Source organism: Lampris incognitus, chromosome 2 (assembly GCF_029633865.1).
Source record: "Lampris incognitus isolate fLamInc1 chromosome 2, fLamInc1.hap2, whole genome shotgun sequence".
Taxonomy (NCBI): Eukaryota; Metazoa; Chordata; class Actinopteri; order Lampriformes; family Lampridae; genus Lampris; species Lampris incognitus.
In genome coordinates this window covers 43,921,327-44,065,505 of record NC_079212.1, presented here as the reverse complement: position 1 = coordinate 44,065,505, position 144,179 = coordinate 43,921,327, and the positions used below count along the sequence as shown (strand labels likewise).

Genomic DNA, 144,179 nt, shown 5'->3' with positions numbered 1-144,179 from the left:
CACCGGCGTTGCCCTTCTCGCCCCAAAACAAACACACCTTTAACATCAACCCTGCAGATGTTTGCTCAGTGCTCATGCTGACCTCTCACATCTGTTTCAGTTACCCCCTACCACGCCATCTGCCTGAGTACAGAGAGGTTTCCACCGCAATGTTTCTATTCTATTAAAAGGCTTCCTAGTGTGCTCGCACCACTGGCAAAATGCTTACATTATGAAAAAAGACATTTGGTTAATCGGTGGCCAGATTACAGGTGTGCTGGGTAACGCCAAGGGATGAGTGGGAAACTCTTCACCTGCAGTTACTTCCTACAACATAGCAAACAATTCACTACACTATGGTCAGTGGTGGGCTGTCAGGGCCATCAGGGCCTTCTCTGCTTGCCCTGTCAAAGTCAAAATCATAATTTGTTTTTCACAGTTAAATTGAAGTGTGCCCAAAATGTGTCTGAAACTTCTTTTCTTGTGGGCCCGAGCAGGGATTTCATACGTCATTTAAACACATCCCACTCCTTGGACCAGTACTAGTTTGTCTTGCTAGCCGTTCCTTGAAGCCCGAAGCTGCAAACTGATGAGCTAGTGGGCTAGCTAGTAAACACTTGGAGTGACTGTATCATCAGCCAACCAAATTTTGATGTGTAGCAACAGAACGCCTCAGGGCCCTGCAATGTGTTGGTGCTAGCCCCAGTGTTGTAATCAACTTTGAGCTTGAGTCTTTGTCGGGTCTTGAGCAAACTAAGCGCAATGGCCACCACATCCACAGTTACTGACAATTGTGTTGCTGATCTATTTCAGGTTTTTGTGAATCTGATGGGATTCTCTGCAATTTTTTTTACGTTTTCCCAAACGAACTAAATTACTGGATGAATTTTGCAAGAGAAGGCTGCCATGAGTCTCTCAAATTGTCTTTATGCATGCTCAATAATCCAGGCAAGGAAATCACAGAAAGTTCAATCAGTTGAATCAGTTCATCTGGATACGTTTATTGAGAGAAAGGTTTCATCACTCATGTAAGTGACCTCTTCAGTCTCAAATGACTACAAATATCCCCACCCTTATAAACAGCACAGTTGCATAATGTCTGAAAGCAGTTATCAGTTTCATATGCAAATTACTGTGACCATTAACTTGAGTCACAATGGCCATGTGTACTATTCCCAGAGGATTGGGGAATAGTTGCAATCACAGCATTGTAAAATGGCGACAGATTGCAACTATGCTGTGATTGCAACTGTCCTTTTGATAAGCGTTAAAGTTGATTATGACACCGGGGCTAGCACCGACACATCGCAGGGCCCTGGGGCATTCTGTCACCATGCATCAAAATTTGATTGGCTGATGATACAGTCACTCAAAGCTGTAATCAGTTTGCAGCTTCTGGTTTCAAAGAAAGGTTAGCAATACAAACTTGTGCTGGTCCAAGGAGCTGTGATGCATTTAGACGCCGTAGGAAATCCCTGCTCAGCCCCACGAGAAAACAAGTAATTGAATTCGGACACATTTCTTGCACACTTCAATTTAACTATGAAAAATTAATTGTGGTTTTGATGATAGGGCCAGCAGAGAAGGCCCTGATGGCCCTGACAGCCCACCACTGTTCATAGTGTAGTGAATTGTTTGCTATGTTGTAAGATATAAGATGGCGAAAGATGTACATCTGTTGCCACCTTACAATGCTTTGGGGGAGTGCCCCATACTTAAATACTCTGCAAGACCAACTGCATCAGTATGGAGGCTACCGTCACCTAGCACCAACTTCGCTGAATCAGTCACGTCATCAGGATGCTGAAGGAGCGCTTACCACGTAAAGTGCTGTATGGCCAGCTACAGCTTGGCCGCCGCTTGGCAGGGGGCCAGAAAAATGGTACAAAGACCAACTGAAGACCATCATGAAAAAGTGCGGCCTGAACCCGAGCCAGCTGGAGGACGCTGCCGACCAACTCTCCATCTGGCGGCAGTTCTGTCAAGAAGGGGTGCAAAAGCTCGAGGAGGACCGAGGTGATCGACAGACCAGGAGACGTCTAAAGAGACATGAAGCCAGTACTACACCTACACCTCCAGTCAGTGCTCTCACCTGTTCTGTCTGTGGCAGACAGTGTGGATCGCGGGTTGGGCTTTACAGCCATAAGAAGACTCACAGGTAGCAGAGGCAGGATTGTCCTCATCGGACACGATGGACAACCTTAAGAGAAGAGACAATGCTTTGATTGCAACTATTCCCCAATCCTCTGTGAATAGTACATATGGCCATTGAAGCTCTTGTTAATGGTCATGGTAATTTGCATATGAAACCGATTGTTGTTTTCGGTCGTTATTCCACTGTATTATTTATAAGGGTGGAGATACCTGCGGTCAGCTGAGACTGAAGAGGTCACTTAGATGAGTGATGAAACGTTTCTCTCAATAAACGTTGTATCCAGATGAACTGATTCAATTTTCTGTGATTCAACTCCAGGTTGGTGGGCACATTTTTCTTAGTAAATTGAAAGCGGTGCACTGATAATTTGCTGAAGTTGTGTGAGTGACTGGTGAACACTACATCAACTGTGGAAACTTGTTTGTTATCTCCGCCGGTAGCCTGGAGGGGATTATGCGTTTGGTCGCGTGTGTGAGTCTGTCTGTGGCTAATCTCACAAACTACTGGACACCGCCCATTATGTATTCGGGCATGAGTGTTGAAAGTAAACGAGGCGGCAATCGTATTTCGCAAATCAGCAAATCATTCATGTCCTATCTCAGCACAGGAGAACTAGAGGAACACCGGATGAACCAAACATAATTCGCTTTATTCACCTGGCCACCATGTTTGTGTAACTGACATGGTGAGGGGGATTAGACGCGGAGTTGCCATAGAATCCAATGTTAAAACTCCGCTATAAAAATACAATTTCAAGAGTAGGATTATCACAGTCACAGCTGGAAATCACCCCAGTAGCTACAATAAAACATTTCCCATGGCTGAGCTGTTTTCTTAGTGTTTTGTTACTGCTTTAGAATGAATGAAAGCCATTCACCTAACCCCAACCACTGAGGATGCACTAGTGCCTGTCCCAAGCCTGGATAAATGGGGAGGGTTGCATTAGGAAGGCCATGCTGTGCAAAACCTTTGCCAAATCAAATTTATGGATCACAGATCAGATGTCCATACCGGATCAGTCGAGGCCCAGGTTACCAATGACTGCCACCGGTACTGTTGGCCTACAGCGTGCCGTTGGAAACTATGCTACTGTTGGGTGAAGGGGAAGGAAAGGAAGAAGACATGTCCAGAGGCAGCGGGAGAGGAGAAGGAATAGGGGTGTGGAGGTGAGAGTCAGAACATTGAATGTTGGCACTATGACTGGTAAAGGGCTGGCTGATATGATGGAGAGAAGAAAGGTAGATATACTATACTGTGTGTGCAAGAGACCAGGTGGAAGGGGAGTAAGGCCAGGAGAAAGAGAGATGAGTTCAAACTCATCTACCATGGTGCGAATGGGAGGAGTAATTGGGTAGGGGTAATTCTGGAGGAAGAGTATGTCAAGAGTGTGTTGGAGGTGAAGACAGTCTAAGACAGAGTGATGAGTATGAAGCTTGAAATCAAAGATATGTTGATGAATGTTATCAGCGCATATTCCCCGTAATTTGTTTGTGATATGGAAGAGAAAGAAGAATTCTGGAGTGAGTTGGATGAAGTGGTGGAGAGGGTACCCAAGGAGGAGAGAGTGCTGATTGGAGTGGACTTCAATGGGCATGTTGGTGAAGGGAACTAAGATGATGAGGAGGTGATGGGCAGGTATGGTGTCAAGGAGAGGAATGTAGAAGGACATATAGTGGTGGATTTTGTGAAAAGGGTGGAAATGGCTGTGGTGAATACATATTTCAAGAAGAGGGAGGAACACAGGGTGATGTGTAAGAGTGGAGGAAAGTGCACACAGGTGGACTATATCTTATGTAGGAGGTGCGATCTGAAAGAGATTGGAGACTGCAAGGTGGCGACAGGGGAGAATGTAGCTAGGCAGCATCGGATGGTGGTGTGTAGGAGGACTTTGGAGACCAAGAAGAGGAAGAAAGTGGAGGCAGAGCTAAGGATCAAATGGTGGAAGTTGAAGAAGAAAGACTGTTGTGTGGAGTTCAGGGAGAAGTTAAGACAGGCGCTGGGTGGTAGTGAAGAGCTGCTGCATGACTTGGCAACCACTGCAGAAATAGTGAGGGAGACAGCTGGGAAGGTACTTGGTGTGTCATCGGGACAGAGGAAGGAAGACAATGAGACTTGGTGGTGGAATGAGGGAGTACAGGAAAGTATATAGAGGAAGAGGTTGGCAAAGAAGAAGTGGTATAGAGAGATGAAGAAAGTAAACCGCAGCACAAGGAGATGAGGCCAAAAGTGTGAGAGAGGTGGCAAAGGCAAAGGAATAGGGATATGACAATTTGTATGAGAGGTTGGACACTAAGGAAGGAGAAAAGGAAGGAGAGAGACAGAGAGAGACAGCGAAGGTCAGATGATGTGGGGATAGTGTATCTGGAAATGCAGTGGATTAGCAAGGAGGAAGTGAGGGCAGCTATGAAGAGGATGAAGAGTGGAAAGGCGGTTGGTCCAGATGACATACCTGTGGAGGTATGGGGATGTTTAGGAGAGATGACAGTGGAGTTTTTAACTAGATTGTTTAACACAATCCTGGAAAGTGAGAGGATGCCTGAAGAGCAGAGAAGAAGCATACTGGTACTGATTTTCAAGAACAAGGGTGATGTGTAAAACTGTAGTAACTACAGAGGTATAAAGTTGATCAGCCACAGCATGAAGATATGGGAAAGAGTAATAGAAGCTAGGCTAAGAGGAGAGGTGATGATCAGTGAGCAGCAGTATGGTTTCATGCCATGAAAGAGCCCCACAGATGTGATGTTTGCTTTGAGAATGTTGATGGAGAAGTATAGAGAAGGCCAGAAGGAGTTACATTGTGTCTTTGTGGATCTAGAGAAAGCATATGACAGGGTGCCGAGAGAGGAGGTGTGGTATTGTATGAGGAAGTCGGGAGTGTCAGAGAAGTATGTAGGAGTCTGGTGCAGGATATGCATGAGGGCAGTGTGACAGTGATGAGGTGTGCGGTAAGAATGACAAATGGCTTCAAGGTGAAGGTGGGATTAAATCAAGTCAGCTCTGAGCCCTTTCTTGTTTTCAGTGCTGATGGACAGGTTGACTGATGAGATCAGGCAGGAGGTCTCTGTGGACTCTGATGTTTGCGGATGACATTGTGATCTGTAGCAAGAGTGTGGAGCAGGTTAAGGAGAGCCTGGAGAGGTGGAGGTATGAACTGGAGAGAAGAGGAATGAAAGTCAGTAGGAGCAAGATGGAATACCTATGCGTGAATGAGAGGGAGGACAGTGAAATGGTGAGGATGCAAGTAGTAAAGGTGACAAAAGCAGATGAGTTTTCATACTTGGGGTCAACTGTTCAAAGTAACAGGGAGTATGGAAGAGGTGAAGAAGAGAGCGCAGCCAGGGTGGAGGGGGTGGAGAAGAGTGTCAGGAGTTATTTGCGACAGAAGGGTACCAGCAAGAGGTAAAAGGAAGGTTTACAAGATGGTAGTGAGACCAGCTATGGTATATGGTTTGGAGACAGTGGCACTGACGAAAAGGCAGGAGGTGGAGCTGGAGGTGGCAGAGTTGAGATTTTCGTTGGGAGTGATGAAGAAGGACAGGAATGAGTATGTTAGAGGGACAGCTCAGGTTGCACAGTTTGGAGACAAAGCAAGAGAGGCAAGATTGAGATGGTTTGGACATGTGCGGAGGAGGGATGCTGGGTATATTGGGAGAAGGATGCTGAATATGGAGCTGCCAGGGAAGAGTAGAAGAGGAAGGCCAAAGAGGAGGTTTATGGATGTGGTGAGGGAGGACATGCAGGTGGCTGGTGTGACAGAGGAAGATGCAGAGGACAGGAAGAGATGGAAATGGATGATCCGCTGTGGCGACCCCTAACGGGAGCAGTCGAAAGTAGTAGTAGTAGTAGAAAGTAATTTGCCTACATTAATTTTCCATCCATCCATCCTCCAAATCGCTTATCCTGCTCTCAGGGTCACGGGGATGCTGCAGCCTATCCCAGCAGCCATTGGGCGGCAGGCGGGGAGACACCCTGGGTGGGCCGCCAGTCCATCACAGGGCTACATTCATTTTATATCATGACAACCGTGGCGGTTAAACACATCTGAAATCGTTTAATAAGGGCCCTTTTCCTGGTAGGCAAAAAAAGGGGTGGTTGGTCGCCATGTCCGAGCACCGGAGTGCACTCATCTAGTTGTTTTTGTGCGATGTGGTGTGCGTGTGCTATCTGGTTGCTGAGTGACATAAAGGAAGATCTGATGGTGATGCCACAATAGCGTCTATACTGCACAGTGGTGTGGTGTGTTGTGGTTGCTGAAGATCAGCTGTGTTGTTGGTGTTGATCCAGTAGTGCACATAGGGCGTGATAGTGTATTTCTATGTGGCTGTGTTGGCTGTATCTGCACCCATATGAGAAATGTGTGTGTGTGTGTGTGGTGGGGGGGGCGGTACAGTTCGTTACTAAAAGCCCTGACTAAATGTAAGTAAAACATACGTTCTGTTGTACAATGGAAAGAGCAGTTTACCTTCCAGTAGAGGAGTGTAAACTGTCATTGACTTCAGACTTGATTTAATACTTCACTTTTTTTTCTTATCTTGTACTCTCAAATGAATTCTGCTCGCTGGTTGTTGAATAAAGTGAATTTTTCAACCCGAACCCTAATCGTATGCTCAGCTTTAAACTGTCGGGGCACTGGCATCTGGCACAATAGCAGAAGCAAGCATCAAACTGGAAAATATGGTGTTTTTTTTTAAACAGCTAATCTCTATCAGATCTATGTATGGGGGCGCTGTGATGAGAGAGAGAGAGAGAGAGAGAGAGAGAGAGAGAGAGAGAGAGAGAGAGAGAGAGAGAGAGAGAGAGAGAGAGAGAGAGAGAGAGAGAGAGAGAGAGAGAGAGAGAGAGAGAGAGAGAGAGAGAGAGAGAGAGAGAGAGAGAGAGAGAGAGAGAGAGTGTAAAACCTAAAATTGGGGTGGTGGCCGGGTGGCGTGGCAGTCTATTCCATTGCCTACCAACACGGGGATCACCGGTTTGAATCCCCGTGTTGCCTCCGGCTTGGTCGGGCGTCCCTACATTGGCCATGTCTGTGGGTGGGAAAATGGGGAGCCGGATGTGGGTATGTTTCCTGGTCTCTGCACTAGCGCCTCCTCTGGTCAGTCGGGTGGCACCTGTTCGGGGGGAGGGGGAACTGGGGGGAATAGCATGATCCTCTCACATGCTACGTCCCCGCGGTGAAACTCCTCTACTCACTGTCAGGTGAAAAGACTCCGCATGTATTGGAGGAGGCATGTGGTAGCCTGCAGCCCTCCCCAGATCGGCAGAGGGGGGTAGAGCAGTGACCAGGACAGCTCGGATAATGGGGTAATTGGCTGGATACAATTGAAGGGGGAAGGGGAGAAAAATGCCCCCCTCCCAAAAAACCCCCAGAATAATCAACCACATTTTTATATAGCAGCTCTGAATTACCTTTCAGGAGGAGCAGATTCATAGTAGAATGGAAGACTTGCTTGAAATGACGCCTTGTGGATGTGTTTGTGTGCTTATGTCCGAGAGAGAGAGAGAGAGAGAGAGAGAGAGAGAGAGAGAGAGAGAGAGAGAGAGAGAGAGAGTGGGGGTCTGTATAGCGCTGTATAAAATGCAACTTGATTGATTGAGTTTTGTATTAGTGCACTTCTACATGTGTTTGTGAGTGTGTGTATATGTGGGTGTTTGCAGGTGCTTTCATATTTGTGCCTATGTGTTGTGTTTCTCTGTAGAAGATGTGCTGATTGGGAGCCCCCTGCCCCGCACCTACCCTCAAAGCCCTCATGCAAAGGTATGGGCCACAGCCATCATCGTATTAATGGAGATAAACTTCTCTCTCTTTCTCTCTCTCTCTCTCTCTCTCTCTGTCGCTCTCTCTCTCTGTCTCTCTCTGCCCACCCACTCTCAGTTCCTATGGTACATATACATCCTCCTTATTTCTATCTCTATTACACTTTTTCGCCCCCTCACACCATCTTTTGTCCTAACCCCCTCTTACTTTCACTCCTTAGTCAATGCCTACTCTCTCCATTTCGCTCTCTGACTCCTGCCTGCTTCTGGGGGATGTTATATACAGCAGCCATAGTATAGTATAGTATAGTATAGTATAGTATAGTGTAGTGTAGTATAGTACAATATAGTGTAGTGTAGTATAGTATAGTATAATATAGTGTGGTGTAGTGTAGTGTAGTGTAGTAGTTTGCAGCTTCTATTTCTTTCAGGTTTGTATCCCTGATAACGTCGAGAGCTAAGCTATTAAAGCCATTAGACACTTGCTGGCTGCCTTCAGAGTGCTTGGTGAGTACGAGGCTCGAGCAAGTCCCTGATCTGTCTTATCTGGAGCCACCACGCTGCCATATATCCATCTCTCCGTTTGTATTGTTCTCACAGTACAATGCAAACGAGAACCTCACACATCCAAATAAGTACCCAGTAATGAATTGTTGTCGATATTTAGATTGTAGCAAAAACGGATCTGGAACAGGAAATTTCGTTAGGAGCCTGATTTATCAGAAGCAAACAAAGGTTAGCATAATCTCTAACATACTCTCTGGTAGAACCTTTCTTAGCTCCAACAGTAGTAATATAGTTAAGGTCTCACACACACACACACACACACACACACACATATATATACGTATATATATATATATATATATATATATATATATATATATATATATATATATACACACACACACACACACACACACACACACAAGGGGCAATATGGATTATAAGCAGGCACAAATTACTAATGCACCTGCATGCCCACCAATAATGTTCTCTTTGACACACTAGAGGAATAATTTGCAGTGTGTTAGACTGTTAGCAGGGTGTTTACTTTCAAGGGCGCACACATTAAGTAATGTCACACCAACGACAAGACGACAGGCATGGGCGCAAGTCCATGGATACTGGGGTGGCATCCAGCGCTTTACCGGTGCCCCCGTCCATAGGGTTAGTGGTTGTGTCAGGAAGGGCATCCGGCGTAAAATTTTGCCAAATCAGTATGCGGATTGACAAGACCTTACCGGATCAGTCAAAGCTCCATACGGGATCGGCTGAGGCCCGAGTTAACAACAGCCACCATCGGTGCTGTGCCATCACAGGGTGCCGATGGAAACTGTAAAATCTGCTGTGGCAACCCCTAAGAAACAGGGAAGAAGAAGAAGAAGAAGAAGACCACCACATTTTTCAGCCACAAAGCTCAGTGATGGGGGAAGCGCTGAGACTCGTGTTCTTGCTGCTGGGATGAACTGAACTCCTTTGGCTCAGATGTCCAAACAGCACCACACACACAACAAGTGACACCTGGTTTAAAGCACTGGAGCATTGATCACCCCGTAAGTCTTCCCTTGTTCACAGTCACACCCTCCTGGAGATTTATGCCATCTCTGCCTCTTGTGTGCATGTGAACTCTACTGTCTGCAGGGCCCCGCAGAGCAGAGCTGGTTTGTGGTGCCGGGCCCCGCCGGCTCTTGACTGCATCTGTGGGCTCCCTGACGTTGTCTTGCCCTCTCTCCTAAAATGTTATCACCTAGCACATTTAAGTTTTCTAAATGTTACCATTAGCTGTATGTATTCTACATCACCTCGCTGTGTGTGTAATCTATGCTGTTACATTATAAATCTGTTATTTTTGTGTATTTTGTGCATTAACGCCTGTTTGCATGTCTGTGTGTCCTGGAAGAGGGATCCCTCCTCTGTTGCTCTCCCTGAGGTTTCTCCATATTTTCCTGATAAGGTTTTTGTTGTGGAGTTTTTCCTCATTCGGGTCTAGGGTCCAAGGATGGAGGGTGTCGCATATTGTTGTATATTGTTGTATGTTATACACTGATTGTAAAGCCTTTCAGGACTACCTTGTGATTTGGAGCTAGTGTTGTAGTACTCGAGTCCAGGACTTGGACTCGAGTCCTGATTTTCAGGACTCGTGACTCAACTTGGACTTGAGCACTGATGACTCGGACTTGGACTCAAGCATTGACTGCATTCGGGCTTGGAAGTTGGAGATGAGGACTGGGACTTGTTAATTGATAAAGACTTTTTGGGGTTTTTTTTGGGTTTTTTTTGTAATAGGCCCTAATAATTTGGCATAAGATATTGATAGCTATATTAGTACCATAACATTGATCACCAGATTCTAATAGAATCTGGTGATCAATAGCTTTTTTACGGTGCCAGAGTGGAGCACTGGAGCCCATCTTGGAACTGGACTGAGACTCAACCTTGATGACTCAGACTCGGACTCAGGTAATGGGGACTTGACTCGGACTCTTCTTTGGGGACTCGGACTCAGACTTGAACACTGGGGACTCGAGACTCGACTCGGACTCAAGGTTTAGTGACTCGACTACAACACTGTTTGGAGTTATACAGATAAACTTGACTTGACTTGACTTGTTATGTAGTCTGAAAAATCTGATTTTGGAACATTTCAATCATGTGACCTGATAAAAGTTACATTAAAAACAATACCAATGGGGCATCCAGGTGTCGTGGCGGTCTATTCCATTGTCTACCAAGTTGGGGATCACTGGTTCAAGTTCCCGTGTTACCTTCGGCTTGGTCAGGTGTCCCTACATGCACAATTGGCCATGTCTGCGGGTGGGAAGCTGGATGTGGGTATGTGTCCTGGTTGCTGCACCAGTGCCTCCTCTGGTCGGTCAGGGAGCCTGTTCAGGGGGAGGGGAACTGGGGGGAATAGCGTGATCCTCCCACGTGCTACATCCCCCTGGTGAAACTCTTCACTGTCAGGTGAAAAGAAGCGGCCGGCGACTCCACATGTATCGGAGGAGGCAAGTGGTAGTCTGCAGCCCTCCCCGGATCAGCAGAGGGGGTGGAGCAGCGACCCGGATGGCTCAGAAGACTGGGGTAATTGGCCGAATTCAATTGGGGAGAAAAGGGGGGGGGGAAACAAAACCAATAACAGTCAAACTCAACATAAACATTTTGAATCCTCTACCAACCAATGAAAACACAATTGTTTAAATAAATTTAGAAAACAAAACAAATCTGAGAGCCGAGAGTTTGATACATTCCAGAGTTTGGGTGAAGTGTCCCAACAGGAAATTGTTTTTCATATTATTGTCCTTCCATGAAAACAACTGAGACAGAGAAGAGTTAAGGCAATTCCAGTCTATTGCCGAGTTCCACGCTGAGGTATAATACCAAGAAATGTCCCAGCGTGACCTTCCTTGTCGCAGTTTTCAACATGCTAATTATTATCTTCATCTTGATTAGCATGCCGAGTTCGCATTTGGGGGAGATGGCAGTACGGACGCTACTCGATGAGGTGCATAACTTAAAACCTCAATCAAATCAAAGAGAGGAGCGTTTCGTCTGATTGTGCCACTTGGGCGAGCGGGGCAGAGATGATTAACACAATCAGTTTTCATCACATCATCACAACCCCCCCCCCGCCCGCCCGTCGCGCTCCCGTTTCCTCTCTTCAGCCCTCTCTCTGAGTCACTCCATATAATAGAGGCCCCGAGTCTGGTGGAACGTGTAAGGCGGCCTCCTTGGTGTGATACAATCGCTGCCGACCTCATGCCATTTGATGCCATAAGCCCTCACAGCGTGAGCGCAAATGAATTGTTCTCTTTCAAAGGACATCGGTGCGACTCAAAGGAAACAATCCAGTGCTACTGCCTGGAAATAAGTCCGAGGGGAAAGAGATGAGCAGATGTCATTAATGAGTTGTGCTTGAAAAGCTTTGGGCTCCTCCAGGAATTGCAGGATGTGTTAATCTGTGAGCAGAACAAAGAGGATTTGTAATAATGGAGGCTTTCAAGGCGCTCAAAGCAAGACATAAATCAGCGCTGATTAATTTCAAGGGTACAAGGTTGCTGTGTTTTACAAGCTTAGAATACCTTGTTACTCCGCTGTTTCCTTGTTGTACCGTAACTGACGGCCGACATTATGCTGTATGACATAGTCGTCTTATTACAAGTATATTGTGGGATGGCAAATATGATTTTATAGTCTTCTTTTGATTTTCCACATTAACAAGAGGACACTAGCAACAGCATCCTTGATCGTCAACCTGTCATGTAAATGAAAGGGTGAAGTTGAAGTATGTGATGTGTTTGATAGTTTGTTATACACTACTGCTGAGTTTCCTTCTCGTTGACTTTGTCTATCTAGGCCTGTTTACATATGCAAAATTATAGTCAAGTCAGTTTTATTTGTATAGCCCAATATCACAATTACAAATTTGCCTCAGGGGGCTGTACAGCAACACAACATCCTGTCCTCAGAGTGACCCCTTACATCGGAAAAGGAGCAATTCCCTAAAATAAATAAATAAAAAATAAAACAGGAAACCCAGATAACATAACTGACATAACATAACTGACTGTACTTTGTCCCTCTCTGGAAATGGGTCCAAAACAGACTACTTGACCAGAAATCCCTCTGCTTAAAACCAAATCGGGGGTGATCTGAGACATTATATTGAACCCCCGCCTGCCCCCCCCAAAAAAAAAAATCTTAGAATTTCTTGACACTCCTCAGGAGAGACCATAATACCATAGCTTGTGGTGGGCTGAAATAGTATTTCTATTACATTTAACAATACCTTGGAGATATGGAGACATGATGTCAGAGAGTAGAGCCAATGGATCATCTTTATTTCCCTCTGAAAGAGGAGAAATACAGTCCAGAATAGCCAGGCAAATGCAGTTAAAGTCTTCAAACAAAGCCTCAGTATAATTTTTTTTCCTCATTTTTGTTAGTGGTGGCATGGAAGGCCTCAGAGAATTCACTGGGAGAGGTGAAAATATTTAAGTAAACCGAATCATTTAACTTTGAGGTGTCAAAAGCATCACAAATACAACAGTTTGTGACCAGACTCAGAGAAATCTATTACTGCATTACAAAGTTGGACATCAGACAATCAAGTCAGGTGTATGACCTTGTAAATCTGTGGAATTGAACAAGATGTAATGATTCACTGTGTGTGTTAGAAATTTCAATGCAAGAGTTGAAACTTGGAATCAAAGATCAATATTAAAATCACCATGATTTATTACTCTATCATCTACTACTACTACTACTACTACTACTACTACTACTACTACTTTCGGCTGTTCCCGTTAGGGGTCGGCACAGCAGATCATCCATTTCCATTTCTTCCTGTCCTCTGCATCTTCCTCTGTCACACCAGCCACCTGCATGTCCTCCCTCACCACATCCATAAGCCTCCTCTTTGGCCTTCTTCTTTTCCTCTTCCCTGGCAGCTCCATATTCAGCATCCTTCTCCCAATATACCCAACATCTCTCCTCCACACATGCCCAAGCCATCACAATCTTGCCTCTCTTGCTTTATCTTCAAACCGTCCAACCTGAGCTGCCCCTCTAATATACTCGTTCCTAATCCTGTCCTTCATCGTCACTCCCAATGAAAATCTTAGCATCTTCAACTCTGCCACCTCCATATGGCCATGAAACTTATTACTCTATCAAAAAGGAGCATAATGAAAGACGGGAATTCTGAAAATCCCATCATGTAATGGTTCCTTGGCTTAGCACCTCTGTGTAATGACATACCGTGTAGAGGGAACCAGCCATTAGCGAAACTAAGAAACTTAAGGGGCTCAAAAGCTTTGAAACTACACCAGGGAAATGGGGAAGGATTAGAAATACTTCTGTGTATGTACTTAAGTGAATGCAAGCAACACCTCAACCTTGGTTGGTGAAAAGAGAGAAATCATGGGAGGAAACCCACACATATATGTTTCATTTCAGAGTAGTCTAACCCTTACTCAGCTGGGTTTCACTCATGAAATATCCCAGGATCAAATGAGAGCCTGAGAAATAAAATGACATTAAAATCACCAAACATTACTGACCTGTTTAAAACGACAATTTGAGAAATAGGTAAACATTTTATTCAAATAGTGCAAACACTACTGAATTCAAACAAACAAGCTATACAGAGGGCCCCAAATACAAAGTCTGATAGAGAGTCTAAGCCAGATGGTCTATGCCCCTCATTAAGAGAGTCAGCAGTGATCAAACAGGAAAACTTCCTCTTACTAATGCCACATTTATGAGCCAATGTCTTTGGTATTGCTGTGGTTGGGTCAAGCCTCATCTTGTGTTTGAGTTGAGGCCGTGGACTTCTTCAGGTTTTAATGAGTCAAGCAGCAGCTGGGAAGGCAGTTGTCAACTGAGCTTGGATGAACTCCTAGCCCCCCCTTGGTTCAGGGATGGTTGTTCCCTCTTTACAACGTCACTATCTTACAATGCTGTGATTGCAACTATTCCCAAATCCTGTGTGAAAAATACACATGGCCTTTGAAACTCTAGTTCAAGGTCACACTCATATTTGCATATGAACCTGGTCGTTGGTTACAGTCGTTAGGCAACTGTATTGTACTGTATTGTTTATAAGGGTGGGGATAGCTGCAGTCAGTTTAGACTGAAGAGGTCACTTAGTTGAGTGATGGAACGCATCGGTCAATAAATGCTGTATCCAGATGAACTGATTCAACCTTCTTTGATTTTCTTACCTGGATTATTGAGCATGCATCAAGACTTCTCCCTGAGCCCTCATGTGCAGCTGAGATAGGTTGATAAGGTCGACACTAAAGCTTAACTCCTGAAATGCTCCTGTGATGGTTAGCCTCTCTCTTCCCTCTCTGGTCTGCATGGAACCATACAGCAGGGTGAAGAGGCATATGCATCAAGCTTTAGGCCCACTGTAACGCATTTGTTTAATAACAGTAATATTATTATTATTATTATTAATAATAATCATTGCATTTATATATGTTTATATATTTTTTTATTACTATTATTTTTTATTACTATGTATTACTAAATTGTCCCTAGGGGTGTGTGTGTGTGTGTGTGTGTGGGCCCTGTGATGGCCTGGTGGCCTGTCCAGGGTGTCTCCCCGCCTGCCACCCAATGACTGCTGGGATAGGCTCCAGCATCCCCACGACCCTGAGAGCAGGATAAGCGGTTTGGATAATGGATGGATGGATTACTATATATTTAGTAGGCGTTGCTCTTCACCTCTCTTCCACATGCCCTGTTACGTTGAATAGTTGACCCCAAGTATTTAAACTCATTCACCTTCGTCACCTCTACTCCTTGCATCCTCACCATTATGCTGTCCTCCCTCTCTTTCACGTATATGTATTCTGTCTTGTTCCTACTGACTTTCATTCCTCTTCTTTCTAGTGCATACCGCCACCTCTCCAGGCTCTCCTTGACCTACTGCCTACTCTCACTACAGATCACAATGTCATCCGTGAACATCATAGTCCACAGAGACTCCTGCTTGATCTCGTTTGTCAACCTGTCAAGCTCATCTCCTCTCCTCTCCTCTCCTCTCCTCTCCTCTCCTCTCCTCTCCTCTCCTCTCCTCTCCTCTCCTCTCCTCTCCTCTCCTCTCCTCTCCTCTCCTCTCCTCTCCTCTCCTCTCCTCTCCTCTCATCTCATCTCATCTCATCTCATCTCATCTCATCTCATCTCATCTCATCTCATCTCATCTCATCTCATCTCATCTCATCTCATCTCATCTCATCTCATCTCATCTCATCTCATCTCATCTCATCTCATCTCATCTCATCTCCAGCTGTTTCTCCGGGGTCGGGTCGCGTTGGCAACAAGTTAAATAGGGCACTCCAGACGTCCCTCTCCCCAGCAATGCCCTGCAGCTCCTCCTGGGGGATCCCAAGGTGTTCCCAGGCCAGACTGAACATGTAGTCCCTCCAGTGAGATCTGGGTCTACCCTGGGCTCTCCTGTCATTTGGGCGTGCCCAGGAAACCTCCAAAGGAAAGCGCCCAGGAGGCATCCTAATCAGATGCCCGAACCACCTCAACTGGCCGCTTTTGACGTGAAGGAGCAGTGGCTGTACTCCGAGCTCCCTCCGGATCTCTGAGCTCCTCACCTTATCTCTAAGGCTGAGCCCAGCCACCATATGAAGGAAACTCGTTTCATCCACTTTTATTCACGATCGCCCCCTTTCAGTCACTAGCTAAAGCTCATGACCATAGGTGAGGGTTGGAATGAAGACTGACTGGTAAATTGAGAGCTTTGCCTCCTGGCTCAGCTCCCTCTTCAACACAACAGTCCGGTACAACCTGTCCATCACCACTGCAAACAAGAAAGGGCGCAGAGCTGATCCTTGATGTAATCCCAACTCCACCTTGAACCCATCTGTCATTCCAACCACTGTCACACTGCCCTCATACATATCCTGCACCACTCCTACATACTTCTCTGCCACTCCCGACTTCCTCATACAATACCACACCTCCTCTCTCGGCACCCTGTCATATGCTTTCTCTAAATCCACAAAGACACAATGTAACTCCTTCTGGCCTCTCTATACTTCTCCATCAACATTCTCAAAGCAAACATCACATCTGATGCTCTTTCGTGGCATGAAACCATACTGCTGCTTGCTAATCGTCACCTCTCCTCTTAACCTAGCTTCTATTACTCTTTCCCATATCTTCATCCTTTGGCTGATCATCTTCATACCTCTGCAGTTACTACAGCTCTGGATGTCACCCTTATTGTGGAAAATCGGTACCAGTATGCTTCTTCTCCATTCCTCTCGCTTTCCAAGATTGTGTTAAACAATCTAGTTAAAAACTCCACTGCCATCTCCCCTAAACACCCCCATGCCTCCACAGGTATGTCATCTGGACCAACTGCCTTTCTACTCTTCATCCTCTTCATATCTGCCCTCACTTCCTCCTTGCTAATCCACCGCACTTCCAGAACCACTATCCCCATATCATCCAACCTTCTCTCTGTCTCTCTGTCTCTTTCTCTGTCTATTCAATTCAATTCAATATTTGCTTTATTGGCATGACATACGTTTGTGTACATATTGCCAAAGCATGTAAAACAACAGCACAACAGCAACAATGATTATGATAACAGCAACAACAACAATGATTATGATATCAAACAACGACAACAGTAGCAATAGGTGCCGTCACCCACTGTCTCTCAGGTTGTGGCAGGAAAATATAAATCTTGCTGCAATGCTCGCCGCTGGCCCCCCTCCCGGGACCACCCGCAGCTTACCTGCATTGTCCATTTCCTGGTACTCTGGAATCACATGTTCCAGCTCCTTGACAAAAGCCCGTCACTGTTTTGCAAATGTTCCACATTTAAGGAGAAAGTGCACCTCATCTGTCATGCACTGACCACATGTTCGAGGCTCTTTTGGCAACCATGTCTTTGTATGTCTCGCCTTTTCAATGGCTAGACTGTGGTCACTGAGCCTGTATTTGGTGAGAATCTGTCGCTGCTTCCTGTCTCTGACAGTTATGAGGTATTCTTCCAAATCATAGTTTGTTTTTAGGGCCCAATAGACTTCAAGTTTGTTTAGAGTTTTGATTTCAGCGTTCCAATGTTTCAAATACTAATTGTTCTTGCTTTGTTTTATAGCCTGATTTATCCTCATGTTGGTTTGTTTTATAGCTGATTTATCCTCATGTTGGTTTGTTTTATAGCTGATTTATCCTCATGTTTCTTTGTTTTATAGCTGATTTATCCTCATGTTGGTTTGTTTTATAGCTGATTTATCCTCATGTTGGTTTGTTTTGTAGCTGATTTATCCTCATGTTGGTTTGTTTTATAGCTGATTTATCCTCATGTTGGTTTGTTTTATAGCTGATTTATCCTCATGTTGGTTTGGTTTATAGCTGATTTATCCTCATGTTGGTTTGGTTTATAGCTGATTTATCCTCATGTTGGTTTGGTTTATAGCTGATTTATCCTCATGTTGGTTTGTTTTATAGCTGATTTATCCTCATGTTGGTTTGTTTTATAGCTGATTTATCCTCATGTTGGTTTGGTTTATAGCTGATTTATCCTCATGTTGGTTTGTTTTGTAGCTGATTTATCCTCATGTTGGTTTGTTTTATAGCTGATTTATCCTCATGTTGGTTTGTTTTATAGCTGATTTATCCTCATGTTGGTTTGTTTTATAGCTGATTTGTCCTCATGTTGGTTTGTTTTATAGCTGATTTGTCCTCATGTTGGTTTGTTTTATAGCTGATTTATCCTCAGGTTGGTTTGTTTTATAGCTGATTTGTCCTCATGTTGGTTTGTTTTATAGCTGATTTATCCTCATGTTGGTTTGGTTTATAGCTGATTTATCCTCATGTTGGTTTGTTTTATAGCTGATTTATCCTCATGTTGGTTTGTTTTATAACTGATTTATCCTCATGTTGGTTTGTTTTATAGCTGATTTATCCTCATGTTGGTTTGTTTTATAGCTGATTTATCCTCATGTTGGTTTGTTTTATAGCTGATTTGTCCTCATGTTGGTTTGTTTTATAGCTGATTTATCCTCATGTTGGTTTGTTTTATAGCTGATTTATCCTCATGTTGGTTTGGTTTATAGCTGATTTATCCTCATGTTGGTTTTTTTATAGCTGATTTATCCTCATGTTGGATTGTTTTATAGCTGATTTATCCTCATGTTGGTTTGTTTTATAGCTGATTTATCCTCATGTTGGATTGTTTTATAGCTGATTTATCCTCATGTTTCTTTGTTTTATAGCTGATTTATCCTCATGTTTCTTTGTTTTATAGCTGATTTGTCTTCATGTTGGTTTGTTTTATAGCTGATTTGTCCTCATGTTAGTTTGGTTTATAGCTGATTTATCCTCATGTTGGTTTGTTTTATAGCTGATTTATCCTCATGTTGGTTTGTTTTATAGCTGATTTATCCTCATGTTGGTTTGTTTTATAGCTGATTTATCCTCATGTTGGTTTGTTTTATAGCTGATTTATCCTCATGTTGGTTTGTTTTATAGCTGATTTATCCTCATGTTTGTTTGTTTTATAGCTGATTTGTCCTCCTGTTTGTTTGTTTTATAGCTGATTTGTCCTCATGTTTGTTTGTTTTATAGCTGATTTATCATGTTTGTTTGTTTTATAGCTGATTTGTCCTCATGTTGGTTTGTTTTATAGCTGATTTGTCCTCATGTTTGTTTGTTTTATAGCTGATTTATCCTCATGTTGGCTTGTTTTATAGTTGATTTATCGTAATGTTTGTTTGGCCTGAGGTTGGTTGGTCTTAGTATTTGTTAAAGGGTTAGTGAGTCTCAGAGCCAGCTGCTTCAGGGGACTCTTGTTTGGTGTTTTCCTTTGTATTTTCAGAATCATTCTACAGAATTCAGCATGTAGGGTTTCTGCTGGATGCTTGTCCCATCTAGTGTAGCTGGAAAGACTGAGTGGACCCCATACCTCACTTCCATATAGCGCAATGGGCAGAATTACACTATCGAACAGTTTGCACCAGATGGAGATTGGTATATCAATGTTAAAGAATTTATTTTTAATTGCATATAGAGCTCTGCTAGCTTTTTGTTTTAGGTTATTCACTGCCCTACTGAAACTCCCTGATGCTGTAATAATTAGACCCAGGTAAGTATACTGCATCGTATGCTCTAAGGTGATGCTACCTAGAGTCAACTGGTATCTATTTTCCTGACATCTGGGCTTCTTCTGGAAGATCATTACTTTTGTCTTTTTTGGATTTATTGCCAGGGCCCAGTGCTGGCAATAGTCCTCAAGCAGGTCTAGTAGTTGTTGTAGCCCACCTGTGGTTGGTGACAACAAAACTCGATCATCTACATAAAGCAAAAATTTTACTTCCATGTCATACAGGGGGAGACCTGGGGCTGCACACTGTTCCAGCTGCACCGCCAGTTCATTAATATATATATTGAACAGTGTTGGGCTCAGTCCACAGCTCCGTCTCACCCCTCTATTCTGAGTGAAGAACTCAGTGTGTTTGTCTCCAATCTTAACTGCACATTTGTTGTCCGAATACATTGACTTTATTATGTCATACACTTTACCCCCTACAGCGCTTTGTAAAAGTTTATAGTATAGTCCTTCATGTCAAATAGAGTCGAAAGCTTTTTCGAAGTCAATAAAACAAGCAAATATTTTTCCATTTTTAGTTTGATGGGTGTAAATATGGTCCGTAGTCCGGTGATTTGGGAGGAAGCCAATTTGACCTTTGCTCAGGACATTGTGTTCGTTAAGGAGGGTTAGAATTCGATTGTTCAAAATGCTTTTAAACATTGCCTCTGAAATTAATCGGATCCAGTTTATCTCCATTTTTATGAATAGGAGTTATAAGCCCTTTGCTCCAGATGTCAGGAAAATATCCCAAACATAGAATGATGTTGAATAATTTGAGTACTGCCCTTTGCAGCTCAGGTGTGCTGTTTTTAAGCATCTCGCTTCTGATGCTGTCAAGGCCACAAGCTTTATTGGGTTTTAAGGATTTGAGCTTCTGTGCCAATTCTTCTTGTGTTATTGGAAAATCCAGTGGGTTTTGGTTGTCTCATATAGTGCATTCGAGCAATTGTAATTTTTGTTTGATCAGATTGTAATTGTAATTTGAGTGTTCTTGTTGGATTTCCGAATAGATATGTTCAAAATGATTTTTCCAAATTTCTCCATTTTGGATAGGCAGGTCTTGTGGTTTTGTAGAGCTCAAATTATTCCACATTTCCCAGAACTTGTTTTGATTCAAGGAATTTTCTATGTCCTTTAGGGTTTTTCCTACATGGCTTTGTTTTTCATTATTAATGTGTGTTTATATTGTTTTAGTTATTTGCTATATTTCTTTCTTATATCCATATCTTGAGGTTGGTAGTGTTTCAGGTTTGACAATTTACGCAGTTCCTCTCTTATATTTTTCCAATCGTTGTCAAACCATTTTTAATTTTTAGGTTGTTTCTTTTTTTTTGTTATTGGTCCTTGGTAGGGCCATGTTTGCTGCCGTCTGAAAGATATAATTGATTTCATTGACAGTTTGGTTGTCATTGTCCTTATTAGTTTCAAACGGTTTGTTAATGAAATTAGTGATCATATCAGTTAATTTGGACGAATTTAGATTCATCCAAATTAATTAATTTTGATTTGTTTTTGAGGGCTTTTTTTGTATTTGTTTTTCATTAAATCTTTCTGCCTAAACCATAAAGGTGGAACTTAATTACTCAATTCAATTTAGAGTGATAACACACAAAAAAATAAAGAACCCCAAAAGTAGTGATTGTGTCCTGTGTGGTACCTCTTTCCACGGGTTACACAATTTTGCTAATAATTAGACCAAGGTTTTTTTCCACGGGTTACACAATTCTGTCTCTGTCTGTCTGTCTGTCTGTCTGTCTGTCTGTCTGTCTGTCTCTCTCTCTCTCTCTCTCTCTCTCTCTCTCTCTCTCTCTCTCTCCTTTCTCTCTCTCATTTTCTTCATTCATCAGCCCCTCAAAGTTCTCCTTCCATCTTCTCAACACACTCTCTTCAGTTGTCAGCACATTTCCATCTCTATCCTTCATTTCCCTAACCTGCTGCACATCCTTCCCAGCTCGGTCCCTCTGTCTAGCCATTCGGTACGAGTCATTTTCTCCTTCTTTAGTGTCCAACCTCTAATACAATTCACCATACGCCCTCCTAGGTACCTTCCTAAGTACCTTCCTAGCTGTCTCCATCACTATTTCTGCCGTAGTTGCCCTGCCATCCGGCAACTCTTCACTACCACCCAGTGCCTGTCTTAACTCCTCCCTGAACTACACACAGCAGTCTTCCTTCTTCAACTTCCACTGTTTGTTCCTTGGCTCTGCCTTCACTCTCTTCCTCTTCTTGGTCTCCAAAGTCATCCTACAAACCACTATCCAGTGCTGCCTAGCTACATTCTCCCCTGTCACCACCTTGCAGTCTCCAATCTCTTTCAGTTTGTGCCTCCTGCATAAGATATAGTCCACCTGTGTGCACTTTCCTCCACTCTTGTACGTCACCCTGTGTTCCTTCCTCTTCTTGAAATATGTATTAACCACAGCCATTTCCATCCTTTTCACAAAATCCACCACCAACTGTCCTTCCACATTCCTTTCCTTAACACCATACCTGCCCATCACCTCCTTATCATCTCTATTCTCTTCACCAACATGGCCATTGAAGTCCGCTCCAACCACTATCCTCTCCTCCTTGGGCACCCTCTCCACCACGTCATCCAAGTCACTCTAGAATTCTTCTTTCTCTTCCATCTCACACCCAATTTGGGGGACATATGCACTGATAACATTCATCATCACCCCTTCGATTTCAAGCTTCATACTCATCACTCTCTCCAGCGCTCTCTTCACCTCCAACACACTCTTGACATACTCTTCCTTCTGAAGTAACCCTACCCCATTTCCCCTCCCATCCGCACCATGGTAAAAGAGTTTGAACCCATCTCCGATGTTCCTGGCCTTACTTTCCTTCCACCTGGTCCCTTGCATGCACAGTATAGCTACCTTCCTTCTCTCCATCATATCAGCCAGCTCTCTCCCTTTGCCAGTCATAGTGCCAACATTCAAAGTTCTGACTCTCACTTCCACACTCTTACCCTTCCTCCTCTCCTGCTGCCTCTGGACATGCTTCCCCCTCTCCTTCTCCTTTGCCCAACAGTAGCATAGTTTCTACCGGCACCCTGCTGGCCAACAGTACCAGTGGCGGTCGTTGGTAACCCGGGCCTCGACCAATCCAGTATGGAAATCTGATTTATGATCCACATATTTGATTTGGCAAAGGTTTAATAGCAGATGCCCTTCCTGATGCAACCCTCCCCATTTATCCAGGCTTGGGACAGACACTTAAAATGCACTGGCTTGTGCATCCTCAGTGGCTGGGTTCCTCTATCTTTCCATCATGCATCTACCTATTTATCCATCCATCCATCCATCCATAAGAGCTCATGATGCTTTCTATCAACATCACGAATACCTTACCTTTCTGACACATTATTATACGCCACTGTGTAACACAGTGAGTGGTAATACACATATTACCATGCCCAATCACAGTTATTAGTTTGTTCATTTATCTGTCTCACTCTGAGTTGGATATATGACCCCTATCACAATTATGTATCTTTCAACTCATTTAAGCCCATCTGCAACGAATCAGTTGCCAAAGTGTATAGTTTCCATTTTCCTTTTGCCAATATATTATCAGATGATTTTGAGTTTTATATGTTACTGACATGCAAGAACATTATTAATGCCTTTTTATATTTTAGAAAAATGTGTTAGTTTTTTATATTCAAATACTAATTAATTTAAACATCTGTGCCTAAATCATAGTAGCCTGATTTATAGTCACTATTGCCAGAGAAACTGCATTAATCTGTTGGCTACAAAATGCATGTAAATGATAGGATACTTTAGAGGGGTATGGATAAATTTGGGTTGTTGACATGTTGTCAGTTGTTTTCTTTTGTTTTCATTGATTTCTGAAGTGTTGAAATACACACTCCTTTATTGTCTCTGTCTTATTCCTTTCCCTTTCCATCCATTTCTCTCTCTCTCTCTTGCTTGCTTTCTCTCTTTGTCCATCACTCTTTTCGCTCAAGTGTCTTTCTCCAGTGTGTTTGTTAGTTTGTCAAGCTCTCTTGTAGACAGTATTTTGTGTTGCTTCATTTAAACATTGATTCTGTTGATTTACTGTTACAGATCACTGACTGCTGAGTCACACACACTACTCATACATTCAGCGTGATGCCCAGTTGTGGTATATATTGCCCTACATCACAGCTATGGTCTCAGAGGTCTTTGCATTCCCGTAGTGAGAAACAGGTAGATACGGTTATAAGTAAAATTGATTTCAAACTTTATCCTTAGCTCCTAACTTTGAGGAAAAATCACTTCAGGGGGGAAAAAAATTGGGAGAAACTTAAGATGAGCATCAAAGGAGAGCTCCCTCCTCCAGGACAGATTGTATAATACCTTGCCAAGAGGGCACAGAAAGGTGAATCAGTTCATGTAGACACAACTTTTACTGAGAGCGAAACATTTCACCACTCGTCTAAGTGATAAAATGTTGGTTCAGTCTCAATTGACTGCATGTATCCCCACCATTATAAACAATACAGCGGCATAACGACCATAAACAATGTTCAGTTTCAAAGAATCTTGAATCAGTTCATCTGGACACAGCGTTTATTGAGAGAAATGTTTCATCACTCATCTAAGTGACCTCTTCAGTCTAAACTGACTGCAGGTATCGCCACCCTTTATAAACAATATAGTTGCATACAGTTGCCATTGACACTGTAGTTAATAGTCACGTCCATATTTGCATATGAAACGGGTCATTGGTTTCGGTCATTATTCCACTGTATTGTTTATACAAGGTTCTGGGTTCGAGCCCCGGGGTAGTCCAACCTCAGGGGTCGTCCCAGGCCGTCCTCTGTGTGGAGTTTGCATGTTCTCCCCATGCCTGCGTGGGTTTCCTCCAGGTGCTCTGGTTTCCTCCCACAGTCCAAAGACATGTAGGTCAGGTGAATTGGCCATGCTAAATTGCCCCTAGGTGTGAATGTTTGTGTGTCAGCGCTTTGTGATGGCCTGGCAGGTAATAGTTGCAATCACAGCATAAAATGGCGACAGATGTACTCTTAGCCCCCCCCCCCCCTTGGTTCAGTGATGGTAGACAAATCGGCTCATATTCAAAAAGTGATTTTCTGCCTGTCTCACACAATTGCCTATTCAGAAACACGTAGCTCTAATGCTATGACTGGAATAATGAGCCCTTGGATGAGGAATACTGCCACCTGGGTTTGAGACAATTGAATGAAGAAAGATGTCTCTTTCGTTTGTTTACTTCTTTTAACGGGGAATTATTTACAGGGTTGTCAAGTTTGCCTAGTGGCTAAATTCTTTTGTTTTTCTTTTTAAGATTTATTTAATGACAACGCACCAAACAAGTACATTGTCATTTTTGTTCTAAATACAAAATACAATAACAGAAAATAAAGTGGAAAAAAAAACAGAAAAGGGAAAGAACAAAAAGAAAATAAACACACTCTCCCGCCCACCCCATCCCAAGAATGATACAATGCTCAACATCATTCACAACTTCAAGTCCTTTAAAGATATGTCAAGAGGAAAAAAAATACAACAGCAGTTCTAATTACGTGAATCAACTAAGTGGATTTATTGAAGGGAGAGAGTCCAAAAAGGAGCCCCGGGTTTTATTAAATATTGCAGATTTTCTCCTGACATTGTACAGAATTTTCTCTGGAGTGCAATATGATGAAAGTTCATTCAGCCAGTGCTTTTGTGACGGTGAGTTTTCTGTTTTCCAATTTATAAGCATAACTCCCCCCCCCCCCCGCTGTACTGGCAAGTAATACGAAATACTTCTTATGGTGAGTTACTGTTAGCATGTCAGCGTCACCCAATAACCAAATCCTGGGATCATATTTCCTGTTCTATGATGATATCAGAAACAGTGGTTATAAGGAACTTCCAAAACTGTTCCAGGTAAGGCCAGCTCCAGGGCACGTGGAGCAGATTGCCTTCAGTTATCTTATGCCTCTGGGAAGGGGCTGAATTCTAGCAGCAGTGATGTGGCATCTGTAAAAGATGTGGCAACAGTTATCAGCTATGACTATGCTATTTCAGTGTTGTATTCTGTAAATTGTGCAAACACAACATCCAGTGCACGTTGTCCGTGTTGGGAGAGAGATCCCTCCTCTGTTGCTCCCCCTGAGATTTCTTCCTATTTTCCCCCTCCCTGTTAAAGGTGTTTTTTTTAGGGAGTTGTTCCTTATTAGATGTGAGGGTCTAAGGACAGGATGTTGTATTGCTGTAAAGCCCCCTGACGCAAATATTTGTAATTTGTGATAATGGGCTATATGAATAAAGTTGACTTGACTATTGAAAACCGTAATAAGAATAATCTGAAAAGTATTATTATTATTAGTATGGTCATTACCATTATGTTATAATAAGAAAGTAAAAATCAAGAGAAAGGTGAAAAAATAAACTGAAGCAAATAATAACACAACTCGATTTTTGTCATCTTCAGTAAATACACTGGGATTTTCCAAGGCAGATTTTGTCATGAAACAACTATAACAGCCTATTTGGGATTATTTTGTATCTCATTTGCTTTGAATTACTTAGAAAAATGGGAGGAGGGGGTCAGAAGGACGAGACCCCGCCCCCGCCCCCCCCCCTTTCCCACTATGTCACTACGACAATTAACGAAACGGTTTACGGCAGTCCTCTTTCAATCGGAAGCTTGCCGGCTAGCAAGCTATCGCTTGGACTGCGTCTCTTGTTTTAATTCCGGTACCTGCAAACATATTTTGACAATTAAGTGTTCCAGCCAGACGGGATGGATGTTGGCGAGCTCTTAAATTACCAGGTAAATATGTTGCTGCTGTTCTCGGACAGCTATATTGAAGGCAAGCTAGCTAACATGCAGCAGTTCGTTCCTCAGCCTGCATGTTGTGGGGCACAGGCGGGCAGTTTAGCAACAAGCATGGGGTCTGTTTACTTTTTGTTTTTGCTCTGTCACATGTCGTTAATGTTGCTTTGCCAGCTTTGCCAGCTGTGCTTGCTTTCACTCAGCGCTGCTCCACAAAGCACCAACTTACTCTTGGGCTTAGTCCCAGTTAAAATGACAGAATTCAGCTAATAGGTCTGTGAATGTTCTCATTCATCCAGGTCATGGTTATCCAAAGGAGTTGAATCAAGTGCAACTGGACTTGGTATATATCCGTGAAGACGTTTCGCCTCTCGTCCAAGAGGCTTCCTCAGTTCGTGCCTTCCTGACTAGACCAAGCTAGTCTGACTGGCTGGTGATGAGACTCAGAGGAGACTCCAGAGACTCCCTAGAGGATAAATTCTGGATGAGAGGCGAAACGTCTTCACGGATGTATATACCAAGTCCAGTTGCACTTGATTCAACTCCTTTGGATAGTTCAGCTAATAGCGTGGCAGTTAAACATGTAAGTTAACGCAGCTCTCTAACTGAATGACGACTGTTGAATGTCCCTTCACTTCTTAACTAGCTGCTCCACCTCACAGAAACCACTGTTAGCCAGAGGCACACAGTAGAAACACACACACACTAAAGTTGTGGTTGTTAACACATTATTCTTCCCCCGAGTATTCAGTTAGTATCCCGTTATTTGATAATAAACATTACTGGTTGGTTGTAAGATGACTGTTAACACATACAGTGATATTGTCCATTGTATGTAGACAAGAGGGAAATGAAAATGAGCATTCTTGACCTTGCTGCCTAACATTATTTGTGATCATTTGCATAGTAAGATGTTCATTAGCTGGATGTGAGGATGCATTCTAATTAAAACTACACCCTCATAAGTTTACCATGAGGAAACTTAAACTGAAGTTGAACCCACTTTTTCCGCAGTTCTCAATTATTTTCCAGTCCATAATCCTCTTAATTGGATGTGATTGTGGAAATTAATAAAGATTCGTGGCTTTCACCAGGTCTTTTTATTTGAAAACATAGACACTCCCAATATTTGAATACTCTGTATATTTGTAGCTATGGCCCATATTGAATTCAATTTCCCTTTGCTTTGCAAGCCCGATAGAGGAGCAAAGCGTCCCAGGGAAGATGACGGGACAGGGAATGGAGCAGAGGAGGAACCCAGATCAGGGAAGCAGCTAAAGGGGCTGGGGAGCAGGGACCTGGCCAGGCACCGAGAGTCTGTAACAGCAGGAGTAGTAGGGGAGATGATGGACACAGATGAGCTGACCAAAGACAAGAAGAAGATTCTAGAGAAATTGATGGACGAGGAGGACGATGAACCTGAGGTGAGTGAGGGGAACTGGCAAGATTATGCTGAGCAGACCGTGTATGTATCCAGGAGAAACTTATGGACTAGATGAATCTTATCTGGGTGGGGAAAGTTTTAAAGAGTGAGAAGGAATTGTCAATCTGTTTCTGAAAATAAAGACATTTCATTAGAACAATTGTAAGCCTGTATTGTAATGGACTGCAATATACAGTTACCTTTTTTTTCTTTATTCTTTTCAATTATATTGTCCTGTTCTTATTATTATGCACTGTAACCTTAAAGTTTGGTGTGTGACGAGTCATTATAGTCACTGTTATTACCTAGCCAATTTATATAGGCTCTTATGTTTATCTTGTTTTCTGATTAGCGCCGCTGCCTATTGGTTTTAGAAAAACGTGTAAGCACTGCCACTCCACCCACACGAACAAAAAAAAACAGGCTCACTTAAAGGTCTATTAATCATCATGCTAATAGTTTCTCAGTGATTTCTGTCACGATTTTTTTTCTGTCTTTCCTTCCCTTTTCATTCATTCTTCATTCTTCTCTTCTAATTATACAGGGCGAGCCTGTGGATGAAAGTTCAGTGAAAAAAATGATCTTGACCTTTGAGAAAAGGTCATACAAGAACCAGGAATTGAGGATTAAGTTTCCTGACAACCCAGAAAAGTGAGTTCACTAATGAGAATGCGAAAAAAACATTTTTTCACTTGCACGTTAATGTTAATTGCATTATAATAAATCAGTAAAACACATTTTCCGAGGAGAGGCAAATGTAGAAACGCATATTATGCTAAACTTTTCATAGTTTTATTCAGAAGTAGTAGGCACACTTTTGAAAAGAAGATGGCTTGAAGCAATAGGCACTGTTTTTATGTTATATCAGAATAAAAGTGTTCATAATTCTCTTTCAGGCAGTTTTATTGATTGAACAAAATTCTTCATACTAAGAACAGAATGTATTTAAGTAGTCAGCCAGTTAGAAATCTTGCTCTGTAAGATTTCAACTTTTGGGAATTTTATATACATATGATTTTACGATATAATTTTTTGTAATAAGTGTTAAACAGAACTGTTACCCTCAATTGTTTATCCTTGACTCAGGTTCATGGAGGCAGAGCTAGATTTGAATGACATCATCCAGGAAATGCACGTGATCGCCACCATGCCAGATCTCTACCACCTTTTGGTAGAACTCAATGCTGTCCACTCACTGCTGGGCCTCCTCAGTCATGAAAATACAGATATCCTTTGATTGATTGAATAATTATGCTTCATTGATATATACAATGTAGTATTAATGACCACCTATTGTCTCATTGTCCCTTACCCAAGTGCTATTTGTATACACACTTTGTCACACACACGGACACATGATGCATTTTCACTGCTAAACTGATTCAGTCAGAAAAATCTAATAGCCCTTTAGCTTTGACTCTTACAGAACATTTCAGTAGGTTGCATGACAAATGGTTCATTATTTAGGTCAAGGTGCCAAACCTTGTCAGTACTCACAGTTCTCTGACATGGAGACACAGATGATGATGATGGTGTTAACAAGACTAGGTTAAAACCTAGTATATGGCTGGACCACGACTACATTTATTAAAAGGCTGTTTTTGCATGACGACACATAAAAAGCAGCTTTTTTGATATCGGTTCCGTGAACAGCTGATGATGTAATAGAAAACTGTTCGCGCCAATTCATTTTGAAAGAGCAACGGCCAAAGGGGAAACGCCAACTTGGCGGTCTGACCAATGGTGAAACTCCATCACTCACTCAGGCACTTACTCATGGACAACCACATGTGTGGGGCTGGTTCCGCTATTGTGGTACAGCCAATAAGGGCTCAACAGCCATTCATTAAAACACAAACAATTAAAAATATTAGCAATTAGAGCATACCTTAAACAGCAGAGCGTTTTAGAAGGGGGAGAGCAGTGGCCGTTTGTATATATAGTATATCTGTGACTCTCGCTCTCTCCTTCCCCTGGTGTGTTGTTGTGGACCTGCGGTGGCAGTGTTAACCTGTGACCACAACCCACTCCACCACAGTCAACCATAACGATTTTGTTTATAGATTAAAATGGAGGAGAGTGACTTATTTCCCTCATCACTTTCCTAAAAACAAAGTTGAACAGGAAGGACACTGAAAGTATTGGAGTAACTTCTAATTCTCACAAGTTGTTGTCCTTAATCAGTGCAACATATTGCAATTGCAGTGGTGGACTTGCTACAGGAACTGACAGATATCGACACGCTCCATGAGAGTGAGGAGGGGGCTGAGATACTCATAGATAATTTGGTGAGTAGCTCCTACATGTCAAAGCAGGCTGAGGTGTTTGAGCCCATTGGTTTCACACAAAAAAGCAAGGATATGGACATTTCATTTTGACTTGATGGATGCTCAATAATTCGGGTTTAGAAATCCCAGAAACGTTGAGTCAGCCAACTTTAGTTTACTGTTTGTAAGGTTGGGGATACATGCAGTCAACTGAAAACTGATGGAATCACTTAAACTTGGTGTCCAGATGAACCGACTGAATCTTTCTGGGATGGACATTTTGAGTTTGGTCTTTTTTCTCTTGCCATTTTCGTGTGTCCTTGCTACTTTTTTCTTTCTTTCACTGATAGTCTCATCTAAGTCTTTGCTTCTTTCAGCCATTAGCGTAGTAGTTGTTCATTTCGGCTCTCTGCTTTGTATCCCTTGTGCTCTGTCTCTATCATGTAATGATGAACCTTCCTTTTTTCAGAGTTTATGCTCTTTTTACCATTATCACCGTCATGGACCCTAATATTCCACTAATAATTGAAATAATAGCCCAATCAGAATAAAAATGCCTCATGTAACCACCTCAGTCGGAAGAGACTGGCCCTGTTAGAAGGAATATTTAAATCAAGTTGAGAGGGGTGGTGTAAAACTTTATTAACCCGTTCAATAGGAGACTATTAGTATGGTAGTACGTAAGGGCACATGTGGGTATCTGTCATTTCATGTGACTCGTGCCCTTACGTACTACCATATTAGCGCCCAATAACCATGTAAACACTTAATCTGATCATTTCTCTCGGGTTGGAATAAATATATTCTTTCTGCCCATGTTTACCCCGCGTTGGAATAACATTAGGTGACGCGAACAAATTTGTTCCTGTGTTATAAAAGTGACCAATGATGCGCCGCCACTTAACTGACCGACCAGCTCATTCACAGCCAGATATCGATTTTTATTGACTTCATTGATAGTTTTTTGTTTTAAGCTTTTTCCTCCTTTTTCTCCCCAATTGTACATGGCCAATTACCCCACTCTTCTGAGCCGTCGTGGTCGCTGTTCTACCCCCTCTGCCGATCCGGGGAGGGCTGCAGACTACCGCATGCTTCCTCTGATACATGTGGAGTCGCCAGCCGCTTCTTTTCACCTGACAGTGAGGAGTTTCGCCAAGGGGATGTAGTGTGTGAGAGGATCACACTATTGCCCCCCAGTCCCCCCCCCACCCCGAACAGGTGCCCCGACCAACCAGAGGAGGCACTAATGCTGCGACCAAGACACATACCACATCTGGCTTCCTACATGCAGACACGGCCAATTGTGTTTGTAGGGATGCCTGACCCAGCCGGAGGTAAATGGGGATTCGAACCAGCGATCCCCGTGTTGGTAGGCAACGAAATAGACTGCCACTCTACCCGGATGGCCTTTCATTGATAGTTTTGTGAATTAAACTGCCCTTCATTTTTCTTTTCTTATCACATGTTGAGATGAAAACACGTCGATGGAAGCTCGTTTAGCGCCCCATCAAACTGCACAGCCTGGCTTGAACAAGTGTAAGATCTAATACAGTACTGATGTTTAACCAGCTTGCACATTCTGTTGCTGCTGTTTGTGAATATGCAAGGACACACTGTTTATTAGTTTCGGTTGGAGTTCTGTTTCAGTCGTCCTAATTGAATTGTCCACCATCATTTTTCAAAATACACACCTGATTTTAATAATTACTGTCTATTGGCCACCAACATCTAAATATGGCTTTCTTGATAAGTTTTCTGAGCTACTTAAGGTTTCTACTGCTACGATTGTTTCATCATCTCAGGTGATGTTAATGTTCATGTCGACAATCAAACAGACCCCGGTGCTAGAAACCTAATTAGCTTACTGGAGGCATGTGCCCTTATTCAGCATGTTTCTGGACCCACCCACAATAAGGGGCATACTCTAGACTCAGTCATATCAAAAAGACTTAATATTATTGTACCCTGTGTCATGGACGTTGCTATTTCAGATCATTGTTGTTAATTTTTTGATGTGTCTGCTTTTCCTGTACAACAGAAGAGCACTCGAACAATCAAAAAACGTTTCATTGACAATAATACAATTGAAACATTTTAAAAAACTGCAAATGAGTTACTGTCATTCATGGCATCATAAAGTGAGGATCTTGTGAACAACTTCAACTCAAAAATACGAATTATCTTTGACAACATTGCATCTGTTAAAACTAAAAACATAGAAAAGCAAAAAGCCCACTGGAGAAATGGAGTGGTTATTAGGCAGCTTAAGAGAAAGTGTCGCCAGGCAGAACGACCGTGGAGAAAGACTAAACTTCAGGTTCACCTTGAAATCTCCTAGGATAAACTGAATAAGTACAGCAAAGAAATTAAACAGGCCTGACACTGTGTTTTCTCTAAAATCATTAATAAAAATGTTAACAATAGTAAAGTGCTTTTCTCTACTATTGATCGACCTATTAATCCACCATCTCCAAACCCATCAGATATGCTGTCCACTGAAAAATGTGAGCAATTCACTACATTCTTCAATAACAAAATGATTGCCATTAGACAGATCATTGGTTCCTCAAGATCTAGAAATGAACCTACTATCTAGTTCTCCAGAAATATCACTGGTGCCATGTCTCACTTTGATCTAGACCTTAAAAAACTAGACAATATTGTTTGGCAGCTCAGGTCCTCCACCTGCTGCTTGTATCCTCTCCCTACCACATTTTTAAAAACTGGTTTTAATTGCTTAGCACCTGAGGTGTTAGAAATTTTTAACTGCTCTCTTCAGTCAGGTATATTACCTGCAGCATTTAAAACTGCTGTCATTAAACCACTTCTGAAGAAGAGCAACCTTGATGCAACAGATAATTGCCAACTATAGGCCCATCTCCAATTTATGATTCCTCAGCAAGATACTTGAAAAAGCAGTTTATTCTCAGCTTAATAACTATTTGACATCAAACAACCTTCAAGCCATTTATCAGTCAGGTTATTGATCTCACCATAGCACAGAGACAGCACTTATCAAAGTTGTGAATGATCTGCATATGATCACAGACTCTTACCAGAATCAAGTTTTTTTGGTTTGGTTTTTGTTCCCCCCTCCTTTTCTCCCCAATTGTATCCGGCCAATCACCCCTCTCTTCTGAGTCATCCCGGTTGCTGCTCCACTTCTCTGCTGACCTGGGGAGGGCTGCAGACTACCACATGCCTCCTCCAATACATGTGGAGTCGCCACCTGCTTTTTTTCTACCGAGAGTGAGGAGTTTCGCCAGGGGGACGTAGCACGTGGGAGTATCACGCTATTCCCCACAGTTCCCCCTCCTCCCTGAACAGGCGCCCCGACCGACCAGAGGAGGCACTTGTGCAGCGACCAGAACACATACTGACATCTGACTCCCCATCCGCAGATTGTTGGATCTGCCTATCTGGGTTGGCCTATCTGGCCGACCCATTTTGCATCTGGTCGACATCTGGCCGACTACCTACAGGACAGGCAGTTCTTTGTGTCCATTGGAGACTTTGCCTCAGACAAAGTGTGTATTACGTGTGGGGTACCCCAAGGTTTGATTCTCGGGCCATTACTATTTAATCTCTGTATGCTCCCACTCGCACATGTTATACAGAGACAAAAAATAGATTACTGTCATTATTCAAATGATTCACAACTGTACATATCCCTATCTCCTGATTACCTAGATCCCATACATTTCCTAACTGTGTATTGTTGATATTAATCTGTGGATGTCAAAGAACCTTTTACAACTGAACAAAGACAAAACATAAATACTAATTTTTTGGTGCAAAGGCAGAGAGACGGAGAATTGCAGCTCATCTCAGTTCTCTGTCTTTTGAGTGCAAAAGTTAAGCTAGAAATCCGGGCGTAATCATAGACGGCAATCTAAATTTTAAGAGCCATATCAATCATCTCACAAGATCAGCCTTCTAACATCTTAAAAACATTTTAAAACTAAGGGGCTTTCTATCAAAATCAGACACAGAAACTAATCCATACATTTCTAACAAGTACACTAGACTTCTGTAATGGTCTAGTCACCGGCCTCCCAAAATCAGTTGTGCGGCAACTACAGTTAATTCCAAATGTGGCAGCACGTGTTCTCACCGTAACTAAAAAGTATGAACACATTACACCTGTTCTTAGATCTCTGCATTGGCTCCCCGTCAAAACTAGAATCGATTTTAAAATTCTGTTACTTGTATACAAAACTCTAAATGGCCTTGTACCTCAGTATATAAAAGACATGAATTACATCCAAACCAGCAAGAACTCTCAGGTCCAGTGGTAGTGGTCTTTTAACCAACCCTCATACTAACTTGAAAGCAGGGGAAGCTGTCTTTTTTATTTATGCCCTAAGTAGATGGAACGCCCTGCCTGAGGACCTGAGAGAGGCCCCCACAGCCAAATGGTTACAGCGCATACCACATGGTCCCAACCATCGCCGGTTCAATTCCAGCCCTTGACATTTGTTGCATATCGTGCCCCTCTGTCCCTCTTCTCTCTCCCATTACCCATCTGCCTTTCACTATCACTGTCTAATACAGGTAAAAAAATCTTTAAAAAAAAAGTATGATGTGTTCCTTGGCTCTTTTTGCTGTGGAACCCTCAATACCACATTATTCTTCCCTGGAACTGCCAAGGAATATACTTGCAGAGTCAGATTGGATGGTTTGTTGAATCCATTTTTCCTCTGTAAAGCCACAATGTGTCCTTGTATGTAATACAGGAGCCACGTGCCTTGATGAGATGAATCAAAATGATTCACTTTGGTCTATGGTGGCTCATGAATCTTTGTTGACTGCTTGTCTTCTGTCATCTGTAATACCCATTTAAACACAGCAGCAAGTCAAGACCTTGCCAACTCTCAGCGTGAATCCATCCAATTCCTGCTTTTTAGTGGTGAACATGTGGACATGGTCAGAGAAACTTGAACAGAAACCTTTTTTTTTTGTCCTGGCACTGCTTTGAATTTTGAGGGGGAGGGGAAAAAACCCATATAATTTCTAATTTGCAATTCATCTTTTTTAATTCTAAAGATTGTGTTTTTGTTCAAATTTCTTTTCATGTTGCTAAATGCAAAGATTGCTATCAAGGCGGGGAAATGTTGGCAGAGCTCCTGTGAAAATGGCCATTGAAAATATGGATAAGAGAAAACAAGAAAAAGGAACACTAAAGTCGATTTTTTTGTCAGATCAGCATCAAATTAAACTTTATTATATGCAACCTTTTTTACATCAAAGTGCAATGCAATGTGGTTTACATATCTGTATAAAATAAGAGGAAATCATCATCATCAGTTCCGTAACCTATGGAGGTCGTAGGAACACAGCTGATGCCTCAACAAGTCTCGGTTGAGCCATCATTGTGTTTCAGTAGGGGGAGTACCTGGCGGTCCCTATCTCCTCTCCGGGTATGGATGGCCGTTGGTTCACAGAGGAACTCATCCGCCTTTTGACAGGTTTCATTTTTAGTCCTGCTGGGTGTGTCCACACACCCTCCTCACAACAACCCAAGGGTTGAAGTGGGGGTGCCGGTTTAGTCGCTGACGACCCAGCGATTGCAGTTTAACGTCATACCGAGGACCAAAGAGGAAATGGGGCTCAATGAAAACAATTTGATGGTAAAAACAGCAAGGTTGAAGCTACAAGTGCGATAAAATTAAAATTAATAGAAAAAGGCAAGAGAAAATAAAAATTCCATTTAGCATACTATCTCTAAATGGGAAATTGCTGGTTTTCCACCTTATTTTTATCTGTAGAAGGGATCGCATATGAAAATGACTTGCAGTTGTTCCCAATCATTTCTGTATCTCAGAGGCAGCAGTGAAACAGCATTGGTTTTTGTTTTTGTTTTTCCCATCTACCAACTGATGTCACGGTACATCACATGGCAGACCACAGCCTAGGTTAGTTTGGGTTTCTAAAGATGCTGTTAATTTTTTGTTAAAGGATTTTGACCTGCCCATACTGAACACATTTTCTGTGCCTGCAGCTGGAGGGTCAAGTGGTAGCCTTGCTGGTCCAAAACATGGAGCGACTGGATGAGCAGGTGAAAGAGGAGGCTGATGGAGTCTACAACACTCTTGGTAAGAGGATGCTCTTCAGCGCCAAAACACATGTTGCAGGGCTAAGTGGAAGGGATGGGTATGTGAGGGGAACAAACACAAGCAAGGCACATATGGATCTTTCACCTGACAGTGAGGAGTTTCACCAGGGGGATGTAGTGCGTGGGAGGATCGCACTATTCTCCCCAGTCCCCCCCCCCCGGCCCCGAACAGGCTCCCAGACCGACCAAAGGTGGCGCTAGTGCAGCGACCAGGACGCATTATTATGAAACCCACTGCTTTTCTGGGCAAGACACGCCCTGTGTAGCATTCAAGCACTAGGATTGGCCAGGCGTCCAAGCGCTAAGATTGGCCAGGCATCCAAGCGTATTAAAATGAATTGAGGATTTGAGATCTTTGACCACCTCCGACGCAAACCGTGTTTGTTTTTTTGTGATTGAATACACTTTTCCACACGTTTTGTGTGCCCTTATTAACAAGTAGTGGTTATCGCCATCAGCCAACTACTTAATACAGAAAAAATTAATCCCTTTCAGGAACTGTTGCTGCATATTATTATATCAGTATCGTAGTAACTTTTTGACGACAGGCTGACGCTACTCAAAGCGACGTTTTTTTGTTAGCTTAGCTATTTTTTCCACAAAAGGACAAGTGATTGTTCGGTATTATGTAATTGGTTGATCGCGATAATCGCAGTTTGTTAATAAGCACACACAAAACATGTGGGGGTCACAAATTGATAACACTTTAATCAGAGAGGACACCAGAATGCCTTTAGCCTATTCTTTATTAGAGGTCAGGTAGCAGAGGCGTTAAAGTTACTACGATACTGATATAATATTATGCAGCAACAGTTCCTGAAAGGGAGTAATTGTTTCTGTATTAAGTAGTTGGCTGATGGCGATAACCACTACTTGTTAATAAGGGCACACAAAACGTGTGGAAAAGTGTATTCAATCACAAAAAAAAAACAAACACGGTTTGCATCGGAGGTGGTCAAAGATCTCAAATCCTCAATTCATTTTAATAGCGAGTAGGCTCGTGGGCGTGCGTAGCGCAAGCATGGACGCCTAGCCAATCCTAGCGCTTGGACGCCTGGCCAATCCTAGTGCTTAATGCTACACAGGGCGTGTCTTGCCCAGAAAAGCAGTGGGTTTCATAATAACGCGACCAGGACACATACCCACATCCGGCTTCCCACCTGCAGACACGTCCAATTGTGTCTGTAGGGATGTCCGACTAAGCCAGAGGTAACACGGGGATTGGAACCGGTGATCCCCGTGTTGGTAGGCAACGGAATAGACCGCCATGCCACCCGGACACCCCGGGAAAAGTATTTTTAGTAACTAATCTAGCACCAGACTGAAAAAAACACCTCCAGTGTTTCTGCAACTCTGTAGATTTAAAATGTCTACAGCAAATGTCTAGCTAGGTCATCGTTGATACTGCCAGAGAATTACCAAAGAAACCGTTATTCTTCAAGGAATCTGATTTTAGCAGAACTAATTCAGTAATACCTGTAAATATACCAGTTGAAAAACAATGGGTTGATAAATTATTTATGCCTTTACTGTCTGTTTTCTTCTGAAGAATAAAACAGTTTTCCAAATGGAGATATCCATTCAAGGCATCTAAGCAGCAGAACTGGAGCCGTTCCCAAGAGCAGTGTCTGAAGAGCGCCCCCGTAGATTATTGTTGCAACTGACAAAGGACAAGGAGTTCTTAGTATTCCACTTCTGTTTGTCTTACACAAACCTAATTCTTATTCTTGTTTTTAGCAGGAGTAGTCCTTCAGCCACCGAGCGTCCCGTATGTTTTCAGTGGCAGACAAAGGAAGCCTCTAAAGTCCCATTGAACGTTCTGGCATAGACCAGGCGGTTTTAAAACGCCTCTCTATTGTGGCTTTCTAAATCTCGGAACGACAGTATGCCAAGCCTTTATCATACCAACCAAAGATGATCTTCAAAATCTTATTAAGTGTTCTGGCATAGATCGGACGGTATTTGATGTTGACCCCACGGTCTACCCGAGGGGCCAGAGGCCAGCCGATAGTATGTGGAAGCATGGTCTTCCTCTCTATTTAGCCTCACAATAATCAGCCCGTCTGCTTCTTTGTGCTGAACGAGTCTCTTCAAATAGTTTTGTCGCTGTATTGAGGCCAAGTATCATGAGAGCTTTGCGATGTCTGTGCATGCGCTGTATCAAGGGACCAGTGTTTGTGCGTCTTTATTCAGGTTTGTGTTGAGTACGTGTGTGTGTGGTGTGTGTGTGTGTGTGTGTGTGTGTGTGTGTGTGTGTGTGTGTGTGTGTGTGTGTGTGTGTGTGTGTGTGTGTGTGTGTGTGTGTGTGTGTGTTTGCGCATTATCGAGGGAGCTCTCCAGGCTTGAATAAACCATTTGTCAGCCTTGCCCACCTAGTCCCTGGTCTCTGCTCCGAGCCAGCTGTCCTCCAGGATACTGTCTGTCTTCCTTGTTTGAAACACTGATAAAAAAACCCGGTCTCTTCTCCCAAGCAGCATCTTTCCCGTGCCCCCTCTCTCCTCTCACTCTGGCGGTTTCTAGCTCGCCATCAGTTTCTCTCTTCCTTTGATTCACTTTCTCATTTCTGTTTTCTTTCCTTCCACATGTTCATGCGACTGCCTAAAATGCACTGGTGCCAGCACTCTTGTTCACGTCTCTCTGTCTCTCTTTCTCTCTTTTCTGTTTCACTCCCCTCCCTCCCTGTTGACCTCCATCTTCTCTTAATTCTTCCTCCCTCTACTCCTCCCCACCGATTTTCCTTCATCAGTTACTTTCCCTCCATGTTTCCTCCCTTATTGTATCCCTCCTTTGTCTTCCCATTTTCCTTTCTTCCTTTGCCCTTCTCTCCCTCCCCATCATCCCCCCTTCTCTCTCTCGCCCTGGCATTGTGGTTGTGTCTGCTATGAGTGAGCCGTCACGTGTCGAAGTCGGGTCAACGGTGATAATGCTGGAACAAGCTGAGGCCCCTGACAGACGTTCTTCGTAAAGACGACTGCTAATATTTCACTATTCCTCCCCTAAGTACGTGTTCACTTATATCCATGAGCTCTACTAATAAAAAGCAAGGACTATAAATATAAATATAGACGCCTTAGAGAAAGAAGCCTGCAGACAAAAATAGAGTTGTGTTACAGCATGCAGGAAAACAAACAAGCAGGTAGAGCGTCTCCTGTTGGACGGTGTTGAAGTCTCTGGAATTTTGAGGTCACATGATAAAACCTACTCTGAAAGTGCCGAGGTCTACAAGTAGGTCGAAAGTCTTGATTTTTCCTGTGTGTTTTTTCAATATATTTGAAGCGTTCCCTGAATTATTTCCCTTGCTGTTTCATCTCTACCCCGCCCCATCCCAGCCCATCTCATCCTTTGGTCAAACCTTTCAAACAGGATATCATGAAATATACAGATGTTTCTAACGGATTTGGTTGGTTGGATCGATGAAGGAATAACATGGTAGATTGACAGATGCACTGAGGAAAGAGTGTGTCTGTGTTTGCATGTGAGATAGATGAACATTTGATAGATGGAGAAAAAGTCCATATTGTTTTGGCCTCCTGTTCACATCAGCCCCATTGTGTGTCTCGGATGACTGGATTGTCATCGGATAGGAGTTAATTAAACAACAATACAAGTATAAATGCTTGACATGTTGAGGGAGGTTTGTGAACTGATTGCCTACCTACCTAGACCACCTCAGTTGTCGGTCAAGGGATACTTTGTGACCACATTGTAGTAAGGTGTAAATGCAATTAAACTTCCTTGCCATATACATCAGTGTTAGCAGAAATGTCATTGCTGATATGCATTTTCAACAAAGATGGATGAGGGGCAGGAAGCTGACTTGTCATAGTAAGTCAAACGCAATAAACATGTTATACTGTTTTTCACCACTAGTCGACTTCTTTCCCGGATCCAAGTAGTCCCCTGTGCAGTGATGTACTGAAAACTGCGCTTACTTAAGGTACGTCAGTTGTGGGGCGTCCAGGTGGTCTAGCAGTCTATTCTGTTGCCTACTAACACAGGGATTGCCGGTTCGAATCCCTATGTTACCTCCGGATTGGTCGGGCGTCCCTACAGACACAATTGGCCGTGTCTGCGGGTGGGAAGCCAGATGTGGGTATGTGTCCCAGTCACTGAAGTAGCGCCTCCTCTGATCGGTCAGGGCGCCTGTTCGGGGAGGGAGGGGGAACTGGGGGGAATAGTGTGATCCTCCTGCGCTACGTCCCCCTGGCGAAAGTCCTCATTGTCAGGTGAAACGAAGCGGCTTGCAACTCCACATGTATGGGAGGAGGCATGTGGTAGTCTGCAGCCCTCCCCGGATCGGCAGAGTGGATGGAGCAGCGACCGGGACGGCTTGGAAGAGAGGGGTAATTGGCCGGGTATAATGGGGGGGAAAAAAATCCCCCCAACACCCAAAAAAAATGGACATCAGTTGTCAAACACAGCTTCCTCTTCCTTTTCCAAAATTAAGAGCTTGTGTAAATAACAGCTGAACTTATTAAAGCAAGCACGGCCTGCATAGCAAAAGTGACGTTCCATTAAAAACCATTAAAGAAAGGTAATATATGCAGTCATATACATAAAATGCAAACAAATCTCAGCATGGACACTGCACGTGCATGTTAATGCCGCGTGTAAAGAGGACCCTGGTTTACAATGCATTGCCGCTCACTTCTCCTGCGATTCTTTCCTCCCGTCAGCCATCATCGAGAACATGGCGGAGTTTCGACCGGGCCTGTGCACCGAGGCAGCTCAGCAGGGACTCATGCAGTGGCTCCTCAAGAGAATCAAGGTGAGAACTGTGCTGACTTTGTCCTACATTTTCTCCCGAAACACTTTGCTATGTCACACGATTCATTTCAAGATTTAAAAGGTTGACTCTTTAACAGTCCCCGTGGGGAACACGGTCAGTTTCGACAACTGTTTTCACTGTAGGAGACAATACAGCTGAAACTTTGGTTTTGCAGACCAAAATGTTTTCTGCAGAGATGCATGATAGCAAATTTTTGGTGCAAACTGCCATTTCAACTTAGCATGTCGATGTTTCTTTTTAAATGGCAGCAGATTTGATGGTCCTAAACTAAAGTATGTTTTCTGACCCATTTGTGTCCACGTAAGCTTCCTGTCAGAGCTACACGAATGTGCCATTACTTTTAAAGATAAAAATAGGTGAATTAAATTCAATTCAATTCTATTTATTTTCATTAAAAACCATGTGCAGAAACATGTTAAAAACAAAATGAAGGCTGCGGCTTCACCAAACAGTGCAAGATAGACATAGACAAACATGACAAACATAGTATAAGATATATACAGTTGAAGACTACGAGCTAAAGATAAAGTTTAAAAAAAAATAATATAAAAAAGTGCACGAGTATAAACATATTTACAGACATTCAGTGGGTAGCCAGGTTCAGGTGGGCAACAGCTTGGGGAAAGAAGCTGTTTATGAGCCTGGTAGTGCGGGCTCTGAGGCTCCTGTAGCGCCTCCCAGAGCGCAGGTGGGAGAACAGTCCATGGTTGGGGTGGGTGGGATCTCTGCTGATGCTGAGACCCCTTTGTACTGTAGGTCCAAAGACAAGACATGTATGTCAGGTGAATCGGCCGTACCAAATTGTCCCTAGGTGTGAATGTGTGTGTGTGTGTGTGTGTGTGTGTGTGTGTGTGTGTGTGTGTGTGTGTGTGTGTGTGTGTGTGTGTGTGTGTGTGTGTGTGGGCCCTGTGATGGCCTGGCGTTGTGTCCAGGGTGTCTCCCTACCTGCTGCCCAGTGACTGCAGGGATAGTCTCCACCATCCCCACGACCCTGAGAGCAGGATAAGCGGTTTGGATAATGGATGATTGGATGTTTTATGAATAAAAGTCAGTCAGCAGAGCAGCCATCCCCCTCGATTCATTTTATATAACGAAAACCTCGACGGTTGAAGACATTTGCAGTCTTCTAGTAAAGACTGTGAAATTATGATAACCTGATCTCTGTTATTTCATGTCAGACTTGGTCGCTTTCGTGCAAGGGTCCGCCTGGAGGGCTGAGTATCCACAGACTGACAGGCAAAATGATTTTATTAGGTAGATTTTTTTTAGCTTGAGTGCTGCATATTAACTTTTTTTCCCACAGTTCCCATACAATTGACTTGAGTGCTGTGCAAAAGTCTTATAATGGCAGGAAAAACACCGGTTTTTCTGTCCGTGTGTAGGTGTATCTGTCTGCTGCTAATCTTGTATACTACTGGGCCTATGACTGAGTGATCAAGGACCTGTCGTGGTTATGGTGATTCAAAACCTTGGAAAAACCTGTTTTATACCAACTCCTCAGCTGGTTTTTCGCCCAAGTCCGAGCACCTGAGAAGGGAAGATGTGTCCACCTGGCAGAGAGCTGCACTTTACTGAGTGCACTCCTTTAGTTCAGATATATAATCCATTTTGACTAAATTGTAATTCGTGTGAACACCCTCAAGTCAAATGGCAAGTGCCATTTGACGGTGAGGCTTGTGATATTTGTATTTCCCAGTATTATTCAGCTGTAGTTCAGAACAGCTAATATAGTATTTACAATTTGTCCTTCATCAGCGCCCACTGAGAATATGACATGTGCTTATCAACATATTCTGTAATTCCCTGTGTTGTTTATTTTTCAGTACAAATGTTTTGGCAAGAAAACATTACCAGGGCGTCTGGGTAGCATAGCGGTCTATTCCGTTGCCTACCAACACGGGGGTTGCCGGTTTGAATCCCTGTGTTACCTCCGGCTTGGTTGGGCGGCCCCATAGACACAATTGGCCATGTTTGCGGGTGGGAAGCCAGACAATCATGTTGAGGGTGGTTGTGGTGCAGAATGGGTTTGTTGAAGAATGCGATGAGGTTTACCATGCCATGGAGTAAACAGGTCACAAGATACTTTCATTTGAGCTGTGACTCCCTCCACAATCATCCTTCCTCTCTTTCTCTCTCAGGCAAAGATGCCATTTGATGCTAACAAGCTGTACTGCAGTGAAATATTGGCCATCCTGCTTCAAAATAATGACAGTAAGTGTCCCTGAGTTTCTGTCTCCTCCTAACCTTGTCAGTCCAACTTCCTCTTGCATGGTTACAAACAACAGCTTGTTGTGATGGGTTGTGAACAGACACTGTCGGGAAAACACCTTCGTGTTCCTCGTCCCCGGGTCCGTTGATGTGAAGAAAACAGCCACCACGTCTTAGGAGATTAAAATGATTTTATTGAGTACAGATCTGGAGACACACTCTGCCAATCCGTCGTATGTGTCTGACTTTCTATTGTGTGTGTGCTTCTTTATATGCTAAACCTCCCTTGTTCATTCATCACACATGGCCTTGATTTTCCTGTCCACTATGTTTGGTCAATGCTCCCTTTCATGGTTGAGCTTTAGGGAGTGCTCATCCTGTCTGGACCTGCAACTCTTATCGGGGGCCCTCCTTGCACCAGACACGGTATCTTTCCCAAGGCCTCAGAGGAGGGCAACCCCCCACATTCCGTGCGAGGCATGTAGTATATTTCATCGACATGAATGTGTCTTTCTTCACCCTCTGTTCTGGTTACACACATTGGTTACATACAGAGTAATACAAATAATACCTTGGTTACATACATAGTGATACAAATACACTCGGATTATATGTAATATCAATCAACAACACTCACACACACATAAATGGAAGAACAGTTCGAACGCTGGTTCGAATCCCAATGTTACCTTCGGCTTGGTCGGGTGTTCCTACAGACACAATTGGCCGTGTCTGCAGATGGGAAGCCAGATGTGGGTATGTGTCGTGGTCGCTGCACTAGCACCTCCTCTGGTTGGTCAGGGCGCCTGCTTGGGAGGGAGGGGGAACTGGGGGAATTGCGTGATCCTCCCATGCACTACGTCCCCCTGGTGAAACTCCTCACTGTCAGGGGAAAAGCCCTCCCCTGATCGGGAGAGGGGGTGAAGCAGCGACCGGGACGGCTCGGAAGAGCGGGGTAATTGGACAGGTGCAATTGAGGAGAAAAGTGTGTGTGTGGGGGGGAATCCCCCCCCAAAAAAATGAAAGAATATACTAGTTATATTTCTCATTAAGACCAAGTAAGTGATTTGAATCCGTGAGTTACAGCATCTGTCTCAAATAGGAAAGATGCTTGTAACTGCTTGGCAGTGTGTCAGGCTACCCAGCAACTAGCGGCTCTTTTCCTTCATTCAGTTCTTCTTTACTGTCTTGTGTTGCTTTGTTTTCTCCTTCCTCCATTCCCTTTTCCTCTCCCTGCTTCCCTTCCTCCCTCCATGTGCTCATCTTCCTCTGTCACATTTGTTTCAGTCGACATTCCACCATTCCCTTTCTCTATCCTTTCCTCCCCTTTTTCCCTCCCTCTATCAACCCTCTCACATATGTAGCCACATATGGATGCACACACATGCACACTCCTTTCCTTTGCCCAGCTCGAGCCATTGAAGACCTCAGATAGCCACAGAGCTGTTGGATCTTTGGACATTTTCTGTAATGGAGAGAGAGATGGATTAATATTCTGTGGGAGTCCTGACTCATTTTCCTTTCATTCTCCTCCTCGGTGACTTCAGCCGCCTCAACAATGCTGTCCCCCAATCCATCTTGTCCCGTCACTCCTGTTGTGCCTTTCTATATTCCTAATTTGTCTCTCTCTTTCTATCATCCTCACTTTCTCTCTCCTCCTCTTTTTATCTCCCTGCCTGTCTTGCTTGCTCACTCTCTCTCTCTTGTGTACCTAACTGTCCTAGATACCAGAGAACTCCTGGGAGAGATGGAAGGCATTGATGTGTTACTGCAACAGCTATCTGTAAGTCCCTCACTAACTTATTTCTAATCATACTCTTTGACCTCTCTTCGTTTACTTCTCAGATGTTTTAGCATCCTCTGTTCACTTATAAATCACAATCCCCCCACACCCAAGGCATAACTTTTTAATCAATATACTGACACAGCAATTATTAAGGTCACCCCCATCCTGTAGGTCTATCAAGTTGTTGCTAAAATGCTGAACTAGACACCAGTTGTTAGGGGCGTCTGGGTGATGTAGCGGTCTATTTCGTTGCCTACCAACACTGGGCTCGCCGATTTGAATCCCTGTGTTATCTACGGCTTGGTCGGGCATTCCTACAGACACGATTAGAGGTGTCTGTGGGTGGGAAGCCAGATGTGGGTATGTTTCCTGGTCGCTGCACCAGCGCCTCCCCTGGTCGGTTGGGGCACCTGTTAGGGGAAGAAGGGAAACCGGGAGGAATAGCATGATCCTCCCACACGCTTCATCCCCCTGGCGAAACTCCTCACTGTCAGGTGAAAAGAAATGGCTGGCGACTCCACATGTATGGGAGGAGGCATGTGGTAGTCTGCAGCCCTCCCCGGATCGGCAGAGGGAGTGGAGCAGAGACTGGGACGGCTCGGAAGACTGGGGTAATTGGCCAAGTACAACTGGGGAGAAAGGGGGAGGGGGCACCAATTGTTGAATAACAGACCTGTGCTCTTGTTGAGTGTTAGCTGGGTTGGATTTCAGTCCCCTCTATTAGCCTCAAACAGTATATAAAAAACGATTGTGTGATCCTCCATACTCCATCCATTCCATGTTATTCTTTGACTAGGCTTAAGGCCTCCTAAGAAAGTGGGTTAACCATGTAAGCAAATTCTCACTCCACAAGAAAATATTCTTTCCCCTAAACTACCGACAAGCTGTTGCTGAGCTGAACACTCCTCTGCTCATGTGAAATTATATTTGCAGGCGTTTTTCACAACAGCGTTCTCCTCTTGACGCCCTTCCACAGGTGTTTAAGCGTCACAACCCAGCCACAGCCGAGGAGCAGGAGATGATGGAGAACCTGTTCGATGGTCTTTGTTCCTGCCTCATGCTGCCAGCCAATCGCGATCTGTTTCTTCGGGGGGAGGGGCTTCAGCTGATGAACCTCATGCTCAGGTATGTGGACCTGTCAATGTTTGGACATCGGTAAAATACTGTTTAACTCAGGGTACGATGCATGCTATTAAGTAATGGGTTCCAGCGTTCTTCAGGCATTTTTTGTGCATCATATAGTACTATACCTGATGATGCGTAAATGACAACTTTGAAAGATGAAAATGGAAACAATTGAACCTTGCCCTTTTTGCCATGAGTTTTCTTAAATTAATTTAGCTGTTATGCTAACAGATTCAGTAAGTAAAATTCACAAGAATACTAGGATATTTGACAAACAATAGTCAATACTTTCTAAAGTACCGACTCCAAAACCTAACTGATATTGATCGTGATATTGTTACTAAGACATTCAGTGCTAAATCATTATATGTAGGGTCGTCTGGGTAGCGTGTCGGTCTATTCCGTTGCCTACCGACATTGGGATCACAGGTTTAAATCCCCATGTTACCTCAAGCTTAGTCGGGCGTCCCACAGACACAATTGGCCGTGTCTGCAGGTGGGAAGCTGGATGTGGGTATGTGTCCTGGTCACAGCACTAGCGCCTCCTCTGGTCGGTCGGGGCACCTGTTCGAGGAGGAGGGGGAACTGGGGGGAATAGCGTGATCCCCCCACGCACTACGTCCCCCTTGTGAAACTCCTCACTGTCAGGTGAAAAGAAGCGGCTGGCGACTCCACGTGTATCGGAAGAGGCATGTGGTAGTCTGCAGTCCTCCCTGGATCAGCCGAGGGGGTGGAGCAGTGACCGGGATGGCTCGGCAGAGTGGGATAATTGGCCGGATACAGTTAGGGAGAAAAGGGGAGGGAAAAAAAGATCATGTGTGGCAAGTCTGCACCAGAGGCGGGGGCTCCGGCACAGAGATATGTCCAAAGGTGGTAGTTGAGGATTCAACGACCAATCTATTAAAGACAAAGACTATTAAATCTGGGGTATTCTGTTTTTTTATGGGTTCATTGGACAAAAATACCATAATAACCTTTCAGCACATTGTAATTCAAGTGGTCTGAGAGAAAACTAGACATCTGCACCTCCTCTTGGCTCTGTATTCAGGCTTTAAAAAAATCTAGCCGGGGACAAGATTTTAGCCAATCACGGGTCATTTCAGAGAGAGGACGTTCCTATTGGTTGTTCTACAAATGCACATGCGATCATTTCATGTCTGCCCTGCCCCGCTGGTCACTTGTGGTTGCAACTCGAACACCAAAAATCAACAAGACCAACTCGAAATGACTGCTTCACATGAATGACATTAGTATTACTAAGAGAGTCACTGAAAAAATAATTTTTTACATGGATAGATTATCAATTACAAGTTTCACGAGTCTCGCTTTGTCATTTTCTGGTTGTACATGTGTGCAAGGGGCTGAAAAGCGATGTGGGGGTCATTTGGTGGGAGAGACTTAATGGAGATATACAAGGCAGCAGAGAGGCAGTAGGATTTGCATTGGAATGTACAATGTTACACACTGCAGCTATAAAAACAACAAGATGTCTATGGAGTCTGTGTAATTGGGGAGAGAGCTGCATGGATCCGCATCACCACTGTCCTGCTATCCAATTCTCTGGTGCGTCTCCATTCGGGGGGCAGCCACGATTTAACCTGTCTGGAGCTAATTACGCGGACTCGGTACAGGTGCGGCTGCACCCCATTGCGCCACACTCCTTCCCCCCTCACTCTGATGCTAGGGAGAAACCCTGGCCAAAGTCTACCCCGCCCCCTCCCATAGATGAAGGGCACTGGAGAGAGAAAGGTTTGCTGCATGCTCCTTTTCCCCCTCAGGGTGGGTCTAGGGCAGTAGATCCGATGGCTAGCCATCTGGATTCCAACACAGGTTTAAAATGCCCCACTTTTCTAGCCATTGGCACATCCCAATGCAAAATTTCCCTGCCGTCTGATGATGGAAGAGCCTCTCCCATCTCTTCCCCCGAATTCTCTGCTGGGGACAACCGAGCTCCCTCGATGATAACTGGGCAACTGGACTTTGGACTGCAGGTTTTTGCGTTAGGTGAAACTGACACTTCTGGTGGGGCAGAGTCAGCTGGCCAGGGCTGCTGTGCAAGGACAGACTGTTTTTCTTTGGTGACTGGTTAGCACCTCCCTCATTGGCCACTGGCCTGTGATGGAGCGACGCCTTCTCGGCACCGCTCTCTGAGCCGACGGTCTAATGATGGAGGGCTTTCCAGCTGCTACCTCTGTACCGAACCCCCTGTAAAGCCCACCCCACCACTACCTTTGCAACAATTGGAGATTTCGGCTGGAATGCCGCCACAGACACGATTTGAATTTCTCTATTATTTTAAATGCAAGGGCATTCATCAGTGGCCGATAGGCTGAATCGTCATTGTGTCGCCCGTTTGGTGAAAGATAGTAACTTAACAGACATTTATTTAAGTGGGAATCTTTGAGACTGCCACTTCGATAATGTATGGAACTCATAATGAAAATGAAAGGCTTCTCATGATATGTGGAACAGAACAAAATGTATTTTCAGCATCCAAGAACACCACATGATTATCTTTTTTTCTCATGCTCAGCTAATAGAATTTGGCGATAAATCATGTTTTGCAGCATCGCTAGTATTTCTGCTGTCTGCGCTGTTGTTAACAGTATCATCATCATCCTTCGACCGCAGTCGAGCACTGCTGCCTGCTGTTAAAAGTAACTCCATCCTTTTAGTTACCTGTCTGCCTCCGTGCCACTACAATGAAGGGATTCTTCCTTCCAGGACATGTCGATTGAGGCGAAAAGGCGTAAACTGACTTATGTCCATAGAATTTGCTTCTTTGGGTGCAGAAGTTTTCACTCTTGTGCTTGGATTTTGGAATATCCTGCTGTTTCCGTCATGAGATTGATTCCACGGTCTCAGTGACCATGATGCCCCAGTGTTTTCTTCAGCAGTAGCCATTAGTGGGCAGTCAATCCACCTGACGTTAGAAGCCGCCTATTAATACAACGACCCCACCCTGGAAAGCAATTGCAACCACCCCTTAAACAATACTACTGAGTATAGGCATACCTTGAAACTGCAGTGTTTCCAGCCATGTGCCATGTGCATTATTGAAAATGAACATGTGCAACTTAACAGCATAGAATTAGGCCTATATGTCATGCGGAGAATGATCTGTACCTTTTCAAAACATAGTGTGGTAGTTCTCTATTATTTTGTCCATAGAATGTGACTTTAAATCAAAATAAATTCATGCAGGGAATTGCCGGCTTTTGACAGTGCAGTTGTCACGCATGGCCTGGTAGTGTGCCAGAGGTGTCCACTGGAGCATAGCGGCCTGCTTATCACTCGTTTGCTCAAGATTCGACAACACACCCCCACACACCAATGCTCCCATGAGAGGAACACATGGCTATGTGAACACATATCCGACTTTTTCCTGGGTAAAGTTTTTGAGGATACGATTTTGATTGGTTTTTCACTTACCTTCCGTGCATTGCTCTTTCTTGCACATGCTGCTGCCATTCAATCCCAGTTGACAGATACAATACAGGATAAAGCATTCATTACACAAGTGAAACAATAACACACACAGAATACATACACACACATGGCAGAGTAACCCAGGAGTTCAAATATTACTAAAAAGCTACTACTCCTGCCCTCTTTCTCATTTGGTACAGTCATCCCAAGCTGCTTCCTAAACCTACTTGCTTTCACAAATGAGTCTATCAGTCTGCTATTAATGCCAGTATGTGATCGGTTCTGAAACTGTTTCTGTCCCTTTTTCTTATATTCCAAACTTTTTTTTTTACCTAGTATCAGAGACATATCCCCAATTCTCTCAAGCTCATAGAAGAAGTCTGATTTTGATCCATATCAGTAGTTTTTAGGACATTTTATTCTAGGCGTTTTACTGCTGTTTTCCTCGCTGGGCTGATTGACAGCACACCCCCCCCCCCCAAGCTTTATTTCTGTGGTAATTTCTCTCCCCTCAGCATCGGGGCGATGATATCCTGCATCGTTACCTGTCACTGGAATTTAGCCAAGCACACACCAGAAGGATTTCAGGCAGGATTTATAAGCCCCAGACAAATTGTCAAGATTAGAAGGAAATCATAAAGAAATCTGCAGGCACCTGTCACTACCAGTCATTTAATGTGTGGTGGACAATGACTCATGTGATCCTGTCTTAAACTAGTTTGGCACTCTTGCAAAAATATCTGATTGGCGGTTCGAATCCCCGTGTTAACTCCGGCTTGGTCCGGCGTCCCTACAGACACAACTGGCCGTGTCTGCGGGTGGGAAGCCGGATGTGGGTATGTGTCCTGGTCGCTGCACTAGCGCCTCCTCTGGTCGGTCGGTCGGGGTGCCTGTTCGGGGGGAGGGGGACTGGGGGGAATAGCGTGATCCTCCCACACGTCCCCCAGGCGAAACTCCTCACTGTCAGGTGAAAAGCGGCTGGCGACTCCACATGTATCGGAGGAAGCATGTGGTAGTCTGCAGCCCTCCCCAGGTCGGCAGAGGGGGTGGAGCAGCAACCGGGATGGCTTGGAAGAGTGGGGTAATTGGCTTGATACAATTGGGGAGAAAAGGGGCAAAAGTAAAAAAAAAGATCTGATTGGTGTGATTTTATTTTCAGGCTTTAGTATTGGCTCCTGCGGTGTGTGCTACGCAAAGACGGTAGACTGAAAGTTGATGTTGCATCTTTCCACACAGAACTATTAGCAGCCAGCCTGTAACATGTGATCCTCTGTGGTTACCCATGCTTTCCTAATCGTTAAGTGTGTGCACAATTAAGATGGAAAATTAGTCATTCTGTTATTTTCTCCGTTGCAGAGATTTTGAAAATACTTCGGTGTGCACTCGGCATCAGTTAACTGAAATTCTTATGGTTGATTACTAAATGGGGGGGGAAACGGAAAAAGTATTCTCCCCAGTTCTTATGTTCATGATTATGTCAAGTTCAGACATTCATTTATTTTTAGTTACAGTATGATTTAACCTTCTTCTTTCGGCTTGTTCCCGCCACGGTGGATTTTATAGTTTCTGTCGGTACCCTGTGAGGGCACAGCACCGATGACGGTCGTTGTTAACCCGGGCCTTGACTGATCCGGTATGGTCTTGTCAATCCGCATAATGATTTGGCAAAATTTTATGTCGGTTGCCCTTCCTGACACAACCACTAACCCTGTGGACTAATATTATATATTATAGCATATATTACAGTATGATATTATACAGCTGTAGTACTAATGAGTACCGCTAGGGGGTTGCTGTTGTAACAATCCTAAAAAGAGCTAGAGTTGTAAACCGTCTTGTAAGCCCACTTCAGGATATTTAATGTTAGTGCGGTAGGTCATTTTAGCTGAGATTAATTGCATACCATAGATCTCTATGATTCTGGACACATGGATGAACAAATTGTTACAGATGTAAGGTTTATGAAGAGCTTAAGAACCAAAAAACACTATCCTCCACGTTCCTGAGTGTTTTGTTTTATCATCTGGGATCTTGATTCCACAATCTGTAGTCGTATCAACACATTTTGAGGATTGTCGCTTCCCATGATTACCGTTTGGAACCTGTCTTTTTCTCTAGTTGTACAGCTCAGTTCGTATCCGTCCAATTACCCCACTATTCCGAGCTGTCCTGGTCACTGCTCCACCCCCTCTGCTGATCTAGGGAGGGCTGCAGACTACCACTTGCCTCCTCTGATACATGTGGAGTCACCAGCTGCTTCTTTTTACATGACAGTGAGGAGTTTCACCAGGGGGACATAGCACGTGGGGGATCACGCTATTCCCCCCAGTTCCCCCTCCACCCCTGGACAGGTGCTCCGACCAACAAGTGGAGGCGCTAGTGCAGCAACCAGGACACATACCCACATCCGGCTTCCCACCCGCACACACGGCCAATTATGTCTGTAGGGACGCCCGACCAAGCCAGAGGTAACACAGGGATTCGAACCGGTGATCCGAGTGTTGGTAGCCAATGGAATAGACCGCTACGCTACCCTGGTTACCCAGTTCAGAGCTGTTTGAAGTGTTTCACGGGGTTGAAAGTTATGGTAACATTTGGAGTGCAGCATGTTTGATTTTCTTTTTAGTACTGCGGAGTCGAACTGATGGATTTTATTTCCGAACAAATGAAAAGCTGTCTTGTACAACAGATTAAAGACCTCAATATTACCGTTGATATGTTGATGGCCTAAAACCCGACAATACTATATATAGAATATGATGTCTCAGGATAAAATAATGTTTGGGGGTGCAGGGTGGCCCTCAATGCTCTGTTCATAGTAGCCTCCTATATTTGCTCCATTGATAAGTATAAAACTCATGGCACAATAGTATAAATAGGGCGGCACAGTGGTGCTGTGGTTAGCGCAGTCGCCTCACAGCAAGAAGGTTCTGTGTCCGAGTCCACAGGTGTCCAACCTTGGGGGTTGTCCCGGGTCGTCCTCTCTGTGGAGTTTGCATGTTCTCCCCCGTGTCTGCGTGGGTTTCCTCCAGGTGCTCCGGTTTCCTCCCACAGTCCAAAGACATGTAGGTCAGGTGGATTGGCCATACTAAATTGTCCCTAGGTGTGAATGTGTGTGTTGGCCCTGTGTGATGACCTCGCGACCTGTCCAGTGTCCCCCCGCCCGCCGCCCAGTGACTGCTGGGATAGGCTCCAGCATCCCGCAAACCTTATCAGGATAAGCGGCTTGGATGATGGATGGATGGACACTCGTGGCACAACGTGGGGTACCAGTGCACAGAGCAGCATGTAATGGGGCACAGCAGAGATGTGACCCTAAAGAGTCATTAATACAGATAACATGCATTTACGAAACCTCAGCTTCTTCTACCCCCCCCCCCCCCTCTGATAATCATGCCAGTGGGCAGGTGGATTTAAAGCCTGGATCGATAACTCATTATTGCAATGCAAAGCCTTTCTTTTTTAAATCATATAGAAAGTGAGAGTGAAATAGAGATAGACTGGGGAGTGTGTGCTTGACCATCTAATCCGAATCATTGGTTCTATCAACACCTCTTTATAAAATGGCAGTCACACCTCTGATCATCTTCATTCTGCCTGCGAGCTATAATAAATCAACTCCCTCAGTTTGAACCAACATGAACATATCGGTAAGCACTTAGGGACTTTAATTGTTAGGCCGGTTATGAATTGTTCTGTTAAACTTATGTATAAATTCTAAATCAGTTATGAAGAAAGTGCTACATAGTCAGTACCATCTTTTTGCCTCAGAGGTAAAACTAAAACGCTCTTCATCAATCGTGTCACAGGCTTGCCCGAAGTATAGTGAGAAAAGAAACTCTAAATTTATTTCTGTTCACTTAGATTTAAACAGTTAGTGGTTCAGTCCTAAAGGCCGTTGCCAATTCCAGCCTTGACCACTCGTGTGTGACACATTTCTCAGCGGGTGCCTCATAAATTCCCAACACTTTTGTTTTTCACACCAGTATCCCATCCATAAACTATAATGCATCTTTGCCTTCTTGTTATTGTCAGTGTACAAGAACGATTTTGAGTCCTTGAGGAGTGCTGATACAAAACACTAAGTTGCTGTTTTTTAATCAACTTACTAAAACTCTTCTGAGTTCATAGTGTGAACTTATAAAGTAGTTCTTATTTCACTGTATTGTGGCAGTACTCCATTCTTGGTGTCTAAATATTTTATCATGCTTGACTAGTATTTTTGCTTTATGGTCCAATACTAATCAGAAATATGGATTTTTCAGTATTCAAGGATTTCTTTTTTCCAGGGTCATACGTTTCTTAGATCTACAACTGCCACTTGTTTCTTGTGAAAAACTCCTTTGTCACTGACTTCTCAGGGCAAACCCACTGACACAAGGTTTTTTTTCTTAATCGTGCCCGTGTCGTTCCAAGGCAAAAGTTCCAAGGTTATTTATTCATTCATTCATCTTCAGCTGCTTCTCGGGGGTTGGATCGCAGTGGCAGCAAGCAAAGTAGGGCACTCTAGACGTCCCTCTCCCCAGCAACGCCCTCCAGCTCCTCCTGGGGGATCCCAAGGCGTTCTCAGGCCAGATTGGGCATGTAGTCCCTCCAGCGAGTTCTGGGTCTACCCCGGGGTCTCCTCCCAGTTGGCCGTACCCAGTAAACCTCCAAAGGAAGGCACCCAGGAGGAATCCTAATCAGATGCCCGAACCACCTCCACTGGCTCCTTTCAATGCGAAGGAGAAGCGGCTCTACTCCGAGCTCCCTCCGGATGTCCGAGCTCCTCACCCTATCTCCAAGGCTGAGCCCGGACACCCTACGGAGGCTATTCATTTATTTATTTATTTTTGGATTGCCTCCCCTGCTCATCCGAGTCATCCCGGTCTCTGCTCCACCCCCTCTGACGATGTGTGGAGGGCTGCAGACTACCACATGCCTCCTCCAATACATGTGGAGTCGCCAGCCGCTTCTTTTCACCTGACAGTGAGGAGTTTCACCAGGGGAACGTAGTGCATGGGAGGATCACGCTATTCACCCCAGTTCCCCCTCCCCCCTGAACAGGCGCCCCGGCCCACCAGAGGAGGTGCTAGAGCAGCGACCAGGACACATACCCACATCCGGCATCCCACTAGCGGACACTGCCAATTGTGTCTGTAAGGACGCCCGACTAAGCCAGAGCTAACACGAGGATTTGAACGGTGATCCCCGTGTTGGTAGGCAACCAAGTAGACCACTACGCCCCAGTTCCAAGGTTTGTTAACCTCGGACTCATCTCTTAGCAGTCCGGTCTCATCTGGAATCTCAGATAATCAGAACACACTTCTCTTGGCACATTAGGGGGACCCACCAGCACTTCACCCATGACGCATTTTGGTTCACGACCTGTATTTCAAAATGCCAAGTTGTAGAGTTGATCCAGCTGTCTACTAACTGAGACTTCACAAAGCACAGCCCCTATTGTTGCCCCCAGGCCAATCCAGCCGTCCATCATATATAATGCGCCTGTCAGGTACACTAGGCTCAACCCTCTGAAATATGTGCCCCTCCTGTGAGATAAACACTGCCATCTGTCATTGGTTCGAATGGAGGAAGTGACACTGTGACAGACAGCTACATTTCCTTAAAGGAGGAAGAGGATGTGTGAGCGAGTCAAAGGCACAGTTGGTTAAACTCATTATGGGTATGTTTCAGATTTCAGAGTTAGAAATTAATTTACGTTGCCAGAAACCTGCTCCTCTAGAATGACAATTTTTTCCCGCAAGTCAGTGCTGCACCTTTTAATTTCAAATAACCCTGGGTAAGCAATATGAGGCTTGTGATGGGCATGTGTATTCTGTAAATTGAATGAAACCAAGTACCATTTTTTGAAAACTCGGAAATTATAAAACAAAAATGGCATCAATATATTTATGATTATTCTAAAACCCAATTATTTTTTTTACATTTTCTCCCCCTTTTTCTCCCAAATTGTATTTGGCCAACTACCCCACTCTTCCGAGCCATCCCGGTTGCTGCAGCCCTCCCCATACCTCCTCCGACACATGTGGAGTCGCCAGCCGCTTCTTTTCACCTGACAGTGAGGAGTTTCGCCAGGGGGATGTAGCGCGTGGGAGGATCACGCTATTCCTTTCAGTCCCCCCCCCCCCCCGAAAAGGCACCCCGACCAACCAGAGGGGACGCTAGTGCAGAGACCAGGACACATACCCACTTCCAGCTTCCCACCCGCAGACACGGCCAATTGTGTCTGTAGGGACGCCTGACCAAGCAGGAGGTATCATGGGGATCGAACCACCTTCCCCGTGTTTGTAGGCAATGGAATAGACCGCTACGCTATCCGGACGCCCCCAACACCCAATTATTGATCAAAAACATCACAAACATCAGTTTTATCATGTGCAGCTTACGTGATTCAGAAACGTGTGCCCTGCCTGGCTCTCACCAAACATAATTACCTTGTACATTACACATTACTACATTAGATTATAGGCCAGCTGCTGGGTAACTGTTTCATATTCACCTGACACTGGAGTAGATGTTCCCCCTCCCTTCCTTTCTTTAGTAGTAAGAAACGGGCGTCCGAGTAACGTAGCGGTCTATTCCGTTGCCTACCAACACAGGGATTGCCGGTTCGAATCCCTGTGTTACCTCCGGCTTGGTCAGGCGTCTCTACTGACACAATTGGCCGCCGTGTCTACGGGTGGGAAGCCCAATGGGGGTAAGTGTCCTGGTAGCTGCAGTAGCGCCTCCTCTGGTTGGTCAGGGCGCCTGTTTGGGGGGGAGGGGGAACTGGGGGGAATAGCGCGATCCTCCCACGCGCTACGTCCCCCTGGTGAAACTCCTCACTGTCAGGTGAAAAGAAGTGGCTGGCGACTCCACATGTATCGGAGGAGGCATGTGGTAGTCTGCAGCCCTCCTCGGATTGGCAGAGGGGGTGGAGCAGCAAGCGGGATGGCTCAGAAGAGTGGGGTAATTGGCTAGGTGCGATTGGGGATTAAAGGGGGGGGGTCAAAAAAATAAAATAAAAATCTGAGGCAAGATGAGGTACATGGCTGAATAGACTGTTGACCCCTGCAAAACAATTGTCTTAAATATGTCAACTAAGAAAAACTTCCAGAATGCTTCCAGTACTTGGACTACAATATTTTTCTTCGATAGATTGTGAGCCATTGTTAGATAATGCATCTATTCTGAGGGCCAAATTGCTGTCCTTTCTTTAAATGTAAGAAACGATGGCTGCAAATAACTGATACCACTGAGATGAAGTGCACAATGTTCCAGATGGTAGTGAATATAGACTGAAATGTTGCGTTGATAGTTCACACATTTTTGTTTCATTATTTTCTGACCTAAATTCAGATCTCCTTCCCCGCACTCACAGCGAGGTGTCTCATACCAAAACCACATAACCATGACTGTGAATGTTCTGTGATCTCTGTTTCGACTGAACCAGCCACAAGGCCTTCGCAAGAATGTTAATTTAAATGCAAATCTTCATTCTGGCCTCTGAGATTCTACATCTTCGAATTCCATTTCTTTGCTACCCTCTGTCCTAGAGAGAAGAAGATGTCGCGGACGAGCGCACTAAAGGTCTTGGATCACGGGATGATCGGACCAGAGGGAACAGATAATTGCCATAAGTTTGTCGACATTCTGGGCTTGAGAACCATCTTCCCACTTTTCATGAAGACGCCCAAGAAGATGAAGAAAGCTGGTGTGTCAGATAAGGAGCATGAAGGTCAGTCATATTTATAAAATTCAAAATTAGAATACTTTATTCACCTGATACCAAGACATAGCACAAACATTTGGCACCAGTGAAGAGTTTCTGAAATTTGCTTTATTTGTTTGTGATGGAAGTGGAGACAGCATCTGTTTAAGATTAATGCTCATGTTATTTCAAATTTAGCAACAACTTGACCTCGCAAGCCAGAAAAGTCTCATATGTTGTACTTGTAAAACACATTTTTCTTGGAAGGGCCAACAGCAGTCACAGGAAGTGGTACAGAATAAAGAAATGTGTCTCGGGGAAGCACTTTTCAGCACACTGTCAGTAACACTGAAGATGATTCTTAACGTTTTCCAGTATTTTCTTTGCACCTGATCAGAGAGAAACGACAGTGATGTGCCTCCCATAGGAGTTAGAGATTGCAATTATTGCGAACGTAGTTATGATGGTGTGGATCATGACCGACTTTGGAATGGGCACTTTCCACACACCCTTCAAATTTCATCCGTTTCACTGGTTTTCGATCAGATGTCTTGGTTGCTGATATAATTGTAGTAATTGAACAAACTGATTACACCAACGCCAACCTGGCCATTTCTTTTCCGCTCATGCATACAATGTCCCTATCTATAGTTACATCCTTTTGCACAGAAACGCTGGATGCCTATCTGCTCATGGGTCACAGTTTGTTGTCTCCTCAGCCTGTCAGTTTACACTATCAGTCCCATCTTGATTGATTTTCCTGTCCGTGCTCTCGGCCCTCTCTTGTCTCTCAGAGATACGAGGTGTACACATTGGAAGAGGCTGTGATTGTTGAAGGGACAGAGAAAGAGAGGACGATATAAGGGGTTGAAGGAAAAAGGGAGAAAATCACTGAGGGAAAGAGAGAAGGGAGGAGACCACAATGGAGAAGATAGTCCCTCTCTCTGCCTGTACTAATTAAGTTTGATATGTCCGATGGGAGTTCCTTACCCTCCCGAGGAGAACAAAGAGGCTTCCATTGTTGCCCTGTTGTACCAGGGAGACAGATGAATTAACCCTTGACCTTTTTCAACAGCGAAAGGAAGAGGAAGAAGAGATAACCCATCATGGCAGTTGAGCGTTTTCCCCTGTGTTGAAACCCTCTCTGCTTGCCAGGCACACGCTTAAAAAAAAAAAATCAACAAAATCCCTCCCAACTCAACTTACCCTAAAACAGAATTTCAGCATTCTAGTTTTTACTTTTTCTGTGCCTTTTCTTCTCTCTCGTGTTTGGTCTAGATGCATGTACAATGTTTCTGTTACATACGACATGTATGTTATCTTGTACTACTAGCTGCTGCCTATGAAGCCCAGAGTCCCACTGTGTTCATGTTGATGTATAACTTAGGATGGCTCAATTCTAGAGTATCCCCCATTCGATGATTTTATATGCTTAGGTATGATTTGAACCAAATGCTGTATATATGCATTGTGCTACATATAATATGAATTTAGTGTTGAATAATTCTTGCCAACCAATTGCGGGAATCAAAGGATGCTATGACAATATACGGACAATTTATGTTTTTTGGCCACAGCATCAGAAGATGGGATGTGTTGGAAAACCATCTTAATTCTAAACCAACATTGAAAAGACTTTGACCAACATGATGGATGTCTAGGCATGATTCTATTCACGTGCTAAAGTGTGGTTGACTCGGATCGGGCAGTGACAGAGAGCAGCGGCAGTCAAGCGAGCTAGAGAGTGAATAAAGAGAGGGAGCGGCGGTAGTGGGAACAAACGTTTTTCAAAGGTTTTGAATCACAGCAACCATGAGAGATTCTTGATCATGCAGTCACAATTATAATTTATAATATAGTCATAATTTACCCAATTTCGCCTCGGAGATGAATAAAGTATTCTGATTCTGATAACTGTGCACAAAAAAACATTAGGCTGATAGGTCCATTAGTAGGGGAGACCGGGGCATTTTGTCTCACTTCTCACACTCAGTGGTTAGCACGGTTGCCTCACAGCAAGAAGGTTCTGGGTTCGAGCCACGGGGTAGTCCAACCTTAGGGGGTCGTCCCGAGTCGTCCTCTGTGTGGAGTTTGCATGTTCTCCCCATGTCTGCATGGGTTTCCTCCGGGTGCTCCAGTTTCCTCCCACAGTCCAAAGCCATATAGGTCAGGCGAATCGGCCGTACTAAATTGTCCCTAGGTGTGTGTGTCAGCCCTGTGATGGCCTGGCGGCCTGTCCAGGGTGTCTCCCCACCTGCCGTCTAATGACTGCTCGGATAGGCTCCAGCATCCCCGTGACCCTGAGAGCAGGGTAAGCGGGTTGGGTCATGGATGGATGGATGGAAGGTATGATTTGAACAACCCCATAATCTTAAAGTAAATGATTCAGCAATTGCTGCATTTATAGTACTATAATTTTCTAGAGTATTATTCCATGATTTGCATTATTCTCCCTGATTATAATTTTGAGGCCATGTAGGCTTTCCCATTATGTCCCTATTGATTTGTCTTTGAGTGAGCTATAGGTTTAATGAGGTGTCTGTCACAAGGCTTATTATGTGGGGCCTCCTTCTCCGTAAGACGACTAATTGAAAATGCTGGGAAGCAAGTGGTTCTCAAAAATAACACAATAACGACGTAGATTAATTAACTATCAGCCACTTCAAACGAAAATGTAATTAGAAGGTAGAACACCCTCTTCCCCCCCCTCTCTCTCTTTATATCTCTATAGCTCCGTCTTCTCTAGCTCTTCTCTTCTCCCTCTCTCCATCATAAACCTTAGCGGGAAGATTGATCCCCGTGAAATCCTTTCTGAAGAATTTACAGCCCCAGTGGCCCGGGATTGTCAGATTGTATTAACGTAAAGAATGACATAATTAATAGAGACATTGTGGGGGGGGGTGTGGAAGAAAAACAATTTGAAGGCAAGACTAAAAACAACTGAGATGATTCGGTCCATAAGTATTCTTAGCACGGTGCTCATACTATGGGACAGCATTGGTGCGTTTGCCCTGTCATTGCTAGTGAGTCGTGATGCTGTGATGAAATTTGCGGCAGCCAGCTGCTATATTTAGGCAGTTAATGATGCGAATATGTGGAAGGAAAATAAGCAGCAGTAAACATCTAATTAACATGGAGAGGCAAAATAGTCATGGCTCCCTCTGCAGCCCCATCATCAATGTGTGTATACGTATATGTGCAAGGTGCATGTGGGTGGATGTTTGTTTGTGAGGAATTTTAAACGAGATGGTTGTGAAGGAGTTAAAGAACAAAAGCCTTTTGTTGTTTGTTTGCCTGCGTACTTCTAATGGCTCTATCAGAGCTCTTGTTTTCACCTGGATGCAGTATATCATCAAGAGAAGTGAAATGCACTAGAAGATGGGGACTGCTTATTAGAAATTATTTTTATGGCACTTCAACTCTTTTCAACAGTACATAATAGAAAAAGAATGGAAAGTTCAGTGAGCGGGGAGCTGAACTGACAAAAATTCATGAATTGGATTGAAATTGTAACATCTTGAGCACAAGCATCAACTTAGGAAGGTTTACTTCCATTACCATTTGATGGAAATCATGGAAAAACCCCAATAAAGATGCTTTTTTTGAGATACAGTCTACCAACTGTGGTAAAGATGGTATTTTTCTGAGGTCACCAACATATTTTAATAGGTTTCTTTACCCAATCTCAACCAAGACTTGATGAGTGGGAATTATCCCAGAAGAAGGGGAAACCAGTATTCCACCAATGAAAGAACAGTCCTCTGTAGGTTTTCATTTATTGGGTTTAATTCATATTCATGGGGTGGCACAATGGTGCAGTGGTTAGCGCGGTCACCTCACAGCAAGAAGGTCCTGGGTTCGAATCCTGGGGTTGTTCAACCTTGGGGGGTCATCCCAGGTCGTTCTCTGTGTGGAGTTTGCATTTTTACCCCATGTCTGTGTGGGTTTCCTCCGGGTGCTCCAGTTTCCTCCCACAGTCCAAAGACATGTAGGTCAGGTGAATCGGACGTACTAAATTGTCCCTTGGTGTGAATGTGTGTGTGTATGTGTGTATGTGTGTATGTGTGTGTGTGTATATATATATATATATATATATATATATATATATATACACACACATACGTATATATACGTATATATACGTATATATATATACGTGTATATGTGTGTGTGTGTGTGTGTGGGCGGGCCCTGTGATGGCCTGGTGGCCTGTCCAGGGTGTCTCCCTGCCTGCCGTCCAATGACTGCTGGGATAGGCTCCAGCCTCCCTGTGACCCTAATTGGATAAGCAGCCTGGATAATGGATGAATTCATATTCTAAGACCCATTCTGGTAGCACACTGATGTGTTTCAGCTACCAAATAAGAGTTTACAACTTGGAAAGCAACTTTATTTTTGTAATAAATCTTTGTCAGTACACATCAATACACATCCCAGAGCCAGTTGAGTTGAGGATATCGTGTAGAACAGTAAAGGCTCCGCAGAGGTCGATCAAACAGGTGTGAAGCTGAAAATTGTTGTTATGATATAGTTCTGATGTGTTGGTTAAACCATGTTAAAGTTGTTTTATGTTAAGGCATTGTATTGTTGGGGGAGATGTGTCATACCTCTTTAAGAGAGGATCTGGACTTGGCCTATCATGAGAGCAGGCGGGACAAGACGATGACATCGACAAGAAGAGTGAACAAGAGAGAGCACAAGAGCTTGTTAATATTTATTTTTTTTTTTTTTATTTTTTTTTTTTTGCTATTTTCCGCTCTTATTATTTACTGATAGTCGAGAGAGATAAGAAAGGCAGGGGAGAGAGAGGGGATGACATGCAGCAAAGGGCCCGAGCCGGATTCGAACCCAGGCCGCTGTGGCAAGGACTCAGCCTTATGTGGTACGCGCTCTACCAGGTGAGCCACCGGGGCGCCCCTGCTTGTTAATAATTTAATAAATTAACATCGAAATAGACGTGGACTGCTGCTGGGAAGTCTTTGTCTCTGAGTGTTCATGCAAAACACAACACAGACAACCAGAAGTCAACCAAAGCTAAACTAGTAAACTAAAATAGCACTTGTGTTGCATGTATTTTATAAACTGAATATTTGTATTTTACTTCAGGCACATAAGAAGTCAGCTTTAGCAAGGGACTTTTATATCCCCCACACACCACTGATGCAGAAAGAGTTAATGGTAACTAAAGAATTTATCTTCTTGAATATGATTTTTAATGCTTTATTTAAAGTAATTAACAAACAATCAGAATCTATATACAATATTTACAGATGGTCTGGGTCTATGTTCCCGTATCAACAATGGAGCCGTTTGGTGGACGGCAGGGTGCCCTCTGTCTGGCTGGCAGGTCTCTTCATTCCCCTCCCAGCAGCGGCCGTTGGACGAACCGGTGTTTTCTCTGGTTTCTGGCACTGCTGCTTTCTGACTTTGAGAATAGTGCGTACGTTTTTGACCCACTTGGGCACAGATCCGCCCATAAACACGCCCCTCGTGGTGCGCTGCCAAGGGTTTGTCTGGGCCACTCTCTGAGGAGGTTTCCAAACAGGCTGGTGTGGAATCCTGGCAGTCTGGTTGGGTTCTGCGTCAAGATGGGTTTGTGGGTTGGGAGTGAAGCATGAAGCTTCAGGTCTTCTCAACAGCAACTTCGGGCCGGTGGGGTTCTCCTCCGGATGGGTTTGTGGGTTGAGAGTGAAGCATGAAGCTTCAGGTCTCCTCAACAGTACCTCCAGTCCGGTGGGGTTCTCCACAGGATGAGTTTGTGGGTTGGGAGTGAAGCATGAATCTTCAGGTCTCCTCAACAGTACCTCCAGGCCGATGGGGTTCTCCTCGGTATGGGTTTGTGGATTGGGAGTGAAGCATGAAGGTTCAGGTCTCCTCAACAGTACCTCCAGGCCGGTGGGGTTCTCCTCAGGCTGGTTTTGTGGGTTGGGAGTGAAGCGTGAAGCTTCAGGTCTCCTCAACAGTATCTCTAGGCTGGTGGGGTTCTCCTCAGGCTGGGTTTGTGGGTTGGGAGTGAAGCATGAAGCTTCACGGCTCCTGAACACTATCTTCAGGCCGGTGGGGTTCTCCTCATGTGTCAGAGGAACTTGTTCATAGACCAAGTTGTCCTCATATGTGGGTTGTTCACATCTCCTCAACAGCATCTTCAGGCCGGTGGGGTTCTCCTCATGTGTCAGAGGAACTGATTCCCAGATGCCGTTGTACTCATACTCGGGTTGTTCAGGTGTCTCCGAGTGAGGTGAGTTTGGTGTGTTGATGTTCATCAGCGTCAGCCCTAAGAAGGCATGGCTGTTAGGAACACGCCTCCACACAGGAAACGCTTCTTCTGCACCAACCTGTCAGGGAAAACATACGGTGACTGGAGACACATCAATCCAACAATGCAATGCTTTTGCATTGAATATCTTTATGTTGTAAGTTGGCTTGAGTCAATGTTTTCTTAGTATGGCATCATATTTTTTTAAAACACATACTCTTGTTAACATGTTTTGTTTTTCAAAATGCGGACAGATTCTGTGAACCGTTGTTGGTCTCTACAGCAAATGAGTGATCAGCAAAATCTTGACGTCCAACAAAATCTTACACCTGTTCTACTTATGAGTATTTACCTTTATCATTTTCTCTCTTGACTCTTAGTAGACGTAGTATATTAGAAGTTTATGTTTTCTTCAACAACTCTGACAAGCGTACTGCACGTTGACTGCTCGACAAGTGAGATATGTCTCGGAATGGAACCGATAAATGTACCAAGTGTTCTAGAATGCATGATGTCATGGCGTTTGAGTGGCAGCGGCACTGCAGCACTAGGTCTGACGCACTGAACCAATGGTGTGGACTGAGCTCCCCGACAATATCGCCCCTTTTTCGTTCAACATTTTGGGCACCTGCTGTTAATTTTTAAAATTTCAGATAAAATAGTTTAAAATACTCAAAGGTCAGACTGCTTGGCATCTTCCTCATAATATTCTTCATTCATTCATTCATCATCCAAACCGCTTATCCTTACTCAGGGTCGCGGAGATGCAATATTATATTATATTATATTATTATTATTTTTAATATTGTTGTTGTTGTTATTATATTTTCTTCATATATTTTGTAATTCCATTATAATTCTGTTATCCTCTTTCAATGTTGTATTGTGTAAACTGTGTAAACACAACATCCATTGCACGTTGATTGTCTTGGGAGAGAGATCCCTCCTCTGTTGCTCTCCCTGAGGTTTTTTCCTAGTTTTTCTCCCTGGTAAAAGGTTTTCAGCATCCTTCCCCCGATATACCCAGCATCTCTCCTCCACACATGTCCAAACCATCTCAGTCTTGCATCTCTTGCTTTGTCTCCAAACCGTCCAACCCGAGTTGTCCCTCTAATGTACTCGTTCCTAATCCTGTCCTTCTTCATTACTCCCAGTGAAATGATTTGTGATAATGGGCTATGTAAATAAAATTGACTTGATTTTATCAAGTGGCACAATCAAAAGCAGAGAAAGAGAATTGCTCCTGTATCTCTTATTTTCCTCTATCTCTGAACTACTCGGTCACTGGTTGAGATCCGATGGTAATCTGCATCGTCATAATCACGCAGTGTAATCTTTTTATTACTGCATTTCAGAGGGAGAGCTTACTGTTAGATCCCAGTGTAAAGATGCCTTTAATTAAGATTGTCTTCACATTTGCTGTTTCTACTGGGGTTTGCCCATTCTATCTCATACTACCACAGTCAAATAACCTGGTACAAATGCAGTACTGTATCTATAGAAGAGGGAATATTAAAAATACCGCAATAAAACACTTCATGATTTATCTCCAGTTCACCAATTAGTAGTTTAATACCCATCCTCAGTGTTAATTCAGATCTTTCTTAAAATGAGTCCTACTTCCATTTCTGCCTCCATTTTATTGAAGGTGTTCATGATTTTTTATGTTCTTTATTTTCTTTTTGGTTTTTTTAATAGTTTAGTTTTATAGGTAGTTTAGTTATGTTTTTTGGATAGGTGTGTAGGTAATAGGTAAGTACACAAATCAGATAACTAATATAATATAAAACAAGGTAATTTATGTCTACTATTATTATCTATGGCATGGTGGTACAGTGGTTAGCGCAGTCGCCTCACAGCAAGAAGGTCCTGGTCTCGAACCCCAGGGTAGTCCAACCTTGGGGGTCGTCCTGCATCGTCCTCTGTGTGGAGTTTGCATGTTCTCCCCGTGTCTGTGTGGGTTTCTTCCAGGTGCTCCGGTTTCCCCCACAGTCCAAAGACATGTAGGTCAGGTGAATCGGCTGTACTAAATTTTCCCCAGGTGTGTGTGTGTGTATATATATGTATATGTCGGCCCTGCGATGGCTTGGTGTGTCCCCCTGCATGCCGCCCAATGGCTGCTGGGATGGGCTCCAGCAGCCCATGACCCTGAGTAGGATAAGCAGTTTGGATAATGGATGGATGGATGGATGTTAATTCATATATAATTTGTCTTATCTGACTTAGTGTGATTTTTTTTTTAATAACAGCCAAACATTTTTCTATTTCTATGCACACTCAATATTTATTAGTTTTTGTTAAATTAGTATTTTGTCTTTTAACTTAGGAGAATGTTTGACAGATTTCCCCCCCAACCCAAAAAAAAAAACCTTTTCATACACAACTTCTTGGAATAGAGGAAAACAGATTCGGATCCTATCAGTTTGAACATCCACTGGCACAAGTAGTCTAGACTAGTCTAGAACAGGTGTAGCGTATGTAGAAATGTATTTAATGACATTTACTTTTTTCCCCTGTATTTTTAGCTACTAACCCATGAGTCTAAATCTCAATTTCAAATCTGCTTCTATGACTGAATGTCGACCCTCTCATAATTTAAGTGTTGGTATGTAAACTTAGAGGGATTGTCAGTCTTTCCCAAGACCTTCTCTGCTCCCTGCAGTAGAGTAAGAGGTCAGAACGTTACTTCGAGCAGGGGCTTCCTCTGAGAGGGAGAACTTGAAGTGCACACTCAGATGTTAGCAGATGTTAGCATCTGCACCATCGCCTGTTGATATGCAATAGTATGTCGTATAAGCATTGTTTATTTATGCAAAGCTTGGTGGCTTAGTGGTTAGCACTGTCGCCTCACAGCGAAGAGGGTCCCGGGTTTGATTTGTGCCCATCTGTGTGGAGTTGGATTTTCTCCTTGTGTTTGTGCTGGTTTCCTCCCACAGTGCACAGACATGCATGTTAGGGGACATGAAGACTGAATTATCCATCCATCCATCCATTATCCAAACCACTTATCCTGCTCTCAGGGTCGCAGGGATGCTGGAGTCTATCCCAGCAGTCATTGGGTGGCAGGCGGGGAGACACCCTGGACAGGCCGCCGGGCCATCACAGCCCCCCCCCCCCCACACACACACACACACCCACACCCACACACACATTCACACCTAGGGACAATTTAGTACTGCCGATTCACCTGACCTACATGTCTTTGGACTGTGGGAGGAAACGGGAGCACCCGGAGGAAACCCACACAGACACGGGGAGAACATGCAAACTCCACACAGAGGACGACCCGGTACGACCCCCAAGGTTGGACTACCCCGAGGCTCGAACCCAGGACCTTCTTGCTGTGAGGTGACCACGTTAACCACTGCACCACCGTGTGTGAGTGATTGTGTGTGTAGACCATGTGATGGTGTGATTACCTGCCCAGGGTGTTTCGCTCTCATAAGCCCAATGCCTGCTGGGATAGCCTCTAGCCCCCCTGCTACCCAGAATTGGATTAAGTGTGTATAGATAACGGATGAAGTGATGTATTTATGTGTTAAACACAGAGTACAAGAAACTCCTGCTCTCTCTACAACAAAGACTGTAAAGATGAACAGGAGGGAGTGCTGAGCCCTCATTGATTTTACATATACCCACCTAAGCCATGAAGGGAAGATGTTTATCCTTGCGTGATTTAGATAAATGTTTCAGGATTTTTTCTTCAATCGAGTAAAACTCTGTAAGTAGAGTAATTTGCTTTCCTTTAAGTTGTGGCTTGTTATAAGAGGCATCTTTAAAAATGTAAACTGCATTGCAGACAATGAAATGATCCTATCCTAATCGATGTTGTTGGGAGATTAATGCAAAATAAAATGGCTTTGTAAATTTGGCATATATGCAAGATATTACAAAGATTTTTACATTCTATCCAGTGTTAATCATTTATCCCGAGTCCTCGTCCCTAGCCTGACAGCATCTGTGGAGAGTTCAGACCCAGATCTAATTTTTGCATCTTCATCCAGTGAATGAAGGCGTCTCCGACTACAAGGCAGAGTTCCTTCCCCCGGGGTACAATTAGATTTGGCCCAACCATTTTTTTTAATGAGGTACCTCCTATCTGGACTTGCCTGCCATTCAGTGAGAATAAATTTCCCGCAGTGGACAGCTGTGGGAAGCGGGGCGGCAGTGGCTCAGGAGGTAGAGTAAGCAGGTCGTCTGGTAACAGGAGGGTTGCCGGTTTGATCCTCGACTCATCCTGGTGGGAAATGTCCGGGTGTCCCTGAGCAAGATACCTAACCCCTAACTGCTCCTGATGAGCTGGTTGTTACCTCGTGTGTGTGTGTGTGTGTGTGTGTGTGTGTGTGTGTGTGTGTGTGTGTGTGTGTGTGTGTGTGTGTGTGTGTGTGCGCGCGCGCGTGTGTGCGTGCGTGCGTGCGTGCGTGCGTGTGCGTGTGAGAGGCATGAATTAATTGTAAAGCACTTGGAGTGGCTGTTGCAGCTGGAAAAGGGAAGCCTGTGCCATGTTACGTTAGCAAAATGAGTCACTATGGGAATGGACGGCTTTTGAAACACTCGTAAAATATGTAGCGGAAATCTCTCGTGATGTCTCATGTGTTGTTGGCTTAATGAAAAATGGAAGCTGTGCAGCATTTCTGTCAGGATACTTCCTAATGGCGTCTGGGTAACGTGGCGGTCTATGCCGTTGCATACCAACACGGGGATCGCCGGTTCGAATCCCCGTGTTACCTCCGGCTTGGTCGGGCGTCCCTACAGACACAATTGGCCATGTCTGCGGGTGGGAAGCCGGATAAGGGTATGTGTCCTGGTTGCTGCACTAGCGCCTCCTCTGGTCGGTCGGGGCGCCGGTTTGGTGGGGAGGGGGAACTGGGGGGAATGGCGTGATCCTCCCATGCGCTACGTCCCCCTGGCAAAACTCCTCATTGTCAGGTGAAAAGAAGCGGCTGGCGATTCCAAATGTATCGGAGGAGGCATGTGGTAGTCTGCAGCCCTCCACGGATCGGCAGAGCAGTGACCGGGACGACTCGGAAGAGTGGGGTAATTGGCCAAGTACAATTGGGGAGAAAAAGGGGGGGGGGAATCCCCCTCCCCCAAAAAAACTTCCCAATATATGGATTGTATTTATAATGAAAACACTTTATTTAACCAGGCATTATCTCAGAACACATCCTCAGGGCAGTGCTCCATCACTATAAATCCAGTACTCCTATATCTAATCTCTCCAAGCCTTTTTCCTGACTGAGCGAAACATAAGTGTACCACCCTCTTAATACTAACAACAAAGGTAACATCTGCATTAAAAAATTACTTTTTTGGCTTTATGATGTCTGATAAAGTGCCAGGTTCAATCTGAAGTGTTGCTGCTTTGCCTTTATAGTATCAGAAATGTGTCACCAATTTCTCTTCCATCAGTTATACACTTAGTGTCAGCAAGGTCTTTTATATGAGGGGAAACACTAACTTTATTTTTAAATTTAGAGGGGTGATACAACTGTATCAGCAGACAGTAGAAAGATATTTTGTCTACAGATAAGGTAGCCGAGAGGAAGCTGGTAAAGACAGAAATAATGGTCTCGTAATGCAACGCTTGACATACCCCGCAGGCAATGTCTGCTGATGTGGATGATGAGCTTCCAGTTTTAGCAGAGAAGGCTCTGTGAGAAAGATATGAGCTGAGCTGGTTTCTTAGTTTTCCTCATATTAACCAAGAGTCGAGTCAATCAGTTCAGCTGGTTTTGTTACTTTACTGAGATTTAAAGAATTAAACATCTGCTGCCATTATAATGTCATTTGCCTTCTCCTGGATCGCCACCTTGCCGCGGTGGAGAAGCTTGCATGTACCAGTGATCCCAAGAGCTATGCTGTCTGGAACTTGGTTCCTGGCAGGGTCACCCAAGGCGGATAGGTCATGATAGAGGTTCCAGACAAAGCGCGATCCAACAAAGACCTCAACGGCGGAACTTGTGGAAGATGTCTCCAGGTCACAACGGCAGCAAAGGTGGATGAAGGCTGCAACAGAGGATGGTCCCCAACCGTCTTGGTTCTCCACACCATTGGTTTCTGGCCACCCCCTGCCAAGGACCGTGTGGTGGCTGCAGGCGCATCAGCCACTCCATGCTAAAAGCTGTCACACATAGCCGTCCTCCCATTACGCAGCTCCAGGATTGGCCTCTACACTCACCTGCGGACCCAGAGGGAGAACGGTCATACTCAACCCCGAGTGACCGCCGATGATGATGAATGTCATTTGGTTTCTTAAAGAAAAGATAAACCAATGGCAAAAATATAATTAGGAAAATAATTATGATATAAACTTAATGATTCATGTGAGTGATTACATATTAATAATGGATTACATTTATGTAGTGCTTTACCTGGACACTCAAAGTGCTTCACATTGAAGGGGAGAAACTCACATCAACCACCACCAGTGTGTAGCACCAACCCACTTGGGTGATACACGGCAGCCATTTTGTGCCAGAACGCTCACCACACATCAGCTTGAGGTGGAGAGGGAGGAATCATTAAGCCAATTATAATACATGAGGGGATGATTAGGCGGCCAGATGGAGAGAGCCAGGTTGGGAATTTTGTCAGAACACCGGGGATCCCCATACTTTTTGTGATAAGTGCCATGGGATCTTTAATGACCATAGTGAATCAGGACATCAGTTTAACGTCTCATCCGAAGGACAGCATCTCCTACAGCAGTGTCCCCATCACTGCACTGGGGCATTGGGATGTTTTGTTTTTTTTAGGACTAGAGAGAAGACTGCCCTCTACTGTTCCACCAACACCACTTCCAGCAGCAACTCAGTTTTCCCGGGAGGTCTCCCATCCACGTACTAGCCAAGCCCACACCTGCTTAGCGTCCCTCATTCAGCAGAGCCAGGGTACATGTCGGTATGGCTAAGATATGTGTTTCTGAAAGTCTGTTTTGAAGCAGAACTTTCATTCTCATCAACAATTTCTTAAATGCCATCATTAAAAGTTTTTAACCACTCAGAGAAATCTCTCAAGTTGCTTGTGAGAACACTCTGAGGTCACATCAGCTCAGCATATGGTAAGTGAGACTAGAGGCAATGGAATCAAATCAGTCATTTTCTACATCACTTTCCTGCCCTAAAGGACACCATTAGTCTAAATTGTACTCTCTGCCTCCCAAGTTGCTTTCTGTAATCTTGTCTGATGAAGTTTATTTTATCTTAGGCGCCTTGTCCCTTCTGTATTGAAGACACCGGTGAAGTTTCTAAGTATTTCCGAGCCAATGTAATGGCACACATCGCTCTTCCAGCAGACTGCATGCCGCCTCCTAATGGCATTAGAACAGTCATGCAAAGACACTCGCTGTCTATCACGTAAATGGTCAAATATCCCTAAAACTTCTCTGTGGGTTTTTGGTATTACAAGCTACCAACCCCCTGCACGTATTAATGTTACATGTTCCACCTCTTTATTGAAGGCAGTTCCTGTGAGGCATAGTGTTAAAAAATCAGGGTGAAATACCTCAGAGTTATGGCAGAACGTCAGGTTTCAATTATCTCAAACGGGCAGTTGAGTCCAAAATAGACAGGCAAGTCCTGTTGATGCTGCCAAACTGGTCCTCGGTTTGACCTTAGGGAGTCTCTGTAATATCCTCTGGTTTTGTGGCTAGTGGGTGCTCTCTTCTGATAAAGCAGAATTTAGAATGTAATGGTGAACAAAAACCAATGGCTAGGTGTAGCCCCCGGATAGGACATCAGAGCCCTCTTTTCCACTTCCTCCATATACACGTTGGCCACTACAGGTGAGACTGGGGAACCCATACCACACCCATGTCTCTGCCTATAGTACTGCCCCCTGTATGTGAAGTACATGTACTGAAGACATAGCTTCAGGAGCAGACACACTTCTTTTTTGGGTGGGCCCCCCCGTGGGCCCCCCCCCTTTTTCTCCCCAGTTGTATTCGGCCAATTACCCCACTCTTCCGGGCCGTCCCGGTCGTTGCTCCACCCCTTCTACCGAGCCAAGGAGGGCTGCAGACTACCACATACCTCCTCTGATACATGTTGAGTCACCAGCTGCTTCTTTTCACCTGACAGTGAGGAGTTTCACCAGGGGAACGTAGCATGTGGGAGGGTCACGCTATTCCCCCCAGTTCCCCCTCCCCCCCGAAAAGGCGCCCCGACCGACCAGAGGAGGCACTAGTGCAGCAACCAGGACACATACCCTTATCCGGCTTCCCACCTACAGACACGGCCAATTGTGTCTGTAGGGACACCCGACCAAGCCGGAGGTAACACGGGGATTCAAACCAGTGATCCCCGTGTTGGAAGGCAACGGAATAGACCGCTATGGTACCCGCACGCCAGGAGCAGACGCACTTGGGTCAGTGTTAAGGGTGGTCAAGTTCCAGAGTATGTGAAATTTTGTGTGTAGCTTTCTCCATTTTACATTGGGATGCTTAGATACAGAAACAAAGTGAGTTCTTTGTCAACACTTTGCTAAAAACCTGTGTGTGTGTGTGTGTGTGTGTGTGTGTGTGTGTGTGTGTGTGTGTGTGTGTGTGTGTGTGTGTGTGTGCGCCTATGACCTTCTCAAGCACAACATTTTTCGTGATCTTTAGTACAAAAGGTCTGTTAGTACGTTTAGATGGAATCCGATAACCCAGGCAGTAGTGTGATTAAAGTGTGTACTTTGTTTCAGATAATTCGATGTGTGTAAAACCCAGCCCTCCTTTGTTTCATCAGTTTAAGGATTCTTTGTTCTTCTAATACTTCTGTTGTCACTGCCCGGTCTTGGTATTTAGCTCCAGTTATGACCTTTTGAATGTGTTTCCTTGTACATATTGAACAAGATTAAATGATTTGGTGTGGAGGGCGTCCGGGTGGCGTGGCCGTCTATTCCATTGCCTACCAACACAGGGATCGCCAGTTCAAATCCCCGTGTTACCTCCAGCTTGGTCAGGCGTCCCTAAAGGCACAATTGGCTGTGTCTGTGGGTGGGAAGCCGGATGTGGGTATGTGTCCTGGTCGCTGCACTAGCGCCTCCTCTGGTTGGCTGGGGTGCCTGTTCAGGGGGGAGGGTGAACTGGAGGGAATAGCGTGATCCTCCCACGCGCTACGTCCCCCTGGTGAAACTGCTCACTGTCAGGTGAAAAGAAGCGGTTGGCGACTCCACATGTATCGGAGGGGGTATGTGGTAGTCTGCAGCCCTCCCCGGATTGGCAGAGGGGGTGAAGCAGCGACCGGGACGGCTCGGAAGAATGGGGTAATTGGCCTAGTACAATTGGGGAGAAAAAGGGGGGGGAAATGTAAGCAAGGCTCGGTGGGCGGCACGGTGGCGCAGTGGTTAGCGCGGTCACCTCACAGCAAGAAGGTCCTGGGTTCGAGCGCCGAGGTAGTCCAACCTTGGTGGGTCGTCCTCTGTGTGGAGTCCCCGTGACCCTGAGAGCAGGATAAGCAGCTTGGATAAGAATGGGTGGATGGATGGATGGCTATACAAGGCTATAATAAGAAAGAGAAGTTTCAAAAAGGCTTTTGTAAAAAATGTGCAATCCTGTTGAAAACAATTGGCCAGGTGTGATTATGTGAAATAGGAAAGTTTTCAAGTTGCTTGTTAACTTTATTGTATTTATTTTTCACACAACTTCTTCTGCTGCATGCAGACTACTCACTGCTCACTGTGAGCAGTGTCCACATGTGTTTAAGTGTTGGCATTGAGATCACAGTATCACCCAAATATCATTGAATTCATACAGGGAGATCACACAGGATGCATGGAGTTTGAATGTACAGATAATGTGCAGCTCCCTGACCTCCTTTGAGTTTAGTTAGTTCTGAAACGGCATGAATTGACTTGGTGTTTATGTATATACATATATATAACTTTTTTTTGCAGATGATAAAATATTTTTCAGTTAGACATAGATTGCATATTTTACTACTGGTTGAATATGCTTTGTTCTTTGAGAGGATTTCCCAGGTGGTTGAATAATTAATGTTTCTGTCCGCCAATCACCAAATATAACGGCTTAAAGATGTTACACTCTTTAAACGGTTGTTTCTAAAGCTACACGTGTGCATTAAACCTCTTTTTGAACGTTCCCGCTGTTAAAGCATATTCAACAAGCAGTAAAATGTGCAATCTGTGTCTAACTGAAAAATATGTTATCATTTGCATACCAGAAATGTCCACACTGAAAAACAGGAAGGAATTGGCTAGCAGTTGCAGACACAGATATAAGCACCTATTTTGCAATTATAAATAAATCATGAAAATAGACAAATACCAACCCCCTCCCCCCATTGGACCGTTAGCGACCACGAGTTTTTGAATCTTTGAATGTCGCACCTCCGTTAGCGATCAGGTGTTTATGAATTTTTGAATGTCGCACGTCTCCCTTCCCCGTTTGGCGTTGTGCACGTGATGTGCATGACGAGGCAGTAGATGGTGTGTCCTTTCCTCGAGTACCTTTACTGACAGCTGATGATTGCTTATGGCATGAAACAGCCTTGTACTGTCTCATAAGGAATTTACTTGACTCATTGGATGTTATATATATATATATATATATATATATATATATATATATATATATATATATACACTGCTCAACAAAATAAAGAACACCTAAAACCACAATATAGACCTCGATGAATGAAATATTTCAGCTGAAAATCTTTATTTATTAGACAGAGGAATGTGTTTAGAGCAAAATAACCTAAGAATGATCAATGGAAATCAAAATCATTAGCCCATTAAGGTCTGGATTCAGAATCATACTCAAAATCAAATTGGAAAATGAGAACATAGGCTGATCCAACTTCTGTGGAAATTCTTCAAGACGATTCAAAATGAGGCTCAGTAGTGTGTGTGGCCTCCACGTGCCTGTATGCACTCCCTACAACGTCTGGGCATGCTCCTGATGAGATGACAGATGGTCTCCTGAGGGATCTCCTCCCAGACCTGGATCAGGGCATCGGTCAACTCCTGGACAGTCTGTGGTGCGACATCGCGTTGGCGGATGGTACGAGACATGATGTCCCAGAGGTGCTCGATTGGATTCAGGTCTGGGGAACGTGCAGGCCAGTCCATAGCATCAATGCCCTCGACATACAGGAACTGCTGACACACTCTGGCCACATGAGGACGAGCATTGTCATGCATGAGCAGGAACCCAGGGCCCACTGCACCAGCATATAGTCTGACAATGGGTCTGAGGATCTCATCCCGGTACCTAATGGCAGTCATGGTACCTCTGGCTAGCACGTAGAGGTCTGTGCGGCCCTCCAAGGATATGCCTCCCCAGACCATCACTGACCCACCACTAAACCGGTCATGCTGGAGGATGTTGCAGGCAGCAGAACGTTCTCCACAGCGTCTCCAGACTCTCTCACGTCTGTCACATGTGTTCAGTGTGAACCTGCTCTCATCTGTGAAGAGCACAGGGCGCCAATGGCGAATCTGCCAACCAAGATGTTCTCTGGCAAAGGTCAATCGGGCTGCACGGTGTTGGGCTGTGAGCACAGGCCCCAATTGTGGACGTCGGGCCCTCATACCATCCTCATGCATTCTGTTTCTCACTGTTTGAGCAGAAACCTGCACATTAGTGGCCTGTTGAAGGTCGTTTTGTAGGGTTCCGGCAGTGCTCCTCCTGTTCCTCCTTGCACAAAGGACCAGATAGCGGTCCTGCTGCGGGGTTGTTCTCCTCTTGCGGCCCCCTCCACGTCTCCTGGTGTACTGGCCTGTCTCCTGGTACCTCCTCCATGCTCTGGACACTGTGCTGGGAGACACATCAAATCTTCTTGCCACAGCACGCATTGATGTGCCATCCTGGATGAGCTGCACTACCTGAGCAACTTCTGTAGGTTGCAGATACCGCCTCATGCCACCTCTAGTGGTGAGGGCACTAGCAAAATGAAAAACTAACCAAAGATCGGCCAGAAAAGATGAGGACAGGCAAATGGTCTGTGGCCACCACCTGCAAATCCATTCCTTTTATAGGGGTTGTCTTGCAAATTGTCTAATTTCCACCAGGTGGAAATTAGACAATTTACCAACAGGTGAAATTGATTCACAAATCAGTGTTGCTTCCTAACTGGACAGGTTGATATCTCAAAAGTGTGATTGACTTGGAGCTACATTGCATTGCTTATGTGTTCCCTTTATTTTTTGAGCAGTGTGTATATATATATATATATATATATATATATAATTTTTAAAAAATTGGGGGGGGTCCCCTCTTTTTTCTTCCAATTGTAGTTGGCCAATTACCCCGCTCTTGCAGCCAGTCCGGGTCACTGCTCCACCCCCTCTGCCGATCCAAGGAGGGCTGCAGACTACCACATGCCTCCTCCGATACATGTGGAGTCGCCAGCCACTTCTTTTCACCTGACAGTGAGGAGTTTCACCAGGGGGACGTAGCGCGTGGGAGGATCACGCTATTTCCCCCCTGAACAGGTGCCCCGAATGACCAGAGGAGGTGCTAGTATAGCAACCAGGACACATACCCACATCCAGCTTCCCACCCGCAGACACGGCCAATTGTGTCTGTAGGGACAGCTGAGCAAGTCGGAGGTTAACACAGGGATTTGAACCGGCGAGCCCAGTGTTGGTAGGCAGCCGAATAGACCACTACCCTACCCGGACGCCCGACTTGGTATTCATATTAAGCGGTGGTGCCCAATCATGTGCCACATGGAGGACCATGTGTACGCAGGTTTTCCTTCCAACCCAGCACTACAGCATCACATTTCACTGATCAGTCTTCCCCTGTCTGGATGAAGTTGTCTTAGTTTGTGAAGTCACCTCGTGTAATGCTGAGTAAGGATGAAAACCTGCGTACTCATGGCTCTCAAACGGCACATGATTGGGCACCACTGCTTTATATAAACACTAAGTCAGTTCATGGCTTTTCAGAACCAACTAATTTGACATAAAGTGGTTTAAGAAGCAGTTTGCATGAAGTATGCTGAGTCGTTAAAGCTTCCAAAACAAACCAATTGATCCGCTATTAGTAGTCATGATTTGACTTCTGGAAAACAAACATATTTCTTCAGTCCTTTGCTCCATTAAAGGTTCATTAAAACTGCCGGCATTGGCAACAGCATTACCAAACAGATCAAGCTTACTTGCCGCATAATGGCTTCTAAATCTTTATGACTCATTTAATCTTTACTTTGTTTTATTGAATCTCAACAAGTTTACTGGTAATTAGTAGTAAAATAATATCTGAGAAAGATACTCTGAATAGTTTTTTTTTCCTTTTTTTAATCTTTTCCATATTCGTCTTAAGTGCACCGAGTGCTTAAACGGACCGTTATACATGCAAACGAAGTTTAAATGAAGTATTGATCGGACGCCTTCTCCCAGACAGATGAGGAAGCTGTTTTCTTCAGTCGCACCCTCCATCTTGTTTGCAAAACGTCACCACCACGTCCGTGTCTCCCTCCTGCTATCCATCCTGAAATTCCAATGAGGAGGTTGTTGTTTAGTTTAAAGTCCAGGGTGAAAACGTTCCCCCAGCCGGCGATCAATAGTCACCCCCGCCGTGGCATGAAGGTGCCGACACCAATTACCTCACCGGTCAGGTTGATAAAGTGGTGTCCTTTTGGAAATGGTATTTGGCCTCCTTGTCATTGTGTTCAGGAAATAAGGTTGTCTGCATAGTCACATTAGAATAAGGGAACCTTGGACTCCCGAAAACACAGCAAATGTTTTAAAAGGGCCGCCGGTTTACCATTAAAGCAAACCAGCAATTACTGAACATTGTTTTATCTACATGTGCAGCCAATTATGGATGTTGATGAGTTTCCTGTGTAACGATAACCTCTTGGTTTATTAATCTGTCAATCAATCTTCGCCTGTAATGTGTTAAGTACAGATGCAGTGAATGCTATAGTAACTCCCCTAGGCTCAGCCTCCATCTTCTCTAATTGAGATAAATACTTCCTCTCTGTTGCATCCTTTCTCCCATCCCTGATTCAAGTGATTATGTTGGCACTCTGAAAGCTACCAAGTCCGTTTTTTTTTTAAGGCGTCTGTCTTCTCAGCCTCTAAGTCTTCTGGGTAAATGTGCTTTTTTGCCATACAGGATGGCACAGAGGTAAGCTGACTGCAAACACGACCCTCTTTACAAAGCAGAAATGGGATTGATTCTTTAATGCTTGTTGCCTAGCAACCACCAAACCCAGTTGAGAATATTGACTCCTTGTTGATAAACTCCAATTACTTTTTTCCCACTCTCTCATTCTTGTGTATCCAGAGGATGCACGGTGTCACTTTTCCATTCCGTCTGTGTACAATGTTTTGTTCGTTCAGGATTTTAGAGAAATATTATACCATAATTATCACCCGCTTCTGCTGCCTGATAGAAAATTGGTCTTTGAAGAAAATGGCTCACATAGCATAGAGCAGGTTAACTGCTGTGCTCAATGAGTTTGACCTGCCTTTTTTTGGGGGGGGGTGTTTAAGATTCCGCTTTGCTAAATGGTCCTCATACTGGGGTGTCTGGGTGGCGTGGCAGTCTATTCCGTTGCCTGCCAACACGGGGATCGCCGGTTCGAATCCCCACGTTACCTCCAGCTTGGTCAGGCGCCCCTATAGGCCAAATTGGCCATGTCTGCGGGTGGGAAGCCGGATGTGGGTTTGTGTCCTGGTCGCTGCACTAGCGCCTCCTCTGGTCGGTCGGGGTGCCTGTTCGGGGGGGAGGAGGAACTGGGCGGGATAGCGTGATCCTCCTACGCACTACGTCCCCCTGGCGAAACTCCTCACTGTCAGGTGAAAAGAAGCGGCTGGCAACGCCACATGTATCGGAGGAGACGTGTGGTAGTCTGCAGCCCTCCCCGGATCGGCAGAGGGGGTGGAGCAGCGACTGGGACGAGTAATTGGCCAGGTACAATTAGGGAGAAAAGGGGGAGGAAAAAATGGTCCTGATACTGCTACATAGGATGTTCTTTAACGATGAGAAAATGTAATGTACCTACTGTAACACCATAACCAAACTAATTCTGCACTTTAACGGTCACACATTTTATGGCTTATCTTGAAATGAAGATTGATTTTTAAAAACGTCATCAACTATTTTTGTTCTTTTTATTTGATCCCCTTTAATTATTTTAAATTGGCATGGCATTGATAACATTTTTCTGGTGGAGTATATAGCAGCTGCCCCTGTGTCAATTAAACCCTGCCTCCCCCATTTTTCTTTCAGTGGGCTGTGTTGTCAGTTGTGATGTCTTGTGAAGTATCGAATTACTGTCTCATCTGATAAGCTGTTTAAATGTAGGGGGCTAGGACTATGTAGGAGTGGTAGTATGTGAACAATCCAAGTCCAGCTAACATTGATTCAGTTCACAAGGCATACCCCTACCCCATCATCTACTTTTGGACGTTTATCTTGAATAAATTTCATATATTGGTTGATTAAAAGGAGAATATTTGATTGTTGACCTGATATTGGTGATGGGTGAGCCACAGATCTTCTGGCCTCCTCAGTTTTCTCTGTTCTGTTCATTGTAGAGCATGTCTGCTCCATCATTGCCTCCATGCTGCGAAACCTCAAGTCCCAGCAAAGAAGCAGACTCCTCAGCAAGTTCACCGAGAACGACTGCGAGAAGGCAAGTTTCTTTCCTCCGCTCCTCCACTCACTGCAGTCACATTCAGTCGGCTTTCTCTGACTTTTGTCAGAGAATCTCTGTCAAGTCCTTCCCCAGGAGGGCTGTCTGCATGCATGCGTGTGTGTGTGTTTCAGTGAGTCTGTGATTGTGGTAGATTTGACACTCTATGGCTAGATTTCTGTCTCTGATGTTCTTAGGGCTAAATCTGACGGCTTGAAGTTATACGCATCTTCAGTGAATTGTGGCGTTCATGTCTGAGCGCCGCACACTGAAGATTTTGAGAGAGACTCCAGGAATGGGTTCATTAGGGAGAGAGACATGAACTTAAAAACTACCAGCTTCAACACAACTGCTTAGTGTTAAGTAGTTGTCAGAATCGGGTCATAAGTGACCACAAGTAGAGGTCACCTAATAAAATCCACTGTACACGGGTTTAGCATACAGAAAATAACAAACTTAACGAGTAACTAAACCCTAGACAATCCCTCCCTCCCTCCCTCCTTCCTTCCCTCCCTCCTTCCTTCCTTCCTTCCTTCCTTCCTTCCTTCCTTCCTTCCTTCCTTCCTTCCTCTTTTTCTCTTCAATTGTACCCATCCAATTACCTCACTCTTCCGAGCCGTCCCGGTCGCTGCTCCAGATCTGGGGAGGGTTGCAGACTACCAGATGCCTCCAATACATGTGGAGTCGCCAGCTGCTTCTTTTCACCTGACAGTGAGGAGTGTTGCCAGGGGGACGTAGCACATGGAAGGATCACACTATTCCCCCCCAGTTCCCCCTCCCCCCCGAAAAGGCACCCCGACCAACCGACCAGAGGAGGCGCTAGTGAAGCAATCACGACACATACCCACTTCCGGCTTCCCACCCGCAGACACAGCCAATTGTGTCTACAGGAATGCCCGACCAAGCCGGAGGTACCACGGGGATTCGAACCGGCGATCCCCGTGTTGGCTGGCAATGGAATAGACCGCCATGCTACCCGGACGCCCATTTAATCTAGACAATTTTAGTGAGTTTGCTGACATCTCCAGGTTAAAACCCATGTAAAGGTTATAAACATGGCAGGCTGGTTTCAGTACTCCGTGATGTTAGCATAGCAGGATAAACACAGCTGGGGATAATAACATTAATAATGGATCTGTTTGAATTAAGTGTCAGACTCAGCACACCTATCAGCACTGATAGACATACAGAGCCAGTGCTAACAATCATCAACAGTACTGTCAATGCTGATAGATGTGCTGGTAAACCTACATAACAGAGCGATTCCTTCTGTTTTCAAATGGTCATTTTCAGTTCATTTTCATGGTAAGTTTCATACAAAATTTAACCTGCAGTCTGCACTTTAAATTGATGTAACTTTAAACCTGATGGTCGCTTAAGTACTGCAGAATCTGGGGTTTTTTTGTGACGTTAATAAAAGGTGGAGGCACGATGGCGCACTGGTTAGCATGGTCTCCTCACAGCACGTACGTCCTGGGTTCGAACCCCGGGGTTGTCCAACCTTTGGGGTTGTCCCAGGGCGTCCTCTGTGTGGAGTTTGCATGTTCTCCCCATGTCTGCATGGGTTTCCTCCGGGTGCTCCGGTTTCCTCCCACAGTCCAAAGACATGTAGGTCAGGTGAATCAGCTGTATTAATTGTCCCTAGGTGTGAATGTGTTTGTCGGCCCTGTGATGGACTGGCGGCGTGTGCTGGGTGTCTGCCCGCCTTGCCACCCAGTGACTGCTGGGATAGGCTCCAGCATCCCGCGACCCCGATTGGAAGAAGCGGCTTGGATAATTGAAGGATGGTTGATAAAGGGTGACAGTCTTTCATAACCAATTGTTGAAATATTTGAAAATATTTGAAATATTTGTTTGTTCTCCACTTTAGTGAGATATTTTTAGGTGGCTAATTGGCCATCATGAGTGAAGTCTTTCCATATATTTTTATATTATTATTATTATTTCAAGAGTAAAACAAAGTATCAGATTGATATCGGTATCAGCAGATGGCCAGAGCTGTGGTATTGATATTGGAAGGGGAAAAAGTGGTGTCGGCATGTCTCTATCGGTACTGTAGCAGCTGAGGAAAAGAAAAATTCATTGCAAGCGATATCCTTACGACCGAGAATCATAATTCTCGTCTTTGCATTTATGGTTGTTATCTTCCTTTGAAAGACTTATGAAGATAAATTTGAAATAAGATCTGTAAATGATGACGCACAATCCAAAAAAAGCATGCTGCCCTCAGATACTTGCGTGAGTGCTCAAGTCTGGAAGTGGAAATGTGACAGTACAATGACCTTTTCATTGCGTTACGAGGAACATCATGCACTCCTTCAGTCTGACAGCTCAGTCAGTCGGAAATGTTTGACTCTATGCAGGCCTACAGGCAGCAAGAAAAGATTAATAGAAAGGTCAGAAACCTATATGGACCTGATAGGGATTGAGGTATTCCCTCTTATCAAAACAAACTACACCGAGGATGTGACCGCTCCAGACTTCAGGCCAACCAAACTAAATGTGACAGCTGTAGAAGCGACCATTGACTGATTTAGATGGTGTTTTTTCCTTCTTGACACCATCAAAAATGATAGTGATAGTGAAATTGCTTTGAATCGACGACTTAATTTTATCGTCCTTGTGTCGGCGCTGTTTTAGTGGTGAAGTGTTTTGGTGGCTGGTCCACCATTCGAGATGTGAGGGTCTCTAATCTGCGTTGACGGAGCGATTGACTTCTATGTAAGGGGTTTATAGTCAGTGATTATTGACCTCACCCACAGCAAGAGACAAAACCTCCTACACTTGTTTATTTTTTCATTTACACGGATGTGTTTCAATGTCTTCTTTGGAAACATGACATCAGATTTAATTTATAGATAAGGTATTTATTAAAAGATAAGGTATTTATTAAACTTAATGATTTGCATTTGTATTTATTAATTTATGAATTAATTTATATATAGTATATATTTATAATATAATTAATATATAAAATACTAAATATAAATAACATTTTGTATTTATTAATTTATAAATAAGGTATTTATGAAAATAAATAGGATATATATATATATATATATATATATATATATATATATATATATATAAAATAAATGTTATTCATATATAAAAAATGTATTTTCTGTATCTGACATTGTCAACCCAACCCTGTAACAACTGAAGAAGTGAGCGTCGGTTAGGTAATGAAAGGATCAATGTATTCTTGAGATGAAGTGAATAAATAGTTTCAAATAGCCTGAAATGTTGCTCCGTTTTGCACAGAATCCCTTGTTATCTAAGAGAAACACAAGTGTGGGTGTTAAATATCCTTCTTTGTGTACCTGTCTTTTCTCTATTCTCTGCATTCAATTCTCTTGGTCATTGTCCTTTCTTGTTTTCCCTATCTCCGTCGCCGTCTCATTCTATCTTTCTTTCACTCCATCTCCCCGTTTCCCACCTGTTTCCTCGTCTTCCTTTCTTTTTCGCTGTCACTTCCTTGTGCTGCGTCTTTTTCTGTCTCTTGCTTTCCTGTTTGTTCCATCTTGACCTCTTTCATTCCATTTGTCTCTTAAGTCTCATTTTCATCCTCTCTCTCTCTCTCTCTCTCTCTCTCTCTCTCTCTCTGTCCAGGTTGATCGGCTGATGGAGTTGCATTTCAAGTACCTGGAGGCGGTGCAGCAGGCTGACAAGAGGATCGAAGGAGAGAAACACGTAAGGATCCTATTGTCCAGCCCTTTTTCCAACGCTATCGCTCTACTCCCCCCTTTCAACTCATCTCCTTTTAAAGCTCTTCATCCTTTCAGCTCTGTCTCTCTCCCCCTTTCCTTTTTTTCTCCTCTATATCAGTCCAATCCTGCTCTCCATCTTTCTCTCTTGAAACCCTTTCCTTCCCCCCCTCCTTTTATTTCACTGCATCTTCCCAGCTCTGCTCTTAAAGTGGTATTTTTTTTTATTTTTTTTCTCCCCAATCGAATTTGGCCAATTACCCCACTCCTCCAAGCTGTCCCAGTCGCTGCTCCACCCCCTCTGCAGATGCGGGGAGGGCTGCAGACTGACACATGCCTCCTCCGATACATGTGGAGTCGCCAGCAACTTCTTTTCACCTGACAGTGAGGAGTTTCACCAGGGGGACGTAGCGCGTGGGAGGATCACGCTATTCCCCCCAGTTCCCCCTCCCCCCTGAACAGGTGCCCTGGCCGACCACTAGTGCAACGACCAGGACACATACCCACATCCAGCTTCCCACCTGCAGACACGGCCAATTGTGTCTGTAGGGACACCTGACCAAGCCGGAGGTAACACGGGGATTCGAACCGGCGATCCCCATGTTGTTAGGTAATGGAATAGACTGCTACACTACCCAGGCGCCCTTAATGTGGTATTTTAACTCAATTCTTGTTTTCTTCATCTCTCCGGTCCTTAGCAAACCTGCTAAACCTCATTCGTCGATCACTTTATCTCTCCTTCACTCATTTCCAGCGTCATTTACCCTCACTCCTTCCAGCCCCCCCCCCTCCTGAGGTCCCACCCTGTCACCTTTTCATTGTTCTCTCTTTTTCAGCCCTCCCTCTTTCACTCTGTTCCTCCACTCTATCATCCTCAGTCCTCCTCACGTTTCACCCCCATCTTTGACTCTGTCTCTGTCCGTCTCTCCTCCTGCCCCCTCCCATGTCTCTTTGTCTCTCTCAGCCTCTTCCCTGTCTATCTGCCACTCTGTCAGAGCGCTTGGACTTGTGTGTCGCACCCCGCTCATGTCCCCTCCTGCCCTTCCGATTTCACCTTCCTGCCCGGCGTTCTCTCCGGCGTGCCTCCCCTCCCCCCCTCTCATCTCCCCTTGCTTCATGGCGCTCCTTGTCGATCTTGCCCTTCGCCTAATTTTCTGCTCAGAGCAGCAGCGTGCTCCGATAGTGAGGTTAGTATTCTGCGTGTGCGTCCAGATAGCAAATCTATGCCTGTACAAGGTGGAGCTTGTAACCTTGTCATGTATTTTCAAGCCCTGACCAGGATGGCCGGATTCTGAGATTAAGAGATTAATTGATTGACAGATAAAGGAAACGATTGTTTGATTGGAGCGAAGAAGGATTTGATGAGTTTGTAAAGGAATGTAGTCGGCCTATAAATCGGTCTTCCTTACTCTGCATTAAGAGATAAAAAGATGGGGATTCAGATTTGTTTTGATAGGATGTGATTCAATGGAATAGAATAGAGCACCATATTGTCATTTTGACAACAAACATTTGTCCTTTACTTTTAATTTGTTTAACCTATTGACCTGGAAATGAGAATTCATTCCATTCCATTATCCAAGCTGCTTATCCCAATTGGTGTCGCAGGATACTGGAGCGTATCCCAGCAGGGGTCACGGGATACTGGAGCCTATCCCAGCAGTCATTTGGCGGCAGGCAGGGAAACACCCTGGACAAGTGGCCAGTGCATCACAGGGCCCACACACACACACACACACACAAATTCACACCTAGGGACAATTTAGTGCGGCCGATTCCCCTGACGTACATGTCTTTAGATTGTGGGAGGAAACTGGAGCACCCGGAGGAAACCCACGCAGACACGGAGAGAACATGCAAACTCCACACAGAGGACGACTCCCCCAAGGTTGGACATTCCCGGGGTTCAAACCCAGGACCTTCTTGCTGTGAGGCGACTGCGCTAACCACTGTGCCAGTGTGCCACCCGCCACCCTATATATATATAAACTTAGCACAAAAAGTAAGGAAATGTGTGTTTGGTAGATTATTTCTTTGTTGTAACGATGCTTCTTGGCAATAAATCTTATATCAGGCAGCTGGTTGTCAGCACCTAGGGTACCAGAAGCTCAACACAAGAGTCAATAGCAACAGCAAAATAAACTGTTTGGCACTGGCAAAGAAGATTTGGCAAATTTTTAATGGGTGCAACCCACATTCTCAGCTCTGCTGCTCATCCCACAAATGCATGTTCCTTACAAATGTGGCACCATTTAAAAGGGAAATAAACAGGCTTTCCAATGGTGTAAGATTTATTGCCAAGAAGCATTGTTACAACAAAGAAATAATCTACCAAACACACATTTCCTTACTTTTTGTGCTAAGTATATATATATATAAAATGAAATGATAATGTTGAACTTTTATGTTTTACCACATTATCACAAGAATTAAAAAGGCCACCATTACATATAAGGTCCTGTTAATCAGCAGTGTGTACTGTTTTGTTCTTAGGGCTTGACAGACAATACACAACATTATCACCATTATCAGCATCATCACTCAACGTTATCAGTCATCTTCACGCGTTTGGTCCTCTGCTGCAGCTAAAGGAGTGAAGAGGTGGACTCAAGTTGAATCTTATCTTTTTTTTCAACCTGAAGCGTGATGTTTCTAGGATAGAGCAGAAAGTCATCTCTCTTTTGAAATGGTCAAAAAACTGAACTAGTGGTTAAAAAAGAGGATAAAAATGTTCAACTGTGAGGTTTATATGAGCTCATCAAGCTTTCTGGCTGTGTCTGAGGCATCGCACCATATTTGTGTGTGTGGCGGTATCCTCAGCAGTGGGCCAGACAGACCAATGAAGGGATCCAGGGTGAGATAAGAGGCTGCGCCTCCTGTAGGAGAGGCCAGGTCAGAGCTAATAGATTCTGGAGAGAGGAGGGGAGCACGCTGTCTGTCTTCTGATAGGTAGGGGGGGTAGTGGAGGAGAGAGACGGGTGAAAGAGGAAGTCAACCCTAAAGACGAGTGTATAGATAAAGGACGGGGGAAGAAATTTCCACAGAGAAGGAGCAATAGGAGATTGAGAGAGAGAGAGAGACTGCAGGAGTGAAAGAGGAGGTATGGAAAACAAAGAGGGGGATCTGGAGTGAGAGAAGTGTGACATCCCTATCTGAAGATGACAGCAGATTAATTCCTCAGACAGCCAGGGGGGGTCAGACAGCTTGACAGTCTCTCTCTCTCTCTCTGTCTCTCTCGCTCTTGCTCGTGTTGGCGGAAATGTGACCTAGCGATAGCCTCCCGATAAGAAATCTTGCCTGCGTCTGCCTCTATCTCGAAAGCGTACGGTTAACACCATTCCCCTTCAGAGGCGTGCTGCGATACGGTGCATGTGAAACAAGGGCAGAATACCTCCCGCTTTCGGCCCAGGTAATCCACCGAATCACCGGCAGTCAGCAGCAGCAGCAGCAGCGTGTTATCTCTCCCTGCCTCGCCTTTTTGTTTCCCCTAGTTAGGGCTGTTTTGAAAGGGCTGTAAGCAAAATGTTTTTCCTCCGCAACACAATATCCACAGATTTCCCAGGGGGAAAGGCTGCAAAAACCTGCAGCTGCTTTTTTTCCCTCCTCATCGCCAGCCCAGTCCTCAGGTCCCAGGATTAATAAGCCACTTATTTTCCTGTTACTTTGGTGTTCCTCCCTCCCTCTCTCTTAATTCTGCTCTGTCCTCTCTCCTTGTATCACCGACACAGCCCCCCCCCTTTTCCTTCGCGTCTCTCACTCCATTACTTCTCCCATCCACCTCCTCCATCATTTCTTTCTCTTGTGCACTCATCTTCTTCCTCACAATCAACCCACCCATCTGTTGGTTCTCCTCTTCCTCCCCTCGCTCCCTGCACTCGTTATTGTTCTTCTTCGTCTCGCTTGCTTTCTTGGCTCAATGCTTTCCTCACCCCCCCCCCCTCCTTACCTCCCTGCTGCCCTCTTACCTCCTCGCCTTCCCCCTCCCTCCCCGCCCCTTCCTCCCCCTCCCCTCATTTTGTTCTCAGCGTGTTTGTAATGGCTTTTGGAGATTGATGAAGCTAAGCAAAACAGGGCTTAGGTTGACCTCAATACTATAAAATGCCTGAGAGCACTTTTTTGGAACCCGGAGAGCATCATGTGCATGTTGTGTGTGGGTGTGTGTGTGTGTGTGTGTGTGTGTGTGTGTGTGTGTGTGAGTGCATGCACTCCCTCTGTGCTGTAGATACAGTGTACGGCAGGATATAACAAAACAGATATGGGCTGGTTAAGTGTTGCTGACAGTTGATGTTTTTTAAAAGGAAGACACTGTTAAGTCAAAATTGGATTTGCACCTGGCTGCACCACCTACAGTTTCCTCTTAAGAGTCTCGGACGAGGCGCTCTCCCCTTATCTGCGCCTCTCTCGTGCGTCTCTCTCTGACATCCTCTCTCTCTCTCTCTCTGTGTCTCACTGATTCTTTTTCTTCTTTCCCTTCCCTTCCTTCTAGTCCATCTTCAGTTAGTCCCCCTCCTCCATCCTCTTTTCTTCCTACCCTCTTATGCACCTTTCCTCCCCTCCATCTCTTCCTCCTCTACTCCTTGTCTCTCACTTCGTCTTCCGTTACCATCTCCTGTTCTTCATACGTTCCTCTCTCCTCGCCAACACTCTTCCTCCCACTGCCTTCCTCATCCTTCCTTTAACCCCTCTCTCTTTTTTCCTCCCTTCAGCTCCCAAACCGTCTACTCTTCCCTCTCCTATCTATCCTTCCCCCATTTTCTCCTCCCCTCATTCCTCAGTGCCAGGTTGTTGTGAAATTGATTAGCGTTGACAAGCAATTACTGATGCAGTCACTGCCAGGTTAGTCTGTCAGCAGAACTGCTGGGCCCTCTATCATCCGCGGCTGCTTGGCTGAGCTCTTCCAAGGCTTTCCCCTTGGCTTTCAGAGAGGCTAACGTGGTCTGTTACCAGCCGTAATGGCTTCCTAACTGTGACGGAAGGCCAACTGCTTGACTCCTTGCATTTTTGAGACACACTAGAGGAGGAATGACTAATATTTGATGCATTAGTTTAGCGTGTGTTGGGTTTGGTTGTTGGTTTTGATTAAGCTATGTACAATTGGTTCACACACTCGAAGAAGTCAGCATCATGAATGATAATTATACAACTGTTTTAATTTTGGCAGCACGGTGGCGCAGTGGTTAGCGCGGTCGCTTCACAGCAAGAAGGTCCTGGGTTCGAGCCCCCGGGGTGGTCCAACCTTGGGGGCCGTCCCAGGTCGTCTTCTGTGTGGAGTTTGCATGTTCTGTGTGGGTTTCCTCCGGGGGCTCCGGTTTCCTCCCACAGTCCAAAGACATGTAAGTCAGGTGCATCGTCCATGCTAAATCGTCCCTGGGTGTGAATTTGTGTGTCGACCCTGTGATGGCCTGTCCCTGCCTGCTGCCCAATGACTCCTGGGATAGGCTCCAGAATCCCCGCGACCCTTAGAGCAGGATAAGCGGTTTGGATAATGGATGGATGGATGCTTAATTTCGGGGCCTTGTACTAAACACACACGAAGCCAAACTTGTTCACACATACTCTCTCTCCTTCCGTCTGTCTGTCTGTCTGTCTCTCTCTCTCTCCTTGCTCTCCTTTCTGATAACTCCCCATGCGTCTGATTATAATCTGGTAGTTTATGTGATCAGTCTGTGTGTAATATGCCCTACACATAAAACATGTTTGCATGTGTGTGTGTATGATGGTAAGAGTCAGGAATGTCAGCAGACCTGTGTGTCAGTGTTGTAGTCGAGTCACTAAACCTCGAGTCCGAGTCGAGTCTCGAGTCCCCAGTGTTCGAGTCCAAGTCCGAGTCCGAGTCACCAAAGAAAAGTCGAGTCGAGTCCGAGTCGAGTCCCCATTACCTGAGTCCAAGTCGAGTCCCTATTACCCTAGTCCGAGTCCGAGTCATCAAGGTTGAGTCTGAGTCGAGTTCCAAGATGGCTCCAGTGATCCACTCGGGCACAGTCAAAGATCTGACATACAAATAAAAAAGGTCTACATTAAACAGCAATGACACAGCTGTCACCATTTCAAAGGGAGTTTAATTACTTTGTGACACGATAGCCAAACAAATGCACACCCACACACTCGCACACATGCACGCGGAAGCATGCGCGCACACACACATTTTTAGAACAGTCTGAATTTCTTTGACATTCTGAACATTGGATGTGCTTCAAAACACATTGATAGCTTTGAATAGCATGATATTAGCAAATGGTGGAAACAGTATACAGAAGTAAGTTCCACAGCATACAATACATTCATAAAAACTAGTCAAAAGACATTGTCTCTCAGGAATAGTTAGGAACAAAAGGCTGGTGGCACTAGTTTTAAGCATACACGTTGCATTTCAAAAACACAAGATCTGACAGCATGGAAATACTCAACCTTGCACGGTGAGGCCTCATCAAAATGCCTCCATGACTAAATACCCTTTCAATGGGCGCACTGGAGGCAGGGACAGAGAATACCTGTGTGGCAATCTGATAGAGAGGGTAGGGAATTTGGATTTTTTTTGCTGCCAAAACCTGAGGCACGGGACTGAGTCAGAGTCCTGCTCAGTGATCAAGTTGAGGTATGCAGTCAACTGAGCCTGGCCAGACGGCTTCTTCTTGGTGGAGGAGGGAGTCCTCCTATAGTGGGAGAACATTCTCAACAGCTTCTCAGGAGGACACTCTGAAAGTTCACCTTCCCCTGGTCCTGTTGCTTCCGCTGCATCTGCTGTTGATACCGCTTGCTTGTCACCCTCTGCCTTTATATACTCTGAAATGAGAGGGGGGCATGGGGGACTCATTACAAATATGTTATTGACTAGGCCTACATGACAAATGACATGTCTATGTGCTTTATTGTAACACCTTCAATGATATAAACATCACAACAATCAAATAGTTAATCACTTAACTAACATTAATCAAAACATTTCTCACCTTTGATCTCAGTCTTCAGCACATCTTTGATGTCACTGTCCAGCTGCACATCATGTTCTAGCCACTGGAAGCCAAATGCTGGGTCCAACACAGATGCTATGAAGTAGGCATTGGTGAAAGGAAATTTGGTGGGGCCTCTTCCTTCAGCTGGCTCACATCCTGGTATCTTGACTGCACTGAAAACCTCTGCAAACCTTGTTTTCAAGGAGCTCTCCAGAGCTCTCCCCAGAGGCCCACAGTATCTGGCTTGTCCTCTTATTTCCTGCAGGTGACAGCGCAGAGTGAGGACACAGCGCACAATCACACTGACGGTGACAGTAGTCTCACCCTGAGTTAGGTTGGTTGCCTCTAAGAACGGATCAAGAACTTCGATCAGTTCTTTAAGCTGAGCATACTCTCGCGGGGATAAGATAAGGCTTTTGTGCCCCTCTGATTCCAACACACTGGACAGCTTTTGCATGTCTAAATGCACATAAGCCTTCACCTGCTTCAGAGTGGAATTCCATCATGTGGCATTCGCTGTTGGAATTGTTGCATCACCAAAACACGCTTCAAAGCCGTCTTTAAACGAGGTGCCACTGTGGAGGAGGTTGGCTGCACGGGATAGCTTTGCTAGGGTGCTTGACAGCCCACTGGTGTCTTTCAGACCATCTTTTATGACCAACTGCAGTGAATGTGTGAAGCATGATAGTCTCTGCATCTTACAGTTCTCAGCCAAAGTGTCATTGACTGTCTGTTGATCTTCTGGCATCAGGTCTTGCCATATTTCATCATCCTCCTCAAATGTGCTGGGATCATGAGCTTCAGCATCACAAGGATCCTCTAGGGGAAAGCTGGCCTGGAAAGCTTTTCTCATGTTGGATGCATTGTCAGTTATGACAAAGTTGATCTTGTCCTTAATCAGGTATTCTTCAGCACAGCATTCAAACATCATTGCAATCTTCTCTCCTGAGTGTTTCCCATGCACTCTTTTGCAGGAAAGAAGATATGACTGAAGGCTGAGTTCCTGTTTTTTTTATCCATTGCCACTGTGTGTGCTGTCACTCCAAGGAATGACTGCATCTTTCGATCACTCCAAATGTCTGTGGTAACAGCAACACTCGATGCTTCTGCCAGCTGGCTCTTTATCTGTTCTTTCTTGACTTCCACCATTCCTGGAATGGTCATAGAGGAAATTGTGGATCTTGCTATGGGCCGGTACTGAGGGTCCAGGACATGCAGGTAGTGCTTGAGGTCCTCGTTGTCAATGATGGAGAGTGGCAAGCAGCACTTAATGATTAGATCTTTTACAAGGACATCACTTATAGCCTTCTGACGTGGATGTTTGAGGTCGTACATCCTTTGCTGTCCATCATTTAAAAATGATGTGATCATCTTCTGACCTGGAGCAGCTGGCATCACATCTGAAGCAGTGGAGGCACGGTATTCTTGGAATCTAGGGGAAGATAGGATACACACTTTAGCTTGCTGATGCCAAACTGTTTCAAGTAATCTTTCTCACAGCAAAAAATGTGTAACGTTATAGCTATAACAATATGCAATAACAATACAAATGTTACACATTATACACATAGTTGTTTGAACCATAACCAGTTAAGTTACATATTTAGTTATCTATATAACTAACATTACCATATTAGTAGATTGATTAATGTAAGCTAGCTGGATAAATGAAAAGTATGAGAAAAGATACATAATTTATGAGACTAACAGGACAGGGATTAATTAGCAAAACCCAGTCATTTAATTATTGATTTAAGTATGTTACATGCTACCTAGCTGAGCTTTAACTCTCTATCCTCCGTGAGTCTGTATGTTTATTCTGTATGGGTCAGGGAGGGTGTCATTTTGTTAGAAGACAGAGCCAGTTCATAGTACTGTTCAAAAGCTACGTCGCGCATGTCTATTTTTAGAATTTGACACACCCAATACTGCATATATGCAAAGAAAAATATCCCCATATTTACAGTAGCCTATGCGGTGTCACGAATCACGATACGGTTCGGTAGTTTTCGGTACATCGGGGGGGAAATGCCACATCCGTCAAATCTTGTACCGTCTCCAGCTCTCAAGAAAACCAGTGGCGGCATCCACATTAGCTTTCTTCAATTAGTCCATTTAGCGAGTAATAGCCTACAATTATTTTTATTTGCATTGTAAAGTTGTGCACATTTTATCAACATTATTTGTGGATGCATATAGGCTAGACTTCTTCCTTCTCCGCACTTGGAGAATATTCATGGCGGAGACCTGCAATGTGCGGATTTGTTATTGCTAGTTAAGATTAATGCTAACATGGTAGTTCAGTGTGGTGTGTTTTTTCCGTTAAGTGTATGCTACTTGGTAATTAGCTAAATGATAAATAGGAAAAATCAGTTTTAATCTCCCTATAACATGAAGACGCTGCGTGTTACTTACCAACTCATCATTAGTGAGATCGATGGCACGCTCGTACCGAAAGCGAACCGTACTGTGACTTTTCTGTGCAATGCTGCATTAGCATTCTAACAGTAACGTTACTTAACTTACCTATACAATTTCACTTGGTTCTAGTGATATGATATACCCGCCATACCACCGAACCCAACGGTTCTAGTGACATGATATACCCGCCACACGACCCAACCAAACGGTTCTAGTGATATGATATACCGGCCACACGACCTGACCCAACATCTTGGACCAGTGGTTGAGTTACTTCAGAGGCTATTGTTACCGTAGCTAGATAGCTAGCTAGCTAACGTTAACTGATCACCATCAACTGACTGCATATCACTTACTTTTCTGGGTGCATCCTTGACAGATGTCTGTTGAAGTTTGAGGTTGTCCCGGTCTTCTCCTCAATAGTTCGTTTACATATCGAACATGTAGCAGTGATCTTGCTGGAATTTGTTGTAAAATCTGTGTAAGCAAAGAGCACAATTCGGGGCGTCTCTTTAGGCATCTTCGCGCTACTGAACATGACGGTATGCACGCCACGTGAATCCGCATGTAGGTGGAACACACGTGCCTGCCCTTACACGAAATTGAATAATGTTACAGTATTAATATAGCTATCAATATATTTTAATAGGGCCTATTATTTTAAAAAAATCTAACAAAAACAGTCTTTATCAATTAAAAAGTCAGAGTCCGGGTCTCCAACTTCCGAGTCCGAATGCAGTAAATTCGCGAGTCCGAGTCCAAGTCCGAGTCATCAGTGCTCAAGTCCAAGTCGAGTCACGAGTCATGAAAATCAGGACTCGAGTCGGACTCGAGTCCGAGTCCTGGACTCGAGTACTACAACACTGCTGTGTGTGCAGTGGACTTTATGCTTCTTCTTCTTTTGCTGAAGGTGGAAGCGTGCAGCGAGTCGAGCTCCTTTTAACAGTGTTGCAGAGGAGTTCAGAGAATGAACCATATGGCGCTCTGGGTAGTTAGTGCCACGGTCCCACTGAAATGGGCTAGGTTTTTTTTTTTTTTGCTCTGCCTGGTGAACAAACTTGCATTTGATGTGCACTCAAAGCGCAGGGCTTTTCATCGCTTAAAATCAGCATTTTGTCTCATGCTCTCCTGAAAGTTTAGATTTTTTCCCCAAAGTTTACCTCATTATCAACTGCTGGGTCTCAGTTTATAATGAGAATATCCAACCCCATCTCTCTCTCACTCTCTTGTCCTCGCTTGCTCTCTTTCTCTGGTGGAGGGTTTGCTTAAACAGGTCATATCATGCGTTTTGGTTATTTTTCCCTTCCTTTAGTGTGTTATGTAGCTGGGAGCTGCATGTAAAACATAAGCAGAGTTACGAAGTCCACGCTGAAGGGAGTCATTCTCTCCAACAGTAAACACTGCCTGAAACGCCTCGTTTGTAGCTCAGCATTTTTTTTCCCCGTTACTTATCTACATCACTATGTAACATGTTTTCATATTGCCCGCATAGCGGCTAGTTTGGCCCGCCCTCAAACAAAGTGCAGTAGAACAGACAGGTCACAGATTTTGGTGCAACACCGGGACAAAGTTTGGTAAGTGTGTTTCACAATGTCTGGAAGATGCCATTTTCTACAGTGCAAAGGCAAATTCCCTGTACATGGCCTTTCAAAGGAAGACGAAACGAAGAATCAGCAGTTAAAATTCATTTTTACCACTATTCCTCAGCAGTACAACCCCAAATCTTTTACGTCCCCTTCATTTTACCGAGGACAGCTTCCTGAACCAGGCACAGTTCAATGCTGGATTTTCAATTTGTTCGCCTTTCCTAAAGAGGAAAGCACCAGACAGCATTGGATACAGTTTCAGTTTTTGGTCCAACAATAGTCATATGCCAACGAGTTTGTTTGCTGATGCTGGATTTTGGGCTAGGCTAGTGCTTAAAAGATAAAGATGGGGCTGTTCCATCTGTAAAGGGTCGTGTTGAGGAGCTAGAAGCACAAGCTGTAAGTAGCATTATATCGCTGAAATGTTTGTCTTGTATCACCAGACAATGAAGATTTTGCTTCCTGATCACTTTTGGGTGTATTTTATGGATTTTTGGCTGCTGATCACAAAATCACCTTAAAATTTTCCTATCACGTACTGTTTTGTAGATATAACCTTCTTCTTCTTTTTTATTTCCCATCATATTTTAAGTCTACTAGTGTATTGCCCACAGAGCAAGCTGATTTGGTCAGTCCAAGCATGCCAGGGCATGCACTCAGTGTAGGTGCTATACAGATGTTGTCTTGGGCATGCCTGGCCGTGCTTATTCAGGTTAGATACTGGCAGACAGGCTATAAAAGCTGCTCACATTTACAGATGCTGTTTGGATGCATGTTGATGCACATGTTCTTCAGGCAGTAGCATAGTGAGTATACTTAACAATAGGATTTATCGTCTTCAGGAAGATTTAATACAGCAGAAATGTCTCGTCAATGATGCAACAGCTGCCTTACATTCTGTTACATCTGGGGTCAAAGATGCACCATGACTGCACTTATTCAGAAAGCCTATGAGCTCCACTTCGAATGTAAAATTGGTGACCAAGAGAAAACCTGGGCTCCTTATATTTGTTGTGCAACACAACATGCGCAGTCAACCTGAGAGCTTGGCTCAAAGGTACTCGGACGTCAGTGCCATTTGTAGTTCCAATGATATGGCGAGAACGGAAGGGTCACGTGACGGACTGTTACTTCTGTCTGACCAATGTATCTGGCTTCTCTACTAAAAATAAGTCTGTCTGACCAGTGTATCTACTAAAAATACGAAATCTACTGAATACCCCAATCTGCCTTCAGCCATGAGACCAGTGCCACATGATGACAGTTTGGTAGTACCAAAGCCACTAGAGACACGGAGCCTAGATGAGGCAGATGAAGATGCCGCAGCGCATGAACGAGATAAAACGACACTGATCCAGATGTTGAACCCTGTCTGCCTGGTTTTCCTCATGTGATAACACAACCAGAATTAAATGACCCGGTCAGGGACTTAGATTTGTCAAAAGCTAAAGCAGAACTACTTGGTTCAAGATTGCAAGGATGGGGTTTGCTGTCACCAGGTAAAAAAATTTCTATCTTTCGGAAACATCAAGAACAATTGACAAACTTCTTTACGCGGGTCGACAACCTCTGTCTCTGCACTGACATTGATGGATTGTTCATGGCTTTGGGTTTTGTGTATGACCCATAGCAATGGCATCTTTTTATAGGTTTGTCAAAGTTAAGCTTGGAAGCTGCTCTGTTATATAATGGCAGTGTCCACCCTTCAGTACCCATTGGCTATGCAGCACACATGAAAGAAACCTACAATAACATGGAAGTGTTGTTGAAACACATAGTACAACAATTACAACTGGAACATCTGTGGTGATCTACAAGTATCGGCAGTGCTACTAGGAATGCAGCTCAGACATACAAAGAACTGTTATTTCCTTTGTGAATGGGATAGCCGTGCTAAAGAGTCACATTACATTAAAAAGAACTCACCAGGGCCGTCCGGGTAGTGTAGCGGTCTGTTCCATTGCCTACCAACATGGGGATCACCGGTTCGAAGCCCCGTGTTACCTCCGGTTTGGTTGGGCATCCCTAAAGACACAATTGGCCGTGTCTGCGGGTGGGAAGCCAGATGTGGGTATGTGTCCTGACCGCTACACTAGCACCTGCTCTGGTCGGTCGGTCGAGGCGCCTGTTAAGGGGGGGAGGGAGGAACTGGGTGAAGGGCTTGATCCTCCCATGTGCTTATGTCCCCCTGGCGAAACTCCTCACCGTCAGGCAAGTAGAAGCGGCTGGCGACTCCACATGTATCGAGGAAGAATGTGGTAGTCTGCAGCCCTCCCCAGATCGTCAGAGGGAGTGGAGCAGCTACCGGGACACTTTGGAAGAGAGTGGAGTAATTGGTCAGATACAATTGGGGTGGAAAAAAGGGGAAAAAATCCATCCATCCATCCATCCATGGAACCTATCCCAGCAGTCATTGGACGGCAGGCGGGGAGACACCCTGGCCAGTCCATCAGAGGGCCGACACATTCACACACGTAAGGACAATTTAGTATGGCCAATTCACCTGACCTACATGTCTTTGGACTGAAAAAAAAAAATATTAGGCTGACAGGCCCAGCAGTGTGCAAGATTAGCAGCAGACAGATACACCTACTACACAAGGACAGAAAAACCAGTATTTTTCCTGCCATTATAAGACTTTTGCGCAGCGCCCAATTGGATTGAACGGGAAATATGGAAATAAAGTTTTCAATATGCAGCGCTAGACTAAAAAATCTACATAATAAAAAATATTTTGCCTGTCAGTCTGTGGATGTGCAGCCTCCAAGGTGGACCCTCGCACGAATGTGACCAAGTCTAATATGAACTTGCACTTTCCAAAAGGAAAAGGTTTGCAATGTGACCATTTTTGTCTAACACTAACCCTGTCTTTATTTTCATAATATAATAAACCTGGGTAAACCGTTTACACTCGCGCATGCATGACTCATCTATGGTTGACACAGATCTGGCGGCGACAAGAATATGCAACACTTCCTGTTTTGACTGCAACCTTGAGGAAGTTGTTCCTTTATGACTTTGCGTTTTTTGGGTTTATCAAAATTCTTTTAATAACTTTTGATCATGTCACCACGCGATCCGAGTCAGCTGTCGATGCGTGGCACGCATGCGCACCGTTGACTTACATTTGGCGGCGACAGAGAGCGTCGTTGGTCAAGAAGCTAGAGAGGGAATGAAGAGAGGGAGCGGCGGTAGTGAGAAAAAACGTTTTTCAAAGGTTTTGTATCACCACAACCATGCGAATTTCTTGATCACACAGTCATAACTGCACAAAATACTTTTAGGCTGATAGATCCAGTAGTATACGAGATTAGCCGCGGACAGATGCACACAAAAAACGCGATCAGAAGCATAATCCCCTCAAGGCTATCCGCCTGGCAGGGGTGATAAATATTTGTATGTATCTTTATGTGTGTGTTTACGGGCCTACAACACACACGGACAACCAGTTCACTGGGTATCGGACGTGCGTTCACAGGAGTACACCACATATACACCCAACCACAGGCATACAAACGCACACACCGTGATGAACACACACGCAAAAGTACACGGTGAGAGTACAGTAAAAGGATGGAGCCTGAGAATGGCTGCTTATTATGTGCTCTGCGCTGTAGCCGGGCTGTGAGCCTCCCCAGTGGGTGCAGTAATTGACTCGTCTAAGCTCCCCTGAACATGTTATTCTTCCCCCTTTCTCCAGCTGCCCAGCGTCTGCTGAAACTGTGTATTAGGCGATGGGTCAATGCTCGGGGGCCGATGAATCTCTCCCGCCATAATGAATACTGCTACCCCTTCTATATCGGGTCGTCTTAACATGCCTAATATCCATTTCCATTGACCAGTAAGATGAATATTTAATCCCTTCTCCTCAGCACAAAAGCCACCACCAGATTCATTGGCTTAGCTGTTATTCCCAGTATTGTGTGTCGAATGCTTCCTCTGCCTCTGTAAGTAGGCGGTGGAGTTCCCAGAGGGTGCAGTCATTTGCTTGTCCAAGCCTTCCTTTGCAAATGTCTTTTCTCCCTTCTCCTCCTTCACTATTCGTTTCTTGGCAGAGGGGCCGAGTGGCACCACGTGATTGCGGGGCTTGGGAGTATTATTTGATGAATGGCACACATTTCAGGTTTGCGCACTCCAACTCCTTGTGCCTCCTAATTATCATACATCATGGGCAAAGCTGAAGTTACCCTTCTTTGTATGATGGATCGAAACCCCTGGTGATAGGCCACCAACATGTTTGTACAATTTATTTTTTCTGCAAACAATGCAACATCACCATAGCAACCCATGTACAGTTTTGTTTTGTTTTGTTTTTTTGGTTTTTTTTACTGTCCTGCTGTTCTGTCACGCAGTTTTTGGTTTTTCCCATTCCGTTTTCCCGGAATCCATGTGAATGCGGCATTTAATTTTGGATGGCAGTGCTGTCTGTGATTGTGTTGTTGGCATAATGCACTCATCCACAATAATGACTTCCTTTTTGCCATCTGCCATGTACTGGATTCCATGTGAATGCAGCATTAAAAAAAATTTTTTGTTCGATTCCCCCCCCCTTTTTTATTGTCCCCAATTGTATCCAGCCAATTGATCTTTCGCAAAGTACCGCCCCAGAACGGTGCTTGTCCAATCCTACCTAAGCAACGGTCCGTCAAGCTTTCAAACACACAACAAAATTCTGAAACGGTGTGCCTATGAGATCTGCAAATGGGATACTAGATATCTGAAAAGTTTGGAGGGGGTGTAATTTTCTTTCCCTTCCCGAAACCCAGAACGCAAGAAGCGCAATGTTGGCGATATTGGCAGTATATCAGACCCCATGGCCAGCTTAATCCATCCAAAATCAACAAAAATACCTGTCTGCTCCAAGCTAAGCTTGCTACTAGCTATTATTGATAGCTAATACAGCTAACGTAAAATTACTGCTACTTTTACCCGCGCAATGCGCTGATTTCTTCCTTCATGTTTTGGTGTTTTCCGGCTACTTCCTGGATAGTTCTGAAATGCTTGACAGGCATAGCAACAGTAACTAAGGGGGGTGGGACTTTGCGAAAGGTCAATTACCCCACTCTTCCGATCCGTACCGGTCGCAGCTCCCCCCCCTCTGCCTATCCGGGGAGGGCTGCAGACTACCACATGTCTCCTCCCATACATGTGGAGTCAGCAACTGTTTCTTCTCACCTGACAATGAGGAGTTTCACCAGGGGGACGTAGCGCATGGGAGGATCACACTATTCCCCCAGCCCCCCCCCCCAAAACAGGCCGCCCGACTGACCATAGGAGGCGCTAGTGCAGCGACCAGGACACATACCCACATTCGGCTTCCCACCCGCAGACACGGTCGATTGTGTCGGTGGGGACGCCCGACCAAGGCGTAAGTAACATGGGGATTCGAACCGGCGAGCCCCGTGTTGGTAGGCAACGAAATAGACCGCCACGCCACCCGGACGCCCGCGCATCAAAATATTTTAACTTTTTACCGTCCTCCTCGATGGAATTGAATGGTAGACGGCATTGCCGTCCGAAATTGTGCTGCATTATAAAAGAAACACAAAACAGTGGCGCAGTGTGATTTACTGTTTTTCTGCAAACAATACATCAGCGCCATAGCAACCCATCGTCCCGTATTGTTTTGTGCCGTCCTGCCGGCTCCATCGCTCAGTTTGTTGTTTTCCCCGTGCCGCATTGCCAACTGCCCTTTACCGCCTCCCAGGAAAAAAACAAAAAACGAATACTGATTTTTGCCGCCGATTACCATCGAAGGCTTCGAAGCATTCGGGTCAGCCCTGATAGAGGTGTTGTGTCATTACGCACACGTGTGTGTGCATGTCTGTGTGTAAGAGTGCTGCATTTCCCTGTCATTTCCCTAGGGGTTCAAACTGCTTTTCAATAGTCTCTTGACCACATTTGAATGTGTCCTATAGCAGGGTTCTCACACTTATGAAAGGTCCTGTCCGATTTTTATTCAAGGTCAGAGATCCGGAACGACTGGCGATAACAAAATAACATCTAATCAACATCCCAGTTCAAAACTGTCAAGATAGTCTAAACACAGTCGAGGCTTGCGTATCAACACAGAGATCGCCGGTTCGAATCCCCGTGTTACCTCCGGCTTGGTTGGGCGTTCCTACAGACACAACTGGCCGTTTCTGCAGATGGGAAGCCGGATATGGGTATGTGTCCTGGTCGCTGCACTAGCGCCTCCTCTGGTCTGTCGGGGCGCCTGTTTTTTTTGGGGGGGGGGGTAGCATGATCCTCCCACGCACTACGTGCAGCCCTCCCCGGATCGGTAGAGGGGGTGGAGCAGCGACCGGGACGGCTCGGAAAAGTGGGGTAGTTGGCCAGAAATTCAATTGTGGAGAAAAAGGGGGGAAATTTTTAATTATAAGTGAGAGAAATGGCATCGTTTGCCTGCAATCAGTTGCTTGAACCGGAGGCACAAAGGTGTGATTGCAGCTTGAGACATTGATCCAAATGTTCATTTCGAAGACCCGCCCTACTCTGCCTCTTGAGTGGCTCTAACCCTAATGAAAACTCGTGTACTGGTGGGCTACTTGTTACTGTCATTCATGGTCATGCTGGTTTGTCTCCTCTGCTCGGACTCAACAAGGGCCAGGCCCAGCCCCTACACGCACCCCGCACTACACACACCCGCACCCCAGAGCGGAGGAGAGACCAGAGAACCAGGTGAAGGGAAGATAGCGTTAGGCTACGGTCACACATGGGCGAATTTAACATTAGCGAATATTCGCCTCCCGTTCACCTCCATTCTATGTAAGTGAAGGGGTGAATAAAACATTTCACTTCCGGTGGCGAGAGAAATTTGCATCTTCGCTTCGCGTGGAGTTCAACTTTGGTTAACTTTGACCGGTGAATTAGCAGCCTTGGCCAATAGCGAAGAAGGTTTGTGTGGTTGACCCCACTTGGCTGTAACTGGCTGTAGTTTTCTACGTGAGCCAGCATGGAGGGGACTTTGATTGTCTAACCAGCCGGTATAGTACTACATTTCCTGTGTAAACTACAAACTGCTGCGATGTCTTGAGTTGATGCAGTTGGAGGACAGTAGGGGGAGCTAGAGGACAAGATAGGATGTAATTGACTGTAAGTGTGTGACGTGGGTTGTTCAAGTAAAGAAGCGTATGCTAACAGACGTGTGTCTTCGAGTGGTCCCTTAGCAACACAACATATTGGCGACGATGGCTGTACATGTGAACCCAATGCCACCTTTCCTCATGTCTCCGGGTGAGCCTTCGATACGCTTGTCAAGCTGCCTACGTGCTTTTGAAAATTATCTGCGAGTTTAGGCGAAGAAAATATCTATGCTATCCATAGCCTCGGTGCTGAGGGGCAGAGACTATTTTACACAGACTTGCGAAGATGAATCTTATGATGCAACAGTAGCTGCACTGACGAAGTTTTTCGTTCCCATTGTTAACGTGGTGGCTGTAGGGATGGGTATCGTTAGGATTTTATCGATACTCTTACTCTTATCGGTTCTGCTTATCTGTTCGGTACTTTATCGATACTCTTAGCGGTTCTTTTTGATTATTATGCAAGAAAAAAAGACACTTAATTAAGAACAGAATCAACATTGCTTTATTATTCTATTATATAACTTTATATAAATATAAACAAATATTATTTATTCAGCAGCAACAGCAGCAGCAATGTTTTAAATGCGTCTGAATTATAGACTTTATAATCAACATTCAACAACAACAAATAAGATAAGAAAATAAAAGTAGATAAAAATAAAGAAAAAAAAATATTAAAAATAAATTTTTACAGCAAAAGGCTAACGGAAGTTCAAACAAACAAGAACCTAGAACATTATCCTAACAGTTCTTCTGCAGAAAAATCAACATATCTGCCATCTCCGGCAGGAGTCGTAATCTCTCCTGACTTATAGTGTCCCCGGCTATTAGCCTAGCTAACTCCGTATCTATTAGTCCATGGGCCAGAGCCCAAAATTTCCTATTTCGGTACACTCAAGGTGGCAAAACTTACTTATAATTTTTGAAAGGATCCATGTCTGTAGATGATATTTTGGTATGATAACCATTCCTGAGTGGCAGCTGTATCACAGTTATCAGCTCATGAAGTTAACCACCCCCTAAAGTAAATTGCATTTTAGACGCTGGTGCATATCCTCGTTTAGCCTCATGGTCAGGACATTTTTCAATGTTCTATAATATTGTCTTTGGTATCATTTTAAAGGGGACCTTCTTAGCTTTCATTCAAGCCCTGTTGTGGATATTTCTCACAAATATAGAGGTCACTTGAGCTCTTCAACCCGTCAATAACACACATCTTTCTGCAATGTTCGCCTAAACTATATACTTTCTTTTAGCCCTGTGGCATCTAGGAATATCAGGGACACAAAACACAAAAACTGGAATACTCACAGGACTGTAAAGATTCAGGAAATGTATAATATACCCATACTATTTCATTGCGTGAGGTGATTGTGAACCATAAATTAGAAGGGCATTATTACTAAGAAACTAACTAGACCAAAGCCAGTTAGTCCATGGGTCAGACCAGATATCGATATCACCCAAGGTGACACAACTTCACTGGTGCCATTTTATTTGGTACACTAACAGAAGTAAAATAATACATGATAACCTTTCCAAATGAGCAGCTATTTCATTTTTCTTTCAGGAAACCTGTTTCTGTGCCTCTCACGATTGTGTATTTGCCCAGATTTTTACAAATATAGCATTTCAACACCCCTGGTACTGATTAGCCTAGCTTAAACTCTGGGACAGTTCTTAGTTGGCCAACAACCAAGGATAACCAGTACTGTGTACTTCCATTCATTGTGCTAAGCTAGGCTAACGTGCAGCCAGATAGCTTTCTACTTAACACATATAGAGGAAACTGGTATCTATCTTCTTGTCTCACTCTGGAGAAGATTGTAAGCTAATTTCCCATAATGTTAGCATGTTCTTTTAATGTACATGTTAATATGATTAGTTAAAGTGGCTACGAGGAACTTTCATCTTGTGTTGATTTTAGCGGCCTCATGTGGACAAAATACAGCTGTTGCATAGCAACTAGGTAATGTATCTATTTGTGGCTATGTAAGATAAATAATGGTAATATGACGCTGGTGAAGCAAAGTAAACTTTGTTTTAGTAGTGTTCATACACCTAAGTTACATGTATTTGTTTGTATGTGGCAGGTGAAAACTGACTGAATATGGCCACTGGTGAACAAGCAAGTTTTTACCCAATACCAAAGCGCCCACGGGTGGAGTGCATTATCCACTGTTCTGATGATACAGATAAGCTGGTTTCACTACAAAGTGTCGACTCATGGAGAACTCTGCTCAGGGCAGCTCAGATACGAAATCATGCACCAGTTTTGAAACTGGCAAAAGACATTCCTGAGGGACAGATTCCAGCAATCTACTACCACAGAAAGTGTCGCAGTATCTTCACTATGAAGCAAATTCTTGATGGCCTCCTTGCAAAAGAAAAGAAAAGTTGTGTCTCTGCTGAAGAGAAACAATCTAAGAGAGTAGCTCGACATGCTCCAAGTACATCTAGGACTTACGATGCAGAGTGCATATTTTGTCAGAAAAACAGCAAATATTCCAAGAGACAGAATACGAGAGATGTACTGGTGCAGTGTCGAGAACTGCGAGCTGATGCAAAGATCAGGAGTGCAGCCACAAAGAAAAGGGACAGCAGAATCCTTGCCATTGTGAGTAGAGACCTTGTAGCAGCTGAAGGGCACTACCACAGGTCATGCTATAGACTTTACACCAAAGAAGAGGTTTCCAAAGGAGAGGTTGCCAGCAATGAAGATGATGATGCTGCAGCCCAGTATGAAGCTGCTGTGAATAAGGCATACAATGAGCTGTTCCTCTTCATCAGGATGGAGCTTTTTGGCAATCCTCAAGTGATGACAATGACTGATCTCTCTTCTAGACTGGTAGCTTCAATGAACTCCCAAGGCATTGCCCAAGTCAAGGAATCAACCAAGAAGCACATAAGGCGAAACCTGGAGAGTGAGTTTGCTGGAGCCTTGCAGATATTCCCTGATGAGAAAGGAAAATTCCTCCTCTATCCCAATAACTTGTCCATGAGGGAACTTGCCAAAGAAAATCAGTCTCTCAAAAGGGAGCTGCAGACCCTGAAAAGTGTCAGTGCACAAGATGTTATAGCCAAAGCAGCCATCAAATTGAGAGCAGACATTAAAAGTCAAGATGTTCCTCAAACCTGGCCGCCTGAAGTCAAACCAGAAGCAGAATGTCCTACCATTCCAGAGTCGCTCATTATCTTCCTGTACTCTCTACTCACAGGCTCAAATGATCCTGATCATGCATCCCAGAGAGTGCAGTGCCTTCTGCAGTCATTTGGCCATGACATAGTATATGCAGTGACATGTGGAAATACCAAGCCTTCCAAGCACATTGTTCTGCCATTCAGTGTCAAATCGTTGACAGGAAATGTAGAGTTGATAAACATCCTCAACCGACTTGGTCACAGTGTGTCCTATTCACAGATGGAAGAGATCAACACTGCCCTGTGTCTCCAGAAACTCTCATCATCAGGGAGTGGCATTGCCCTTCCAGCTAACATCCATCCTGGCATATTCACAACTTTAGCCTGGGACAATATCGACCGTCTTGAAGAAACTGTCAGTGGTGAGGGAACATCTCACAGAGTCAATGGGATTGCTGTGCAAGCAAAGCCAGTCAACCCACTTCCTGTCCAACCCATGCCCACTGTTCCCAAAACAAAGAAGAGAAGCATTGATGGACCCCCACCAATGTTACCAACTTACAATGCTGGACAACGGGTAGGGCCACCACAAAGCAAAAAGTCAGATGCCGATACTGCAGCCAAAACTAAGCTTGCCAGAGAGAAAAACCTTCTTTGGGTCCTAGCACGCATGTCACAACAAGAAGAACAGTCAGTCAGCAGCTGGACAGGCTTCAACATCCTGACTCGAGGAGAGATGACGGTCATCCCCGACAATATAGGCTATCTGCCTACTATCAATGCTCCAGCGACACAAATGTCTACTGTCAACGAGGTGCTTAACCAGTCACTGAGCATCATGCAGTGCTTAGGCCTGAGGAAGATTGTCTGTGTCTTTGACCAAGCCCTGTATGCGAAGGCTGTCGAGATCACATGGAAACACCATGACAAGTTCCATGATATCATCGTTAGGCTTGGGGTATTCCACACCATCTGCACACTGCTGGCAATAATAGGAAAGCGTTTCCAAGATGCTGCACTCAAAGACCTCTGCATTGAGTCTGGCATGATTGCAGAAGGCTCAATTGCTGGTGTTATGGATGGCCGCAAGTACAACAGGGCAGTGCGACTACACAAGCTCCTGTATGAGGCTCTCATGCGACTGACCTTGAATGGTTTCCTGTCCTGGTTGGAAGAAACTCACAGGAATGACATGGTTCACCTGAATGAGACACTGAAGACCATTGACAGCCTTGGGAAAGAAGTCTCACAACATGCTTTGAAGGAGGTCCTCGAGAAAAGCTCTTGTACACGCATCATGGATCTATTTGAAGTCTACCGTGAGTTCCTTAGAGGTGGAAACGGCAGCCTCTCGAACTTCTGGATGTCCTATTTGGACATGGTTGAAATCTTGTTGGGGCTCATCCGAGCATCCAGAGAGGGAGACTGGATGCTATACTTGGCTAGCATTCGAGCAATGATCCCATGGTGCTTTGCTTATGACAGGATGAATTATGCACGCTACCTCCCCTACTACTACGCCCAGATGTCTGAGCTGCCCATCACACACCCAGATGTGTACACAGAATTCATGGAAGGAGGCTTCTCAGTCCAACTGGGCTCCACCAATCCCTTTGGCCGAATCCCTGTTGACCAAGCTATAGAAGAAACGGTGAACAAAGACACCCAAACAGCTGGAGGGACAAAGGGATTCAGCTTGAAGCCAGGAGCTGTGACCAAATATTATCTCACAGCTGAGTATAGAAGCATGTACCTCAGACAGCTGAGAGACCTGACAGGTCAAGGCAGGTGCAAATGGTCTCATCCAGATCTACAGAGTCCAAGGATCAAGAGAGATGAAGCAGATGTCCAGTCTCTCATGGACCTTATGGAGAATAACTGGCTCAATCCTATGTCCCCTGATGAGATTGATTTGGTTAGCCTCTCCACTGGCAACATGGCTCCACCTGATGTGACCATAGATCTCTTGAGAGCTCTTGAGAAAGGAGAAGAGGCCTACCAAGCATTCCAGCAAACAAGGTTAGATGCAGACCCACCACCTGTGAAATTCCACGACAAGATGACCAAGCAAAGTCTGAAAACATTCTCCAATGTCAGCACAAAACAAGCTCATGGAAAGAAAGCACAGGATGTGGTTCTGAAGGCAGATAGAAACCTTTTCAGTCACGTGATCCTGGTGGCTGAAAGCAGGAAGGTGAATCTGAAGGATGTCCTTGCCTACCCATTGGGCCCACTACCATGGGCACTGGCAAATGCTGATGGGTCCTTACGAAAAAAAAACAAGGCTGCACTTGCCAGAGAGCTTGAAAAGAATGTATCTCCTGCAGAAGACATCCCAATCCCATCTACTTCCATCATTGATGGGATGAGCCTGGTCCAAAAAATGAATGGCAACAACAAAACCTTTGCACAGGTGGCAGAGTCAGCCTTGACCCAGGTCCTCCATGAGGGAGCACAGAGTGGGAGGATTGATGTTGTTTTTGATGTCTATCACCAGACTTCGATCAAAGATGCTGAACGACTGAACCGGGGTGGAGACATCACTCTCCAGTACAAGAATCTTGCAGGGGGACACCACGTCCAGCAGTGGAGAACATTTCTGTGCAGTTCCTCCAACAAGACCAGTCTCATCAAGTTTCTGGTGGAAGAGTGGAAACTCCCACGATACAGAGCTATGCTGCATGGCAAGGTGTTGTACATGACCTGTGAGGAAACCTGCTACAAGTTGACAGAAGATGGGTGTGAGGAAGCAGCAGAACTGCACTCCACACATGAAGAAGCTGACATCCGTCTGCTCCTGCATGCATTGCATGCAGCAAATGCGGGCTCAAAGTCAGTTATCATCACAGCTGAGGACACTGATGTCATGGTGCTTTGTCTTGGCTTCCAGAAGGACATCACCTGTCCCATCTACCAGAAGTGTGGGACTCAGAACCGCACACGGTTTGTCGACATCACCAAACTGGCAAGTTCACTTGGAGACAGCATCTGTGACAGCCTAATTGGCTTACATGCCTTCACAGGCTGCGACACTGTCAGTGCATTCGCTGGTCGAGGGAAGCTGAATGCCCTGAAGATAGTGAGAAAGCACACTTCCTGCCAAGAGACTTTTAGTCAACTGGGACAGACATGGAATGTGAGTGATGAGCTGTTCCAGAAAATTGAGCAGTTCACCTGTCGGATGTATGTTGCTAATAGCAGCACTGCTGAGGTGAACAAACTGCGTTACCAGCTCTTCTGCACCAAAAGGGGAGAGGTTGAGTCCAGCCAGCTGCCACCATGTAGAGACTGTCTCTTTATGCATGTTCAACGAGCCAACTATCAGGCAGCAATATGGAAGTGCTGTCTGCAGGCTAACCCTGTGGTGCCAAGCCCTACTGAGTATGGATGGACAGACGATGAAGGCAAGCTGGCCATTTACTGGATGCGCTCCCCACCTGCACCAGATGTGGTCTTGGAAATGCTAACATGCAAGTGTGTGCATTCATGCAAAATGCCAAGCTGCATGTGCCTGTCAAATGGACTTCCATGCACAGACATGTGCAGGTTACAGACCTGCAGTAACCAAAAACAGCAGGATGGTCCAGAACTGGACTTTGAACTTGGGGAGTCAGATGATGAGAGAAACGAGCAGTTTGATGAATGACAGTGTGATGATTCTGATGGTATTACTGTGGTAGTAGTCTATTGATGCACAGGATGTTGATTCTGGACTTGGTTACCCAGAGCTTGATAACAATAATGTAACCATATTCACATATACCCATTACCCTACCCATTACCATTACATATACCCACTAATGATATGGGATTACATGTATCATTGACTAAGTATATGTAAATGTCAATGTTGTTTAAAATATTAAAATAGTTCATTACCTCACTATGGTATTCCTTTTTATCATGTATTTTGATTGTGTATTTAAACAAATGTATAGAGACCAGTTTGTGACCTAACTGGCTTTGGTCTAGTTCTCATTTAAGGCTCACAATCACCTCACACAATGACATAGTATGGGTATATTATACATTTTCTGAATCTTTACAGTCCTGTGAGTATTCCAGTTTTTGTGTTTTGTGTCCCTGATATTCCTAGATGCCACAGGGCTAAAAGAAAGTATATAGTTTAGGCGAAAATTGCAGAAAGATGTGTGTTATTGACGGGTTGAAGAGCTCAAGTGACCTCTATATTTGTGAGAAATATCCACAACAGGGCTTGAATGAAAGCTAAGAAGGTCCCCTTTAAAATGATACCAAAGACAATATTATAGAACATTGAAAAATGTCCTGACCATGAGGCTAAACAAGGATATGCACCAGCGTCTAAAATGCAATTTAGTTTAGCAGGTGGTTAACTTCATGAGCTGATAACTGTGATACAGCTGCCACTCAGGAATGGTTATCATACCAAAATATCATCTACAGACATGGATCCTTTCAAAAATTATAAGTAAGTTTTGCCACCTTGAGTGTACTGAAATATCGTCTGGCCCATGGACTATATGGCTTATATATTTGTAGCTAAACAATTAGCTAAGCAATTATATTTTATTTATTGGCCTATTCGTAATAATTCGTTATTAGCCTAGCTAACTCCGTATCTATGGCTTATATATTTGTAGCTAAACAATTAGCTAAGCAATTATATTTTATTTATTGGCCTATTCGTAATAATTCGTTATTAGCCTAGCTAACTCCGTATCTATGGCTTATATATTTGTAGCTAAACAATTAGCTAACCAATTATATTTTATTTATTGGCTTATTCGTAATAATTCGTTATTAGGCTAGCTAACTCCGTAGGAGCGTTTGCTGCTGGAGGTGCCCCTAACTCTGGAAAAGGCTGTGACTATTGCTGGACTAATTGAATCCGTCACATCTAATGCTAAAATCATGGACCAGAGAACTGCGGCTGCAGCGCCGCCCGCGGCAGCTGTGGGTGTGCAGCCGGTGGACTCAACCAGGGGACCGCCAGCGTCCACGAGAGACAACGCCAAGACACAAGGGCTAACATGCTTCAGATGTGGAGCGCGCGATCATAAAGCTTCCTACCCATCTTGCCCCACCAGGATGGCCCGCTGTAATAACTGCAGGAAATGGGCATTTTGCAAAGGTGTGTAGGGGGCCAAAGAGAGTAAGTGAAATCACAGATGATGTGGAACAAGTAGAGAGCACTGTGCCTGAAGTGACTATATTAAATATAGATACTGTAGCTCGCACTGGAAATAAAATAATGTGCACAGTACAGATGGCTGTTGAGGGACAGACAACACAAAATGTGGAACTTATGCTGGACACGGGCTCTGCCGTTTCAATCCTTCCCAATGCTGGACACGGGCTCTGCCGTTTCAATCCTTCCCAATGCAATGTTAATGCAACTTTTCCCAAACGCCCCACTGAGTACACCGACACTGAAACGTGTGAGTTACGGAGGCAATCCTATTCCTGTGAGTGGAACTCTACATGCCACTGTGTCATATGCCAGTAAAAGTATGAGGAGTGAGATATATGTTACACACTTGGGCATGGCCATTCTAGGCAGAGACTTGTTTGCTGGACTTGAGATGCAGTTAGTGAATGGCCAGGTTGCAAGTCCAACCTGCTCCCCAGTCACACGTCACCCAGATGCTGTTTCATCCATTTCAGAACAGGGCAATGGGGAGACACTGCGCTATGCAAAAGGATTTGTTCACAAAATCAAAGTGCGCACAGATGTGACCCCAATTCAGCAAAGACTGCACCGCCTACCTTTTGCAGTGAGAGGTGCAGTTATGCAGGAGCTTGAGAAGCTTCAAAGACAGGACATTATAGAGCCTATCGAGTCATCAGAGTGGGTTTCCCCTATTGTAGTGACCGCAAAGAAAGAGGGAGCTATTAGGTTATGTGTGGACTTAAGGGAGCCTAATAAGGCTGTAGTGGTGGACAGCTACCCTCTCCCACACATGGAGGAAATGTTTTCAGAGCTCAGAGGGGGAACTGTTTTCTCCACACTGGGCCTGCAGAGTGCATAGCATCAGGTGCTGCTCCATGAGGACAGCAGAAATCTCACAGCTTTCATCACACACGAGGGTCTCTTCAGGTTAAACGTGTCCCATATGGACTGGCTTCAGGGCCTAGCTGCTTCCAGCGGATGATGACAACCATACTGAAAGACTTACCTGGGTGCCAATGCTACTTGGATGATGTGATCATCCATGGGAAAGCCAGGGAACAACATGATGCCTATCTCCAAGCAGTACTCCAGGCCATCAATGCATCAGGACTGAAACTGAACATGGCAAAAATAGAAGGAAAGGAGTGGACAGCATCAACCAGAGACTTTCTCCAGGTCTACAGGGCAACCAGGCATGCCACCACTCAATGCTCCCCTGCAGAGCTGTTGCACGGACGTCAGATGCACACCAAACTCCATGTGACAGGCCTCCACAAACCACAGCTTGTCACATCCCTACAAGCACAAAACACAGCACAAACAGTGAAAGAGAAGCAGAGGAAGATGAAGGAGTATGCAGACAAGAAGAGAAGGGCAAAAGCAGTGCACTTTCCTCCTGGGTCTTGGGTCAGAGTTAGGAGACCAGGTATACTACGCAAGAGACAGTCAAAGTACTCTCGCCCTCTTCAGGTGCATGAGCAAAGAGGCCAGTACACTTACAGACGGTCTGATGGGCGCACCTGGAATGCATCCTATCTCACGTCAGCCCTACTCCTTCAGGGTCACGCGGACCCTGGGCAGGCCCTTCCTCCCAAGGGGCCTGACATAGACTGTAACCGAGTCCAGCCTGACCCACTACATGCTCAACCCCCTCTGCAAGAGGTCAGGGTCAGGAGGCCTGTGCTTGGGCACAAGACTATGTTATGTGAGGACGATAAACTAAAACAAGAGTAGCCTATTATTGGTATGAAACTGTTATTTCGAAATTGTTATTTCTTATAGACCTAGTACTGTCTGTATGGAACTGTTATTTCAAAACTGTTATTTTTTAATGACCTAGTAGTGTCTGCATGGGACTGTTATTTCGGAACTGCTACTTGTTTTTATGGTCAAGGCATTCTGTTGTTATTGTAAGACTGTTCATAGCTTATACAGTTCAGCATGAGCACCACAGTGATTGTATAGCTGGTGATGGAAATGTTATCTTTTGCGAAGGGGATATGTGATGTCTTGAGTTGATGCAGTTGGAGGACAGTAGGGGGAGCTAGAGGACAAGATAGGATGTAAGTGACTGTAAGAGGGGAGAAGGAGTGTGACGTGGGTTGTTCAAGTAAAGAAGCGTATGCTAACAGACATGTGTCTTCGAGTGGTCCCTTAGCAACACAACAACTGCCCCACAAGAGATGCTGCCTGGCTGGCAGTGAGTCGGGAGACAGGCGTCGAACGTTAATAAATGGAAAATTTATTAATAACTTCAACTCATATTTCATGGTGTACAAATATAGCCTGTACACCGAAGTTCTTCCTCTGTATTTTTCCATAAAACTATGATAACGTGTACAAGTAGACAATTAAGTGAAAATATTTATTCATCTTTCTCTGGACTTCGATGTACATTTTCCCATCGCAAAACCAAAAACCGCTCAGTTGTACTACAAAACAGAAAACTGGTTTCCATGTGCATCATATCCTGCACTGCCCACACTCAACACGACAAAATGCGAATTTTGCGATGATCATTCGCACGTGTGACCGTAGCCTTACTCGAGTTGACGACAACTACACTCGTTACGTTACTGTAAGTGCAATAAAAGCTTCGTACCAACCCCAAAGCAAATTCTCTTGTGTAACGTTAATGTATAAACTTGGCAGAAAATACACACAAAATAGAAAACGTTACACTTCATAATGTACTGTATTCGTAATACGAGGTATGAGCTGGGTCTGGATTGACTTGCCAGACCGAGGTCTGGACTTTGAGAAGTCCTGTCCTATAGCATGGTGTTGTAACTCTCAGCTGTAGTTTGTTTGCTAAAAGCTACTGTATTCCCTCAAAACAAAGAGCAGTTTTCCTGGAAATTAAGGTAATCCTTTTCTCAAGGAGTTAGAGGGAACATGTTTTTTTTTCTTGTTTGTTTGTTTGTTTATTTTAATTCAAGTATTTTAATTCGAGCTTCTTTTCCATCTTTTTCCCCCCTTTTTTCTCCCCAGTTGTATTCAGCCAATTACCCCCCTCTTCCGAGCCATGCTGGTCACTGCTCCACCCCCTCTGCCGATCTGAGGAGGGCGGCAGACTACCACATGCCTCCTCCGATACACGTGGAGTCACCAGCCGCTTCTTTTAACCTGACAGTGAGGAGTTTCGCCAGGGGGACGTAGCGCGTGGAAGGATCACGCTGTTCCCCCCAGTTCCCCCTCCCCTCAAACAGGCGCCCTGACCAACTAGAGGAGGCGCTAGTGCAGCGACCAGGACACGTAACCATATCCGGCTTCCCACCTGCAGACGCTGCCAATTGTGTCTGTAGGGATGCCCGACCAAGCTGGAAGTAACACGGGGATTTGAACCGGCGATCCCCGTGTTGGTAGGCAATGGAATAGACCGCTACACCACCTAGTGCCCCCTTCTTTTGCATCTTTAATGGAGTCCAGTTGACAGCAGTAAACCCTAGCTTTAGGAACATTTTTACTGCGCAGTAACTATCCCCTGTCTAACAAAAGAGGGGACTGTGGGCCAATCTGTTACCCAGAGGACAGAGATGTCCCTTTACTGGGCAAATTTGTTAAGAATTGTTACTTTAATTATTTGCAGACAGTAGTTGACCTGGTACCCAAGGCTTTTATTTTGAGGTTGTACTTAGGAGGCACTTTTGTCTTTCTTCTCCGTGGATGTAAGAGTGATGCTGTTCTGCTTTCATAAAGCAGTGTTATAGTAATGGATGTTATGATTTGCATCTCAGCTCTGTGTAAACTAGGCTGTGATTGTTTTCCCAGAATAGTTTTATGCTGCAGTCATCACCATCTGCCCTTTGATGAAGGCATGTTTATGAGCTGAACTTCACAGCTATAATTGGCTTTTACATTGCAATTGATCTTTGGAGACAAGGCCCTTTAGAAAGTTTTAATATTGTTCCAGATTAAATCATTTGACTGCAAATGTCACATGTGTTAGCCTTTAGCTTCACACGAAAAGCTATTTGTTTTCATTTGGAACCTTTTGAAAAGATGCCCTTTTTGTTGATTTACTCTACAACATAATTGCTGACATATTTTGATATAAGACCACCAAAATATACCGACCAGGTCATTCCATATTGAAGCTCTGATGTCTGGTAGCTCCTCGTGTAAAGTGTGGTGTTCCTCGTGTGGTGAATATGACAAACATGGGGTGGAGCAGCTGTAAAATTAGGCGTTCAGTATGAAGATTATTTGAGCTGAGCATGTGTGCAAGTGGTCAGTATGAAATACGACAATATCAATATAACTGGCCATGAAAATCACAGTGCCTTGGGCGTCCAGGTGGCGTGGCGGTCTATTCCGTTGCCTACCAACACGGGGGTCGCCGATTCAAATCCCCGTGTTACCTCTGGCTTGGTCGGGCGTCCCTACAGACACATTTGGCTGTGTCTGTGGGTGGGAAGCTGGATGTGGGTATGTGTCCTGGTCGCTGCACTAGCGCCTCCTCTGGTTGGTCAGGGCGCCTGTTGGGGGGCAGCATGATCCTCCCACGTGCTACGTACTTCCCCATGGCGAAACTCCTCACTGTCAGGTGGAAAGAAGCGGCTGGCAACTCCGCATGTATCGGAGGAGACGTGGTAGTCTGCAGCCTTCCCCGGATCGGCAGAAGGGGTGGAGTAGTGACCGGGACGGCTTGGAAGAGTGGGGTAATTGGATGGATACAATTGGGGAGAAAAGGAGGGGGGATCCCCAAAAAAGAAAAATACTGTGCCTTGCAAAAGTATTCCACCCCCTTGACAGTCATCACTAATTTCTGGATTATAACAGATACTCACACTTCTGTTCCTGAACAAAGTTATTTTTGTAACCCATAAACTCTAACAACATGTTCCCAAAGCCAAGATAAGTTATGTTTCACTTTTTTAAAACAAATGACAAAGTACTGATATGTGAGGGTTGAAGTATATGCAAGCTCTATATTTTAGTTTTTAAGAGTGCCCTTTTGCTGCGATAACATGATTACCCCATGATTCTCTTGGGGTAAGTATGTACAAGCTTTGCACATTCTTCTAGAGTAATTTCTGTCCCTTCTTCTTGGCAGAATTTGTACAGGTCTTGCAGGTTCGTGGGATGGCACCTCTGCACTGTGATTTTCAGCCTGTGCCACAGATTTTCAATGGGGTTGAGGTCTGGACTTTGACTTGGCCACCCCAAAACGTTCACCTTTTTGTTGTTGAGCCGTGTCATTGTTGCTTTAGCCTTGTGTTTAGGATCATTGTCCTGCTGGAAGGTGAACCTTCTGCCAAGCTTCAGTTGTATGGCAGACTGCAACAGGTTTTCTTCCAATATTTCCCTGTATTTAGCTTCATCCATTCTTCCCTCAATTTGAACAAGGTTCCCCGTGCCTGCAGATGAAAAGCAACCCCATAGCATTATGCTGCCGTCGCCATGCTTCACTGTAGGGAGGATGTTCTTTAGGGCATGAGCAGTGTTAGGTTTGCACCACACATAACGCTTTGAGTGTTGGCCAAAAAGCTCAACTGTCATCTCATCTAACCACAAAACCTTTACCGACATCCTAACTGGGTCTCTTCATGCTTGGTAGCAAACTCCAAGCGTGCTTTTATATGCATAGTTTTGAGCAACAGTTTCTTTATTGCCACCCTCCCATACAGGCCAGATTTATGGAGAGCCTGTGATATGGTTGACTCATGCATATTGACACTGGTCAGTGTGCATGTGTCAATGTGCATGGTCGGTCAGAGCGCCTGTTCAGGGGGGAGGGGAAACTGGGGGAAGTAGCATGATCCTCCCATGCACTATGTCCCCCTGGCAAAACTCCTCACTATCAAGTAAAAAGAAGCAGCTGGTGACTCCACATGTATCAGAGGTGGCATGCAGTAGTCTGTAGCCCTCCCCAGATCGGTGGAGGGGGTGGAGCAGTGACTGGGATGGCTCAGAAGGGTAGGGTAATTGGCCAGATACAATTGGGGAGAAAAGGCGGGGGGGGTAGTAGACAACATACCAGCCACAGCCAAAACACAACAGCATTTGGCTGGCGGCTGTTTGTGAAATTCCCTCCCTGGGAGCCATCAAAATTACCCTGCGACTGCAACATCTGTATCTGCTACGCTACGGTGTGGAAGAACTGTCAAAGTTTGCCCCCACTGGTGCTTCTGGAGGAAAGATGGTATCTGTTGTGTCGAGGTGTATTACTTACTGCAGATTCATGTCGACAAGCAGCATGAGAGATAGTACGCTATTATCAACCTGCAGCCGACTTCAATACAGTCTATAAACTGTGAAGTTATGTCTGCACATCTCCATATAGACGGGAGATCAGAATAAATAGGCAGGAGCAGGACTACCTATCCCTACTGGGGAATTTTCTTTGTATTTATTGCAGCAATGTATGACCATATGTTATTGTTTGTGGAAGAATATGGACCGTAATATAACCCGCCATTTTCCATGTAAGAAAATGAGTTGTTCGACGGTTTACCATTATAGACACATTAGGCCTCATTCATCAGTCGCTCATACGTACAAATTTGTTCTCACACATGCTCGGAATTTGTTTAGACAAATTTCTACGTACGTACGAGCGATTGATGAATGAGGCCCATTGTGTGAGGCTGTTTTGATTTGTTTTGGGGTTGTTTATTTTGTCACTCTAGTGACTAAGACTCCTGATTCCACAACCCCCCCCCCCCGGCCCAGTTCTTAATCCGTAATGTTGATTAATGTGAGCCGTGTGCATATTGACAGGAGCTTGTTATTTGCATACTGACCGGGTTGTTAAGATGGATAACTATGCAGGTGTGTGTGTGTGTGTGTGTGTGTGTGTGTGTGTAGGTGTGGGTTTCGGCGGCTGTGTGCTGCTTCACTGCGAAATCCATTGATTTGTGTCTGGTCAATGAAGAAAATAGATCTGTGAGAAGGTTGGAAAACAACACCTGAATTAAACTTATTCCCCGAGTTTGGGGCTGCATCCCTGCTTTCGATTTTGTGTGTGTGTGTGTGTGTGTGTGTGTGTGTGTGTGTGTGTGTGTGTGTGTGTGTGTGTGTGTGTGTGTGTGTGTGTGTGTGTGTGTGTGTCTCCATTTGAAGAAAATACATGGGACTGCTTTAAAATGAAAAGCTGTTAATTTTTAGCTTTTGTAAAAGTTTAATCCTAGACGCTGTTCTAAAATCCAGAGAAAGAGATGATAAAATGAGGTGTTTGGATATTATTTTGGATAATGTGTGCTGTTGCTAGGTGGTTGCTAGGTTGGGGCAAAATATTTGGTTGTTAGGTGGCTGGTAGGATGTTGCTAGATGGTTGTGAAGGTGTTGGGAGGTGGTTGCTACTAGGGCGTAGTAGCTGGTTGGCTACAGTGTTAATAGCTGATGGTTTGTATAAACTAAGCAGTTTGTTGCAGGGGTGTAGGAGGTTTCTGGGGTGTTGGTAGCTTATTGCTTAGGTTAGCTAAACAGTAGCCAGTGCGTACTAGATGGTTGTTTGGTGGTTACATGGGTAAACTAGGATATTGTTCGGGTCCACTAAGTGGTTCATGGCAAGGTTTCTGGCACCACGCTGTAATTCTGGTGCACATGGATTTTAGGTTTATAATTTTTGATAGCGTTTTAATAAAGCAGTAAAAATACCTCACAATTACTAGTGATAGGTGAGCAGGGTAGTCAGTTACTTAATCAGAGCTACATTCTCTGAGTTTCCATGTAGCATGCAGACAATGGAGCCTAAATTTATGAAAGCTGATGAGGACACAAGCCCCACACCACAGAGCGGGGTATAAAGAATAAATGGTGGTGGGCTTGGTTGGAAGAAAAGGATGGGAACAGAAAAACGCTCGGCACATGGTGCCATAAACTGAAAGAACCTGCTGCATGGTTCTGCACCATTTTCAAAGAAATTGTGCAAGCAGAGGCAGCATGGTGGCGCAATGGTTAGCGCGGTCGCCTCACAGAAAGAAGGTCCTGGGTTTGACCCCCAGGGTAGCCCAACCTTGGGGGTCATCCCAGGTCATTGTTTGTGTGGAGTTTGCATGTTCTCCCCGTGTCTGCGTGGGTTTCCCACAGTCCCAAGACATGCAGGTCAGGTGACTCAGCCATACTAAATTGTCCCTAGGTGGGAATGTGTCGGCCCTGTGATAGACTGGTGGCCTGTCCGGGGTGTCTCCCCGCCTGCCGCCCAGTGACTGCTGGGATAGGCTCCAGCATCCCGCAACCCTAATTAGGATAAGCGGCTTGGATAATGGATGGGTGGTACGAGCAGAAAGAAGGTGCTGTTTCGGCGTCCAGTTCACAGGGTAGCTGTTAACGCATTCCAACACACGGCATAATGGCCAGGAGCGACAGCTACCACCGCATCAGTGCCACAGCATGTTTGCAATCAGGAAGTGCGTGTTTGTACATTTATCACGGAGCGTGACCTTCATTCAGAATAGCTCAACTGCTGATATGTTGTCAGGGGTCCAGCAAAATTATCTTTCCGGCTCAGAAATGGATCTTACTTTAACCCCTATTGGTTCACCATAAATTAATACATAGGCAAGAGAACAAGAGCAGTGACTGTATTTTTGCACACATTTATTGATCTTCATCTTTCAGATATATTGATAATATTTTTCTTTGTTGTAATTGTATACTTCGGTGTGTGTGTGTGCAGGACATGGTGCGTCGTGGGGAGATCCTAGACGACAACATGGAGGATGAATTTTACCTTCGTCGGCTGGACGCTGGTCTGTTTGTCTTGCAGCTGATCTGCTACATCATGGTGGAGATCAGCAACTCAGGGATATCACAGGTACACACAAACATCACACCTCAAGATACACGTAAGATACTCAGCCCTCAACCAGGGTGTGGCCGGAAGACACTGAATCGAGAGAGGACCAATGATCCGCTCAATGACGCCGTTTTGAGATGCATCACGTGCAAATGTTTTTATGTTTTAAATATGTCAGGTCACACATTTTAATAATAAAGTTTTAATATTATTTCTATGCTCACCACAAAAAGTAAGGAAATGTGTGTTTGGTAGATTATTTCTTTGTTGTAACAATGCTTCTTGGCAATAAACCTTATATGATTGGAAAGCCTGTTTATTTCCCTTTTAAATGGGGCCACATTTGTAAGGAACATGCATTTGTGGGATGAGCAGCAGAGCTGAGTATGTGGGTTGCGCCCATGAAAAATTTGCCAAATCTTCTCTGCCAATACCAAACAGCTTATTTTGCTGTTGCTATTGACTCTTGTTTTGAGCTTCTGGTACCCCAGGTGCTGACAATCAGCTGCCTGATATAAGATCTATTGCCAAGAAGCATGGTTACAACACAGAAATAATCTACCAAACACAAATTTCCTTACTTTTTGTGCTAAGTTTATATGTTTCTTTGCTGAAAAAAGTAAATGATGCATTTAAACCTGTACTGATTAGGAATATATGCCGATTAAAAAAATGCTCTTTTTTATAATTGTGTTAAAGCTCATTTTAAATCCTTTTTTTTTTTTTTTCTCCAAAATAGTAATGGACTGTGTTGACATTTCAAACCTGGTTCACCTGAACTAGCCTATTGAGAAGAATTTCTGTAGAATTATTTCAATTTATGTCACCATCATTGATAGATAGATTGATTGCTAGACTGATCATTGATAGATTGATAGATGGTAGTGAGACCAGCTATGTTGTATGGTTTGGAGACAGTGGCGCTGATGAAGACAGGTGGTGGACCTGGAGGTGGCAGAATTGAAGATGCTGAGATTTTCATTGGGAATGATGAAGAAGGACAGGATTAGGAACGAGTATATTAGAGGGACAGCTCAAGTTTGACGGTTTGGAGACAAAGCAAGAGAGGCAAGATTGAGATGGTTTGGACATGTGTGGAGGAGAGATGCTGGGTATATTGGGGGAAGGATGCTGAATATGGAGCTGCCAGGGAAGAGGAGAAGAGGAAGGCCAAAGAGGAGGTTTATGGATGTGGTGAGGGAGGACATACAGGTGGCTGGTGTGACAGAGGAAGATGCAGAGGACAGGAAGAGTGGGAAACTGATGATCCGCTGTGGCGACCCCTAACGGGAGCAGCCAAAAGTAGTAGTAGTAGTAGTAGTAGCAGTAGTAGTATGTCACCATCATATGTGAAACAGAAAACTGATAACCAGTATTATGAACCTTCTCCACATCATACGGTCTGATCCAGTTGGAGCCAGGAGTTGTTGGATTTTGTGCCTTATTGGATTTTTTAAGTCTCACCACTAAATTCAAGCTACAGAGAACACGGCCCTCTTATTTGAGAATTCACTCTTACCGAAACGCTTCTGTCACAACACCGTGCCTAACTTCAGTGTAAAAGTTTGGACTGGAATGTTTGCACCTTGTTCATTGTTTTCACCTTGTAACTGAATTAAATAAAACGTCAGGAGATAGAGCAGTGGAGTAGGTTGGGGCCATACTATCAATTTTTAACAAGCCTAAATAACTACGCTGTTCTCTAGACCAGATTTTCTCATCTATATACTTGATTTGTAATCTTCAATTCAGTTTATTGTCATTATGCCATAAAGCATAACAAAAAAAATTTTGCCATTCACACCAGTGCCCAAAAAAAAGCACAAAATAGTGCGAGATAAAGTACTGCAGTACAAAATGAACAGAACAAGACAGTACACTTAAATAGTGTAAAAACTATAAAACACTGTTAGGGTATTTGGCATGCATAAAGACAAGTGAAAGCCTGTGTAATAAATATAAATACAGAAAACATTGTTATAAAATCATAGGTAATTGACCATTGTCATTCAGTTATTGCACTCAGTTCCCGGTCAGGATAGCAGTTAGTGTGGGTGGGTGTGGGTGGGGGGTCAGTGGCTTGACAGCCATGGGATAAACACCTTGAAGAATGAAGAACAAACCTAGCTTGAGTATATAAGAACCCTCTTTTGATGTGCAGATCTTCTTTTTTTTTTCTTTTTTAATTTTTCACCGTTGTTCTCCCCAAATGTACTTGGCCAATTACCCCACTCTTCCAAGCTGCCCCAGTCACTGCTCCACCCCCTCTGCCAATCCCGGGGAGGGCTGTAGACTACCACATGCCTCCTCCAATACATGTGGCGTCGCCAGCCACTTCTTTTCACCTGAGGAGTTTCACCAGGGGGACGTAGCACGTGGGAGGATCATGCTAATTCCCCCCAGTCCCCCCCCCCTGAACAGGCACCCCCGACCAACCAGAGGAGGCGCTAGTGCAGCAACCAGGACACATACCCACATCCAGCTTCCCACCCGCAGACACGGCCAATTGTGTCTGCAGGGATGCCCAACCAAGCCGGAGGTAACATGGGGATTCGAACCCGGATCCCCGTGTTGGTAGGCAACAGAATAGAGCATAGAGCTACCTGGAAGATCATAACAAGAAGTGATATAGTTTTTAGCATGTTAAGGTGGCAAGCAAACACTTTTAAGTGTGCTAATATAGTGATGGTCACTATGAACTCCAGCAATTACACCCATTAAGAGGCAGTCAACACACATAAAACATGTCTGAGGATGTCAAAATTTAGAGGATACCCAAGGCTCAACGTTTTCGGTTTTTATTTTTCAAAGCCATCCAGTATGCCGAATTTTGCCACAAGAGGACACTGTTACATAACCTCACATGAACAGGAACAACTTTTGGATCCGTGGAAACATAAAATCCAGGTGAAAATCAGTTTAAAAATCTGGTTATTTTTCGGTAAAAATTGGTAAAAACCGAAAACGCTGAGCCTTGAGGACACCTTACCAACAACATAGGCTACACCGTGCTTTGGGAAAACACCCATAACAGGGCGGCATGGTGGCCCAGTGGTTAGCACTGTCACCTTACAACAAGAAGGTCCTGGGTTCGAACCCTCGGGTTGTCCTCTGTGTGGAGTTAGCATGTTCTCCCCCGTGTCTGTGGTGGGTTTTCTCCGCGTGCTCCGGTTCCCCCCACCATCAAAAGAAACATGCATGTTAGGGTTTATACTCCTGTCTGTGCCCCTGACCAAGGCAATTGGAAAAGAACTGAAGTTGGTCCCCGGGCCCTGAATGAAGGCGGCAGCCCACTGCTCCTAGCTACACAGATCACAGCTTGGATGGGTTAATTTGCAGGAACTGAATTTCCCCAAGGGGATTAATAAAGAAAACTTAATTATAAAGTTACAAACTGCGATATAGTTTTCAATACCATAAGTGTTTGGACATGTTAGCCAGCGGCCATACCAGCATGTACCCTGGCTCTGCCAAATGTCGGAAGCTCAGCAGGTATGGGCTTGGCTAGTGCTTGGATGGAAGACCTCCCGAGAAACCTGAGTTGCTGCTGGAAGTGATGTTGGTGGACCACTAGGGGGCAGCCTTCCCTCTGGTCCTAATAATAACAACAAATATCAAATCCCAGTGCAGTGACGTGGACACTGTGCTGTAGGAGATATCAATATGAAGTGCTTTGGGTGTCTAGAAAAGCACTATGTAAATTTAATTATTATCTTTATTATTATAATGTTTGGGAAACCCAGCCAAGATTAGTAAAAGGAGCTGAGAAAGTAAGATAGGAAAAGCTTTGTGTAGGGTTGCTACTACTTTTCCATGCGTTATGCACACAGACGTCACGTTACGGCTCTATTTCTCCACTAGACGGGTGTTATTAGAAATGTTCTATTCCATTAGAAGTTCTGATGCTTTCAGGTTGAATGACTGATCTAGAGAGAGGTATCTATTATTAATCCATCCATCCATTATCCAAACCGCTTATCCTGCTCTCAGGGTCACAGGGATGCTGGAGCCTATCCCAGCAGTCATTGGGCGGCAGGCAGGGAGACACCCTGGACAGGCCGCCAGTTCATCACAGATGCATTAAATTAGTTTTACTATGGGTCATCTTCTTGGACCCTCACTAAACGGCTTGAATCCAAACTTGATGAGGCTTTCACCAGAATGCTGTGTGCTGCACTAAATGTATCCTGGAAGAAGCCCCCTCAAAAGAAGTGGCTGTATGGCAATATACCAGCCATCTCAAACACTATGCGAGAACGAAGGGTTCGATTTGATGGTCATTGCTGGAGGAGCAAGGAAGAACTTGCAAGCGACACTCTGCTTTGGTCACCCAAACGTGGAAAGACACGTGTGGGAAGGCCTGCAAGAAACTACACCAATCAACATGTCGACGACACAGGACGTCCATCTGAGGATCTTCCGGCTGCTATGCAGGATAGAGACGGGTGGCGTGAGAGGGTCAGAGCCATCCGTGGACACTTGACCTGATGATGATGATTGTACATTACTTTGTGTGTGGCATTTCCTTGTCTGAATTTAGTCCGGCCCAGTTGCATGTGAGGATATCCCCTTCGTCTTTTAAAATGCGTGGTTGGAATTAAAAAAAGCAAATGTTATTCAGTCTCTCACCAGCCCCCCCTTGTTGATATCGATGCAAAATGGGGGGTGTTTCTCAGAGCTGGGTTTCATTCTTGCCCCTGTCTTGTGTGCTCTGTCACTGTGCAGCTGCAGCAGAGGGTCCACCAAATTCTCAACCTGCGAGGGGGCTCTGTCAAAGTGGTGCGACACATCATGAGAGGTGAGTAGCTTTTTCTCCTTCCACTTTTCAAATACATCGTTTTACAATGAAATCGGCCATTCCTTCTCGGTATTGTCAAATATGATGACACCCCTGAAAGGAAACGTGGTGCGGCATTTGTTGTGTGTCCTAGTGGGTAGAGAAACCGTCACGTAACTGGGTAGTCCCATGCATGACCTCCGACAGCACCAAATGTCCATCTGTTAGAATTGTCCTCGAATCCAAAAGAGAGAGAATATATTTGTGCTTTGTGAGTTTGTGTGTGCACGTGCAAGTACACATATTCTGTTTGTGTTTCTTCTTCTGTGATTTTATCTGCATATTTATTATGTGACTATGCTTTTCATTCTTATGTGCGTATGTGTTTGTGTGCATGTGTCTTTTAATGGTTTGCGTTTCTTCTGCGTTAACAAGCGTGTTTGTGTGTGTACTTGACGTTTTTTGCATTGTAGAGTTTGCTTGTGTGGGTTTTTGTGTGTCTTAAGCTGTATTGTGTATCCACCACTGACTGTGAAATCAAATGCACTGGCATGTCATGAGACATTGATCTGCATCTGTGTGTGTATGTCTGTGTGTGTGTGTGTGTGTGTTTGTGTGCCTGCGTGCATGAGGCATTAGTGTGCACCTCCACCCATTCCATCAGTCTGTTCCATGGTGCCCTCTTCCATTTAAGTGCCACGCCTAGTCAATGTGGGACTGCAGGAAAAGGTTAAATAGATGCAGAGAATGCCGGTGGCTCCGGCATCTTGACCTTAATGGGTTTCGCTTGCGGAATGAGAAGCAATCCCGGGGCAGGAAAAGGCTAATGGTGCTAGGAGGGCGAACACGGCTTTCACTCAGGCAGTAAGAGCCACACATGAGTTTTTCTTGAGCAAAGCACACAGGTAGGTTAAATGGCATGTTTGAAGCCACAGTGGGGATGACTTTTATTTTTGCTGGTAGACATACAGTATGTTGCAGCAGTTCCTAGAGATCTGAACTTTTCAGGTCGTGATTGTGAATATCTTTCTTGGATGCAGCTTGGTTGCAGGTAGTTGTTCTCTTGAAGAGTCTTATTACCACATACTAATACATCTGAAAAATGACATAACGGTCGTTTTTAAATGCCAAAGTTACAGCGGTGTTTCCTCTATATGGATTCAACAGCACCGCCGCAGCACCACTGCAAAATGATGAGCGCTGCCGCTCTGAACTTCTAGATTTTAAACAATAATCTCAAACGCAGCCCACACGCTCGCTCTGCTTCAAGCAGTTACAATCAGGTATGAGCAAAGGAAATTATCAACTGGAACATCCCCTCATACCTTCACCATTCAGCAGTCTCTCATTGGCTGTTCAGAATCAGAAACACTTAATTTGTCATTTCATGCAGATGAAATTAAATGAAACGTCATTTCCCCCAGCCCACAGCAGTGCAACGCAAAGACAAAACCCCATATCCAAAAACTACAAGAACACATATATCCAAACTAACACATATATCTAAACTAAAAAAAATCACTGTCCAGGAGAACAAACGCCAGCCAGGATGACTGTCGGAACTGCCGGTCTGCATGGGCTAGCAGTTAGCTTAGCCTGCCCTGCTTCCGCGTCCTGTCAGACCGTTCACAATCTATACTACCACAGTCGGCAGCAACGGGCTCTGTAATGCTGCCAACTGAAGCCCCGCTGGTCATATGTGGGCATGTTGACTAGTTGTTTTTTTTTAAAGATTTTATTTATATTTATTCATTCATTCATTCATTATCAGCCGCTTCTCCGGGGTCGGGTCACGGTGGCAGCAAGCTAAGTTAAGTAGGGCACTCCAGACGTCCCTCTCCCCAGCAACGCCCTCCAGCTGCTCCTGGGAGATCCCAAGGTGTTCCCAGGCCAGATTGGACATGTAGTCCCTCCAGCGAGTTCTGGGTCTACCCCGGGGTTTCCTCCCAATTAGCCATGCCCAGTAAACCTCCAAAGGAAGGTGCCCAGGAGGCATCCTAATCAGATGCCCGAACCACCTCGACTAGCTCCTTTTGATGCGAAGGAGCAGCTGTACTCCGAGCTCCCTCCAGATGTCCGAGCTCCTCACCCTATCTCTAAGGCTGAGCCCAGACACCCTATGGAGGAAACTCATTTCAGCCGCTTGTATCCGCTATCTCACCCTTTCGGTCACCACCCAAAGCTCATGACCATAGGTGAGGGTTGGAACGAAGATTTACTGATAAATTGGGAGCTTTGCCTTCTGGCTCAGCTCCTTCTTCACCACAACGGTCTGGTACAACGTCCGCATTACTGCTGATGCTGCACCAATCCGCCTGTCAATCTCCCGCTCCACTCGTGAACAAGACCCCGAGATACTTGAACTCCTTCACTTGAGGCAACAACTCATCCCCAACCCGGAGGGAGTAATCCACCGTTTTCCGGTAGTGAACCATGGCCTCAGACTTGGAGGTGTTGACTCTCATCCCAGCCATTTCACACTCAGCTGTAATCCGCCCCAATGCACACTGGAGGTCGCATTCTCATGAAGTCAACAAAACCACATCATCTGCAAAGAGCAGAGAGGCAATTCTGAGGTTCCCAAAATGGACACACTCCTCACCTTGGCTGCACCTTGAGATCCTGTCCATGAATAGCTCAAACAGAATCGGAGACAAGAGACAACCTTGGTGGAGTCCAACACCCACCAAAAACGTGTTTGACTTTGGGCCAAGAACGCGGACACAGCTCTCACTTTGGTTATACAAGGACTGGGTTATTTATGGTTTATTTATATTTAGATAAATAAACATATATTTATATTTATCTATATTTGTATTTGATTTAATTTATTTATTTATAGTGGTATTTTCATGTCACCTTTTAGTATCGGCTCAGCTCACTTGGAACCTCGACGGAGGTGCTACCAAAAAAAGGACCTGGTACCAGGTACTATCCCTAACTGTTGCCCAATGACAAACCTAAAAAAAAAAAGCAAGTTGAGTTGAGTCGAGGCGGTACCATGCAGTGGAAAAGGGGCGAAAGATCTCTTGGTTGGTCAGCACTGTGAGACTAGTTTGCTCTCCACAAGACATCTCGCACCGGACACTTGATAGGTTTGGTGAATTCATCCATAAATTTTATTAAGGATGTTCATAATTGAGACAGCTCTTCGTTGCACCAATTTGAAAAAAATGGAATATAAATTAAGTTTATTTTTAAGTGTCAGCATGATATGGTAAGGATCCATATTGTCCACTAGCCTGGTGCAAACACCTTTACCATGCCAAGGTTTCACTGGGCCCTCAGCTGCAGAGCAGATCACTAAGCTCCCCTTTTGGTGTGTGGTCTGAATAACTGTGGAAAGACTTACTACCCCAGGCTACTGATGACATGAGTAGAGTCTGATTTCTTTTGCTAAAAGCTCATTTCTATTCATGGTGTCGTTTGCAGTCATTGCTAACACTTGAGCCACTTTTGAAGAGTCTGTGGCACTTCATCTATCTAAGATCATCGCCTGAAGGGATACAGTCATGATTGTACACATTATCTATACGTATGGTGTAGGTATAACACTCCATTAGCAACCGTCATACTGAGCCGTCTTTTGTGTGTCCCTGAAACACTGTGTTGGCCGCTTGCATCACTGGCAGACACTTGTCCCATGAAATATGAATAACAGCGCTTCATACAGATGTATAATGTAGCGTTGTTATTCAGATTTTCTTACACGTTGCAGCCTATCAGCAAACTGGAAGTATGTTTTGACATTCGCGGATTTTTGCGACATTTCAGAAACGGCGGAGTGTTAATCCTTACAGTATATATCTAGAGATGATGATGATAATTATGACCGTTTCCCTTTAAGCTGTTGATTATCATCACCTGTCTGTTAGGCTAAATGAAATGACAAATCATGAGTCTTGAAATCTCTAATTTCATTTAAAGGTCCCATGAAAGGTAATTTAGAACGACCACAGACTTTTGACATGTCGGACTGAAACTGAGCGTCAGTGTGGAACTTTGTGGGGGGAGGGAGATTGGTCTGACTGACAGCCAATACTGACCAGGGGTCTCATTTATAAAACAGTGCGTAGGATCCTTACTAAAAGTGTACGTGCGCACAAAAGCCGAAAATGGTGTGCGCCAAAATAATGAAAAATCTGACTTAAATGTGTGAAAGGCGCATTATTATACAATCTGGCTTCAATTCACCACCTCGCCATCTGCGTTTACGTACAGGTGCGCACATTCTGCCATCAAGTTTGTTTTTATAGATGACACATTTTGCGTGGGAAGTGGCGTACGCCTCTTTTAGGCTCGGTTTTGTGCGTACGCAGTGGTTATAAATTAGACCCCGGGCGTTTCCAGAAGAATGTGGACGTTGGTATGCTATTGGCTAGTTTCAGTTTGGTGTTACAGAATTAAGTCAGGTCAATTTCTTTTCTCCCAATTGTACCCGGCCAATTACCCCACCCTTCCGAGCTGTCCCGGTCGCTGCTCCACCCCCGCTGCCAAGCCGGGGAGGGCCGCAGACTACCACATGCCTCCTCTGATACATGTGGAGTCACCAGCCACTTCTTTTCACCTGACAGCGAGGAGTTTCACCAGGGGGACGTAGCATGTGGGAGGATCACACTATTCCCCCCAGTTCCCCCTCCTCCCTGAACAGGCGCCCCAACCGACCAGAGGAGGCGCTAGTGCAGCGACCAGGACACATACCAACATCCGGCATCCCACCCGCAGACACAGCCAGTTGTGTCTGTAGGGACGCCCGTCCAAGTTGAAGGTAACACGGGGATTTGAACCAGCGATCCTCATGTTGGTAGGCAACAGAATAGACCTCCACGCCATCTGGATGCCCAAATCAAGTCAGTTTTGTTCATATAGCCCAATATCACAAATTACAAATTTGCCTCAGGGGGCTTTACAGCAACACAACTTCCTGTCCTTAGACCCTCACATCGGGTAAGGAACTACTACTACTACTACTTTTGGCTGCACCTGTTAGGGGTTGCCACAGTGGATCATCCATTTCCATTTCTTCCTGTCTCCTGCGTCTTCCTCTGTCACACCAGCCACCTGCATGTCTTCCCTCACCACATCCATAAACCTCCTCTTTGGCCTTCCTCTTTTCCGCTTCCCTGGCAGCTCCATATTCAGCATCCTTCTCCCAGTATACCCAGCATCTCTCCTCCACACATGTCCAAGCCATCTCAATCTTGCCTCTCTTGCTTTGTCTCCAAACCGTCCAACCTGAGCTGTCCCTCTAATATACTCGTCTGTGAATGTTCTCATGCATCCAGGTCATGGTTATCCAGAGGAATTGAATCAAGTGCAACTGGACTTGATTCAATTCCTTTGGACTCTAATATACTCGTTCCTAATCCTGTCCTTCTTCGTTACTCTCAGTGAAAATCTTAGCATCTTCAACTCTGCCACCTCCAGCTCCTCCTCCTGTCTTTTCGTCAGTGCCCCTATCTCCAAACCATATAACATAGCTGGTCTCACTACCATCTTGTAAACCTTCCCTTTAACTGTTGCTGGTACCCTTCTGTCGCAAATCACTCCTGACACTCTTCTCCACCCACTCCACCCTGCCTGTACTCTCTTCTTCACCTCGCTACTGCACTCCCCATTACTTTGAACAGTTGACCCCAAATATTTAAACTCATATGCCTTCGTCACCTCCACTCCTTGCATCCTGACCATTCCACTGTCTTCCCTCTCATTCACGCATAGGTATTCCGTCTTGCTCCTAGTTGCTCCTTACATCAGGTAAGGAACAACTCCCTAAAAAAAACCCTTTAACAGGGAGAAAAACTAGGAAGAAACCTCAGGAAGAGCAACGGAGGAGGGATCTCTCTCCCAAGACGCACAACGTGCAATGGATGTTGTGTTTAATTTACAGAATACACCACTGAAAGAGGATAACAGAATTATAATGGAGTTATACGATATATGAAGAATATGATGAAAAGGATGCCAAGCAGTGTCCAGACGCCACCGGAACAGCCCAGGACCCGAGCCACGTGACCACCATCACCATGGAGACCGAAAAAAACAAACATTAGTCACACATCTGAGTGAGAGAAGGATACAACATTGAAACAAGATAATAATATTATGTGGATTTATAAGATATAAAAAAAGAAAATGTGATGAGGGGGATGGCAAGCAGCGTCCAGGTGGCGACCACCATCACCATGGAGACCTGGGAGGAGGACAGACTGCACGTGCCCACAAGGGAGGCTCACATCACACCATTCACACACACACACAAGAGAAAGGAGAAGACATTCAGAGAGAGAGAGAAAAGACATGTGAGAGAAGAGAACAGTTTGCAGTAGTCAATAATCTATAGTCTATACTCTCATCAGCACAACAGTGCTTAGTAAATTCATTTCTCATCTTTTCTCATTTTCCTTCTCCGTTCATTGGACAAGTCTTGTTATTGTACATGAGCAGGATGACACAAGTAAAACAGTCATTATTTCTTTTTCAACACTAAAAGAAATGAAATATCTTTTTGTGAATTTCTGGAACGTAGTGCTAAACACGTGGAAATTAAATGCAGATACAGAGAGGAAAGAAGAATGAAAACACATTTTTCGTTTCATGGGGTCTTTATAGAACGAGTTCAGCAGATGTTTGTTTTAACCAAGTCGCGCATGCAAATCAGGCCACGTTTGGATTTTTTTTTCTCACATTCATCCCTTTAAATAGTTCAGATTTTCCTCCTTTTACTCTCATTTTAATGCGGTGTGTGCGTATGTGTGTTAGACCCCCTCATCAGATAATGATGTGTGTGCCTTTCAGTCTCAGACACGTGGACCGTTTGGTCATTTCTAATTTACCAGATGCCTCAGGAAATGAGCAACGTCCCCCCCAGTTTATTTGCCTCGTCTCTCAGCCCCGCCTCTTATGTGGCGTTGTCGTCGGCCTTTCAAATAAATGTAAAGACTCAGGCCAGCCTAAGTTACCGCCGCTGAGACGGACCTTCGGAGTGAGGTTTTGTGTGCCTGTCGTGGAGCGGGCCATGGCCAGTGACCTGGCTTAATGGCAAGCAGAATTCTGCAGCCACGGTACAGTATGCTGCTCTGCGGGGTTGCCATGGCGACGGCGGGAGACAGATCAGGAATGACAAAGGCAGCTTTTCAGGGAGTTGAACTGTCAGGGAGCATCTGACCTTTCAGTCAGTCTGTCTCAGAAAAGCAGTGTCTCCATCTTTTGTGAGGCGGCGTCGCTTTTTTATAGACGCCCGCACAAATGCTGAGATTGTCAGGATTTAATACAAGTTGCCTCTCGTTAACAGGCTCTGAGTGTGTAACCGTCTACGTCTTTAAATCCTGATGTTCTGCTGGTTAATTCTTACAGTTGTCTGTCCAAATAATCCACACCACTGTTGTGTGTGTGTGTGTGTGCGAGCGTGCAGTGTCCGTTTTATGCATTTGGGGAAAAAAATGTGCGGGACTGGTGCAAAATGAGAAGCTGTTCAGTTTAAGCTTTTGCAAAAGTTTTATCATTAATGCCATTCTAAACCCCCCCCCCCCCAGAAAAAAAAAGAAATTATAAAATCAGGTGTTCGGGCGTCCGAGTAGCGTGGCAGTCTATTCCGTTGCCTACCAACACGGGGCTCGCCGGTTCGAATCCCCGTGTTACCTCTAGCTTGGTTGGGCGTCCCTACAGACACAATTGGCCGTGTCTGCGGGTGGGAAGCCAGATGTGGGTATGTGTCCTGGTCGCTGCGCTAGCGCCTCCTCTGGTCCGTCGCAGTGCCAGCGCCAGTTTGAGGGGGAACTGGGGGGAATAGCGTGATCCTCCCACGCGCTATGTCCCCCCTGGTGAAACGCCTCACTGTCAGGGGACGGCTGGCGACTCCACGTGTATCGGAGGAGGCACGTGGTAGTCTGCAGCCCTCCTTGGATCGGCAGAGGGGGTGGAGCAGCGACCGGGACGGCTCGGAAGAGTGGGGTAATTGGCCGGATACAATTGGGGGCGAAAAGGGGAAGGGGGGGAATCAGATGTTTGAATAATTTTTAGACACTTCCTGGGATTTCCCATGTCAATTCCATTCTGGGACTCACCACCTGCCTAATTCCATGTGCCAACATACGGGATTACTGTGGGCACTGCACCTCTCTACCTTCAGGCAACGCTGTGTTTTGCTGCTCGGCAGTGTATAGCTCTCTTTTCCCATGGTGACCTGGCAATCACGCCGTCCTCCCCTGACTGTTTCTCTGTCTGCCTCTCTCCAACAGTAAAATGACCTTTGCACCCCAGCCTGCACCACACTGCCTTTCTTCTGGCAACTGAAAACCCATCTCTTGAAGAAAAAAGCTTCTCATGTCCCTCCCCTAGCATTGTGTCTTGAGCCTGCCTTGTTGAAAAAATTGAAATCGAAAACTATTTTGGCTTGCCTGGTCTTTTATTATAATTATTTTTTTTTTTATTTATTTCTTTATTTATTTGCATGATGATGCTGGTCGTGTGACTTGGGTCCTGGACTGTTCTGATGGTGTCTGGACACTGCTTGGCATCCTGCACGTCATAGTCTTCATATATTCTATTATTCCATTATAATTCTATTATCCTCTTTCGTTGTTGTATTGTGTAAATTGCGTAAACACAACATCTATTGCACGCTGTCCGTCTTGGGAGAGAGATCCCTCCTCTGTTGCTCTCCCTGAGGTTTCTTCCTATTTTTTCTCCCTGTTAAAGGGTTTTTTAGGGAGTTGTTCCTTATCCGATGAGAGGGTCTAAGGACAGGATGTTGTGTTGCTTTTAAGCCCACTGAGGCAAATTTGTAATTTGTTATATTGGGCTATACAAATAACATTGATTTGATTTGATTTTGATTTATTTAATTACCATTATTATTATTATTATTTAATTATTATTATTATTATTATTTCTTTCGTGTTTCCTGTTTTACATCCTGTAGAGCCGGGTCCAAACTATGGACCTGAGGCACTATAGGGCAGATGTCACTTGATTGACAGTACTCGTCGTAATATGCGGGCTGTTCCTAGTAGGGCGACCTTCTGGACTGCATGGATGTTGCCTGGGATACGGTTGGTGAACTTTTCCATCCCCTTCTTCATGAGTCCTAGAGCTCCGATGGCCACTGGTGTTGTTTCGGTCTTCATTCCCCACATCCTGTTGATTTCAGTCTCCAGGTCTTTGTCCTTGGTCAGCTTCTCTGTGACTTTCACTGAGGTGGGGGGGGGGGTTCGGATGGTATCGCCATGTCGATGAGCATGCACCTCTTGCACATTATTGTTATTGTTATTATTGTTAGTATTTTTGTTTATTTACTTTATTCACCGGGCATTTTTCTGGTCTACTTGAACACTTGAGGCCAGAAAGGAGCATTTTTTCCCATGTTGGCTTAGACTGTTGTACCCCATACCCCATACAAAAACGTCCTGTAAGTTATTTGTAAGTTACTCTGAATGAGAGTGTCAGCTAAATTTCCCCGAACTTTACATGTGTGTCTCCATCAATCTGTGTCTTTGTGCTGAGAAATACCTTTTCAAGTCCCTGTTTTTCCTCCTTAAACCCCTGCCATCCCATCTGTACTTTCAGCCCTCTACATGCTTCACATGCTTCCTAACACTGCAACCTCCTTCCAAAAAAAAAACTCCCATTGTCTTTGACAGCCAAGTATCCTACCCAAAGCCCCTGGATGTTGTCAGAAAAGCCCCTTCATTCTGCCCTCTCTGCTGTTTCTCCCAGAAAAAAAAAGTAGTCTTTCACTTGGTGTCTCGAGGTCCCAGGGTTTAACGGGTAATCCCTGCCTTAGAGGCCGAGACACGGCGACCAGCACCTCCCTCCCTCTCTTTCGCTCTGTCTCCTCTCTCTCTCTCTCTCTCTCTCTCTCTCTCTCTCTCTCTCTCTCTCTCTCTCTCTCTCTCTCTCTCTCTCTCTCTCTCTCTCTCTCTCTCTCGCTCTCTCTCGCTCTCTCTCTCTCTCGCTCTCTCTCGCTTCCCATTAGACTCACAAATTGACCATTCGATGATCTCGGGGGCCTTGTGATGGGCACACATGATGGGGAACAGAGTCACAGACACACATGTTGGAAATGCACACACCAACAGAGTACAAGTCGTCTTCCTGCGTCCTAAAGCTCGTCTGCGGCACTCTCGCCAACAAACAGAAGATGCTGTAGTCCCTTGGACTTCATATCAAACCAGTCTGACTTCATGTGGAGCAAAGTGATATGATTATGCAGTATGAGGCAGTGTGCAGATGTTCTCAGCAGCATGGTGATGGAAAGCCTACTGCTAGAGAGAGACTTAATCACTACTGATGATTATGAGACGAAGAAATAGTATATCAAATAAATAGTTCCCACTCACCCCCAATGGTAATCTTGAAATAGAACATAGCAGTCTGTGTTAACGTTGTTAATCATTTCTGAAGATGGGGTTCTACTCCAAGGCGGCACGGTGGCGCAGTGGTTAGCGCGGTTGCCTCACAGCAAGAAGGTCCTGTGTTCGAACCCCGAGGTTGTCCAACCTTGGGGGTCATCCCAGTTCATCCTCTGTGTGGAGTTTGCATGTTCTCCCCGTGTCTGCGTAGGTTTCCTCCGGGTGTTGCGGTTTCCTCCCATAGTCCAAAGACATGTAGGTCAGGTGAATCAGCCTTGCTAAATTGTCCATAGGTGTGAATGTGTGTGTGTGTGTCGGCCCTGTGATGGACTGGCGGCCTGTCCAGGGTGTCTCTCTGCCTGCCGCCCAATGACTGCTGGGATAGGCTCCAGCATCCCGTGACCCGAATTTGGATAAGCAGCTTGGATAATGGATGGATGATGGGTCCTACTCCAGGGTTTCTTGAGATGGGATTATTTATTCAGCGGTTGCAGCATCTGTTAGCCAAGGCTTTGCATCTGGTCCTGTTGTGTTGAGGGTGATTAGGCCTCTGAGTGAATTTCGAGATGGCGCGGTGCTGTAGGGCGCACTGCATTGTTTGTTCCAGCCCACAGACACCGAAAGGGCTTGATCTCATGCCCTACTTGTGGAGATTGGAAAGGCAGGGGCCATGCCCAGTCCTAAACATATTCGAGGCAGACCACGACCTTCCTTGGAAGGTCAAATCATGGGGGCTTTTGTGTGGGGTGTCAGGTGAGATGCTGGTTTGCTACGTCCAGTGATTCTCGTTCATCAGTGAGAAGGTGAGCTCAAGGTACATGGGTCAAGGTGAGACCAGTATTGAAGTCAAGTGTTGGAGCATCTCTCCATATTGACCTTTCAGTACCGAAGGTGAAAGTGTCCTGTAAACTGGCTGGTGTGGAGTGTTGCTGATTTTCCTCAGAAATTTCCAACCTTCAGATATGTGGAGGGGGTGGTGTTTACCAGGACTAGCAGCCTGCAATAATGATGCTTCATGTGGGGGTGTACTTTGTGTCTGTGGGAATCCTATGTGCTATGTTCGAGCTTCCCCATTCGCAGTCGACTTCCGCCTGCTGTTGGAGCACTGAGGATTAAATGCCGTCTCCTGGCTCCCAAAATGGCCTCGCTAACCTCAGAGGTAAGCAACCACCCCTGTGCGTTCACATAAACTGATCTGCCAACTTTTCCTTTTGTCTTTTCCAGAGTATGCCGAGAGTATTGGAGATGGGAAGAGTGAAGAATTCAAAGAGTCTGAAAAGAAGAGAATAATGGACCTTACAGATAACTTCTAATTGCACACACACACACACACACACACACACACACACACACACACAGAGTTTTCTCCTTGAAGGAGAAGTAATAGGGATTTGCGATCTGCCAACGGTCCCTGAGTTGAATCTGCCTCTCCTGCATTTCAGAAAGCAGAGAAAACATTGATTTAAAAGACACTTGAACCAATTTAATCAGGATGGTGAACATGAATTCACTCAAACAGTTAGTCTGTATATTATCTGCAGTAGCTAAAATTTTATTGAAATGAAAAATATGAGTATTTGAAGGACAAGAGATGGGAGCTTGATTTGGGTTGGCCATAGAAGCAAGAGAATCGGCTCTGTGCATAGTCCACTGACTTCTGGTTTCTACTGCAGCGGTCATACCAGTATCCTGTTTGGTGGCGTGTGCTATTGACAATGGCATATTTTTCGCGATGCCTGCAAGATTTACCATGGATAAATGTAGACGATATGCACAGAATTGTCGACAAACTTTCACCTGCAGCTACCAGCAAATGGGTGAGAGGTTTCAAGTTGTACATATCAAGTTACGTCCACAATTATGAGGACGGTCCGGATGGGCGGGCGGACGGACGGAAAGTTTGTGAAAGTTCGTCGACAATTCTGTGCATGTCGTCAACATTTATCCATGGGAAATCTTGCAGGCATCGTGAAAAATATGCCATTGTCAACGGCACACGCCAACAAACAGGAAACTGGTATGACCGCTGCAGTAGAAACCGGAAGTCAGTGGACTGCAGTTATGCACAGAACCGATTACAAAAAAAAAAAAAAAAGAGATGGTTTGGAAATATTGTACCCCTGTATATTGAGCTGTTTAGCTGACCACGTATGGTCATGATAATGAAGACTGCAGGATAATTACTGACAAACCACAGCAATATGTGCAGACTTAATATGGGTCGTTTCCCCTTGCTACTCCTACTCTGTATGGTTTGTTTGTTTGTTTTGAGTTCAGTTGTAAAACATTTCTAATAAAACATTTGGTAATAAAATCCTGTTGGGTTGTCTGATTAATGCCACAGCTTAGGGGTGGAATTTGGAAAGACCTGTTGCAGACCATCTGTGCTTACGAATCTCATTATCCCTGTCTGTCTTGTACTACTACGAAGGCCCAGATGAGGACAGGTGAGAAGCGTCCACACATGGGCACACACACGACTCTTGTTTGTCACTGAGCTGCTCACACGCTTGACAGAAACTCTATACAGCACAACAGTTATCTGTGTTTTTCCCCCCTCAATTAATGGCCCCGGCACAGCTGTATATATTCATGTCTTCAGTCTCAGCGTTCTCGGCTGTGAAGAGCATCCTTAATTACTACTGCATTTACATTGTGTGTGTGCGCGCGGAGAAAACGACAGGTAAACGCGGGCAGGCAGTAAATGAATGTGTTGGGAGTGTAATGAACCGTGAGAAGTGTCATATAATCCCTTTCCATTGACTCCGGCCCTGCCCCCCCCCCCTCCTCCTCCTATCAGCGTCAGCGTGTCACTTATTCACCGGCTCATCACGGCCAAACCAGTGGCTTGTTGTTTACAGCAGCGACGTCTCTGTCGTCAGTCGCACAGGAAAAACTCACGGATAAGCCAATGTCGTTTCCGGTTACCAAGTCGCACGCGCGTGCGCGTGTCGAGAGGGTGAATTACGGAGACGGGCTTGGATGTCGTTTGCATATGGGCAGATGATTGCGCGCCCCCGCGCATCTCTTATCGGTGATTATGACTGCGGCGTGTTTAACAGTGGTTGTACAGCAATTTCACAGCTGACGGGAGGGAGAATAATTGTATTTTCCGACTGACTGAATACGAACACTGCGCCACTGTGATTTGAGTCTCCCTCTCTCTCTCTCTCTCGTCCCCGCACATGTCGCCGCACATTTTCAGGTTGAGACCGAGAAGGGGGGGGGGTGTCACGTGATGAAAGGTTTGGTATATTAGCCTATATCAAAAGAAAGTAGTGACTATACACCACAGATAACTATAGTGGCGGATTCGGCTGAACACATTATAAGCGGCACTATACAGAGGAAGTGAAGCGGTTTATCTTTACTTCCTTGGTCCGTCAGTATCACTTGCGGGGGGGGGTGGAGTGTTAAGGAGAACCGGGGGAAAGTTTAACGCAGGGGAACACTTTTTCACACGACGTACAAGCAGTGCAGGCTGCCCGGTAAACCCATCGGAGCACGGATATATTTCACAGCCCCGCCGCCGCCGCACTGAAGCGTTGCCAACACCGACGCTGCCTTTCACATCCGGCTTCCAAGCGCCGCGCGCGTGGCCGACAGACCACAGAAATACTCCGCCAGGAATGGAAATGAAGGATTTTCGGGCTCCAGCCCGGCGGGTTTCGCTGCACTTGGCTGACCACTGCGTTTTCTTCATATTTTGGCCTGGGAGGCCAAATCCGTGTGACGGCCTGGGAAGCGCTCGCCATGGGCTCACGTGCGTCGTACGGATAGCGGACTTCCTGTCCGTCGGACGCCATTTTACCCGGATATGCCACCTCACTTACTTACTGTTTTTTAACGTTAACTCGTACTGAACTTAATCTTGAATTTGTTTTTTTGTTTTGTGTTTTTACTCGCGGAATGGACGTGTTACTCGCCTGAGGGACTACATGTCCAAGCTGGCCTGGGAACGCCTTGGGATCATGGCTGTATTATAGTAGAACTGGATACCGGATCTAAAAATGGCGCCTGTTCATTCCTATGAGAATTGCTCGCCTGGCGCATACGCCGAAAAAGTTTCTGGCTTCCGGGTTACTTCCGGGTACATGGGGCCCACGGAATATGCGCAGTAGTGTTACTCCCATCATGCCTCTAGGCTATGGGAACGAGCGAACCGCGGTCAGGATCCGGCGCTGCCCATTCATGACTGCTATGCTAGCGAACTTCATGGATGTCCACTTGATACTTACGAAGTAGTCCTCATAAGACTACTACGGGACTTACTTGGGACTTGAAACCATGGATGTAGTTATAGAAACGGCAAACAACCCAAACAAAACAATGACGCCTAACAAGTGACCAATAAATGCGACGCAAAACCACAAACTCAAAGTATCTTGATGTGTGAAAGAGGAGGCTCAGCTTTGTGTCATTTATTCACCTTTACCTTTGATTCGTGCTCATTCGAACAGCGTTTGTTTAACCTAGCAAAGATGCTCGTTCCCGAGACACAACGTGACTGCGCGTAGAGTACTCGTACACAGCCGTGACGTCATGCAGGGAAAAACAGATTTTTCTGGGCTTTTTCTTGGGTTTGGAAAATTTTTAAAAAGATTAAAACCCCGTGGCTTAAAAATATACAATACAAAGAGTAACAATTGACCATGATTATAGCTGCAGGTGTCCTGTCAACAGTTGTACAGGCGTCTCTTTTACAATGGTGGCCTATGGGGAAAATGCTTTTTGAGCCGCGGGGGATTTTTTCGCTGCAATGCCGCGTGTGACCACTAGGAAAATAATTGCTGCGAAGCTGAGCGGCGGCGCCGTACCCAGTCCTACTACACTCACCGGCCACTTTATTAGGCACACCTGTCCAACTGCTCGTTAACGCAAATTTCTAATCAGCCAATCACATGGCAGCAACTCAATGCATTTAGGCATGTAGACATGGTCAAGACGATCTGCTGCAGTTCAAACCGAGCATCGGAATGGGGAAGAAAGGTGATTTAAGTGACTTTGAACGTGGCATGGTTGTTGGTGCCAGACGGGCTGGTCTGAGTATTTCAGAAACTGCTGATCTACTGGGATTTTCACGCACAACCATCTCTAGGGTTTACAGAGAATGGTCCGAAAAAGAGAAAATATCCAGTGAGCGGCAGTTCTGTGGGCGAAAATGCCTTGTTGATGCCAGAGGTCAGAGGAGAATGGCCAGACTGGTTCGAGCTGACAGAAAGGCAACAGTAACTCAAATAACAACTCATTACAACCGAGGTATGCAGAAGAGCATCTCTGAACGCACAACACGTCGAACCTTGAGGCAGATGGGCTACAGCAGCAGAAGACCACACCGGGTGCCACTCCTGTCAGCTAAGAACAGGAAACTGAGGCTACAATTCGCACAGGCTCACCAAAATTGGACAATAGAAGATTGGAAAAACGTTGCCTGGTCTGATGAGTCTCGATTTCTGCTGCGATATTCGAATGGTAGGGTCAGAATTTGGCGTCAACAACATGAAAGCATGGATCCATCCTGCCTTGTATCAACGGTTCAGGCTGGTGGTGGTGGTGTAATGGTGTGGGGGATATTTTCTTGGCACACTTTGGGCCCCTTAGTACCAATTGAGCATCGTGTCAACGCCACAGCCTACCTGAGTATTGTTGCTGACCATGTCCATCCCTTTATGACCACAGTGTTCCCATCTTCTGATGGCTACTTCCAGCAGGATAACGCGCCATGTCATAAAGCTCGAGTCATCTCAGACTGGTTTCTTGAACATGACAATGAGTTCACTGTACTCAAATGGCCTCCACAGTCACCAGATCTCAATCCAATAGAGCACCTTTGGGATGTGGTGGACCGGGAGATTCGCATCATGGATGTGCAGCCAACAAATCTGCAGCAACTGCGTGATGCTATCATGTCAATATGGACCAAACTCTCTGAGGAATGTTTCCAGTACCTTGTTGAATCTATGCCACGAAGGATTAAGGCAGTTCTGAAGGCAAAAGGGGGTCCAACCCGGTACTAGCAAGGTGTACCTAATAAAGTGGCCAGTGAGTGTATAATACATCCATGCTTGGGATCCCTCAGGAGGAGCATGAGGGCGTTGCCTGGGAGAGGGACGTCTGGAGCGCCCTACTTAGCTTACTGCCCCCGCGACCCGACCCTGGAGAAGCGGCTGAAGATGAATGAATGATTTTTTTTTCTTCTCAAACACCCTGAGTACAGTATTTACAGTAGAAAACATACTTCTCATATGGTAGTCTACAGGTAAAGCACACAAACAGAAAATGAAAGCGAACACAACAGCACAGCATGATAGACCATGGCTTCTCCTCCCGCCCTCCCCACAGCACACAACACTCCATCTGACATGCATCAAGGCTTCTATTAGCCTTTAAGCTAATGTTAACCCCGGGTGAATAGTGTGCCCCACATGCAAACACCCATCCTCTAATTTAACATTAACCCTCATGATCTGGTCATTAAATTGCAATGGATGTAGACTACTATTGAGCCAGGCCACCGTTGGCTTTTATAGCAATGCAATTGTGCATTTAATTGAAGATACCCAATATATCTTCATCTCAATTATTGCTAATGTTTGCAACATTTATAGTTGACAGCCATTATTCAAAAAGGGTCATTTTGACCCAATCAGCACACAAGGGATCTTCGTTTTACTACAGGGCCATTTGGTGCAGAGACATAACAGATTATAGCACAGTGGCTTGAGTCACTGACACTTCGCGTACAGGAAAAGAAGTTAAATTATACGGATAAAGGCCAAGATGTGCTGAGTATTAGGGACGGCCTATTCTGAGTTCCTAAAAACTGCAGCATTCCTCAATGCTCCGGGATAATATTAATATTAGACTTTTGTGTCGTCTGCAATAGCATAAAAATGAGCTTCCAAAAGTTTCCCCCAACAGAAAGCCTTGTTGGACACCCACATATCAGCCTCTCAACCCAGGTTGGCCCATGTCGTGGCAATTATTGAATTCCACGCTAACAGAAATAAGGGACGAGACAGAAACCTCTTACAGGGTTGGCACATGATTTTAATCATATGTTCATGAACAGACCCGTCCAAGCCCAGGTGCCTGAACGCGCCCCGATCAGTAACAGTACAGCCTCTCTTATAGGGCAGTTGTGTGGTCTTCCCCTCCTTATCTCATGTCTTCCAGCTCTCATCCACCAAGGCCACTTCTCTAATTTACTGCGTGCAGACTTGCTGCCCTCAGTGCGTCTCCCTTACAGCCACCAGTTAAAAACAGACCCTTATCTGTGCCCCTGCAGAGACTCCTCATAAGACCACCTTTGGTTGGTCTACTACACATGCACTTCCAGCAGCCATCTGAGCAATGCGAGGTCATGGTGAAAGCTTAAAAGTAAGCAAACATCAAGTATGAATTGCCCTCACAGCCCGTCTGGCCACCTGTTGACGTCACTTTGCTTTCGCCCCCTTCCTGGTTTGACAACCCCTCCGGATAAACGGCCTGTAGCGTCGCCCCAACAAGAGCCGTTTGTCCAGCAGACTCCACCGCTCCGCTTTCGAGATTCAACCTTGTAAAAGTTTAATGAATAAATCTGCACGTATCAATCCGCTCAATCGATATCCCCCCCCCCTCACACACACACACACACACTTGCAAGCCGTGGCACTCCCCGCCCCCTCCCATTAGAAATGTCCTTCCGCCGCATCCAGAGCCGACATAAAAAGCGAGGCGCGGCGGCGAGAGGCGGCGAGCCGCGCTGCGTGTGCCGGGGAGAGTGCTGCAACTGTCGCTTCTCGTCTAACACGCACACCCGCGCGCGCGCACGCACACACACTCCCCCCCACCCCCAAAAAAACAAGTCACCTGGATTTTACCTCCCGAACATAACCCACCTGATGTGAGAGAGGAAGCGGAAGAAATACTGGAATCGCGAGACAAAAGAGATGGGCGCGTTCGGGGTGCTGCTGGGGACTTTACATTACATGGGACTCTACCTTCAATTTAGCGCCTCCGCCAGGCAAGGTGGCCACGTCGAGATGGAGAACCACGTTGCCGGGAACGGTAGGTTAACCTCCTCCTCCTCCTCTTCCTCCTCCTCCTCCCCAGATAAGAGCGAAGCTGGTGCCAGCCATCTGCCCAGCAGTTTGCCATCGCGCGGGGGCAAAACTGACAGGGAGGCAATGTGCCAACTGGTGCGAATGGGTCCCCCCCCCATCCACCCCCCCTCTCTCTGTCTCCCCCTCTCTCTTTCCACTGACAGGTTTATTTAACAGGGATGATGTGGGGTTGGCGCCCTCGCGTATGGAAGCCGTGTCTGCATATCAGCGCGAGCACACCGCAAGATTTAGGAGCGATCCCTTCAGTAGACGGACCTCACATCTTGCAGCGTGTTTCCGCTGTTACCGAGTTGGGGCATTTATCATTAACTGTGGGGGGCATTTATCATTAGCTGTGGGGGGGGGGCATTTATCATTAACTGTGGGCGAAAAGTTGCATATTTAAACGTGACTGTTCTTTATGAGGAGGGGGGTGACTATGTCCCTGATATAGTCAATATAATCAGCTGCTAGTAGGGAGGTTATGCGGAGCTCAGGAGGGGGGGGCAGCTGGGGGGCTTTATCTGATGGCTTGTTCAGTGGTCAGCAGAGCCTGGTCCTTCATTCCTGTTATTCTGCTGTGAGAGAGCGGTGTTGATTGTTGGTAGACTGAAGTTATTTTGTTTTTTGTTTTGTTTTTTAATTTCAATATTCTCCTAGACTGCATACCAGCTGGGTATTGCAGGATTGTGCTGATAGGTGTGTGTGGTGGTGGGGGAGGAGGGGGGCATCCCCCCCCCCTTCATGTCAAATGCACACCTGAGTCAGAGGCAGTTTCCACCTCTCCCTCGTGCGCTAACAGCGGGTCCTAAACCCCCTCCAGGACCTCTGGGTTTTTGCACTCTGTTGCGTCATGCGGACTAACGTGGCTAGCGGGGCTGCCGCGGTCGCAGGCTGGGTGCTCCGGTCTTCAGGGTAAACACACTGTCTGTCTGTCTGTCTGTCTGTCTGCAGAGGTGCGGGCTGCTGGTCGCGTAGGTACGTACAGGGGGACCGGGATGAGGTCTACATGAGGGAAGGGGAAAAGAGGAGGAGAGGAGGGAGACATATGAGCAAACAATAAGAATAATATCCCTCCCCCCTGCCTAACTACGCGTTATAGTGGAGGGTTTAATTTCCAACACCTTATTAGTAAACCTTGCCCGGGTGTGGGAACCCTGGCTCATTCAAGCAAACGGGGATTTTTATTTATTTATTTATCTTTATTTATTTTTAGTGCATGGAAACAGACCAGTGACACATTTTGGGTCCTGGACCCTTGCTGAGACTTACACCGTTTCGTGTTTTCGCTTACCCCCCCCCCCCGCAAAACATTGGTTACAACTCCCGGTGAGGTATTTAAAGCTACAATCTTGAAGACTTACATGCAAATCAATCAATCAATCAATCAATCTGATTTGTTGCACCTTCCATCACTGGCGTATCGAAGGCAACAGCCAGTCCACAAACATCCAAGTCATGAGAGGAATCTGTACTTGTTTTACTGTCCGGTGGGACCTCCCCCGGGAGAGTCACGTGCACACTGAGTTTTATGTTTCCATCACAGCAGCTGCATGCAGAGGAGGAGGAGGAGGAGGAAACGGTGGTGTTTTTCATTTCACATGAATCACTCGGTGCAGGGTTCAAACGCCTGCAGGTGTCGTTACACGACACAGTTGTCCCCAGGACGGTGGCTTTAATGACTATGCACGTTCATAACCCCGGTGAGAAACATCTCTGTCGTGGATTACGTGTTGGCCTTTCTCTGGCACAGGTTCGAATACCGGTCCATGGAAAAATATCTTGTTAAAAGGCGGAGAGCACGAGCGTCATGTTTTCATCGCAAGGCGTTGAAGGACAGAAGGAAGTAATGAGAGATAAAACAGCTTAGGCCGTCCGGGTGGCGTGGCGGTCTATTCCGTTGCCTGCAATCACGGGGATCGGCGGTTCGAATCCCCGTGCTATCCGGCTTAGTTGGGTGGGAAGCCGGATGTGGGTATGCGTCCTGGTCGCTGCACTAGCGCCTCCTCTGGTCGGTCGGGGCGCCTGTTCGGGAGGGGGGACTGGGGGGAATAGCGTGATCCTCCCACGCGCTGCGTCCCCCTGGTGAAACTCCTCACTGTCGGGTGAAAAAAAGCGGCTGGCGACTCCACATGTATGGGAGGAGGCATGTGGTAGTCTGCAGCCCTCCGCGGATCGTCAGAGGGGGTGGAGCAGCGACCGGGACGGCTCGGAAGTGAGGGGTAATTGGCCGGGTACAATTGGGGAGGAAAAGGGGGTGGGGCTTAGATGATCTGAACTGGTAGACTCGCTGTCTGTTAAAAATCACGTGGTTTAGGTCATACTACTGCCGAACACCTTAAATACCGTTTTTCTCGTGGAGTTTCTCCTCCTTCGGGTTTAGGGTCCAAGGCTAGAGGGGGTCGTATGTCGTATACTGTTGTGTACGCTACTGATTGTAAAGCCCTTAGGGACTACCTTGTGAATCTGGGCAATACAAATAAGTGGCAGCAGGTCGAACACGCCCCACGGGCACTTGCACGCTACACGGGCTTGGCGTTGTGTATATCGTTGTGTGTATATCGTTGTGTACATCGCACGTAGCCCAGTGAAGACCCGGCAGACCACGTGGTCTGCTCGGGCGAGGCGGCGCAGAGACGACCTGGGGAAGATGGAGCAGTCGCGCAGGGGGAAAACGAATGAAAGAAAAACAGTTTGTGAATCCTGGTTTTTTTCTCCATCTACCCACTCACTGTTCAGGTGATTGTTACTTTTCAATTAACATCTAATTAGAGCTCTGTTATCCCCCGGGCTGGTCGTTTGAACCAATCAATTGCCTTAATTAGTCCGCTGAAGGGGAAGCTGCAGTCAGAGCGAGACGCTGGAACTTTCAGAGGGAGAAAAGCCTCGTGCGTGACGTCAGAAGTCCTCACAGGCTTCCTCGCGATCATCACATAATTGCGTTTGATTAGAAAGAGCATTGTCGTAATGCTTATATGTTATATTTCTATATAACATGGACGGGGGTGTTCGGGTGGCGTGGCGGTCTATTCCGTTGCCTAGCAACACGGGGATCGCAGTGTTACCTCCAACTTGGTCGGCCGTCCCTACAGACACAATTGGCCGTGTCTGCGGATGGGAAGCCGGACTTGGGTGAGTGTCCTGGTCGCTGGACTAGCGCCTCCTCTGGTCGGTCAGGGCGCCTGTTCGGGGGG

The 144,179-nt window shown here is 45.1% G+C and overlaps 2 protein-coding genes across 2 annotated transcripts in view; both read left to right on the top strand.

Moving 5' to 3' along the window:
• Positions 1 to 26,145: 26,145 nt before the first annotated feature.
• ctnnbl1 (catenin, beta like 1) lies at positions 26,146 to 135,201 on the top strand. Its single transcript, XM_056274192.1, has 16 exons — positions 26,146 to 26,288; positions 27,485 to 27,715; positions 28,259 to 28,365; positions 28,801 to 28,944; positions 29,909 to 30,002; positions 35,983 to 36,076; positions 40,773 to 40,864; positions 43,024 to 43,096; positions 44,818 to 44,876; positions 45,856 to 46,004; positions 56,972 to 57,153; positions 78,884 to 78,981; positions 82,594 to 82,674; positions 117,653 to 117,790; positions 122,498 to 122,570; positions 134,126 to 135,201. Exons 1-16 carry the CDS (start codon positions 26,259 to 26,261, stop codon positions 134,212 to 134,214), a joined length of 1,734 nt encoding a protein of 577 aa, XP_056130167.1. The 5' UTR covers positions 26,146 to 26,258; the 3' UTR covers positions 134,215 to 135,201.
• A 5,437-nt stretch (positions 135,202 to 140,638) lies between these two features.
• The window catches only part of LOC130106957 (V-set and transmembrane domain-containing protein 2-like protein), an 80,475-nt gene continuing 76,934 nt past the window's right edge, over positions 140,639 to 144,179 (top strand). The window contains exon 1 of the mRNA XM_056273325.1: positions 140,639 to 140,950. Coding sequence (XP_056129300.1) covers positions 140,833 to 140,950 — 118 coding nt within the window. The 5' untranslated portion in view covers positions 140,639 to 140,832. The remainder of the gene's footprint in view (positions 140,951 to 144,179) is intronic.

Coding starts and splice junctions, on each gene's coding strand:
- ctnnbl1 (XM_056274192.1), top strand. CDS start 26,259: ATGGATGTTGGCGAGCTCTTAAATTACCAG. Junction 36,077..40,772: donor TGGAGTCTACAACACTCTTG/GTAAGAGGATGC, acceptor TCCTCCCGTCAG/CCATCATCGAGAACATGGCG. Junction 82,675..117,652: donor GGATCGAAGGAGAGAAACAC/GTAAGGATCCTA, acceptor GTGTGTGTGCAG/GACATGGTGCGTCGTGGGGA.